At 29.2% G+C, this 120,253-nt stretch overlaps 30 protein-coding genes across 30 annotated transcripts; 19 read left to right on the top strand and 11 right to left on the bottom strand.

Annotated features, from left to right (window-relative positions):
* Positions 1 to 487: 487 nt before the first annotated feature.
* GO595_006314 (Plectin/S10 domain containing protein) lies at positions 488 to 931 on the top strand (the record flags this gene model as incomplete). Its single annotated transcript, XM_067919654.1, has 1 exon — positions 488 to 931. The coding sequence occupies one exon, from the start codon at positions 488 to 490 to the stop codon at positions 929 to 931; it is 444 nt and encodes a 147-aa protein (XP_067773629.1).
* Positions 932 to 1,028: 97 nt separating this feature from the next.
* GO595_006313 (CMGC family protein kinase) lies at positions 1,029 to 2,018 on the top strand (the record flags this gene model as incomplete). The annotated part of the gene is made up of 1 exon (XM_067919653.1): positions 1,029 to 2,018. The coding sequence occupies one exon, from the start codon at positions 1,029 to 1,031 to the stop codon at positions 2,016 to 2,018; it is 990 nt and encodes a 329-aa protein (XP_067773628.1).
* Positions 2,019 to 2,743: 725 nt separating this feature from the next.
* GO595_006312 (uncharacterized protein) lies at positions 2,744 to 3,511 on the top strand (the record flags this gene model as incomplete). The annotated part of the gene is made up of 1 exon (XM_067919651.1): positions 2,744 to 3,511. The coding sequence occupies one exon, from the start codon at positions 2,744 to 2,746 to the stop codon at positions 3,509 to 3,511; it is 768 nt and encodes a 255-aa protein (XP_067773627.1).
* Positions 3,512 to 3,852: 341 nt separating this feature from the next.
* GO595_006311 (60S ribosomal protein L12) lies at positions 3,853 to 4,332 on the bottom strand (the record flags this gene model as incomplete). The annotated part of the gene is made up of 1 exon (XM_067919650.1): positions 3,853 to 4,332. The coding sequence occupies one exon, from the start codon at positions 4,330 to 4,332 to the stop codon at positions 3,853 to 3,855; it is 480 nt and encodes a 159-aa protein (XP_067773626.1).
* A 113-nt stretch (positions 4,333 to 4,445) lies between these two features.
* Positions 4,446 to 5,144, top strand: GO595_006310 (FYVE zinc finger family protein; the record flags this gene model as incomplete). The annotated part of the gene is made up of 1 exon (XM_067919649.1): positions 4,446 to 5,144. The coding sequence occupies one exon, from the start codon at positions 4,446 to 4,448 to the stop codon at positions 5,142 to 5,144; it is 699 nt and encodes a 232-aa protein (XP_067773625.1).
* A 509-nt stretch (positions 5,145 to 5,653) lies between these two features.
* On the bottom strand, positions 5,654 to 8,965 carry GO595_006309 (vWFA domain-containing protein; the record flags this gene model as incomplete). The annotated part of the gene is made up of 1 exon (XM_067919648.1): positions 5,654 to 8,965. One exon carries the CDS (start codon positions 8,963 to 8,965, stop codon positions 5,654 to 5,656), a length of 3,312 nt encoding a protein of 1,103 aa, XP_067773624.1.
* A 1,622-nt stretch (positions 8,966 to 10,587) lies between these two features.
* Positions 10,588 to 11,685, bottom strand: GO595_006308 (uncharacterized protein; the record flags this gene model as incomplete). The annotated part of the gene is made up of 1 exon (XM_067919647.1): positions 10,588 to 11,685. The coding sequence occupies one exon, from the start codon at positions 11,683 to 11,685 to the stop codon at positions 10,588 to 10,590; it is 1,098 nt and encodes a 365-aa protein (XP_067773623.1).
* A 443-nt stretch (positions 11,686 to 12,128) lies between these two features.
* GO595_006307 (RhoGAP domain containing protein) lies at positions 12,129 to 13,346 on the top strand (the record flags this gene model as incomplete). The annotated part of the gene is made up of 1 exon (XM_067919646.1): positions 12,129 to 13,346. The coding sequence occupies one exon, from the start codon at positions 12,129 to 12,131 to the stop codon at positions 13,344 to 13,346; it is 1,218 nt and encodes a 405-aa protein (XP_067773622.1).
* A 7,582-nt stretch (positions 13,347 to 20,928) lies between these two features.
* On the top strand, positions 20,929 to 21,543 carry GO595_006306 (zinc finger protein, C2H2 type family protein; the record flags this gene model as incomplete). The annotated part of the gene is made up of 1 exon (XM_067919645.1): positions 20,929 to 21,543. The coding sequence occupies one exon, from the start codon at positions 20,929 to 20,931 to the stop codon at positions 21,541 to 21,543; it is 615 nt and encodes a 204-aa protein (XP_067773621.1).
* A 1,859-nt stretch (positions 21,544 to 23,402) lies between these two features.
* Positions 23,403 to 23,831, top strand: GO595_006305 (Ubiquitin-40S ribosomal protein S27a; the record flags this gene model as incomplete). The annotated part of the gene is made up of 1 exon (XM_067919644.1): positions 23,403 to 23,831. The coding sequence occupies one exon, from the start codon at positions 23,403 to 23,405 to the stop codon at positions 23,829 to 23,831; it is 429 nt and encodes a 142-aa protein (XP_067773620.1).
* A 213-nt stretch (positions 23,832 to 24,044) lies between these two features.
* Positions 24,045 to 25,298, top strand: GO595_006304 (surfactant B protein; the record flags this gene model as incomplete). Its single annotated transcript, XM_067919643.1, has 1 exon — positions 24,045 to 25,298. The coding sequence occupies one exon, from the start codon at positions 24,045 to 24,047 to the stop codon at positions 25,296 to 25,298; it is 1,254 nt and encodes a 417-aa protein (XP_067773619.1).
* A 255-nt stretch (positions 25,299 to 25,553) lies between these two features.
* On the bottom strand, positions 25,554 to 26,165 carry GO595_006303 (uncharacterized protein; the record flags this gene model as incomplete). Its single annotated transcript, XM_067919642.1, has 1 exon — positions 25,554 to 26,165. The coding sequence occupies one exon, from the start codon at positions 26,163 to 26,165 to the stop codon at positions 25,554 to 25,556; it is 612 nt and encodes a 203-aa protein (XP_067773618.1).
* A 225-nt stretch (positions 26,166 to 26,390) lies between these two features.
* GO595_006302 (radial spoke head protein 3-like) lies at positions 26,391 to 27,455 on the top strand (the record flags this gene model as incomplete). The annotated part of the gene is made up of 1 exon (XM_067919640.1): positions 26,391 to 27,455. The coding sequence occupies one exon, from the start codon at positions 26,391 to 26,393 to the stop codon at positions 27,453 to 27,455; it is 1,065 nt and encodes a 354-aa protein (XP_067773617.1).
* A 10,859-nt stretch (positions 27,456 to 38,314) lies between these two features.
* GO595_006301 (leucine-rich repeat domain-containing protein) lies at positions 38,315 to 42,259 on the bottom strand (the record flags this gene model as incomplete). Its single annotated transcript, XM_067919639.1, has 1 exon — positions 38,315 to 42,259. The coding sequence occupies one exon, from the start codon at positions 42,257 to 42,259 to the stop codon at positions 38,315 to 38,317; it is 3,945 nt and encodes a 1,314-aa protein (XP_067773616.1).
* A 9,308-nt stretch (positions 42,260 to 51,567) lies between these two features.
* Positions 51,568 to 52,266, bottom strand: GO595_006300 (WGR domain-containing protein; the record flags this gene model as incomplete). The annotated part of the gene is made up of 1 exon (XM_067919638.1): positions 51,568 to 52,266. The coding sequence occupies one exon, from the start codon at positions 52,264 to 52,266 to the stop codon at positions 51,568 to 51,570; it is 699 nt and encodes a 232-aa protein (XP_067773615.1).
* A 126-nt stretch (positions 52,267 to 52,392) lies between these two features.
* Positions 52,393 to 53,382, top strand: GO595_006299 (CMGC family protein kinase; the record flags this gene model as incomplete). The annotated part of the gene is made up of 1 exon (XM_067919637.1): positions 52,393 to 53,382. One exon carries the CDS (start codon positions 52,393 to 52,395, stop codon positions 53,380 to 53,382), a length of 990 nt encoding a protein of 329 aa, XP_067773614.1.
* An 875-nt stretch (positions 53,383 to 54,257) lies between these two features.
* Positions 54,258 to 54,998, top strand: GO595_006298 (uncharacterized protein; the record flags this gene model as incomplete). Its single annotated transcript, XM_067919636.1, has 1 exon — positions 54,258 to 54,998. The coding sequence occupies one exon, from the start codon at positions 54,258 to 54,260 to the stop codon at positions 54,996 to 54,998; it is 741 nt and encodes a 246-aa protein (XP_067773613.1).
* Positions 54,999 to 55,389: 391 nt separating this feature from the next.
* On the bottom strand, positions 55,390 to 56,634 carry GO595_006297 (uncharacterized protein; the record flags this gene model as incomplete). Its single annotated transcript, XM_067919635.1, has 1 exon — positions 55,390 to 56,634. One exon carries the CDS (start codon positions 56,632 to 56,634, stop codon positions 55,390 to 55,392), a length of 1,245 nt encoding a protein of 414 aa, XP_067773612.1.
* Positions 56,635 to 58,446: 1,812 nt separating this feature from the next.
* Positions 58,447 to 58,773, bottom strand: GO595_006296 (uncharacterized protein; the record flags this gene model as incomplete). The annotated part of the gene is made up of 1 exon (XM_067919634.1): positions 58,447 to 58,773. The coding sequence occupies one exon, from the start codon at positions 58,771 to 58,773 to the stop codon at positions 58,447 to 58,449; it is 327 nt and encodes a 108-aa protein (XP_067773611.1).
* A 3,174-nt stretch (positions 58,774 to 61,947) lies between these two features.
* On the top strand, positions 61,948 to 62,376 carry GO595_006295 (nuclear transport factor 2 family protein; the record flags this gene model as incomplete). Its single annotated transcript, XM_067919633.1, has 1 exon — positions 61,948 to 62,376. One exon carries the CDS (start codon positions 61,948 to 61,950, stop codon positions 62,374 to 62,376), a length of 429 nt encoding a protein of 142 aa, XP_067773610.1.
* Positions 62,377 to 62,509: 133 nt separating this feature from the next.
* GO595_006294 (cytoplasmic heat shock protein 70) lies at positions 62,510 to 64,483 on the top strand (the record flags this gene model as incomplete). Its single annotated transcript, XM_067919632.1, has 1 exon — positions 62,510 to 64,483. The coding sequence occupies one exon, from the start codon at positions 62,510 to 62,512 to the stop codon at positions 64,481 to 64,483; it is 1,974 nt and encodes a 657-aa protein (XP_067773609.1).
* Positions 64,484 to 67,109: 2,626 nt separating this feature from the next.
* GO595_006293 (F5/8 type C domain containing protein) lies at positions 67,110 to 68,195 on the bottom strand (the record flags this gene model as incomplete). Its single annotated transcript, XM_067919631.1, has 1 exon — positions 67,110 to 68,195. The coding sequence occupies one exon, from the start codon at positions 68,193 to 68,195 to the stop codon at positions 67,110 to 67,112; it is 1,086 nt and encodes a 361-aa protein (XP_067773608.1).
* A 4,617-nt stretch (positions 68,196 to 72,812) lies between these two features.
* On the bottom strand, positions 72,813 to 76,016 carry GO595_006292 (DEAD/DEAH box helicase family protein; the record flags this gene model as incomplete). Its single annotated transcript, XM_067919628.1, has 1 exon — positions 72,813 to 76,016. The coding sequence occupies one exon, from the start codon at positions 76,014 to 76,016 to the stop codon at positions 72,813 to 72,815; it is 3,204 nt and encodes a 1,067-aa protein (XP_067773607.1).
* A 5,566-nt stretch (positions 76,017 to 81,582) lies between these two features.
* GO595_006291 (cytoplasmic protein) lies at positions 81,583 to 82,722 on the top strand (the record flags this gene model as incomplete). Its single annotated transcript, XM_067919627.1, has 1 exon — positions 81,583 to 82,722. One exon carries the CDS (start codon positions 81,583 to 81,585, stop codon positions 82,720 to 82,722), a length of 1,140 nt encoding a protein of 379 aa, XP_067773606.1.
* A 448-nt stretch (positions 82,723 to 83,170) lies between these two features.
* Positions 83,171 to 85,669, bottom strand: GO595_006290 (uncharacterized protein; the record flags this gene model as incomplete). Its single annotated transcript, XM_067919626.1, has 1 exon — positions 83,171 to 85,669. The coding sequence occupies one exon, from the start codon at positions 85,667 to 85,669 to the stop codon at positions 83,171 to 83,173; it is 2,499 nt and encodes an 832-aa protein (XP_067773605.1).
* A 3,590-nt stretch (positions 85,670 to 89,259) lies between these two features.
* GO595_006289 (RNA-binding motif protein, X-linked 2) lies at positions 89,260 to 92,740 on the top strand (the record flags this gene model as incomplete). Its single annotated transcript, XM_067919625.1, has 2 exons — positions 89,260 to 92,147; positions 92,278 to 92,740. The coding sequence occupies 2 exons, from the start codon at positions 89,260 to 89,262 to the stop codon at positions 92,738 to 92,740; spliced, it is 3,351 nt and encodes a 1,116-aa protein (XP_067773604.1).
* Positions 92,741 to 94,336: 1,596 nt separating this feature from the next.
* Positions 94,337 to 100,837, top strand: GO595_006288 (SacI-like domain containing protein; the record flags this gene model as incomplete). The annotated part of the gene is made up of 2 exons (XM_067919624.1): positions 94,337 to 96,925; positions 98,210 to 100,837. 2 exons carry the CDS (start codon positions 94,337 to 94,339, stop codon positions 100,835 to 100,837), a joined length of 5,217 nt encoding a protein of 1,738 aa, XP_067773603.1.
* A 2,652-nt stretch (positions 100,838 to 103,489) lies between these two features.
* On the top strand, positions 103,490 to 105,142 carry GO595_006287 (Copine family protein; the record flags this gene model as incomplete). The annotated part of the gene is made up of 1 exon (XM_067919623.1): positions 103,490 to 105,142. The coding sequence occupies one exon, from the start codon at positions 103,490 to 103,492 to the stop codon at positions 105,140 to 105,142; it is 1,653 nt and encodes a 550-aa protein (XP_067773602.1).
* Positions 105,143 to 105,368: 226 nt separating this feature from the next.
* GO595_006286 (RCC1 repeat-containing protein) lies at positions 105,369 to 107,867 on the top strand (the record flags this gene model as incomplete). The annotated part of the gene is made up of 1 exon (XM_067919622.1): positions 105,369 to 107,867. One exon carries the CDS (start codon positions 105,369 to 105,371, stop codon positions 107,865 to 107,867), a length of 2,499 nt encoding a protein of 832 aa, XP_067773601.1.
* An 8,171-nt stretch (positions 107,868 to 116,038) lies between these two features.
* On the top strand, positions 116,039 to 118,515 carry GO595_006285 (class I SAM-dependent methyltransferase; the record flags this gene model as incomplete). Its single annotated transcript, XM_067919621.1, has 2 exons — positions 116,039 to 116,778; positions 117,666 to 118,515. The coding sequence occupies 2 exons, from the start codon at positions 116,039 to 116,041 to the stop codon at positions 118,513 to 118,515; spliced, it is 1,590 nt and encodes a 529-aa protein (XP_067773600.1).
* Positions 118,516 to 120,253: the final 1,738 nt, after the last annotated feature.

The raw sequence follows: 120,253 nt of genomic DNA, 5'->3' as shown, positions 1-120,253 counted from the left end.
TATCGTTGGATATCTGAACTGTTTTCAATTTTGGTACAACCGCTGAGAACCAGTTTATATTATTTGAACTTAACGTGGAAACATGTTATTTGTAGACAAAGACATATAAAAAGAAGACTTTATTGCCAACAAGTATTTGGTGTTTGTAATTTATATATTGAGATAGGGGATGTAAATTTTCCTTCATTTATTTCAAAGGATTCAATTCCTAACTAAGTTAACCTTATTTTAATTGATCGGAAACACTTTGGGTTTTAAATAATTTTTTTTTCAAATATTGTGCGCATATCGAGAAAAATAAAAAAACAACTACAACCATACACAAGAATCCCCAAGAAGAAACATTAACGGTCAGTTTGAACCTTTTAAAAAATCAAAGAATTAGTTTAATTTTTTATTGATGAATAAAAAAAAAAAAAACATTCGATGTGAACCGATTGAAAACGGTTATCGGGAGGTTAACGGTTATGGTCTTCCTTTCTTTATTATGTTCATCCCAGCTGATATCCGCAGGAAGATCCTCCGTTACTTCTTCGAGAATGGCGTTATTGTTGTCTCCGCTAACAACGCTGGAATCCATGAAGAACTTGAAGTTCTCAACATCTACGTTTTCCAACTTGGTCGTTCATTCGTTAACAAGGGTTTCGCTAAGAAACAATATGCATGGACTCATGCTTACTATACATTAAATGACAAAGGTATTGAATATCTCCGTCGATATTTCGGTCTCCCACCACAAGCTGCACCATTAACACTTGCTCCACGCAAGGCTGACTTCCTTAGAGCCGAGCGTCCAGCAGCACGTGGCGGTCGTGGACCACGTGGTAATTTCAGCCGCCCAGGACGTGGCAATTTCCGTAACCGTAGATCTGAAGACAAGAAAGAAGAAACCGCTGAAGCACCAGCTGAAGCAGCTGCTCCAACAGAGTAAATCAATTGATTAATTCGTTTCGATTTTTTGTTTTCTTATTTTCAACGTGCGCCACTTTTTGTTACATTGGGGTGCCCTAAAAATTGGTCTTGTAGAAATGATTGAAGTGGAAACTAAATATGATAGAATTGGAGAAATAGGTCAAGGAGCATACGGAGAAGTTATCAAGGCAAGAGAAAGGAGTTCAGGTGATATTGTAGCTTTAAAAAGAATTAAACGTGGTAATTCTACAGATGGTTTTCCAATTACAACTATCCACGAAATTATTCTTCTTCGTGAGGTCAACCACGAAAATATAACTCGTCTTCGTGATGTGTTTACAGGAAAAGATCGCGACGTCTATCTTGTTTTTGATTATGCTGAATTTGATCTTTTTTCACTTATAGGAAGACCTAATTTTTGGACCAAATCTCGAGTAATATGTTATATGCGACAACTTCTTCTTGGGCTTCTGGCATGTCATGAACGGAGTGTTTATCATCGTGATTTGAAACCTGCTAATATTCTTGTCACAGCAACAAATGATGTTAAAATTGGTGATTTTGGTCTTGCTAAACAGTATTTTAAGCGAGATTGCCAAAAAACAAGCCAAGTCATCACGGCACCTTATCGTCCACTTGAACTTTTGCTTTGTGGCCCAAATAATTCTTGTAAATATGGTCCTGAAGTTGACATTTGGAGTCTTGGTTGCATTTTTTATGAGATGATGGTTGGATATTCACCATTTTCACATGGTCTTTCGCAAGAAAAATTAAACGAAGAAAATATAATTCTTCGTATCTTCGATATTTGCGGTCTTCCAAATGATCGAGAATGGCCAGAATGGCGAAAACTTCCAAATGCAGAAAATTTTTTCCATTTCAAGCAACAAACTTATTCTAATCTTGAAACACATCTCACTGAAGTGCTTCCGAATGATTTTCAGCCAGCGAAGTCTTTATTGCTTGGAATGCTTCAATTAAATCCAAATGCTCGAAAATCAATCGATGAATTATTTATGCATCCATTCCTAAGATCTGTACCAGATGTAGATCCTAAAAGCATACCGAAGATTGCGATACATGAGGCACATAACTCAAAAAAATAATCTTTATTTGTTACTAAAAATGTGATAAAATAGATTTCAATGTGAAAACATCGTTTTGTTGTGAAAAAAACATCATCGTTATATTGAAATTTATCGGCATTTTTATGCTCATCACCAATAATTATTAAATCTTTATATATATATTATCACTCTCGATGGTGAATTTACTCTGGAAGTCATTATGTTGGTTGACAAATAATAGTTATAATGATTCTGCGAATCTAAATATTGGAAATTTAATTAACTATTTGTTTACTAAAAATTGATTTGTAAAAATTTATCTTTCCAGCTTGGTTCATGCTGTGAATAGCTAAAGCTTACAACACAATTACAAACTGACCAAACATACCCAGCACGTAAGTGGCGAAAAGTTATTCGATTTACAAAAAGAGCTTTAAAAAGCATTTGTGTTTCCTTATAATGTCTTTTTAACAAAGGTATGTTTATTGGGAGTTGATGTATACATTTTTTTAATGACTGATATCAATCATTTTTAAAAAGCTTCAAAATAAAATATTTAAATAATGTTATATCATTGGTTTTACCTTTTTCATCAAAATTATAAACATACCATTGAATAAGGTTTTGGTAAAAAATTGTTATGAACAATGTTATGTGTATAATTATGAGCTTGCTTTCATGTTATCCATATGAAATCATAATTATGAAGTTAATGAACTTTGACTATGTCTGTTTGATTATTCGTTTTCGGATTTTTTATCTTTATGAAGAATCAATTATCATATCCAGAACTCTCACGAGTTGTGAAATCTCTTTCTTATGTACAGCAAACGCTATCATTAAAAGTTCCTGTTTTTACAGAAATAATTTCAACAAATAATAAACTTAATGCAACACTAAACCTTGATCAAGGATTTTATGACAACTGTCGAATATCAGTTAAGATTTCAGCGAAGTCAGACAAAGAAGAATTTTATCATATTCAAAGTTATCCAATAGTTGAATTTAATTCAATTTTATCAATTGTTACATCCCTGCTGCCCAAAATAAAATTCCTTTCCGAAAACCCAACTGCTCTTACGGCTACCTTTGTCAAAGATGCAATTTTGAATTTAAGAACATGTGAAGAAATTCTTACAATTCGGAAAAAGCTTACAAACGTTGGAATATGTCCTGATTGGAACTCTGGTTTTGAAGTCCCACCAAACGATAACACTTTTGTGTCAGTATTTCCATTTCGTGAATCTCTGTATGTTACTGTATATATTGTTGAAGAAACAACGCTCAAACCACGAGAATTGCATACAAGGCCATCACCGTTCAATTTTGCAACAAATAGTGTCATCACAATCAATGGAAAAAATTACATAATTCGTCATTCGATAATCGGAAAGCAGTCACAACAATTCCTTTCACAAGTTCTCAGATGGATTAGAGATTCGATTGATGAGTTGGAGTCTGTTGTGACATTGGTTCCAAGCTTTGATGGTTTTGAGGATGATTTTTCAAACAGCGAAAACCCATGTGATTGATTTGAATAAAATGTATGTTGATTTTATACGATGGGCACGATAGAGAATTATTCTGTTGACACACGATCAAAACTTTGTGAAAAAAAATTAACAAATTACTGAGCATTCGCCAAACAGATCCAGATTTACACTAATATAAACAGAATTAAAGAAATAATAAACTCTGAAGAAATTCAAAAACAATAATTTCTCAACTTGATAAATTTTATTAATTATTTTTTTTTAAAATAATCTGAAAACAAAGAGAAACCTAATAGCACTACTGTTGAAAAGAAAAAAAGTTATTTTTAAAGAAAGAATGTGAAACACTCAAATTTTGGAAATTTAAAAAAGATGATCATTTACTCGTTTGGAATTGAAATTTCTCCTGAGGTGATCTTCTTTTGAATGGCTTTAGCATTCTGACCTTCGCATTGTGCTCCCATGGCTTGGCATGTTCCAAGAACTTCTTTAACTGTTCCAGCGAGTGTCTTTGACATTGACTTATGTCTCATTTGACGAGCAATATCAATGACGTTATCAAGAGTAAGGCTACCTGTATGCTTAACATTCTTTGTCTTCTTACGATCACGATGTGGTTCTTGAAGAGCATGAATGATAAGAGTAGATGTTGAAGGAACAACTGAGATTGTTGCTTGACGATCAACAATTGTGATTTGGACAGTGCAACGATATCCCTTATATTCTTCGGTAGCCTTAGCAACTTGTTGACCAACTTGACCGGAGTTAACACCGAGTGGACCTAGACGTGGGGCAAGCTTAGCTGTAACACCGGATTCACCTCCCCAAACACGAACGCGGATGACGACTTCTTGGGACATCAGAAAAGGCCGACCATAACGGTTATTTGACGTCGCACGTTAAATTCTATCGTTCATCAGTTTATATAAAAGTTGTATCGTTCGTATTGAATTTTGAAACGTTATTTTTTACAATGTATGAAGGAGAAAATAATAATCAAAGCGTCATCGACGATCTTTGCTTAAGTAACATACAAGGTCAGCCACCATTCCCACTTTTCTTTTCTTCAACCAAGTTTGTTGCTGCACAAATCCCTGGGATCAACGCCAATGAAACAATTTTGGTTGACTTAGCGGCTTCAAATCCAAAACCAGCGAACTGCATCTTAAGCATTATTGCATACGAAAGAAAATTTGTTAAATCAATTGAGTTTCTTAGAACTCAAATCCTTCCTAAGGTTAAAAATAGTCAATATCAAGAATTAGACGGAGACTACATGCTAAAGCTTACTGTTCTCTGTATGAACCATAAAAAGTTACTTGTTGCTCTTGATAAAGTATTATCAAATCCCAAAGATATCATTTTGAATTTTATCAATGTTTTAGTTGACCAACCAAATCTTGTTTCTGCCCATGCTGAATATTACCGGAGATTTTTACAAGACGAAGCAATTGCAGCTGATTTTTCAACACAATATTCTGAAGAGTTTTCCTCTTCAATTGGAGGTAAAACAATCATCCAACTCATGAAATCATCGAATCAATGGATCGAGTTCATTAACAAAACATCTTTAGAACTTGCATCAAATCTTTCAAATGAGTTCCAAGATCAAAAATCCAGATTAATACAGTTTGCCTCTCTAATGAACATGATTATGACAACTGTAAAATAGTTGAAATAGTTGTACTTTTTTATTTCTGAGTAAAAATTTATGTCGTCGAATTCTATTTGTTTAAACAAATAGCTTTCCATTTTTTTTCGAATTAATATCGAAATATTGAATACAAAAAACATTTTGAAATTCTTTGAATACTTCGCACAATGATGCTAGTTTTTCCCAATTCTACAGGGATAATGAAAACCCAACCCAATGAGTAAAGCTGAATTCAATACTTTATATCAAAAATGAAGTCATCTCAGTTCACCAAAATTTTACTGTTTGAATTCACTTTAATTTTTGTATCAAACATTACTTCTCATCAATAACTAAAACCAAATGTTTTAAGAAAAATTTTTTATCTTTAGTCAACAACTTTGCTATAATCAAAAAAATTTACAGTTCGCACTTCAATTGAAGACGATAAGATAAATCGAATTAATCTCAAATCAGATATCAGTTATGAAAATATTTTTAATCCCTTTTACAAGTTAAAAATTATTCTTCTTTATTGAAAACATATTTTATTTCTTCTCATTTTCTATGATCTTTTCCATTTCATCAGAAATTTCAAGTGCCAGCTTGTAGATTTCATCACGTTTTGGTGCTCCACTCTTTAAGGACAATGCATGTATCACAACATCATTAATTGGGTTAACATGATGAGGTAAATCTGATACGAAATAAAATGGTGCAATCGAACAAATAATTCTTGAGCGTGCATATTCTGGTGTATAATAATCTTGGAACGGACAATAGAATGGGTGATGGCTATGTCTATTTGGTAAAGGTCTTGCACATTTCTCTTTATATTTTTCGAGTATTTCGTCATTATCTGGTAAGAACCTTTCGAGATATTGCATAATTGTTTCAAGGTTTCTAAACGAAGTTAACTTTTCCCAAACCATTTCATCTACTTCACCTAATGATAACAAGTAAAATGTCTTTTCATAAAATGTTTGGGAATTTGGTAATGGCTTTTTAACTTGATCTAAAATTCCATCGAATATCTTTTGGCAATCTTTCATTTCAAGCTTATATGAATTCCGCATCCAATATAACTTATAGCCATTATGTAATGCATTAAAAAGACTTTCAATGTCACAATTACGAAATGAATTTATTATCATCTTAATGATTTCATTTGTAAGATATTGACGACGATTTTCTTGAAGTGTTAAAAGTTCTTCGATTTTAACTTTCTTTGCATATAATTGTAAAAGAATTAATAATGACTTACGTGCATCAATAAGTTTAAATTTAGGATTTAATTCAGATGTTTTTTCGCTAGCGATATATTTTGTTGAACGTGGATACATTATAAGTGATTGTGCAAATGCGGCTGTAAGTTCCATATCTGTTGGTGGAATAAATTCATCATCAGGACGAATAAACTTGAAAATTGTAGAAATTAAATATAATGGAAATTGTATGTTAATATGATCAGTATAAATATGGATTCCAATTTTATTTAATTTTTCGGGATTTGAAGATTCTAAAGGATTTTGATTTTCAACATCATTAATATCTACTTTAACATCATCAAATATTTTATTTAATAAGTCAGGAAATGCGTTTTCATCAAGAAAGATAGCTCTCATTGCAATATATTCATAAATTATTTGCTTAAATAATAATTGTACATATTCGATATCAAGTTCTTTGATTTCATTCTTTAATTGGATAATTACATTTAATAATTTGTTAATCGTTGAACAATTATAAGGCGCTTGAGGTGATAATGCATCATAAGGAATTTCAAAGTTCTTAAATGAAGTCTTAAATGATTCAGCAATTTCTCGACAGCCTATACTAACCATTGATTCCATCATTAAAAGTATATTATTAATTGCAGATTTTTGACTGATTGAAAGTTCTTTTGAATTTTGCTTGAATGAATTAAAACATAATGTAATAATAAAGTTACAACAAACTGATCTTGTAATTGAAGGAAGTGGTTCAATATGTCTATGAAGTCCATAAGATATTAATGAATCGAGCCATTTAGTAGCATCCAAAATCTTTATGATATACATTCCAAGTTTATCATTAGGATAAACAATTGGAACAATTCCTGACTTTTGATCTCGAGCAATTAAATCCTTAAATTGACTAATTTCAGTATGAGATTCAGAATGTTCTAAAATACTATAAAGTGATTCAATTGATAATGTATAAGCAGTACTAACATCTTTCAAATGAATTGGCCATGCATCTTGCATATTGAAATCTCCATCTGGGTTTAATTCGAATAAAAATGGATAACCTATAACAAACTTTCCAATAATTTTAAAGATTTGAATAATATCATTAGTTATATCTTCTTCATCAAATTCCATTAATTCTTCAAAAGAATCACAATATGTTTCAGATGAACAAATACATGATATTGTTGATGAGGTTAACCAATCAAGTGAAGGGGAATCATTTTTAAGACTTTCTCCTATTTTCTTAAGATATCCAAATTCATTATTTAAGAAATAATCAATTGCGGCCTGATTTCCTTGACATAACTTATATAATGATTTTAATGCTTTGATTGTTATTTTTCCATTCACAAAAAGTTCGGCTGAAGAAATTACAGCTCTTTTAGCTCCACGAGAAGAAGGATCAAGTCTCATTAATTTGCCTGTTTCAATGATATGTGATTTAATATCATCTTTTTCTTTTACATTATCAGTAACAATTTTATTTATTTCTGTTTCATCTTCAATATCATTTGAAGTTACTATCATTTCAATACCTTGAACAATATCAAAGTCACCAGATGAAATAAGTCCTCCAATAATTGATAATATTTGTTGTCTAAATTGTTGAGAGTTTTTTGGTATAGTAAAACATAATCCATGTGTAATTTTGCTCATGATTGTCATAGGCTTGATATTATAAGAATTTGGGGAAAAAGAAAATATTTGACACCCAATTGAATTTAAATTTTGTGCAAGTGAAACCCAATCAGATGCAAATGTGCCTTCTAATGCTTTTTTTTCCTGCTTGTATTCATTTGTCCAAGATGTACCTTGTATATGAGGTTTATCATCACTAATGAAAATGCAAATTGATGTAAGAGGCTTTCTGTAAGAGACAATGTCTGAATAGATTTCATATAAACATGTCTTATGTGCTTCAGGACCATCACCACCGCCTGTAGCACATTCCTTCTGAATAGCTTGAATAATAGTTTGAGGATTATCTTTGAAAATTGTTTTATTAATCACTTTTGGATCGCAATAATCACGAAATCCATAAAAACTAATTAATATACGTTTATATTCTCTCTTGATAGTATTAACAATGGATATAAGATTATCTTTGATATTTGTTATCTCACTTGACATTGATCCTGTACAATCTAACGCAATGATGAGATGAAATGTTGTGGTTTTTGGATCAATAAGAATAACTTTTTCTTTTGGTGTTTCATCTTTAGATTTATCGTGTGTTGTAGAAGCAGCAAAAAGTGCACTAAATGTACAAGATGTATCTTTGGAAAATATTATTTTGATACCAACAAGTGAAAGTATACCAAAAGCTCGATGAAACTCTTTGGATATATTGGGAATTTCTTCTTGAAGTGTAATAGTCATTGAATCTGTTAATTTGCAAAAATGAATTTCTCCTGTTTTGAAAGTTAGAGAAGAATCAAATGAAAATATAATCGTTTTGTCCGTGATTAGTGGAGTAATTGCATTGTCTATTTGATTAAAAACAATTAATACATCTATAGGTTCATTTGGATTTGTGTTTAGAAATGTTTTGATTTGTTTTGACTCAAAAGCTGCAGCAAAGTCTGTTGCTTCTGAAACATTTCCATATATAACAATTTTGAGGTTCATATTAATTTATGAAGTGAGAAATTCGTCGAGATTTCCTTTCAAAAAGTTAGAATAGGTTTAAAAAATGCCAGTAACATTCAAAAATTTTGAATGCAATTGACATGTGATATAAAATATGATAAATCTCAAGATGGAACTAAAGAATCGGTTCAGGTTCTCATCAGACACCCTCTACATATATAAAATACTTCCAAGGTTTCAATGAAATCACCGTTTAATCTCAAAATTCAAGAATATTGTAAAAAATACAATGAAAATAGACATATTGTTCGATGCGCAAATGAAATTGATTACAAGCAGAAGAAAGGAAGACCCTCTTTCAAAAGTTAAAACAAATATCCCAAGATGGTAATTAAATAGAACAAATGAACAGAAAAAATTTTTGGTAATTTCTTTAAATTTTGTATTATAGAATGTTTTGAAAAGGCGTTTATGTAAGAAAACCATTTTGGGGCATATCGTTTCTATTATTTACACTGTAGCATAAATGTTAGAGAAGTTGTTTTTTTCATGTATTCTTCAAAAATGCCACTGTGTTTTTTCCCTTGTTATTATTAATTTTCGAAAAATGGAAAGAAAGACTCCAACTATTAGTGAAGATTATAATAATCAATAATGAAAATCATGGGTAAAAAGGGTAAATAAGCTGTTTGATACATTCATATGGAACTATTTGCTGCGGAATTTCATCCATTATTACTGATTTGCATGTATAACTTATGCAGCATCTCAAACCTCATTCAAAATGGCAAAAAAGTTTACAAAAGGAAAATTGTTCTTCTCAACATATTACATAATCATTCCATCGATGACAACGAAGTCAACAAAACATTTTTTAATATAATGACATAACTTATAATTAATGGCGATGAAACAACATTTACTGATTCAATTTGGTGCTATATCCAAATAATGGATGAATATATCACCAATTCATTTATCCAAAAAAAAGAGGAAAAAAGGTGAGAGGGAAAAAAAAAGAAAAAAAAAGTGTTTTTATTTATTGGAAGTATTATGAGCTATGTATAGAATTTTGGAATGAATAGTTTATACATTGAACAAGGCTTCGGGTTGATTTATTTTCGATAATAACAAGAAAAGTGACAATAAAACAAAACATAGTCAAAAAATAAACGGTCTCTTAACGCGTAATTTTTTTTTTTTCCTTCATCATTTTAAATGAATTTTTGCATTTTTTTTATAAAATTTATTATTTTCCATACACTGCTAGCAGGACTGTATTTTACGTAGATCAAATATGCAATATCAGCGCTTTTAAAATTAACACATTAACTAATTTTTTCAATCCCAATATTTTTCTATTATACTCTTATCTTTTTTATATCTATATCTAAATGAGTTTATTTTAAAGATTTCTTATTGTTTGCGGAACATTCTTGTCAATAATAAACATTGAGTTTTGAATTCAAAAATTATCCATTTTTATAATCTTAATTAATTTTGAAAATCTCTTTAAAACAAAGTTGATCCCATAATAAAATTCATTAAATGTTATCTACATCGTATTTGTTATATAATCACACTACAAAACAACATTTAAAAATGGAACATAAATTTATCCTTTATATTAACAAAATACTTTATCCAAACACATATCCGTTCTAGATTTGCTTTGCATTACGCCTCCTTTCAAGTCTATTTATGAACCTGGAAAAATCCAATTTTGTACGCAAGAAAATATAAACAGCCACAATAACCAAAAACAAAATGAAAATTCCCGTTCCTTTTACGAACGGATTCATTCTCATTGTGTATATATGAATTCTCCGTTTCTCGGGACTTTCCTCTAACACAGCAAACCAATCACTTCCGCCTGTCACTTTTGTGAAGGCACTTTTTTGAAATGTTTTTGGAACAATTTCTTGATTCAAAACATCAAAATCTTTGTTAAGAATTTGCACTTTCCCATCTCTTGATAAAGATACAATATTCTTACCAATCAGAGACATTGATTTAGCATCTGTGTCATGCGTTTGTACTAAAACCCATCCATTATTCGTGTTTTTATATAATAAAATTTTTGATACATCAAAGAAACTAACAATTACATGCTTTTCATCAAGAAACTGTATGAAAGGTGGATAAGATCGAGCTGTTAGAGGAGGATTATGGGGTAGTGTAAATGTTGCGATAAGATTTCCTTGATTATTAAAAAAATGCAAAAGAGAATTCCCTTCAACACTACTTGAAATAGTGCATATGTGAGAGCTATTCGGAGAAACTGCGACTGAAAGACCAAATAAGTTTGTCGAAACTGGCGCATTTAATGCGCGGATTTTGCGACCTTCAATAAGAAGACAATCAGATGAAGAAAGTGGTGTACAAGCAATAACTAAATTGCCTGATTTAGAAGAAGATAATGTTTCTCCATATGGAATGTTTGGATATGGAAGTTTTTGGAATTCTTCGAATGGTGGTAATAATTTTAAAATCAACGACCCTGGGTCACCCCATCGGAACGATGATGCTGGAGCAGAAGCAAAGAAACCAGATTGGAATGGTGCGATTGATCTGCCTAACGAGAAACATGGTCCATCAACAGTCTGTTCTTTTAAAATAAATGAAGGACCAATGTTATAAACGGATAAATTTGGAGGAAATGCAGAAATAGAATCTGAATTGTATGAAACAGCTAATAAATTATTTGATCCAGAAATTGTTATTGTTGAAGGTTTTGAACTTATTTTGAGTGTATGCATATGTATAATTGGTGTGGAACTTACCCCATATATGAAAGCAATCAACATGTTTATTTTGGTCAAACGTTAGCTCAGTACTTTTGCTTATTTTCGTGAAGTGATATTGGTGGTTGAATCAAGAATTTTTGCTATAAAATGCAAATGAAAAATAGGAAAAACATTTTTTATCCATGTTTAAAAAAGCTTATTTAAGTATTTTTAACATTATATAACATATTATCATGTTATTTCCAAATCATATTTTGTAACATCCTTTTCAAATAGCAATTTAAATTAGTGCATAATTTAGATGTTTTAGAAGGCACTGTATTTTTCGTATATTTTTTAAGAAATGTGTTAAGTTTTTTGATGATTTTTATTCAGGTTGATGAGAGCTTAACTGTAGATAACCAAAAGTGACAGTGTAAAATTTAATCCTATAAACGTTCTTCTCAATTTGTCATATGTCTGAAACTAAAAGAGTTGTTCATTTCTTCGAGCTTCCACCAGAATCATTTCGTGGAAAAATTCCATTTCCAGTATCACAACTTATAACGCAATTACGAAATTTAAAGGCCGAAAATGTCGAAGGTTTATTTCGTTTGAACGGCTCCGATGTAAAGACAAAAGAGCTCTGTGAAGCCCTTGACCATGGTCCTGTTGAAGATTGGTCAAAGTATAGTGATGTTCATACAGTTGCTACTGCACTCAAACGATATTTTCGAGCTATGTCACAAATTGAGCCATTAATTCCATATGATTGTTTTGACTGTGTTGTAGCAATGATGGCGCTTCGTGATGAAGAAAAAGAAATCGAAGTTTGTAAGTCAATTTTACGCATGCTTGATAAGTCACGTTTTAATATACTTGGTTATCTCCTTGATTATCTTTACTTTGTATCAGAGAATTCCTCCAACAACTTCATGACTCCCAACAATTTAGCCATATGTCTTGCACCAAATATATGTGTTTCCAATCAAAGCTCCTCACCCAAAATGAACGACTCCTTAGTAGCCAACAGTGCCATAGAATTTATGATCAAGAACTACAAGAAGATTTTTACTGATTTTGACATCAACAAAATTGAATATTGCACACAAGAAGATATTCTTGAATGTTTAGCGCCACCGATCAACATGAAACATCTTGAGTACCAAATCATGAAATGTAATCTTCGTCGAAACCATACAATCAAATTCCTTCCGACATGCAAATATTCATCATCAGCAAAATATAAGCGTCCAACTCGTCCTCCGCCACCTAAACCGGACTCAAGCATCCAACAAGTCATGAACATCTTCGATTCGTTCATCATCAAAATGGAACAAACGAAATCGACAGTCGCCGGCTTCATCAAAGACGTCCGAAATTCCGTTTCATTGATTGAGCCAATAAACATAAAGGCGCAGCCGCCACCAATAGCAGTCGTGAAGAAGGACGTGAAGACTGTATCGCCAGCGAGGCCGCCGCGTGTTACGCCGCCGTGTAACATGAAAAATGCGAATGAGAAACCTCATGAAAATGTAACGAGGCCAAAGACAAATAGTTCGGCACAAATACAAAAGCCACAACAAATTAAAGAGAAGCAAAAGACAGCGGGTACAACACAACCTATTAATGGACTTGTAATAAGAACTTATAGAAAAGGGAATAGGAGACCTCCAAAGGCGGCAACTGCGTAAACAAAATAATTTTTTTATTTGAAATATGATGTTTTGAATTCGGTTTGGGTTAAAATATTGAATAAAAATAAAAATTGGAAACGTCATTTTGTGCGCATTCCATAAATTGTATGTACATTGTAGAGTCGACAAATAGTAAATTTCATTGAAAAAAATTTTTACTTAATAAGATTAATTTAATGATATATAGGCAATTTCTAGAAATCACACAATTACAAACTACTATTTCAAATAATCTTCAAGTGGCAAAAATTTCTGTTCCTCCATACATGACAACATCCACTTAAAAATATTTTTTGCATCAGAATTGATTCTTTCCATTGCCGAACTTGGGATATTAGTATTAGGACCAAAAGCATCAACATAAAAAGCAATTTTACCGCGTAAACCTTTTGTAATTATAAAGTGGTTCTGTAGTGCCTCTGGTATACCATAATATTCAGTTAATTTGCTATATACAAGATCACTTAAATTTTTTAAAGAGGAAGAGGCATTACTGTTTCTACCGCCAACTGTTGTAAATGTTTGTTTTCCCCATGGAGTTTGCATCCAATCTTTTACTTCATCTTTTTTATCTACCGGGACATTGGACATCATAGCGTTTGCAAATTCATCAACTACCAAATAACGTTCATATTCGGCAGGACACATAGCCATACACACACAACCATCTCCTTCGGCGTTTATCATGATAACTACTAAATATTTGCCAGAAAACTGTTTTTTTCTGAACTTTATATATATATATTGATAGAATGCTATAAAATAAGTCAATTAAGATGATTAAAACACAAAGAACAGGAAAGACAATATATATAAATTGTAAAGAAGTTTTTTTCCCTTAATGTTTTTTCAATGTATTTTTAATGTATTTAAACATTAACCAAAATAACTTCAACAGGGAGAAGATGGGAAATCTTTTGATACTCATGTTGTATTATAATAACATGAACTTTTTTTCTCCAAAACATTCAAGCTTGTAAAAACATAGGAACTAATCATTAAAACTTCTGTGATAAAAATAAATATTATTCTAGATTTTAACAATTAAAAAAATCAAAAAAGTTAAAATCTTCAACATTAATGTTCTTTTATAAGAAAGATCTAACATTGCTTTAAAAAAATATGATATCTAATAGAAACATTTTTTGTTATGAATTTTCTATAAAACCTTACAATGTTAAATTTTCTGTTTGTTGTTTTCTTACCAGAGCCAGGCACCAAAGTTACATCACTTGGGGGTTTGTACTGGACTCAAATAATTATTTCAAATATTGAATTCAGTACTAAAAAATCAAAAATTCAGAGAAGTTAAGTCAATGATATTTTTTATTCAAAAAATCAGACCATTTTTTCATTATGATTCTTTATATCTTCGCAATATGTATTGCAAAAGAATTTAAATTCTCTACGTCAAGAGGTAAAAAAATTGATTTTAGAATAAATCAATCTAAAGCAATTAGATCATCAAGAAGAACTTGGGCTTATGTTTATTTTTGGCAACTTCCAAATGTGAATAAACTACGAGAACATAACATAACTCTAAATCCAAATCAAATGGTATACAAGAACATATACAAACTTTTTTTAATTCCTTCACAAATATCATATCTCAAGAGAAATAATGTTTCCTTTAGACCTCTTCAACCCGAAGATAAAATTATTGATTTGGACGAAATTAAGAACTCAACATATTTATATGTTCGTGGTATTTTTGAGCAAGATATTGAAACAACTTTATTTAAAGTCATTTCAAGGGCAAAAGATTTCATGATTATTGAAACAAATTATCCTGAAGAAACCACTAGATATCTTAGTCAGCTTGAAGAAGTAGAATTCATCTCTAAACATAAAGAACCAAAACTATTTAATAGTATCTCCTCAGGTTTCACGCAACAAAACAATTTTAATATTACAATTGATTCTTATGGTAATCCATCATTACCACGTTATTTAGAATCAAAAGGAATTACTGGTAAGAATCAACTTGTTGCATTTTCTGATTCACCCTTAGATTACCACCATACAATGTTCGAAGACCCAAATACAACACTTAAATTTAATGAGTCAATGTTAAATCATAGAAAAATATATTATTACTTTAACGAATTTTCGGACGAAAAAGAGTTATATAAAAATTTGGTAAATGAATTACATGGAACTCATGTTGCAGGAATAATTGCAGGTGCTGCATCCAATTTTACGAGTAAAATTAATTCATATAATGGAGTTGCACCAGAAGCTAAACTTATTTACTTTGGGAATGAAAATACATTTGCCAACAATTTCTTTAATCCTAATACACTTTATCATAAAATGATTTTACCTTTATTTGAGAATAGTAATTTACATGTTTTCTCAAATTCATGGGGTAATAATGAAGATGGTAATTCACCATATGCTAATTATGGTTATGATTATTTACTTTACAATGATTTTCTTGGTGAGTTTCCTTTGTTTTTATTTGCAGCGGGTAATGAAGCTGATTCTATAATATCTTATTCAATATGCTATCCATCATCAGCAAAAAATGTTTTTTCAATTGCAGCTGCTGATACGCTTTTCTATTTCGAGATATTTGTTACTGATGGAATAAAAGAAATTCCTATTTATTTAAATGTATTATTTGCATCATTAGAAGAAGTAATTACTGATAAAGAATTTTACCTTTCTAAAATTGATGATTTTACATTGGCTTCAGGAAGTAAAAAATATATTTTATTTGATTATGAAGTTCTGGTTTTATTTTATAATGATAATAAAAAATTTCTAGAACTTCTAAAATCACAAATTCAAAGTTACAATATTTATATGTATATATTTGATATTTCTGCTGAAATTGGAGAAATATTCATTGATGATATAAAAATGCTTTTAGGAATAAATACATATATGACAACACTCCAAAATGGTGTTTTAAAAGAAATGACGGGTAAAATATTATCATATGAGAATTTCTCTTCATATGTTATGAAGAGTAATTCAAGTATTTCAAGAGCAAGTTATTCTTCATTAGGTCCTTCATATGTTGGTATTATTAAACCCGATATTATGGCACCAGGATCTTTCATGTATAGCGCAAAATCTGACTCAACACCAACTCAAGATCATGGATCAGATGATTCTGATTATATGAATCATTTAATAAGTGAACAAGGAACATCAATGGCAACACCAAATGCTGCTGGAGCAGCTGCTCTTATATCTCAATATCTATCAGATGGATATTACTTAAATGAAACAGTTAATGTAAATCCGTTGCTTTTGAAATCGATTTTAATTGCATCAGCATCAAGAGCAGATGGAAGTTCAACACCTGATTGCGATACTGGACATGGGCTAATTGATATATCAAAAGTTTTGCCATTTAATGACACAGATTTTGGTTTAAGATTTACAAAATTATCAAGAATGAGAAAAGGAGAAACACATCATATAGGAGTACTTGAAGTGAATAATAATAATGTTCCACTTAAAATTGTATTATGTTCACATGATACTCCACTTGAACCAGATTCATTAATTCCTATATTTTTTGATTTAGATTTAATTGTTGTTTCTCCTTCGAAAAAAATATATATTGGAAATAATAGGACACAAGATACTGAACATTTAACATTAAATGAAAAAGTTATTATTCCAATTTCAGAAATTGAAGAAGGAGAATATGAAATTCATGTAATTTTAAATAAATTAAATGAAGAAGAAGTACTTGTGCCATATGTTGTTTGTGCTGTTGGGCCATTTACACAAAATGATACTGAATTAAATCCAATTTATATTGAAATGAATGCTACAACAAATTGCTTACCTTTAGAAAATGGAATTTGTGAAAATGGAAGGATGAAATGCAATGAAGGATATTCAGGTCAACTTTGTAGAATTCAATTTAATGAATTTCCAAATTATAAATCTGGCTTAATTAATGTAATTCCACCAAATACATTTGTTTATTTCAAAATTTCACCTCAAGCACAATATGATAAATTACTTATTACAACAATTTGTTTAAATCAAAGTAATACAAGATCCGTAATTTGGGAACTAGGTTCGCCAGATAATTATATCCCAGTTTTAGCCGAAAATGGGAATTTAATTAATTCTTTCGGAAATAATGGATTTGATGATTTCTTAGAAGTTGATTCAAAACAGGAACATTATTTCATGATTTCAAATAATTTTAGAGATGCAACACAATTTATTACTTGTGCATTAAATGCTCCTCATAATGGACCTTTATGTTTCTGTGAAAATAATCAATGTACAAAATCAAAGTGTGAATATCAAAATACGTATTCAGATTTAAACTCATTATTTGGACTTTGGAGTTATGTAAACAACAGAACAATTTATATTGATCATTCATATTCAATCAATCCATTATTTATGGTTTATTTCAATATTACATTAAAACTGCTGAATAAAGAAGGACCAAAACATGTAATTACAATATCAGAACCATCTAAAATTAATGGAATTAAATTAACTGCAAAAGATTTAATTCTTCAGTTAGGAGATATCAAAGAAAGTACACAAACATTTGTTATGTTCGATTATTTGAATGTCAAAAATGTAAGTTTTATATCAAATAATCATTATTTATCAGTTCAACATCTTATTACTGATTTTGATTCATATTCAGAATCATTAATAAAGCCATATGAAGTTAATATTAGTGATACATATAATCCAATTCCTAAGATTAAAATATATAACGATTCGATTAAACTCTTTACAAAAACAAATGAAATGAAGAAATTTAACTTTGTTAAAGGAATGAATTTTACATTAATAACAAATCGTACTTCTAAATATAATATTAAAATTATTAATGGCGAAAAAGAATCTATTAAAATTATGGATAATGTTTCAATTACAATAGTTTTCACTAACACAAATAATTGTAAAATAGAAATTGATGAATCACTTAACAACATGGTTAAAATAATTTCTCTATATCTAGAAAAGAGCCTATTATCAAAAGGTGCGATTATTGGAATATCAATTTCTGCTGGGATTGTTGCTATAGTTCTTGTTATTATCATGATAATCGTATGCAAAAGAAAGAAAAATTCAAATAACAGTGTAATAGGAGAGCCTTTAAGCCTTCAAAATCTCTAAATATCTTGAATAAATATGATATCAAGATTAATCTTTTATTTTAAAAAACAAATTGTAATTAATTTTTATAATAATGAATGACTATGTTCTATAACATGAATTTGAACGCAAATGAGTTGGGAACAATGAGTGAAATTAAAATTGAGTCAACCCTGAAATAGAGTACATTAATCAAGGTAAAATTATCACAATATTTCAAGAATTCATATAAATTTTATCTACAAAATTGGAAAGGAAACACCAATTTACATAAAGATGGAATATCTAAATTTTTTTCCAAACACAATAATTCACAATTGATTTTTAATTGAAATTTAATGTTTTACTAAAATCCGTATTAATACATTAATGATTTTGACATATCAATGGCTACTAAAGTATTCCTTTGACTTGTCACCAATTTGTGTATACATCATTAATGTATCCACGTTATACAACAACAAGTCAAGATCGAGTAAATCAATCTTAGACTCCAAATAATTTGTTAACAATTCCTCATCGAACAGATTTGGATCTATTTCCAAATCACTCAACTCAACCAACACAGCACTCACAAAGAATATCAACATGTTATAAGGATTCGGTGATAACAAAATCGCGGCGATCATTTTTTGTGCCTCATCAAATGTTCGCCGCATAATGAAAAGTTCCGAAATCGATTTTCTCATGAATTGGAAGTTCGTGATGCATCCTGAAAACTTTTCCATGAAATTCTTCAATTGCGGGAAATGATTCATTATTTTTTCTTCGATAATAAAGAAAAGATAATAATATAAAGGAAATGAATATCTTTCATTAGTTGCATCCATGTACATACATCGAAAGTTATAAAATGACCAAAATATCATCGCTTCTGCTTCATCAGTATTAATTTTATTACCACGAAAATCTAAAATTGTCTTTTTATCAAGTGGTCCGCAAATATAACTTTTAGTAAAGATTAAGATCAGATTCAAATAATTATCGTTTGGCGCCCATTTTAGATAAAATCTACAGACTATGTGTTAGTGTTTAAATATTAGGGGAAAAATATTATCATTTTCCCCCATGTTAAACATACAAGACATAAAAACATTAAAAATGATACGTTTAATCGTATCGGAGTTTATGTGAAAAGTGTCAAGTTTCGATTCAAGATATTTTGTGAATTTACGAAGAGAATCATCATTGATCCATTGATCTTCAGTAAGGATATTCCATTGCTCTTTAACACGGAGATAACTTGTGGTTAATTCTTTAGGTTCTCCATATTTTAAAAATAAGGAATTATATAAAATATAAGAATATGACTTAGACGAAAAATCTAGAGAAGAAAATAAAATTCCTTGCTGAAGCCTAGTAGTTTCTTGATCAATATAATTGAATAAATCTTTGTCTGTAACTGGTTCCTTTTTTGGAATTAAAAATGATATTGAAGATTTATGATCAAAAACTGATGGATGACAGTGATCAAAATCGAACGAAATTTTTTGCTTCATGACTTGTTGTAATTTCTTTTGATTTGGTGGAATTAGAGAGATATCTCTAATTGTCTTTTTTTCTTTTGGTCGTTCTACCATTGATATTGTACATTTTGAGGTACCTGGTATTGCATCAATTTTTGCATGTTTCTGAATAAAAGTCATTACAATTGATAAAGATAATCTATTGTAGAAACGAATTATTCTGATATCTGATCCCTCAAGCTTTAAAAGTAATTCGCTTTCACTATATTCCATTTGTTTAAATGAAAACAATGGATTTGATAAAAAAACGTTTGAATTATCATCAACAAATTCAATAAATGGTTTACCATTGATCTCTTTTATAGACATTGATACCTTGATTATATTTCCTGGATCAATTTCTAGTTGAACAGGATCAATATCCATAAAAATGTTGTCTTTTGTAAAGTACTCAATATAAACACCCGTTTACTTTCTAAAGCGAACGTTAAAATCTTTGGTCGGTGGAACTGTAAATGGAATGCGAAATCTGTCTTCAACAAGTACACACAAGAGTTATTCTACCTTGTGGCCACTCTAACTTTTGTTTAAAATGCTATGTTAGACTTGTAAAATGTTATAACTCACATATCTGCTACTTTTGCCAAAGAGAAATAAATTCAGAACCAATTGCAACAACTAATATGAAAATTAGTTACGACCAGGCCAAATGGAAAGTGACAAAGCATGACAATGAGTTAAATTTAGGATATTTTGAACCACAAATCCAAAATCAAATTAATTCGTTTTTATGTTTTTCATGTATCAAATGTGATCAAAAATTTTCTAATGTACAAAATCTCGAACAACATGTTAAGCAACATCAATATTCTGTTTGTCAAATTTGTGCCGCATCAAAACGTTTTCTCCCTTGTGAAACACCTGTTTTTCCAAACAATCAATTTCTTGAGCACATAAGCCATCATCAAAAATGTCCATGTTGTAAATTCACAGCATTTGATTCCAAAGATCTTGAAATGCATATGCTTGATAATCATTTTCGATGTGATATTTGTATCAAGCGTAACAAAGTTATTTGGTGTAACACAGCACAAGACTTAGTACGACATATTGAAAACACGCATTTCGTCTGTCATTATCCCGAATGTTCATCTGATAATTTCATTGCATTTGCAACATATGATGAACTTCGAAGACATCTTTATGAAGTACATGGCGAACGTACCACAAAAGAGCGCCCTCCGAAAGTTGTTCTTCAAGAAGATGATGAAGATCATCGCGATCAAATCATTAGTTTAAACAATCGCTTCATGAACAAACTTCGGATTGTATTTGATGACGAATCGATAATTGACAAGCTAAAGACACAAGCAACATTACTTATACAAAACAAAATATCTGTTCGACAATTTTATGAACAATTCTCGGAAATTGCGGGCGATAAGAAAAACGCAATTTTCACTGATATGGTCGCAATATTACCCGACCCAAAGAAAAGAGGCGAATTGTTGAGGATGCATGAGAACATGTGTACAGTGCCAAAGAATTGTATACCAAAAAGTGAATCATTACCAAATGTGGGACATAAACAAAAGAGAAGACAGAAGAAAATGGTAATATCTTTTTGCTGACAATGCGATATAAAGAAAATATAATGTTTTCCAATATTAAGCTTTTGGATATTCTAAAACGGATATTTTGAATTTTTTGTTTTTAATTTTTATGTAAATAATTTCTTTCTAAAATGATATCTTTAGTTAAATATGACCAAATCAAATTGTTTTATAAAGAAAAACAATGTTTCGAATAAAATGCAATTTAAAGAAATCAATTGTTGATCTTATTGTTAATATATTTGGATGTTTAAGATTTATTGAAGACATGATACCAATGAATATAACAAATATATGTCTACAAGTGATTAATTTTTTTATTTTAAGGATGAGAACGTTTATTGATATTTCACTTCCGAGATCAACAAAAATGCTAAATTTCTTTTCTCGGAATGACAAAAACATATTCATTTGGGCAGGGGTTGTACAGGAAGGTGGAATTGTTTTACTTTATTCTAATAATGAAATTGATGAAAAAGATATCAAATCTTTATCACACTTTTTTTCTCCAATAAAGAGTCAAATATCCGGCCCGCTTGACTTTGTGTTTCGTTTTAGCTCGTCAAAAAATATTTTTTATAATGTTTTTTGCCTTCTTGATCAAACATCATTCCAACTAAAGGAATTGGATACAACCAAACAATCTATTATTTGTTTAGTTTCCAGGTACTATCTTAATGAAGTTTATAATGAAATTTTAAAAACAGTTCGTACTTTATTACTTAATTCAATTCCATCAGCCAAAAACTTCCTAAAAAGCATTGTCTCGGATCCGATTTCAATTAACTTTATTCCTTCGCTAGGTGCAGCTTCCAGAAAAACAGATTTACAAGTTGCATCATTGTCAAAATCAATAGTTAACTCTTTTGACATGGGTGTTGTTCAGCGTCTAATAATTGCTCTATTAACAGATACTTCATTTATCATTGTATCATCCAATTTATCTGAATTAACTGGTTTTTGTTATTCTCTTGTATCGTTAATATATCCTCTTCAATGGCATCATATTTTTATTCCAATTTTACCAAAGGAATACCTCATTACATTACAATCTCCAGCTCCTTTTATAGTTGGGATTCATTCTAGCTTAGAGTCAGAAATCCAAGAATTGGAAATTATTGGTCATATTTATATTGATCTTGATAAACGAACCTTATCACAAAATAAGCTTGAGCCTTTGCCAAAGTGGATTACCAACCTCCCTTTTTCCTTAAAGACTGGTTCAATTCAAGAAATCAGAAAATTCATAATTAGCTTAATATGTACTGCAGTTGGCGTTCAACCAGCAAACTTATGGAAGGTAACAATAGGAAGGATCTTAAAAGGAGTAAAAGGAATCAAACAAAACTCATTCCCGAGTTTGCTTGTCGGCTCCCGTACATTGCGACCGTTTATGGACTCACTCAAAGAAAAAACGGTCCCCTCGGAGTACGTTAAGATGATTTCAATGGGGTGCACAAGTCAGATCACATCACCTGCTTTCCAAAGTGTTTATGAGTTTCCATTGATAAATAAAAGAAAAAGAATTCCAATGAGATCACAGTCAAGCTCATTCACGGAAGCAAAGGCTGTAAACTCACAATCTTCAAATACTGATGAAGCAGAATTCAGTATTTGATTCATATAAGAATCGGAATTTTTTTTGTAATTAAATAATTGCTATCCAACAAAATTTCTTTTTTAATATGATTTGGAATTTAATTAATAGAAGTTACAATTCAAAATTTTTTATATAGGATAATGATCTAAAATAGTTACAAATCGAAACAATAAGTCTTAATTAAATTAAAATAAAAGATAACACCAAAAATCCAAAAAAAATTGCTGATTTCAAGGCCAAACAAACCTTCAGAAAACAGAGCGGTTTATCCTTTCTGATGCAGTTGTTCATTAAGACACGCGATGGGAAGCAAATCTGTTTAAATATTGAATCAGAAAACAGGATTGAAGAAATCAAGGCTATGATTCAAACAGATGGCTTTCTCGTCTTTGGAGGTAAAGAATTAGAAGATGGATTTTCACTTCAAGATTATGAAATTGAAGAAGACTCTGTTCTTTATGATATCCCAGAATGTGATGGTGGTAAAAAGAAGAAGAGGAAGAAGAAGAGCTTCACAACAAAGAAGAGGGTTCCACATACCCGCAAGAAGGAAAAGATGAAGCTCCTCAAATTGTTCAAGATTGGTAAGGATGGATCTGTTGAACCACAACGTAAAGAATGTGAAAACTGCAAGGGATGCTTCATGGCCAAGCATAAAGATGGTCGTCTTTATTGCGGAAACTGCCACTTAACAATCACAAAATAAACAACGCAAGACTTACTATACATTTTAACTTTCATGTTACTCCTCTTAGGAATTCATATGAATTTTAACGGTGGATGAACTTTGACGCTAAAAATGTTCAAACAAACACAGTCAATTTATTTTTTCTGAACCCACAGCGATTTGGCGTCAAATGCCAAAAATTGAATGCACGCAAAGTGTCAAATGACTTCGAACTGACTTTAAATCACAAATATGTTTGCTCTTCTCTTGATAAACACATTAAGTTATATCGAGCCAATCGAGATCCCAGAAGGTCTCTCCAATGCTGATGCATGCTCAATCTGCAAGACAGTTGTTGGTGGAATCACATCATTCATGGGTAGCTCACAAGTTCAATCTGTCATCAAACAATTAGCACTTGGTCTTTGCAACAAATTCTCTGGTTCAGGCAATGCTCTTTGCAAGACAATCGTTAACAAACTTCCAACAATCATCTCATATGCTTCCAAAGGACTTTCCAAGGCAAATATCTGCAACAAGCTTGGCCTCTGCAAGTCCAACGATGACGATGAAATCGAATACATTGAAGTTCCAGAAGGTCTTGAAAATGGCATTGGCTGCTCAATCTGCAAGCACCTTGCTTCCACAGTTGCTCAAATCCTTACAGAAACAGAAGCCGAATCCAAAGTTCTTGAACAAGCCCAAAAGCTCTGTGCTAAATTCCCCAAGATCGGTCGTGAATTCTGCAATTCAATTGTTTCCAAGTACATTCCAAAGATCATGGAATACATCATCTCAGGCCTTACCTCATCCGAAGTTTGCAACAAGCTCAAACTTTGCTCATCCAATGATGATGAAAATGATGATGCATATCTCGAACTTTATCTTGAAATGGACGAAGATGACTATGTCACCGAAATCGAACTTCCATTAGGTCTTTCCAACGCAGACAACTGTGCCATCTGCAAGAAGGCTGTCGGATTTGTCTCAGCAGCAATGAAGAACAGCATTGTCCAAGCAATCGTTAAGGCAGCAGCCACAGCAGCATGCGGTGCTATCACTAGCGGTGTTGGCGCAGCTCTTTGCAAGACAATCGTTGGCGCATCTGTTGGTCCAATCATGACATGGCTCGGCCAAAAGCTTTCACAATCAAAGATCTGCTCCAAACTCGGCTACTGCAAGGGTAACGATGTCGAAGAACTCGACTTCGAAGTTGAAGAAGAAGACGATGACGAATTAATCTACATCGAAATCCCAGAAGGATTAGACAACGCATCCGCTTGCTCAATCTGCAAGACAGTCGTCAGTGGCGTCGTCTCAATCATGAAGAACACTAAGGTTACATCACAAATCGCTAAGTTAGCTGCTAACCTTTGCAACAAGGTTCCAACACTTGCACAAGGCATCTGCAAGCAACTCGTCGGAAGCGCCCTCCCAAGCCTCATCAAATGGATCGGAAACGGACTTTCTAACCTTAACGTTTGCAAGAAGGTTCACCTTTGCTAAATTAGTAAACTTCTCGTAAGCTGAAAATAATGAATTTTATTTAGTGAATAATAAATTATTTTTGATCAAAAACCAGATAAAATTATTTTCTTACACATGTGTAATAATTCTCAGAAGTCAACATCGATATATCTGATGGTTTTGAAATTGATAATTATTCATATCGACAAAGCTAAAAAATTTGATTAAAATCAATAATAAAAAAATTTAAAAGAAGTTATCATAAAATGGTTTTAAGTAATCCAATTTTTGGAATTATTGGGGAATGTAATATGCATTTTGAACCTGAATAACTTGATCCCTATCAAGAAGGATATTAAGAATAGGAGAGTACTTCGGATTATTGCCAAAGACTGCGTTTATTACTTGATCTGTCCATATTCTTCGATCCATTTTTTGGCGGAAACATAATAAAACTTCTTCAGATGTCAGCTCACGCATTTTATAAAAAACAAGGATTTCTTTGGGAACAGCAAGATTTTGTGTTGACGGATGCATTTTTTGTATTGGTTTGAGATCTTGGTCAAAACTCTTATTTGAATAAAGAGGAGCAGCTACATAAAGAACATTAAGGATAGTTTGAAGTTCAGCAGGTAAATTGCCTTTTTTGGTTTTGCAAATAAGTTCACGATTAGAAATAACTTCTCGAATATATTTTTCGAGCATTTCGGCACCGCGAAAAGAAATTTCAAGTTGAGCATATTGCTCTATAAGTCCAGGAATTGGAGCAAGCAATTTTTTCTCAAGATTTGCTAATGCGGTTCTATATGATGCATCACGCCCAGAAGCTCTTGTCTTCTTTAATCCAGCAAATGTTGAAGCATGAATTTGTAATTTAATTTGGATCTGTGTTGGATTGTAGCTCATTAAAATTTGCCAAATTCAACCTAAAATCCAGCGGTTTTACAACCGGAAATGCATATTTTTATTTTTATAAAAAATTTTATATTTATAACTTTCGAATGGGTGTGTAGCTCAGTGGTAGAGCGTATCTTTCGCATAGATAAGGCCAGGGGTCCGATTCCCTTTACATCCAAATTTTTTCTTTTTTGCATATTTTTTAACGGTCTACAAAATCCGTTTTTAATCCAAATGAGTACACCAAATTATTCATACAGAGCTGATGCAAGGCCAATACAAGAACGGCCAAAATATCGTGAACAGGATGAACAAAATGAACGAAAATTTCGTAATATAACAGTTGATCCACGTGTTTATCATGGTTCAACCTATGAAAAACGAAATCGATATACAGAACAAATTACCAGAATACCATCAACAGCTACAAAATCAAGAAACAAAACAGCATCTAAAACAACTGAAGTACCAACTCGTGAAGGATTTTCAGATTCTTTTGCGCAAACAGATGAATTCGATGGCACTGTTGTTATTGAGAAGAACGAAGTTAGCGTCTCTGTTCAAACCGACCCATATGTTGAAAAACCAATAATCCATCAAAAGCCAGCACCACTTCGTGCTGTTGGCGTCCGTACAAATGTCCCCAGCACAGAACTTTTTAACTTTGATATTCAAGTACGGCCTATTGTTGCCACGCTGGTCCAAAAAGCGCTTTCACAAGCCGTAATGGAATTTTCAGAAGAAGAAGAACTTGCTAATATGCGTCGATATCTTAAAGCATATGCTCAAACAGACAAAAAAGAGAAGGAATCGATTGCACGTATTGAAGCTGCGGAAGAACGAAAATTCCAAGAAAAAGAACGTATATTACAAGAAAGACTTAAAATCGAAAAAGCTCAACATGAATTACGTTCGAAAGTTTCTGCACTTGGATATGCTGAATTTTTCATTTGGGATATCGAAAAAGATGTTATGAAACATTTGAACGATAATGGTTATTTCTATGATGAGAATGAAAAGGAGATTAAAGATAATTTCCTTGTTTGGTTAACAGATAAAATTGTTGAAGAAATACGAAAGCCTCCAATTGAAGATGAATATATTAAATGTGTTATGAACAATGTAATGAAATTAGAAAATCAAAAAATGAATGAAGAAAGAATTAATGAAAAAATTGGTAGTGATAGAAATGAAATTAATAAGTTAAGAAGTCAAAGGAAAATGATATCAGAAGATTTCGTAGCACATAAAATAAGAGAAGTTAAAAATTCTAAAAAGAAAAAAAATGAAAATGAATAGAAAGCAAACAAAAAAAAATTGTTTTTCATAAAATTTGGCGAATTTCATATTTATTATTTTGTAATAAAATTTAATATTTTCAAAATGTTTTTATTTTTTATTAATAAGAAAATTGATTGTTTTATTAAAATATTAAAAATAGAAAAAAAAAATTGACATTTTTAGTAATTGACTAGGTTTGTTAGGCATTATAATTTTCCAATATGCAAAAAATCCAAGAGTTCTATGATACAAGTTCACCAACTCAAGAAATGCTTGAAGAAACTTGGGATATTGTTGGGTCGTTGGATGTGAACTCTATTACACCAGAAGCTTTTTCTAAGATCACAATATTTTGGTCTGAAGTTGTTGGTTTACTTCAATTCCCATCAAAAAAGTTCTACACAGTAAAAGTTATGTCATCTATTATTCGCGCTTCTCAAATTGCCATAATGTTATGTAAAAAATCACATGAACTTGGACAAAAGACAACAAAACCAATTGAGTCACTTCTTGAAATAAGCTGTGATGATATGTTTCAAGAGAGTGAACATGTAGATTTTCCTTTATCTGAAATTAATGATATTAACTCTTCCATTCAGTTTATTCAAATTGTACAGAAAAAGCTTGAATGTGGTATACCATCCATATCCGATGTCATATTATTATCTTTATATTTTTCTATTAAATTTAATAATTTTACTGAAGATCCAGAAATAATCCAAATTATCAATGAAAAAACATCTATTGAATGCCCTGAAAAAGCGCCGACATTTACAGGAGATTTCAGTGTATTTAAAACCAAGATTAATCCATTTCATTATTTATTTGTTCGCTCACTTTTTGAGGAAATAACTGGTCAGTCGGTTATTCCTCTAATTGAAAACGATGAACTTATTGATAAAATGATTACTTCCGAATATAATCCTCAATATCCATATGTTTTTATCTATTACAAATCTTCTCCCGTTAATGTTTTTGAGCATGTTTTAGAGAATTCAATTGATTATCGAGTTGTCATTTTATTATCATTATCACATTTAATCGAATATGCTGATCCATATTTAACCACAAATTGTATTTCCACCGAAATTAATCCAACACTAGCTTTAACTTATGTATTTTCACAAGATCGTGTTGCAAAATGTGCTCAAAACTTTTTAGATAATTTAATGGAAAATGAGTTACCAAAAGATTGGAAAGATGAAATTTCATTTATAACGAATACAATTAAGTTACCCAAATCGATGAAGACATTGTTATTCCAATTATCTGTTGGTGATGAATCATCGATTATTGAATTACTTAATTTTCCACAATGTATTGAATACATTGATCCAAAGAAGTCGGAAAAGATTAATATTCTTTATCATATCTTAAGCAAAGATATCATTGATTTTGATATAACGAAAGTTAATGTTATTAATGCAATTGAAATGTGGAAAATGATACAACAAAACAAAGAAATTAATTATGAAAAAGTTTTGGAAGTTTTAGAAGAAGATTTAAATAATCGAACAAATGAAGAACTTAAAAATGATAAAATTAAAATTGCTGCAATTAAATTCGGTTGTTTCCAACATAATAAATTAACAACAAATTATTATGATAATATACCAAAAGTATTTTTAACAAATTTCATTTCTAAATTTTTGGTAATTAATTTAAACTTAATAATTATATTACATTATCCTAAAATCGAATTAAATGAAAAAATTAAAAACATTTTACAAAATTTCGTTTCACATTTTTATATTTCAGAAGAAAACAAAAAATTAATTAATGAAAAATTCCAAATTAAATTTGATATTAATTTAGCATTTAAATCATTTAATGAAATTTATTTAAATATTACAAAAGAAATAGAATTAACAAAGTTATTAACATCATTTATACCATTATTCAAATATAATGAATTTGTAATCTCATGTATTAAATCATTTGTTACTAAAAAAGATGAAAAAGCATTTGATATATTATTTAGTAGTAATTTACCTATTAATATAATTGCAGAAATGGAAAAATCATTAACGAAAGATGAATTATTTGAAATCTTTTTAAGATATACATCAACAGTTACATCACTTACATATATAAATCATTTATTAACTAATAAAGATAATGAGAATTTAATATATAGTAAAATTGGTGATTATTGTATAGAAAGGCCTAAAGAAATGATGTTATTAATCGCAAAGTTATCACCAAATAATGAACAAATTCAAACAATCATTAAATCAATTATTAAATTTAAAGAATTTGTATCAAATGATTTAATTGAATTATTATTATATTTAACTAATAATCATAAGAATATTAAATATGAACATTGTAAATGTAAACATAAAAATACAATTTCATATGAATGGAAAGAAGATCTTAATGAAAAGAATCAAAACGAAGATGATGTTATTAATAAAGAATTCACAGGTACAATTAATCCTTATGAAGAAGAAGAACAAGTTAAAGAATGTACATATGTTAAAACAGGAGAGAAATTTATCATTCAGCCATGGTTCCGTTGTTATACATGTGGATTAAAAGGTAATACAGGATGTTGTTTAGCATGTGCACAATTATGTCATAAAGATCATCAATTAGTATTTGCAGAAAATAGTTCATTTTTCTGTGATTGTTTTAATTCTCCATATTGTAAATTAAATAAAAATAATAAAAATATAAATCAAAAAAGTAATGAACCAGAAAAATCTAAATTAGAAATAACTAATGAAGAAACTTTACAATTATTTTATAAAACAATTGAATCAAATATTAATAATGATAACAAAAATGTTAAAGAAGATTTAATGAAACGATTTAATCAATATTTTTCGACATTAAAAACATGTGATACAATTAGTTCACAATTTATGTTTGAAAAAATCAAAAAAGAAAAAGAATTTCCGAATCAAAATAATTTGTTTTCTTCATTATCAACTGTATTTGAAGGAGATTTATCATTATTAGTTCGAAGATGTACAATTTCACCTATTATATTAACATGTGTAACTAATAATTATTTAATATTTTCTGATGGTACTAATTTATATAGTTATTCATTACTTAATTTTGATTTAATTAATACATATAAATTAACTTCTCCAATATTACAATTACAAACTTCACCAAATAATAATAAGAAATTTGCTGCTTGTTCACCGAAAACTTTAATAATATTTGAAGTTAATGATGAAGGAATTTTAAACAAATTAAAAGATTATGAAATGGAAAAATTAATTAATTTTTCATGGATACCTAATGAAGAACGAATTGTGTTGTTTAATGATAATGATTTTATAATAGTAAATTTAAATGATGATAATATTATTAAAATTAATATTCAAAATAAACATATTACATCATTTATAATAGTAAAATATTTAGAGAATTATTATTGTCTTTATGCTACAGATTCATCTAAATATGGATATTTCTCATTAAATAATATTCCAACACAAATTGATGTTAATTATCGATTTATTAATGTAAGTTTCTCAGTAACATATTTAAGTTATTGTAAAGAATCCGATATAATATTTATATCAACACGTGATGATCGATTTATTACAATGATTAAGACTAAAGACTTATTTGAAAATAATATTAATCGAACAATACGAATTAAAACATTTGAAACGCCACAAAATTTAATGTTTTTGTTTTTACATCCTAAAGATCCATTTATATATATATTTCAACATGTATCATCATGTGGTTTAATTGCAATAAAATTTTCCACTAAAACATTTAAATATAATAAAATATCAAATAACTTTTCACATTCAGCATTACCTTTATTAGAATGCGACATGACTGAATTAACAAGTTTTGTAACAACAAATGATTTATATTATATCACTAATAATGGCGAATTACAATTATTAAATTATAATAATAAAACACAAAATGAATCAACGAATATCAACAACAATAAAATTATTAATTTCGAACCAACAAAATTTAAAGTACCATTAAACTTTTGGATGAATTGTAATCGTACAAGTAATCATATAACTATTACGACATTTAATAATAATAATATTTCTAATTTATTAGATTTTAATAGTTATATATTTAGTAATATAAATAATAATAATAATATACCAAAGTTAATGCGTATTCAATCATCTTCATCAAATTCGGTGATTTTAGGATTTGTAATATTTCCATCGAATAAGAAAAGTTCGACACAAATATATTATAAAATATTTAATCGTTATTATAAAGGTTCAAGATATCCAATCTCAATACCATTAAAACCAAATGAAATTGGACTTAATAAATTATATACAATCGAATTCGTTAACACAAATAATAATATAAATTCGAATATTATTATTGATGGAATTCATATATATACTATGAACATTAATGAAATTAGTCCTAAAATTTATTTAAATAAAAATGATGAAGATGAAGATGAAACTTTCGATTGGTTTAATAATGGTAATAATATATTCGATTTCATTGATAATGATGAAGAGAATTTCGATGATAAAAAACAAAATTTGTTATATAACTTAAGTCGTAATTTAATGAAAAATGAATTAACAAAAGAAGAAAATATTAAAATTATTAAATATATTTATCAATATCCAAAATATGCAAAATATTGTCGAACAATTATATTAAAATCATTAAATGATAATAATAAAAATAAGATAATAAATGATTGGTGCGATGCTTTAATAGAAGTAGTGAAAGAGAAAAAAGTAAATGATTGGAACACATTGTGGAGAGATGTTATGGTGCTGCCTGATGATAAAAGAAAAATTGTAACAGAAAATATTCGAAAATTACAGCCGGTGATAGAAGGAGAATTTGCTATTGTAAATGCTTTCCTTTGAGATGGAAATACTTTGTGAAAAATGAATAAACAGAAAAATGAATAAATTTGTGAAAAATAGTAAATGTATTAATCATTGCAAAAGTGATAATGTGAAAACGAATGAGAAAGTACAATTTGATTTTTTCGCCTTCATCAAAAATGTTATGCTGATAAGGGCAAAAAGCATAAATAAAAAATTCAAATATTTCCAATTTGGGAGCACATTTTTATTAATTTATAGTTTATTATTTACAATAAAATTCACATCTAAAATATGATGGAAAAAATTCATTTATTATTCTATTTTTTTTTTTTTTTATCTTTTTACAGCACAGTAGAACGATAGAACTTTTTGATTGGTTTACATAGATATACATTCATTGCATTCTGAAATAGAACTTAATTGTTACCATATTCGATAAATTTAATGAAAACTCTATACAGACATGGTTTCTTACGACATAATGGTATAGTATTAATTTAAATTTTAATGTTTAATGACTAAATAACGGACAAATTATTTTTAAATTTATATAGATCAGTTAAAATGATTATATTAAATATATAAAATATCAGTAATAATTAATTGGGGTGAATATTTTCGCCACACTAATTTTATACTTATTGTATAATCGGACATCAACCATTATAAACTGATAACATCACCACCGTTTATATAACCGTCCATATTTGAAAGTAAATCAATCTATCGGTTTTCCCAATACGTTTTGTTTGCTCTTTAATCGGTGAAGGGTAATTTATTGTTGTAAAAAAACGATAGGAAATTTCAAAGAAATAATACAATTAAGAATAAAAATATAAGAATAACACAATATGATCAACAAACAAGAGTAACAATATAAGAGTAACAATATAAGAACAACACAATATGATTAACAATATAAGATTGACAATATAAGAATAAAAATATAAGAATAACACAATATGATTAGCAATATAAGATCAACAGCATAAGATCGACAATATAAGATTAACAATATTAGACCAACAATATTAGACCAACAATATAAGATCAATACAATACAAGATCAATACAATATAAGATCAATACAATATAAGATCAATACAATATTAGATTAATACAATATAAGATCAATACAATATTAGATTAATACAATAAGATTAACAATATAAGGATAAAAATATAAGAATAACATAATATGAATAGCACAATAGAATTAATAACATATGATTAATATCATAACATTCATATAATATGTTTGATTTCAATATAATTAATGTTTAATTTATAAATAATCATAAACATAAGTATGATGAATATTATGCTTTTTATTGAATGTCCATAAGAGTACATGTTTATTGTTATACAATTTACCAAATATTTTTAGAATTTTCTAACATTACAAGATAGATTTGATTTATCATGTCACTTTTTAACAACATTTTGACACATACAATCATTTTGGCATACAATATATCAACACAAAAAAATTGTCACGAATGTGTACCAAGCTTTAATTGAATTATTTCTTTGAAATTTCCTATCGTTTTTTTACAACAATAAATTACCCTTCACCGATTAAAGAGCAAACAAAACGTATTGGGAAAACCGATAGATTGATTTCCTTTTAAATGAGGACGGTTGTATAAACGTACCTTCTAATTCGGAAAAAAAAGATCATAGTAAAATCCGTTTATAATTGTTTCTCATTGTTTCACTAATGCAAAGTTATCAACACATAACTTTAACACCTCAGGAATTGGAAGAAATAGAAACAGCGAATGGTTTATTTTATAATGGAAATTAAACAGAAGTATATTTTAAAACTTCAGGTGATATTCACAATTTCGTCTATGACCTCTGTAGAAATAGAGGTTTTATTCCATGCGCAAAAGACAAAAAAACGAATCAATTTGTTAGATATCGTTGTGAGTATTCTGGCGATCCAACACCAGATGCAAAATCTTCTAAGAAAACTGGATGCCCATTTTATTTGAATACTTCTCTAAACAAAAATGGTTATCACATAACTTCATTTGATGCCAGACACAACCATCCATTAGAACCTGGAAAAACTTCTTTAATTATTAGTCCAGAAATTGAAAGAGAAATACAAATGCTTAGTAATATTAACATAAAACCAAGGCAAATTGCTGATATTATGGAACTTAGAGGACTAAAAATACCTTCAAATATTATAGCTGGTATAATTTATAAAGAAAGATTTTCATCCATTGATGATGAATATGAAAGCCTTTGTAAATATATGGTTGATAATAATGGAATATGTGGTCCATTTGATTATATTCATCCTGAACAAAAAATGCCTTTAAAATGTGCAATTTGGACTCAGACTGAAGATGAAAAATTAAACTTATTAAAGTTTGGAGATATAATTTTCTTTGATAGTACAGACCCTAAATTATAAAATGGATGGATTGTAATACCTGTAAGTGTAATTGATTATAATAGACACATTCTTTCAGATGGCCTTTGCTTCTTAGCATTTGAAACTGAAGAAACGATTTCATTTCTTCTATTTCAGATTTTTACTCCCGATATTGCAGAAAAAAACGATGTAATAATTACTGATGAAGATCAATCTTATAGAAGTCCAATAGCAGAAATGAATCATTCTCCATATCATGTTTTTTGCGCAATTCATAAAAGAAAAAATTTTGATCGACATCTCAAAGAAAGCGAAGTTAACAAGTTCGAAAAAGTTGAAGCAAAGAATTTGTTTTCTAAAATTTGTTATTCAACTAACAAAAGAGAAGTTGACAATTGCTTTTCATCATTGTTTCAATTAAAAGATGCGCAATTGGTAAATTATATAAGAAAAATTCCAAATGATAAAAATTATTTTTGTAAAGCGTTCATACAAAAATGCACACTTGGCTACAATACTTCTTCAGTTGCTGAATCTATAAATCGAATAATTAAGTCTGATACAGAAAAAAATAATGTTTTTGGCGGAATTTCGTAAGAATTACAATCATTCTATGCAAAGATCATATAGAAATGCTCAAATTTCTGATTCAAAATTATTATGTCCAATTACTTTTCCTTTCCCAGATATTTTCCAAAATGCTTCCAAGATATGTGTTATTGAAATATTTACAAATATTTTAAAATCAAAAAATTACATTATTGCTGGTAATAATAAAAATAATTATTTTGTTGTCCATAAAGAACAAGAAGAAATGAAAAATGTTGTGGAAATTAATGAATCACATATTAATTGTACATGTGGTCATAACATTGTGTATGGATACCCATGTCCACACATTCTTTGTGTTATATTTACATTAAAATTGAATATTCCGCATACAAATTTAATTCATCCACATTGGATAACTTCTGGGACATTACCTTTAATGACTATTGATCCTGAATCACTTTCGAAGTTAAGTAATTTTGATATAAAAATAGAACAACAAATAATTGAAAAAAATCAAAATGAAATTGATATTAGTCTTGAGAATCAAAGTAGATATTGCAATATTGTATATCTTGGTAAGCAACTTGCCAGAATTGGCTCGCTTGCTTCTGATTCTGACTATAATGACATTGTTTTTCAGATGTCAAGACTTCTATCCATAAAATCATTACCAGTAAATGCATCGAATGAACCTGAAATGGCGGTTCCACGAAAGAAAGGAAGAAAAAAGAAAAGTCAAAACGAACCAGAAGTTATAAGTGAAGATACGCCATCATGCAGAATATGTAAAAGTGAAGAACACAGAGCAGAAAACTGTTCGATATATAATTATTACATTTGGAGAAAAAACAATCCTTCCGGTCCAAAAAATAAAAATAAATGTAAAGTTTGTGGCTCACGGGGTCATAATTCACAAACATGTGACGTAAGAAGAGGAGGAGTATTAGGGATAAATGATGAAGTAATTTATTCTTTATATGGAGATATTCTTCCAAATAATATTGATAACCTAATACTAGAAAAAAGTAATGAATAAAAAATTCATTGAAATTTGTTCTGAATATATTCGATAACCAAAAATTATCATTCTGAACTAAAATGTTGGTATATTTATTATCTCCACGTAATGAATGTACAACAATCTTATAATATTAGAGAAATTTGTTTCGAATATATTCGATAACCAAAAATTATCATTCTGAACTAAAATGTTGGTATATTTATTATCTCCACGTAATGAATGTACAACAATCTTATAATATTAGAGAAATTTGTTTCGAATATATTCGATAACCAAAAATTTTCATTCTGAACTAAAATTTTGGTATATATATTATCTCCACGTAATGAATGTATAACAATCTTATAATATTAGAGAAATTTGTTTCGAATATATTCGATAACCAAAAATTTTCATTCTGAACTAAAATGTTGGTATATTTATTATCTCCACGTAATGAATGTGTAACAATTGTTTGCTGACTGAAATGATCAGCTATCATTGTCAACAATCCAAAATAAATTGTTTAAGCGCCAATTAAATAATTTTCACAAAAACTTCATTGAATATCGACGTTATCAAAATGACATATTGTCAAAATTTGGTTTTTACAGGGTAAATATTCGATATAAACAAATCAAAAAGTTCTATCGGTTTACTGTGCTGCAGAACACTGTTCTATAACAAGACATCCCCATAAATAAATATCATATAAAACAAATAAATATCTTTAGCATTAATATCAATTCCATTTTGTTCGAGAATATATTTAACCAGTTCAACATTACCTGATTCTACACCAAAAATTAAAATATTTTTTGGAATTTTCGTATTTTTGACAAAATGTTTAATAAGATATAAGTTTCCAATCTTTGCTGTTTCATTAATGATATTATCATTAATTATCATTCCTTTTTCTTTCAAAAATGAAAGAACTTCATAATTTCCACTGTGAATACAATAAACTATCAAATCATTATCTGATTTTTCTTCTATTTTATTTTCATAAAGATATTTAAAGATATCATTTAGATGAAATTCAATTGCTGTTTCATATGTATCTTCAAATGATGAATGATTTTGTTCACATAAATGAATGATTTCTTCATTTACTCCAGCTATGGCATATTTACTGAATTATTTAGTTTAGCACAATTCATTATCTTCTTGAAAATATGATAGAGCAATAATTTGATTCTACATTAAAATGTTTAAGCTTAATCAATTGATTGTATAAATACATTTATATTCGAATTGAATTTATTGATTTCTTCAAGAGCTTTCATAAAATCTAATAATATATTAGCATTTCACCTTTTAATAGCAAATTATGAATATATCATTTGACTAATAATTAAGTTAAAAGAGTATGTGTAATTAGTGTCAATTATACTTATAATTGATTAAAATATTTTTATTCGCTTAAATTTAATATGTTATTTTCTTTGTGTCAATGAAACAATATTGAATTGCTCCTAATTAACATAAAATTTCAGCTGCCAATTTTCAACGTATGTATTTTATTTTGTTGAATTAAATTTATTTTGATTTAAGGCTGTTTACATGGATAATTTAAAAGAAATGAATATGCAAAATGCCTTTGCTGAGTTTAGTCCATTACTTCCACTTTTCCAAAGTAACTAAAACATGCTTAATATCATTATAAATGATATTTCGAATATATTGAAGTTGTTAAACTACCAACCAGGTATAACAAAAATAATGACCGCAAAAACAATTGTCAGAAAAAACGCATTTCTTTGTTTAATTGTTATTATAAAAATGCAGAGAAATAAATATAAATATCATTTCACATACATCTTCTCACTCACACGAAGACTTATGGTTGATTGTTAATGCATATTATCACTTTAAAATTTCAATAATATATACAAGAATTTATTTATTTAAAAATAATAATAGCAAAGTTCAAAGTTTAATGGAGTTAATTAACGAAATCAATTTTATTAAATATTGAGAAATTATGCGGTTTTGTATTTATAAAAAATTATTTATTCAATTTTTCGATTCATACATACCGAAAACAAGTGTTAATAGCTAAAGAAGTTCAAATCGCTCAGACATAAATTATTCATAAGTAATGGATGTTGTGTTTTATTGATATATCTCAATCAACGATGTCTTGGTGTAATGTTCCTGGATTTGTGGTCGAATTGCCCTTAGATTTCCTCCTGCGAATACAAATAACAACAACAATCACAACAATAATTACCACAACAATTGGAATAACTATCGCTAATATCGTTGTCATTGGCATTGGCGCCTTCTCTTCTTGCTTTGGCGGACGTGGACAATTTGCGTAGCCATCCCATTGTCCCTTCTCAACATCTAAAAATTGTCCTTCAGCTTTGCAGCCGAACTTAGTTGGGTAAAATGTGTTATATGACATTATATATTCTGTTGGTGATCCAAGGAATGCATCGCGAGAAACAGCAACAGTTTCTTGTGTCAAATCTTTAGTTTCGTATTCTTTGTTTGTGTAATAGATACATGTGAGAGATGTGTCACCAAATGATATATCCCCAATAGATTTAACGTCATCGTGTATTGAAGCTGAGTAAAGATTTGCACAGCCATAGAATACACCAAGTTGGATTGAAGTAACTTTGAGCGGTATGTAAACATCCTTAAGCCCAGTGCAGAATGCAAATGCGTATTGACCAATTGATGTTACATTAGTTGCAAATGAAAATCCTAAATCAGTTAAACCTGAACAATAAGCGAATGCAGCATTACCAATAGTTGAAACATTACCAAATTGAACACTTGTTAAACCAGTGCAGAATGCAAATGCATTTTCACCAATTGTTGTAACATTGACATAGAAATCAATTGATGTTATTCCTGTGCATCCATAGAATGCATAATTATCAATTGTTGTAATGTTAATTGGCAATATTACATTACCTGTTTTAGCTGGTGGATAACAGATAACTTCTGTTAAAGCTTTGTTATATAAGACACCATCATTATTGTAGTTAGCGAATACTGAATTATTTGAATTAACATTAATTGTTGTTAATTGAGTGCAATTGATAAATAATGGCATATAAATGGTTTCAAGTGATGCTGGAAGTGTTATTGTGGTGATAGAACTGCAATTAATGAAGGCATCTTGATGAATTTTTGTAACAGTATTTGGAATTTCTATACTACCTAATAAAATACAATTCCTAAATGCATCACCACTAATTGTTGTTAATTGTGAATGTTTATCAAATGTAAATTGTGTTAAAGCTACACATTCAGCAAATGCACTATATTCAATTGAATTTGCTTTGCTTCCTATTAACACAGTTTGTAAAGAAGAACAGTTTTCGAAAGAAGAAGCACCAATTTTGTTAATTACATTTGATATGTTCACACTTGTCAATGAATGACATTCATGAAATGCATTTTTGTAAATTTCTGTAATATCTTTGGGGAAATCAAATGTTTGAAGACCCTTTGCAGGTGGGAAGCAGTATATAATTGTAATTTCTTTGTTATAAAGAACTCCATCATCATTATCATTAGCAAATTTTGGATTACCTTCTGATACTTTGATAAACTTAAGATGCGGGCATTGATCAAATGCTAAATCATAAATTGTTTGTACAGAATTTGGAATGATAATACTTTCTAATCCTGTATTTTGAAATGAATATGCACCAATTGTTTGTACACTTTCACCTAAAATAATTGTTTTCAGATTATTACAATTTGAAAATGCACTCTGTCCAATTGATGTTACTTTATCTGGAATGATGATGTATGTGAATGAAGTGCAATCCTGAAATGCGTAAGATTCAATTGATGTTAAACTGTTTGGTAAAACAATGTTTCCTAATGCTGTGCAGTTATTAAATGCATATTGAGGAACTTCATTGATTTCTGTATTAAATAATACATTTGTTAATGATGTGCAATTATCAAATGAACTTCGACTTATTGTATCACCTGATTTGATAACAACAGTCTTCAAATTCACACAATCAGCGAATGAATATACTTGGAATAAATAAGATCCAACTGCTTCATATGAAACTTTTTCATGAGCAGGTGGGAAGCATAGAATTTCAGATGAGCTATAAAGAATTCCATCACCAGCAATATTCTTATAAACATTATTATCCGAGCTAACTATGATAGATTGAAGACGATAACAATGGTAAAATACATAATTTCCTATCGATGTAACAGTGGATGGGATCTTAACTTCTCTTAAAATCGTACATTCTTGAAATGCATAATTATTAATTTCTCTGACGCCCTCAGAAATTTCAACTGTTTCTAAACCACATTTTTCAAATGCATTGTTGCCAATTGATTGATATTGCATTGGTACTTTGAGAGTTCTTAAAGAAGTACAATTATAAAATGTTTGTGATTGTATAGAGGGACTTAAATGGAGTGTTTCATTATCTTGTTCCTCAAGGATAAGTGAACTTAGTGAATAACAATTATAAAATGCAAATTGGCCAATTGATTGTACGAATGATGGAATTCTAATGCTTTGCAATCCAGTGCAATCGTAAAATGCATTATTTCCAATTGTTGACAATGTATCTCCAATGCTTACTGATGTTAATCTTACGCAACCAGTAAATGCATATTCACCAATAGAATATATGATATTTCCAAATGAAACGGAGCGTAAGTTATAGCAATAAGCAAATGAATATTGGCTGACTATTCCAACATAGCTAAAACCAACGCTTTGTAATGACATACAATATTGGAATGCATAGCTATCAATTGTTGTTACATTGACACCAAATGAAATTGAAACTAATGAAACGCATGATTCAAATGCATATTGAGGAACAGTCTTTATTAGATTTGGAATTGATGTACTTCTTAATAAATAACAGTTTTGGAAACAGTTAGATCCGATTGATTCAACATTTGCTCCCATGTTAACAGATTCTAATGCATAACATGTTTGAAATGCACTATCTGAAATTGTTTTAACTGAACTTGGAATTGTAACTGATTTCAAACTATAGCAATTTTGGAATGCACTTCCATAAATGACTTCTACTTTTTGGCCAATAGTTACTGTTGTTAAATTAATGCAATATAAAAATGTTTTGGTGCTAATGAAGGTAACTTTTGGTGGAATTACAATACTTGTCAAGTTAAGACAATTTTCAAATGCACTATCACCAATTTGCTCAACATTTGATTCAAGTGTTACTGTTTCTAATAATGTACAGTTATAAAATGCATAACTAAGAATTAATTGTGTTGATAAAGGTACAACAACATTAAGTAATCGAGTACAGTTATAAAATGCTTTTGTACCAATGGTTGAAACACTTGGGCCAAGTGTAAGTGTTGTGATTTTAGAACAGTTTTCAAAGCAATTATGTCCAATTATAACAACTCCTGTGCCAAATGTAAGTGTTGAGATGTTTTCACAATGTTTAAAGGCTTGGTTACCAAGTGAAATAACTGAATCGGGAATTACTAATGTGACGATTGATGTGCAATCTTCAAAAGCTGAATTTCCTATCTTTGTAACATTTTTTCCAAAGTCAACCACTAAGTTGTGACATTTGTAAAATGCATAATCACCAATCAAAGTGACTGAATCTGGAATGACAACACGTTCCAAAATTTCGCATGAAGCAAAAGCATAGTGACCAATCTTTTCAACGCTTGTGCCAATTGTCAAGGTTGACAAGTTTTTATCATTTTGAAATGCATTATTTCCAATTGAAACTACTGTATTAGGAATAGTAATTGATAGCAAAGAAGTATCTTTGAATGCACTGCTTCCAATTTTTTGTACATTAGGTCCAATAGTAACAGATGTTAAATTATTGCATGCCTCAAATGCTGAAGACCCAATTGTTGTTACAGTTTCTTTTATTTCAACAGACTGCAATGCAGGCCAGCTACTGAAATCATTGTCACCAATTTCAATGAGAAATGAACCAATTATGAGCTTTTCTGTTTGATCACGATATTTATCTTTTTCAAGATAATCTATTGAGTTAGATAGTGTTAAAGTATGTGTTGATTCATCATAACCTTGAGATGTAAGAGCAAAAAGGAGCGCAAACATCAAGAATATTTGTGGTTGGTGTCAAGTGGAAAACCGTCCAAGGTTGTGAAAATTTGTGTGATCACTTCACAAAATTTTTTCTTAAACATCGTTTCGGTTTATCTTAATTTTATAACAATTGTAATGTGAGGTTTCCATTTAAACCTTATTTCAATTGACGATATGTCATAATTAAGAGGGGTGACTATTCAAAAATTGTGAAAATTCTGAGAACCATGGTAATTGAGTTGTTCATAAATGACCACCACTAGAAATCCATCTCACATTTTTATAACGATCAAAATCGTTTGAAAAGTGAGTTTTAGCGGTTCTTCGAAATGAGAGATGATTTATCTCAAATTTTTCGAAGTCAATTACTATAAAAATTGTCTTTGGATATAGCAATAAATAGATGAGATAAAATTAAATTATGTGTAAATTAATTAATAATTCATAATTCAAGGATTATTTTTGAAAATGATATCTACGAAAATTCAAAACAAACCTACTACATCTAGAATTCTCTATTTGAATATTTCTAATTATTGCAATGTTTTTTTTTAAATCTTGGAATTATTTCTGTTCACTTTAAATCCCAAAACAGAGTATAATTTTCAATCCACATAAAACCTTAAAAAATTAAAATATGTATATCATTTTTATTTTGAGTTTTTTGTTTTTAAAAAAGCAAAGGAAAATTTTAATCGGTTTATTCAAAATATGGCTAATAAAAGACAACTTAAAGAGCATGTAATGCCAATTCTTAACAAATATAAATGCACTGCTAATCGATGCATATCAGTTAATGCTAAATTTCAAGAAAAAAAGAAGAAAAACGTTAGTTTATTAATTACAAATTTAGGGTTGTTTTTCTTAAAGAAAACATCAATTTTAAAAAATCTTAAAGAATGGAATTTTATATCATATTTAGATCTATATGAATTTGAATATATAAATGAAAATAATGTGTTATTAAAATACTTAAGAAATAATAAATGTTTTATTGAGTATAATAATATATTAGAAATTGTTGATATTTCTGTAACATCATATTTATCACTTTATTATCAATCACCTAAATTTAAACCATTAATTTTTACAAATTTTTCAACTAATTATAATCAAAGCTTTTCAGAATCACCAATACCTAATCTTTTATCTATACGATATTTAGCACAGTGTATTAGATTTGGAAACCAATATTGTGAAACTACATTAAAAATATTCGAAGAATATGAAAAATCTACAAAATATTCGATATTTTTAAATGAAAAATGCTTAACACACAAAGATTATCGAATAATTACATTTCCATTATTACATTTACCTATTCAAGCTATACGATTTTCACAATATTCACCTTATATTATAATGAAAATATTATTAAAAATTATTAAATATAATAAAAATTTAAAAGCAATATCATTACAAAATTATTCATTTATATATTTTCATAAGTTACAATTTAGAAATTGTTTTAAACCAACTGTTGTTAGTTGGAGTTTTTGTAATATCAATATAGGAGAAAAATTATTGAAAAAATTGATTAAAACTTTTGAGTATTATAAAGGAGAAATTCAACAACTAATATTTAAAAAAATAGATTTCACAAAAAGCTTAGCAGAAAACATTTGTAAAGAAATTAAAAATATCCATTGTATGCAAACTATAGAAGAATTAATATTAAACAAAATTAATGTTATAAATGATTCTCCTATAGATATATATGAAATATTTATGAACACATTTCAAACATTTTTATCATTTCATAGAATTGTTATTACATCTTGGAAAAATTTAATAAATATTGAACCTAAAAATGAATGTTTTAATTTAAGTACCACAGCGAACATTAAACAAATAGTATTATCTAAATTTATTATAGAAAATATCAAACAAGACATAATTTTCCCTTCAAATATGGTTAATTTTGAATTTAACGAATGTACATTTACATCAAAATCATTATTTCTAATTCTTCAATCATTGTCAAAACACCCTACACGATTTGTTTTATCATTAAATAACATTAATACTAATGAATGGACAAACTTTTATGATATATCAAAAAAATTAAATACATTATATAAATTAATCGAATTTGATTGGTCAGGTAATCCAATACCTAATGATTTTATTCCAACATTTTTAAAGTTATTTATTAATCATGATTTGAAGTTTCTGTCAATTTCAGATTGTTTTACCAAACAACAAATTCCAGAATTAAAACAATTCTTAAAAGAATTAGCAAAAATTAAACTATGGGGCTTAGAAATCAAAGGATTAAAACCAGAAACAATATTTGAAACAAAACTTAATGAAATTTTACCAGAACTTGAAAACATTAAAACATTAGAACATTTGAATATTTCTAATCAACAGTTCAAAAAAGATTTAGTACATTCTATAGTTAAACTAATAGAAACATTAAAAATTAATGAGTTGATTATTGATAATGTTGGTCTTGAAAAGCTTTCATATTTCTTCACATTTTACACACGTTTATTATCTATTCCAACAATTCGATGTCTTGGAAGACCTTTTATAGAATTTGATGGCAATAATATGTTCGATGAAAATAAAATTGAAAAATTACGTGAATTTAAATCTAAACTTTGTACTACACAAATTCCATCTATTCGAAAAATTCGTGCGTCTTATTATCAAAGCAATTCAGAAATGAGTAGATTTTTAGATTTTTTATATAGATATCCAAGTTATTTATTAAAAATATATTATGTTGATCCTTATGGAATTATGATACGCCATCAAAATTCATTAATGATTCGTTCATTAAATGATCCTAATATAGAACAAATTAATGAATCTCTAAGTTTTCAACAAAGTAAATTTCTTTTATCGCCTTTTAATGCACCTCATAAAATTAGTGAAAAATTTGAAATTCCGTTATTTATACGTAATAATCACAAAAATTACAAATTTAATGAAAATATTATTAACGAATTTATTGAGAATATTAATGAAGAAGAAGTTATAGAAAAATATGATAAATATATACGAAATGCAAGACAAAGTACATTTAAAAAAATTATAGGCATCAGAGAGATTTTTAAAAATTTTCAAAACAATTATCATATAAACGAAGATAAAATATTAAAATCAGAAATTAAGCCAAGTAAACCTTTTTATATAATACCACCTCAACATCTCCAAATTATTTTGAACATTTCATCAGAATTATCAGAAGAAGAATCTGAAACTAGAACAGATTATTCTCAGTTGCATACACAAAGTGAAATTTATCAAGAAACTTCAAGCTCAAGAATGACTTTTGACAATAGTACATTTGATATGTTTATGGGTAATAAAATTAAAACAGATATGAATTTTTCAGATTCAAATATTTCAACTAACAACTTTTTAAAATGATGAATCTCATAACAAAAAGGCTTGAAGCATATAGTATTTTGAAAAAAAATCGATACAAATTTGATGATGTTTTGATTCATAATATGAATTTAATGATTTTGGAACTCTATGGAGAGAATTGGACTGATTATACAATTCAATCTATTTTCACTTATTCATATCAATTTACATAAGGAAATATAAAAAACAAAATACATAATCATAAGGACAATTTTTTAAAAATTTTTGAAATCACCATGTTCATAACATCAAGGTTGGATATTTGAGTCTTTTTGGTGGTCTTTTTTTCTTTCTCACTTTTTTTAAATACAAATTTTCATTCCAAAAACTTTTTCTTGTTGTGCATATTTAACTTCGTCATAAGTCCTTTGACTCTTTCTTCTAGTTGTTATCCATGAACGATCCCTGCATGGCCATATTCAATGTTTCTTGTAGGTCATCTGTTGCGTCCAACAAAGTGAAGATATCATTTCGCATCTTTACCTAGTTGATCGAGTTCATTGAGTTTTGTGCATTGTTTAAGTGTTACTCCTTATAGATCAGATCATCACCCAAATAGCCAACATGGAATGAGTTTCCACATAAGAAATATCGTGAAGGTATGTCACTCTTCACTTTACATGTTTTACATACTTCAGGGATTTGTCATGAAGAAGTCATTTTCAATTTGTGATATATCGGAATTTAACTCTTCGAGTTCTTCATCGAGTTTCTTTAATGTCGTTAAAATAGATTTAAAAATAATTTACTTAAAAAGAAAACAATTAAAATTAAAAAATTATTTTTTAACATCTAAAAAAATTTTAATGTTCTGCTGTGATTTTTTTTGCTCATTTTGTACTTTCCAAAAGGAAAATTGAATTTATATTATCAAAAAAATCAAAAGAAACATGAAAAACAGAAGCAAACTCAATAAAATACGTTTCACATTAATGGGAAATTTTTGACTTTTCGTCTTTGCTTGCAAAGGTGATTGACTGCGAGAGCAGCTGCTTGAAATTGGAGTCAAATTTGGGGTTGGGAAATTTGGTGAACTTTCACGTGAAGAAGAAAGAGGAGATGGTGTTACGTTTGGTGGATGTGATTTTCTCTGCAGAGAAGGTTTTAAAGACGTCATTTCGTCATTAACATGTCCGTCATCTTTAGTCATTATTTTTGTGTGAATGGATTTAATATGAGTTGGTGAAGGAGTTTGAGATAAATCAAATACCTGTTGTGGAGAATTTTGAAGTGAACTGTTCGAACTGCCAATCTCACGTGGGTTCTTTACAGTAAGCAAAGGACTAAATGGTATTTCAGATAGTGGATTTACTTTTGATAATAATCGAACAATTTCTCTTTTTTTAGCACCTTTCGGAATTTCAATTGAGCACTCTTGAGCAGCAAGTCTAAGCAATGGGACCGTGTTGCTTTCTAAGTTTTCCCAATTTATGAAATTCAACTTTAGAGGGATTTTTTTTAAACGTTCTTCATCATGATTTCATTTCAAATCGTTTTCATTTGAAAACAAAGAGATAAGACTTCTTATTGGTTTCTATTTGTGACTTATGAAACACACCCACCTCATAAATTTGCTTATAGGATACAATAATTTGATTTTCAAATATCGAAATTATCACATTAATTTAAATTGTTTGAAAATTCATTTTTTTTAAATATTATTCTTTCGTATGAAATCTATTATAATCATCATGTTTAGAACAGCAAGGAAAGAATTTTTAAAATTTATTCCAAGAAATTTTCTCTGAGTAGAACCCCCAAGACCAAACAAACATAGTTAATTCCAAATGCTAATTCCGGTTCGTTGCTTCACATGTGGCGCAATGATTGCTAGCAAATGGGATCAATATGTCCAACTAGTTAACTCAGGAGTTCCTATAGAAGAGGCATTAAACCAATTACAAATCAACAGATATTGTTGCAGAAGAATGATGATGACTCACATCGTTTTAGCAGAGAAAATGATGCCTTACTCTAGAACTTTAATGCCAGCGGAAGAACAACAAGAAGAATAAATTTTTTTTTGAGATACATAAAAATATTATAGCTTATTTTAATTTTAAAACCGTGCTGTTTATTGAACTCTACCATGTGATCAATTTTTGTTATTAGGTAATGAAGTTGATAAATTATTAATTAATTATTTTTTTTGAAAAAATTCTATTTTGAACATTTATATTTCAAATGATGAGGAAGAATTTACCAATGATTTGAAAAACATTTAGGCTGTATTGTTCTTTTGTACCATTCAAGAAATGCATGGCGCCTTTTTTAACGTACAAAAAATATGAGGAACCAAATTCGTGAAGATCTTCCTTTTTCGGATGTAACCTATAATATTAAACTCAAAGATTTATCCTTAGAAAATTCTGAATTAAAAGCAAAAATAGAGGACTTGGAATCAAGATTATTAATTATCAAAGAAAATCAAAAAAATGAAAGAATAAAGCATAAAAACGAAATTGAAAACCTAACAGAGAATAATCGCATTTCACAAGAAGAAATGATTAAAAAAATTAATGAACTACAGACAAAACTTGATCAAAATTTTAACAATGTAAAAGATGATCAACAACTAAATTTTCAAGTAAATGCATTTTTAGATTTTCTTTCTTCAAAAGAAGATCAAAATATTATGAATTTAAATCAAGCCATGAAATTGTATTCAAACCTTTTTTCTTCTATTAAAGATCACTCAGAAAAAAACAAAACTTATGAAAAACAAAACTCACTATTGTCAGCACAACTCAAAAAATTGGAAGAAAAACTTGAAAACTCAAATAATAAAATCCATTCACTTCAGAAAAAAATACGATACTTTAAACAAAATGCTTCAAATGCGGATAAAAACATAACAGAACTCACAAAAAATTTACAAAATAAGAGTAAAAATGAAGTTAGTGAACTTGAAAACACAATAAATGAACAAAACATCAAGATCCAAGAACTGACAATCGAGTTAAAGAAAGCAAGAGAACAAACAAACGAGCAAAATAAGAGTTACATTCAGGAAACATACGAATCAAAATTAACAATCCAAAATAACAAAATTGAAATATTGAATAAATCAATTGAAGAAAAAGAACAACAAATTCAAGAATTGCAAAATAAATTACAACAAACTGAAGAAAATAATCAAATATTATCTAATCTAAATAAAGAAAAAGAAAAATTAATGATTGATCAAGAAAAGATAATCGAAATATCAAAGAATAAAATAAAAGATTATAAAATAAAGGAATCACAGCTTAAAAATGAATACAATGAACTCAACACAAAAATTATCGAATATGAAACAAATATTCATGAATTAAAATATCAAATATCTGAACTAAAAACTAGCAAAGATCAAAAAAAAGATATTAAAGATGAAGGAAAAATTATTCAAACATCAGATAAATATAAAGAAGAAAACGAAATGTTGAAAGAATCAATTACATCTTTGGAAAAACTTATTGAATCACAAACGAATGAAATTTCAGAATTATATAAACAAAGATATGGAATTGTTCAACAACTTAATAATGTTGATTCATTTTTATTACAAAATGATTCATCTATTCAAAAGGTTCTCAAAAAATATAATTTGTTACTTAAAGACAATAAAAATTTAAAGAAAAAAATAATTCAAACTAAAGTCAGAACTAAAAACTTAATAAATTCATCCATCAATCAAATTCTTGATCTCATTCCACAAGAACTTTCTAATGAAGTTAACAATCTGAAAAATCAATCAATTGATAAAGTAATAAATAATTTAACAAAAACTCTTCTACAACATTTCGAAGAATTAGAATCGAATAAAAACATCCAAAATGAAAATAAAGAATTAAATTATTTTAAGAAGAGATATAACGCAATACTTATGCAACTTGATGGAGCATATCGGTGCCTTAAATCTATTGCATATGGAAGGGATCAAGATTTAGATTCAAATCTTAGATCAGAATTATTGAAGTCTTGTGCAAGAATTGGATCTTTTATTGATGTTCAAAAAGAAGAATTTCCTTTACCTGAATTCAGAAAATCAATTTTTAATACTTTTGATATTAGAGATCCAGAAAATATTTCACAAATTCTTCTTGACTTTATTCCAGAAGATGATATCTATAAAACTCCATATCATGAGTTAATTACTTTAATTTTATGTATGGTCCAAGTTAATATATTATTAAATAATAGAATTCTTTCAAATGAACAAAAATTATTTGAGTTTTCAAAAATTAGTCAACTTGAAGAAGATCATATGAATCAAATTCGTGAATTAGAGAATTGGAAATTAGAACAAATAACAAATAATCAAAGACTTTCAAAAGTTATTTCTAAAATTTTGAATGAACAAACAAATGACTTCAAAATTCTTTCGGATCGTTTCATCGATATTTTTAGTGATGAACCAATTAGTATTATCAAAGAATCTGAAAAGAATATAATGATTGAAAATATTGATGATTTAGAAAATCAAGTTAAAATGTTACAAAAAAGGTTAATGAAGAAAGAAAATGAAAAAAAGAAAACAGAAAAAGAAATTAGTAATAAAGATATTATCGAAAAAACCATTAAACAAAATCAAGAAATAAATGAATATAAGATCAAATTTGAAGAATCACAAAATCAATTAACTGAAATGGAATCCAAAATCTTGCATCAAAAGGAAACAAGTCAATCAACAATTAATGATTTAACTTCTCAAAATTCTTTATTACAAGAAGAAAATCACAAACTTCATGAATACCTTAAAGAAAAAGAATCATCAATTATGGAATTAAATAATAATAAAGAATCGCTTCAAGAAAGAATCAAAGAAATTAATCAAAAAATGCAAAAAGTTATTTCGCAGAAAAATAATTATAAACAAAAGTACAATGAAATTAGTCAAAATAACTCAATAACTTTAGCTGATTTAAAGGAAAGAAGTATTGACTTAAATTCAAAATATGAAGAGAGAATTAATGAACTTGAAACAGAATTAGAAACTGTTAAAGAATCCTTAACAAAAGCAAATGAAAACATTAATAAATTTAATAAAATTAAAAATGATCTTCAATTACAAAATGCAAAATTACAATTATCTGAAAGAACAGCATTGTTAAAAGTTAAGTCTCTTACTGATGCTTTAACTCGTGAAAAAGAAGAATCAAAAGCAAAACAATTATCTATTATGATAGATATGAAGAATCAAAATAATAAAGTTATTAATAATCTAAATGATACTATAGAAGATTGTAAAATGCTTTTGATTAAAGTTCTTAATGAAGAATTCAACTATAAAATTGATGAAAACAAAGAAATAGACTTAAATAACTTGCTTTCAATTATTTATTCACAACTTAAAGAAAGAAAAGAACAACAAAATATTTCAAAAGATGTAATAATACTTAAGAAAAGATTATGTCTTAGCCCAACAAAATCTTTAATATCTGCTTATGATACAATTTCTCAAAAACTTAATGATCAAAATGAATTTATTTCAAAGTTAAATGAACAAATTAAAACTAATCAATCAAAAATATCACAATTAGAAAAAGAAAATAAAACCTTACAACGTTATAAAAAGGAATTATCAGATTGGAATAATTGGAGTAATTCAATGTTACATCAGATATCTGATACATCATTTCTTTTATTACCTTCAGCAGATACACGTTTCTTACTTGAAGAATCAATCTTATCTTCAATTTCACATAGATCACTTGTTAGAAAAATGAATATTTTAAGAGCAGAGAAGAAGCTTTATAAATCATCTAAACTTCAATTACTTTCACCTAAACGTGAAAAAGTCAGATCAGTACGTCCTTTAATTCTTGCTTTTATTTTTTCAAGCAGATTAATGAAAACTAGTGGGAAAATACCAATAAATTACTCATCACCACAAAATATCACTTAAATTTACATCAACGATCGTTTTTCAGTCAAAAAGTGGAATGAATGATTTACTTTCACATATAAGTGAAGTTGAATTTTCCAAAATCATTACCAGTCGTCATCCAAATCTGGCCAACGCCAGCATCACCTAACATCATAGAGAAATTCTTATCGTCTTCAATGTTTGCTAAATAAACATATCCTTCACCAACATCATATTGGCCTTCTTGGAAGTAAGGATATCCAAGGAGATGTGATTTTGCAGCATATCTGTTACGAACATCTTTAACAAATTCTTCCATTTCAAGATCATCTAATCCACTTTCACGAAGTTTTTCATAATATTCCTCACTTGTTGCATCGAAATCAACGAACTCTTCCCATCTTTCAATGAGGGTTGGCTCAATTTTTGCATTAGCAATTGGTTCCTTAACAATAAGTTTATCAAATTGATCAGGAGTAAATATTAAAACTTCAATTGTATCTTCTTCATTAGATGACATGCATTCTGTACAATATAAAAACTCTACTAAAGCATTTTGATAGTTTTCAGGGAAAAATGCTTTGACTGGAGCTGGTGCATTTGAAAGATTCAAAGACAAAAGAACTTCTTTAACTTGATGGCACTCAGAGCATTGAGGAACTTCTTTTTCTGGGAGATAAAAAATAGAACCTCCAAATTTTGAATCTAAAGGAGATGTAGAATTTTGCTTTTTGCAAACAGGATAATAACCTATTTTTGTGAAATTGTTCCTTTCGAAGAAATTCCACATCTCCTGTTCTTTGTTGTTTTGCAAAGTTGGTTTCATAAAGTGAAGTCATTTCAATAGTTTATATTAAACATATCAATGCAAAAACAGTCAAAAAATTCACAATCAATGTGAATTTATACTTTGAAAATGAAACCAAAACAATCCCTTTCATCCAAGGATTTCCAAATCCTTGAAACGTTAGGGACAGGTACATTTTCTAATGTGTATCATGCCGTACATATTTCTACAGGCATTCATGTTGCACTCAAACGCTTATTTTGGAACAATTCACCTGATCGAATTGTTAATGAAGTACGATGGTTTCTTCAAATAGATCATCCTAACATTGTAAAAGCGCTTGCTATATTCAGAGAAGAAGATCAAGCCACTATAGTTTTTGAGTATGTTCAACATGTTCAATTTCGTCAACTTCTATCTATCATGAAATGTGACATGATCAAAGACTATTTCCGTGGTCTTCTTAGTGCTCTTAATTATGCACATCAACATTCAATAATTCACAGAGATGTCAAACCAGCCAATTATCTTTTTAATCCTGAAACTCGGCATGGTAGCCTTATAGATTTTGGTCTCAGTGAAGAAAATCTTCATATTGAGCCACAACCCATTAGTATTGATTTAACATCAGATCCAATTCCCAATGATGACAATGATGCTGAACTCAATTACCCCGAACAATTCCAACGCCGTCCCAAGATGGTTGCCAATCGTGCAGGTACGCGCGGCTTTCGTGCACCCGAAGTATTAATGTCTGCATTTAACCAAAGTGCTCTCATCGACATATGGAGCGCCGGCGTCATTCTCTTATCCATCATTACGCATCGCTATCCCTTTTTTAAGTCTCCAGATGATCTCACAGCGCTTTGCGAAATCAGTGTAATTTTTGGCACGCAGAAATTACATGAGACAGCGCGAGAATGCGGTCGAAAGATAAAGTTTCCGAAAGAAATAGAGCCATTAAATCTGAGAGAAATGTGTTATGGGTTAAACGCATATATTAATGAGTTGGAATTAGATGAAAGTGTGTTCGACCTGTTAGAGAAAATGCTTGAGCCAAGGCCAAGCCAAAGGATAACTGCGGAACAAGCATTGAACCATCCGTTTTTATTGGAATAGATATAAAATAATATGTTTGACTAAATTTGATTTATTTTAAAAAACGAAATTTGCATTCTGTATATTGATATATAACTTTTTGTTGGATAATCATATATAAAAGCAGTAGATCTACAGTTTATTTGTAAATTTAGGTAAATTGTAAAGAAAAATAAATTTTCTTTTACATAAATAATTACATATATATTGCTTAGGATATTAATTTGTATTATTACTTAAAATGAATTTTAATAATTTGATATTTCAAAATTATTTGGAGAATGTTTATTATAATATTCAAACATAAACAAAAATTTGTTTAACTTTTTCCAGTGTCAGCCTTTCTTCATCAATGTAATTCCACTTTTTTGAATTGAATTATTTATTGAAATAAGACATGTTATGTGAAGAAAAAAGTGAGGATGGAAGAGGTCGAAGCGATTCTAGCCTCAGACCAAATACAAAATGAAGATAAGTTTCAAAAACTTATAGAAACAAAAGCGTTTAAATTATCTCCCACAGGGGTTTCTGCTTTTATTGTTCATTTTTTCCTCCAATTTCCGAATGGAAACGAATTGCTTTATAACATGATTTCTGCAATTTTTACGCATCACGAAGCAATCGGTGTCGATACTATATTAGAAATTATTTTGTTTTGGCTTAGAAGTTCTGATGAAAATTCAATAGAATATCAAATAGAATTTCTTGAAAATTTTGCTGCACATATTAGACAACTAATTAATTTGGAAGCTAAACCAGGGTCAAACATCCCAAAGTTGATAATCCATACTTTACTCGAGAAATGTTCATTTTTCATTCTTCCAGATCCAAGTACAGACATCGTTGAAACAATGAAATCCAGGGAACTCCTTGAAAATACCACCAAGTTCAACCGAATGGAAAATTCTTTTGCTTTAAAAGGTCGAATACTTTTAGCTGCATCCAAATTATTTCCTGTATTAGTTGAAAAGCCAGCACCAAAGAAGCAGCAAACAAATGAATTTGAGGTTGATAAAGATGAATCACTAATCTCACAAGCGCTCAAAAAGTCATCATCAAATCCAACAAATCCCCTAATTTTTAAAAGCGTTGCGCGTTTCTTGAAGAACGCTAAGTGTGTTTCGTATGAAAACAGAATCAAAAGACCACCAGCTAGAGTTTTAACATCGCTTGAAGGAATTAGTTCACAACAGCTTCAAGATCCTGAAGTATGTCTCCAAATCGCCATAATGTGTGTGATTTTGCAACCGCCTGAAGATACAACCTTTGATGGCTTTGTTAAGGATTTTGCTTCATTATGTAAAATCGATGGGAAAATGATCCTTGATTTAGTGAAAAGCTCCATACAAACTACACTCCCAGATGTGTCCGATATGGACAAATTCCGATTTATGCAGGGAGAACCCCACGAAGAGGAAGAAGAAAAATTTGAACCAATTCTGCGACCGTTTGATGTCACTTTTCCCGATGAAACAAATCCAATGATAGAAATTTCAACAGAAAATACAATATTAGACGAAAATAATCTTAATGATTTGTTTTCTGATGATAGTTTTTATGAATGGAGAAATGCTCGATATTGTGTAGCAAATTGTATCGACAGGTTAGATCCCAATTCTTTTTCATTTTTACAATAAAATATAAAAACTTGTAACCATATTAAGCCCAAAGTAACCCAATTCAAATCCAATAATTGTTTCATATATAATTAATTTTATTACTTCTTTTCCTTATTGCTTGAAGATAACATGTTCTTAATAATTTCAGCATATAAGCTCTTAATAAAATTATGTTAGTTTTAGAATTTGTTTAAAATGCTGAGAAGATAAAAAATTTACAACATATTTTATCGTTATGAACACAGCATTGAATTCCCTCAAAACTTTTGAATTCATTTCCATTACGATAACAAATTTCTATGAACGATCGTAATTTCAATACTCCGGAAACTATTTTTTCTTTCAATTTCCTATCGGCAAATACAACGAAAACCTTTTTTCCCCAAAATTTTTATAAAAATATTCGACCTCAAAGGAGGTACATTTCGCTTTTTGGCACCTTTGCAACCACGTTACTTTCATCTATACATTCGTAAGTTGCGTCTTCTTCATTCTCCTTTACGACAGCAACGAATCTTTCGTTATTCACAGCAAAATTCGGGTCTTTATATGAAGCCTTAAGGACGCCGAGCTTACTCCCAATGACCTCGACAAACGAAGATGGCACAAACCCAATTTTGCCCCATCCGCAGAGCAGCGCGAGGATCCAATCTTTGCCGCTCTCCATTTGCTCCATCAGATATATCCTTCGGCCCTTCTCGAGCGGCAACTCGCTTGCGGATTCGGGGCGGAAGTTCGCCTTCGCGACGGCGGCCTGCAGTGGGAAGTAAAGGAATTTGAACCTTGGAATGTAGATGCGATCTGGCATTGTGAATCGACTCGAGAACTTGAAGCGCTCGAAATGAGGAACTTCAATATCGACAAAGTGGAAGTTGGCGGACTTAGTAAATGAGTTAAAGTCGGAATCGAAGTCGATTTTGGAACAAAGCTCATTAAGCTTATTGGATGTGACTTGAATGGATTGGACAAGAACACCAACCTTCTCAAGGTAAGGCTTAAAGACTCTTTGACAAAGTTCTGACTTGGCTTGTACTTCACTCTCATTGATGGAATTGATATGGCGAGATGTGGCTGACTCCATCTCATCAGTGGAAACTTTAAGGGCTTCACGTGCAGGAAGGAAATCGCCAAGACACTTGGAATAGCTTTGCCAAAGGTTGGTAAGAGTTCTCTTCATTGAAGATTTTGATGTTTTTTGTGCAATTGACTTTGAAACGTAATCATTGATTTTGTTTGCAGCATCAAGAAGTTGTGTGTGATATGTAAAAGTTGTGGTAACTAATTGCTTATCAATATCTTCTGAGGTATTTACACGCATATCAGAAATGGATTTGTTCTTCTGCCTTTTTTCAAGTATCTCTTTTAAGGCAGCAAACTCTTCGTTCTTAAAACATGTCGCAAAATTGGTATATGCTGCATGAATTGACTCCATGGTGATAGAAATTTGCCAAACTGCATCAAATAGCGAACCTGGAAAGCCAGGTATGTAATCTTCTACTGACTGTGGATTATAACGACTTTGTTGCAAATCAAATGATGGTTGTCCATATTTTTTGAAAAGTTCAATTGTTTGTTCACATATCTTAACAATTAGGTTGTATTCCCTGGTTGCAGATTCGAAATGTGAGTCGATTACTTCTTTCTTTGACATCATGGAAGGAAATTTTTGCTGTAAAAACTTACGAAAAAGCGGTTATGATAAACAAACGGTCGCTAAATTTTTAAACTCCACAGTACGAGAAAGGAACGAAATTACCAAAAACCATATATAGTTCTTTCAATATTATAAAATATTATTTCTTATTTTGAAATGGGTTTATCAATCATGGATTTCTGAAAAAAATTGCTTGATCAATTTTTTTCAACTAGACTAAATTATGAGTTATAAAAATATTTCAAGAACTAAATCTTATCATTTATCTTCATGTGCTCTAAGATAAATTCTACCATTACGATTCTAGGAACATTTATGCTTTTGAATTCAATTCAATTCAATTGGCCGATAGAGAATTCCATTAGAAACATCGAATCCTGTTTTGATTTCGATTGGCTCTTCAATTAATTATGTTTTTAATGTAACAAAGGCAAATCAAAAGTCTTTATTACTTTCGGCATCAGGTGGTTGGTTTTTAGTAAGAATAATAATTTTATTGACTCAATTTCAAATCGATGAATTAAACAAAAAATATCATGTCTTTTTTAAATCACAAGATATGATCCAACCAGGATGGTATCAAATGTACTTGAATGAAACTCAAATTAATTATTTATTAAAAAATAAAATTGCCGAATTATATCCTTTTCGAAATAATAACAAAGTCAATCTAAATCATGACTCTTATTTGGTATATGCACATTCGGAATGGGATCCAGGGATTCCATTTTTAAAATTATCAGATAATTTATACTCAATTTCAAATATATCAAATGTTATATATGATAAGCAAGTTTTACATATAAGTGAGCATACTAAGCCAAAGCTTGAAAATATTTATTCTGCTGGTTTCCTTCAAACAGGAAATAGATATCCTTCTATTGAAAATGACAGATACAGAATTCCAAGACCTCTACATCTTATTGGGTTAGACGGGAAAGGACAAGTTGTTACTGTAGCTGATACAGGTGTTGATACGAATCATTGTTTTTTCTTTGATCCAAATACGCCAGTTACATATGGTAAAATCAATTTAAAACATCGTAAAATTATTCTTTATGATAACATTGCAGATAAGTACGATCCTGAAAATGGACATGGTTCTCATGTTTGTGGCATCATTGCTGGCAAATCTTTTTGTTCTCATTGTGGTATTTCTTCTTTTGATGGTATTGCTCCAGGAGCACTTCTTTATATGCATGATTTAGGAGATCTTAAAAAAGGTTCACAAGATTTTGGTGATGTTTCTCTTCCATTTTACGTTGAAAGGATGGAGTACGTTAACTCACATATATCGTCGAATAGTTGGGGCTTTGCAAAACAACATGAAAATGTTCGTCAAGCATATTCTGAAGCTGCGTATTATCATTCCGATAAAATATTTATATTTGCTTGTGGTAATAGTGGGAAACCATATACAATTTTTGTCCCAGCTAATTCAAAAAATGTATTATCAATTGGATCAATTTCAACTATTTATCAACCACCAAAAGGTAATTCATATTATTTAATTGTGGATAATCAAAAATTTAAACTTAACCAAGTTTGTGGTGATTCAATTTATGAATCAATATTTCTAAATCCATCGATTTTTATTATCAATATGCCAATTGTATTTAATAAGACCGAAGCCATAAATGGAACAATTTTTATTTCTAATGAAAATATTGATATTTCATTAATAAACTCGAGTATAATTATATTAAAAAAACAAAAGAACAAAAAATGCCCTTCAAATTCATCAAAACTAATATTATATATGGAAAATCCAATAAATATTAATTCGACAGATCCAAAAGGCACAATTATACCTTATTTAAATGAAAACCTTTCACCTCTAACTAAACATGGCTTATCTTCGCAAGGTCCAACAGAACTTGGATATATAAAACCAGAAATTGTTGTACCTGGTTCACGTATTACAAGTGCACGTGCGCAAAATCCTCTTAAACCAATTAAAGCCACATGTTCCACAGCTGAATTATCTGTTAAATCAGGAACGTCAATGGCTGCTCCTGCAGCTGCAGGACTTATTGCAATTGTTCGCCAATATTTTGTTGATAAATGGTTCCCATATTTAACAGAAAACACTGGAGTAGAAGTAATTCCTTCTTCAAGTTTAATGAAAGCATTTATCATAAATAGTGCAAATCCTTTTTTAGATCCATTAATAACAGGATTTGGTATACCTGTTCTTTATGAAGGTTTAGGATTTACTGGTTATGGAATTCGATTTATTAATAATATTTCAATTGGTTCTAATCAACATCATTTATATAATATTTTAATTACGAATAATTCGATGCAATTAAAAATTACTATGTCATATTTGGACCCACCTTTACCTTCGTCAACATTTTTACCATTATTTGCTGATCTTGATTTAGTTATAGTTGATCCGAATGGTACTGTTTATCATGGCAATGATTTAAATGATGAATTTTCGACAACCGAAAAAGTTATTATTCAGAATCCATCAATTGGCAATTATGAAATTCATGTTATTTCTTCTAATTATCCATTAAATACTGTTGCTTTATATTCTATTGTAATTCATGGCGGATTTAATATTACTGATTTTAATGAAAATCCATTGTTTTTAAATAAAACAATTCCTCAAAATTGTAATTTTAAATGTAAATCGGGAAAATGTAAAAATGGAATTTGTGTTTGTGATTCAAATTCACATGGATTTAATTGTAATGTTCCAATTGATGATGTCATTATAGGAAAAGTTTATCATATTGACGTAATGCCTCGAATTGTTTATTACAAAAAGTTTTTCCCTTATGATAAAAACATTTCCGTTTCCTTTAAATGTTATAATAATCAACATAATTGTATTATATGTTTTAACTTTGACCTCGTTCCTGCTAAACTTACAGAGCCTGGAAACATTTGTTATACGCATAATGAATCAAATGAAAAGATTATTTCATTTGATGATGAAAATTTAGCAAAAATTAAAAAAGGAAAACCAATTCACGTTTCGATGTATGCAATAACAGACCAAAAATCATATATCGAATTTAAGGTTTTGGGGAAAGTTTATGATGCTTATGGTGATAGTATTAATAATTATCAAAGAGCAATTGTCATTTTAGTGTTAATAATTATTGTTTTGATTGTTATTATTATTGTTTTTATTTTTGTAATGAAAAGAAAAATAAATGAGTTCGATGAGAATATGGTACAAGTTGATCATCATAATGCTGAAGAATTGATTCCAATCGAAATAGACGAACAAAAGGATGGAGAAGAAGAAGATGAATAAAATGTTTATATTTTTTGGAATTTTGTTTTGTTTCATTACTTATAAAATATATTATCGATAATTGATGATTTAAAAAATGAATGTGAAGCCAAAGTCTCAAAGAGTTTATGAATAAAATAGTTTTGGTGTATTTTTATTTTACTTAAAAGTTGTTTCTCGCTTATTTTGTATCTTTCTTTGCAAGAAGATATGTTGGATCAACTGGTAATTTAATATTATCATTGTGCTTGATACAAATAGGGCAGCGCCATTCGAATGGTTTAGTCATTTCATATCCGCAAACAGGGCATTTTTCTTTAGTAACTCCGGGCATGTGCTATAATGGTCATAAAATTCACAATGTCTGTTTGATCTTCCAAATGCCAAAGAATTCGCATATCTTTCAACTTATTTTAAGATAAATACATCGTATGTACTCAATTGCTTTTTACTCGCTTATGGTTTTGGTAACCATTGCTTAGGAAGGACTATCGTTTTATTGATACTATTTATTGAAATGAGATTTCCCTTTTTAGTTATATTTTAATTTGAAAACAAATAAAATTCTATAGTTATAAATTAATTTATTTAAAAAATATTTGTTTTGTTTATTGATAAATACGTGTTCCAAGATTTCCGATATAATCAAATGTATCAACGAAAAATTTTATTACTTTTCCTGCAATTGAATCTTCTGGGAAATTAAGGTGTTTGAACCACCTTCCAATTGATCCCCAAACAGCAAGATGATTTGTGCTTGTTACATAACTGAATAAAACAATCCAAAAAGCAAATACAGCAAATGTCAAAATGGAGATAAATGAAAAATCTGTGAACATTAATACTAAGTATTGGAACAAAAGAATGATATCAAGGATTGCTGGTACCTTTGCTAAAATAGTATTAGATGTTACACTGCGAATTCTTTCACTTATAGATGGATCAGTTTCTCCGACTAATGGAATTAAATCACTTAAAATGTAATTCAAAATATTGATTCCTAATGTTATGATGTAGAATATAACTAAAAGGATTGGTGTAGCTTTTGAGAAACTGATTAAAAGCAAGAATATAATGTAGTGAAAATGAATAGATAATAATAACAATTTTGGAGTGAACTTATTGTTATTATTATTTAACATGTTTTCTACAAGACCTATAGCGTGTTGTAGTATTGTAGTGACTATAAAAAGTATTCGAAAAACTTTGAATGTTTTACCAGTTCCAAATGTCAAAAGTAATAAGCAGGCAAAAATTAGCGCTGCAAAAGAACAAATATGGTAAAGGTGGTGTGATAAACTTGAAGGCAAAATTTCATCTGGTTTGTTTTGTTGATTTTCGAGAAGCGGGCTGTTTTCATTAACGTCTTCGTCCATTTTATGTCACTTTTCTTATTCATATATGAAACTTGTGGACACAAGTTTTGGATATCTTTCTTTTCTTATGAGAGGTTTCATAGAAATCTAAGACATAAACGTAATGCACACTCATCCCTATAAAATTAATGAATAAACTTTAAACTTTTAAGTTAAAACTGTATGATTATAAAAAAATTATTTTCTTAAAAATATTAAAATTAATAAAAAATATTCAAACTAAGAAATAAAAAGTATATACTTGAAGACATTTATCAATATTTTTATAAATTTAATAAATTTTTATTAAATATTTAATGAATAAATAAAAAATTATTCTGAATTATATATAGATCTTCACATATATTGTAAAAACCGTAAAAAATTATAATTATAGATATAATTTTCAAACAATTCATGTAAGGGTGTGTAGCTCAGTGGTAGAGCGCTACATTTGCATTGTAGAGGCCTGGGGTTCGATCCCCCACACATCCATTTTTTAAATTTTTTGGGATATGAAACATCTCACTTTTTAGGAAAGAGTTATTCACTTTTGTATTTTTCTTGGAAAAACTATCGCCCGGTGACAAGTAAAGTTCTGTAAATGAAATATTGAATAGTTTATGAAGTGGTGAATTGATTGGATGATGTTCACCGAGCATTTAAATCTCCGGTGAAAAGTTTCTTTAGATAATCATTTTTATAATGTCAGAAGCACAAAAGATACAAAGTGCACCAAATATGGAAGAAGCAATCCGTGATCGTCATGTAAATGGATTCAAGAACTGGAATGGTGGGTATGAAGGATGGTTAGATTGGTGTAATACATTATACGAACCAGATGCACATTATAATGTGTATGGCCATCGATTAACATTACAACAATATAAAGATATGATGGGACAACTTTTCCAACATTACACCATGGAACTAGGCGAATTCGATAATATGATTATTAAGGATGATTGGGCAGCAATTCGCTACAGTGTTAAGGTAAAGAATCTTGATACAAATGAAGAAATCTTACAACATACTATGGAATTTGTTAACTTTAAGCAAAACCCAGAGCCTGTAGGTGTACGCGTTGTTGAAGGCTGGGCTCTTTCCGACAGTCCTCTTTCTGCTAAACACTAAAACTTTCTTGAATAAGATTTTCGACCGTTTATCATCAAACGTTATTGTGATTTGAATACTTTAAATGGTCGAATACTTAATTTGAATCAGTAAATGCTCAGCCAAAAAATGCCTTTATGAGATCATTTTTTTAATGTCAGCAATTGGTATTGATCTTGGTACAACTTACAGTTGTGTCGGTGTCTTCAGACACGGTCGTGTCGATATTATCGCAAATGATATGGGTAATCGTACAACCCCATCTTATGTTGCATTCACCGAAGATGAACGTCTTGTCGGTGATGCTGCTAAGAACCAAGCTGCCATGAACCCAACAAACACAGTTTTCGATGCAAAGCGTATGATTGGACGTAAATTCAGTGATCCAGTCGTTCAAAAAGATATGCAACACTGGCCATTCAAGGTTGTTCGTGGTGATGCAGATCGTCCAAGGATTCAAGTTCAATGGAAGGGTGAAACCAAACAATTCTACCCAGAAGAAATCTCAGCTATGGTTTTAGGTAAAATGAAGGAAATCGCCGAAAGCCAACTTTCCAACAAAGTTACTGATGCTGTTGTTACAGTTCCAGCCTATTTCAACGATGGTCAACGTCAAGCCACCAAAGATGCAGGTGTTATTGCCGGTCTCAATGTTCTTCGTATCATCAACGAACCAACAGCCGCTGCTATTGCCTTCGGTCTTAACGAAAAATCCGACAACGAACGTCATGTTCTTATCTTCGATCTTGGTGGTGGTACATTTGATGTTTCCCTACTTGATATCGATGGTGGTATGTTCGAAGTGCGTGCCACAGCAGGTGATACACATCTTGGTGGTGAAGATTTTGATAACCGTATGGTTAATTACTTCGCAGATCGTTTCCAAAAGAAGTTCAAATGCGACTTAAGACAATCGCCACGTGCACTCCGTACATTACGAACAGCATGCGAACGTGCTAAGCGAACATTATCCACAGCCACATCCGCATCAATTGTCTGCGATTCATTATATGAAGGCCATGATTTCATGGATAACATCTCACGTGCTATGTTCGAGAACTTAAATGATGAACTTTTCAGATCAACAATGAATCCAGTCGCACAAGTTTTAAGGGATGCAAACATGTCAAAGTCCGATGTCACTGATATTGTTCTTGTTGGTGGTTCATCACGTATTCCACGTGTTCAACAATTGTTACAAGACTTCTTCAATGGTAAGCAGCCATGCCGTGGTGTTGATCCGGATGAAGCAGTTGCATATGGTGCAGCAGTACAAGCAGCAATTATCAAAGGTGATACACACGAAGAAATCAAAGATATCTTATTGTTAGATGTTGCTCCACTTTCATTAGGTATCGAAACAGCAGGTGAAATTATGACAGTGCTGATTCCACGTAACACAACAATCCCATGCAAGAAGTCAAATGTCTTCACAACATTCTCCGATAACCAGCCTGCAGTTACAATCAAAGTATACGAAGGAGAACGTTCACGAACACGCGACAACAACTTACTTGGTACATTCGATTTAACGGGTATTCCGCCAGCACCACGCGGCGTTCCACAGATTGAAGTTACATTCGATGTTAATGCCGATGGTATTATGAATGTTTCGGCACAAGATAAGTCAACAGGTAACGTGAAGAAGATCACAATCAAGAATGAGAAAGGACGTCTTTCACAAGCAGATATCGATAGAATGGTTGCAGACGCAGAGAAGTACAAAGCACAAGATGAAGAAGTGCGTAAGAAGGTTGAGGCTAAGAACGCACTCGAAGGATACTGCTTCGGCGTACGCAACTCATTAAATCAAGAACAGTTCGCTAACGCATTGTCACAATCAGATAAGGACACAATCAACAAGGAGATCAATGACACGCTCGCATGGATCGACGCTAACCAAGACGCAGACGTCGCTACATTCGAAGCTAAGCAGAAGGAACTCGAAGGCAAGTTAATGCCACTCATGCAAGCTGCATACCAAAACGCAGCTGGCGGCGCACAAGGCGGAATGCCAGGAGGCATCGACCCATCAATGTTCGCGAACATGCAAGGAGGCGCAGGCCCATCACCAGGCGCTTCAACTGGTGGACACTCATCAGGACCACGTGTCGAGGAAGTCGATTAAATGAATAAAATGTGAAGCTTAAATAATGTAAATTTTAGGTGAATGTATAATCAGTCAGGCTCAGCAGTGAGAATGTAAATACTTCATGAAAATTAAATGAATGTTTATATTTATGAAGTTAATATTTTGGCTAGAAACTATTTAAAAAGAATATTAACACATTTCAACTAAAATTAATGGAGGTGCCATAAAAGACTTTCACCTTTATATCTTTTAATTTAGTAATAAAAACCGTACATATATGGAACATATCACCACCTCTCATATAATTACGAATTTGGGCGAGTCAAGTGTATATCGTTTTGTTACATGAAAATTTAAATATTGTTTGTGTCGTGAAACGGAAAGTATCAATTTAAAAAGTTAACTTAACAGGAAATTTGTATTAGGATGCACCAAATGTGGCTTTATCAAATTTTTTTCGTTTAAGCCTCATTGATTCTTTTAATTTCCTTATTTTATAAGATAATGAACAATAACTTTTAATGTTATTTAAATCAAAAATATAATAATATGAAAAAATGATTACAAAAATTTACTTTTACTAGTCGAAATATATTTAAGGTTTATCTTTTATTTATATATTTAATATGATAAACTTTTTTCGTGTTATTGTCATTTTCTTTTTGTTTAAGTAATTTAACTACTTCTGTATGATCATTTTCAGATGCCCACATAAGTGCTGTTTTAAATAATATAAATAATTTTCAAATATTATTTTGAAATAGCAAAATATCAAAATAAATTTTAAATAAAACAAATAAATATTTTTAGTATTAATATCAATTCCTTCTTGTTCAAGAAGTAATTTAACTACTTCTGTATGACCATTTTCCAATGAATATATAAGTGCTGTCTCAAATAACATAAATAAATTTCAAATATTATTTTGAAATAGTAAATTATTAAAATAAATTATAATTAAAACAAATAAATATTTTTGGCATTAACATCAATTCCTTTTGTTTAAGAAGTAATTTAACTATTTCTATATAGCCTTTTCCAGATGCCCACATAAGTGCTGTTTTAAATAATATAAATAATTTTCGAATATTATTTTGAAATATAAAATTATTGAAATAAATATAAAATAAAACAAATAAATATTTTTGGCATTAACATCAATTCCTTTTTGTTCGAGAAGTAATTTAGCTATTTCTGTATAGCCATTTTCCAATGAATATATAAGTGCTGTCTCAAATAACATAAATAAATTTCAAATATTATTTTGAAATATCAAATTATTAACATCAATTATTTTTGTATCATAAAAAGAATCTTGATTTGGTATATCACGCTTTAATTTTTTGATTTCATTTTCAGTTTTGTAATGTATAAAATATAATGAATTAATAGATTCAATAACTTTAATAGAAATAATGTTCTCTTCGATCATCTTTTCCAAAAGATAATTAGATCCATCTCGTAAAAAAAATCCTTTTAAAATAATCACAAAAATATTATAAATGTTCAAATCATTTTTGTTAAAATGCTTTCCAATTTCAGATAAAAATTGAAGAACCAAATCTATATCACATCCTCGAGGATCAACTGTTATTCAAATTGAAAATTGTATTTTTAAGGAGCGTTGCCTCTTTTAAGTATTTGCCTTGGTTTTGCATAATGGAATGAAATTTTTCTTGACTGACAGAGGGCGGAAGAGACATGAGTTTTAAAAAATTTGAGTTTTAATTAGAAATTTTGAATCATTTTTTATCGTTTATATGACAATAATAAACCAAGCATATACATCAATTCCAATGAAGTGATAAATGATTTCTTTAAGCATTTGATGAAAAATATATTAATGCTTCTCTTAACTCATAAATATTTTCATCATTTTCTCTAAATAAATATATTTCATAATTACAAGAAGAAACGCATTTTTTAACTTTATGATTAATTTCTTAAAAATATTTATTCTTGACTAACTTTTTCAGTACTTTACTTGATTACTGGTCAGAAAAAAAAATTATACCACTTTTGCTTACGAATAATATAAATATTACAAAAATAAAATTTTTTTTTTACTGCTTAGATCTTTTCGCTTTGCTCAAAAAGTGCGCCATAAACTTTTAATTTAAATCTCTTCAGAAATTCAAAAAATTGAAAAAATGGATGTGTGGGGGATCGAACCCCAGGCCTCTACAATGCAAATGTAGCGCTCTACCACTGAGCTACACACCCTTTCATTTGTTATTTGAAAATTATATCTATAATTATGAATTTATACAATGATTATTTCATTTGAACTTTACATACAGTATATACTATTTATTCATTTTTAAATAATTGCTTTGATATTTATAATATATGTGAAGATTCATATTAAAGTTAAAACTTAATATTTAATATCACAAAAATTATTTTTAATATTATGAAGAACTTATTATTTTATAAAAAAATCTTCAAATGCATTTACTTATTTTCAATTATTTTAATGAATTGTTTCACAATGTCCCCTTATTGTAAATTACAAACAGTAGCATCAAATAAACTGTTTGGAAGATTTATACTTTTAAACCTTCTTAAGAGAAAATTAAATCCATTTACATGTAGAAAATCAGCTGACATTAATTCAGCCTTTTCTATGGGAAACAATTCATAATATTGTAACCCATTAAAATTATTTTGAAGAATTTTCTTTTGAACCAATATCGAACATAAATGTTCCAGTTTTTTTAGGTCTTTCGACTTTCACTGTTGCAGATAACTTGGATGCATTTACCAAGGCACGTTGCTCAGCGTCGAGTACTGGTGTATGAAACTTTGGCTTTTCTACTGAGATATTTGGTTGTCGTTTTTCGACGGTTGGAGGTGGCTCATTCTGAACTTTACTTACGTCGGTTTTGGGCGGTTCTTTTGATGCTTCTTTTGGCGCAGCGTAGAAAAATTTGTTTTGGTGTCTCCTTTTTGGGTATTGTTTGTCATCGGAAGAATTCCTGATTTTGTTTCGGAGATTTTTTGCTTCATTTTTCTTTGAATGAATTTGATCTTCTAATGATCTTTCAATTTCCATATTTTTTTGTTTTTCTTGACAATATTTATTCCAATAATATTTTGCAACAGATATTGAAAATTGTGGAGCTTTTCGATAATCAACATTTTCATTATATAAGAGATTATCAATTTCTTCTTCAGTCAAAGAATCGACTTTTACGTGATCAAGTAGAAAAGAATATTTCCTTCCGACAAAAGAGCAAATGAAAAGAACAATTTTTGCTAAGAGATGTTGATCAGTAACATGGCATTTTGGATGTTTGAGAACTTCGTCAATTATCTTAGGCGGAATAAGAGCAAATTGTTTTCTTTGTAAAAGTTGATCAATGCATTGAGCCATATGTGGAATAAGTTCTTTAAGTGATTGTTTTTTACTAATGCATTCCATAGCATTACAAAGGACATCGTCTGGAGTTTGAGGAGTTGGTTGATAAAGGGCAATTTGTTTCTTTAAAGTATCAACACCCCATTCTTCAGCAAACATTGTAAGATCATTTATATTTGATGGCGTAATCTTAACAGTTGATCCCTGGACAGCAGGAAGGCAAGAAATAAAAGCAGAAACAGATTGCTCTCCTTCAATTTTCATTTGAAGGTCTGAATTTGGCTTGTAATAACTTGAAAAAACAGTTGAGTATTTTGCAAATGCGACTGGGTCAATTGTTATTCTTTGATCATTATAAACGATCGTTAATCTTTTGTCTGTTTCCATATAATGTCACTTTGCATAAAAATTTCAAAAAGTGAATTTTATCGTTAAATTTTATAATTTTTTTTTCGTATTAATACTTCTTTTTATCTGATAAATTTTTTTAATTGCATTTGAAAACAAAAGTTGTTGTTAACAACATTATTCTTTATAAAAAAATATTTAAGAATTCTTAAGTGTTTACTTTAATACTTCGAAAGCACTTATTCATCTTGATCATTTTGTTGTTGTGACTTTTTTTCACAGTTAGCAATAAATTGTTCTATATCAATTCCTTCGTGTTCCAAAAGCATTTTAATAATATCAACGAATTTATTTTTCAATGCGAAAATGAGCGCATTATAAAATCAATTAAATGAATTCCAAATATAAATTATAAACTTGAAATAAATAAATTAAACAGAAAGCACAATATAAACTGTGTTTTAGCTGCGGTATCAATTTCTTCTCTTTCAAGAAGTAACTTCACGATTTCAACTCTATTATTATTTGCAGCTAACATTAATGCAGTTGTAAATCATTTTAATAAACTCCATAAAAACGTTAATCAATATCAACTCTTTTTGCATTTACATTAATCTCTTTTCGATTAAGAAGCATTTTAGTAATTTCAAGATAACCAAGATTAGCCGTAACCATTAAAGGAGTTTGAAATCATTTAAGAAAACATTATTTTTAATAATAAAACATAAAATATATTAAACGAAACTTTAAATGATTAATATTTAATATCACCAGCATTAATATCGACTCCATCTCTTGCTAAAAACAATTTAACAGCTTCGATATTATTCTTCACGCATGCAATCTTAAATGCTGTTTCAAATTCTTCATTTAAATTCCATGAAATTTATATAAATATTTTATTGTGTTAATAAAAACTTTATAAAAGAAATGAACATCTCCACAATTAAGTTCAATTCCATCTTGATCAAGAAGTAATTTTATAATTTCTGAATTATCATTATCATCTTTAGTCGACATAACTGCAATTATTAAAGCTGTTTCATATAATTCAAATAAATTTTAAAAATTAAAATGAAATTTTAAATATTTTTGTTAAACCTTAAACAATATTAACAAATGTTTTTATGGTTAATATCAATTCCTTTTTGAGCTAATAGTAATTTTACTACATCTACATGACCATTTTTACATGCGCACATTAAACCATTCCAAAATATTATTTAAAAATTCCAAATTTTATATATAAATATCAAATTATTTAAATAAATAATATCTAATTTATTCACATCCATTCCTTTTTCAAGAAGTAATTTAAGAATTTCACATCGACCATTAATACATGCGTAAATTACTGCAGTCCAAAATATATTAAACAAATTCCAAAAATTAATAAAAAACTTGAAATATTTTAAACAAATAATAAATAAATCATCCAAACAGAATGTGCATTAATATCAATATCTTTTTGATCAAGTAAAAACTTAACAATATCAACGTTATTTCTTAACGATGCACTCATTAAAGCAGTTTGAAATGAAACAAATAAATTCCAAATTTTGATATGAAACTTGAAATTATTGAAACATATTTTAAAAATTTGATTTTAATAGTTTTAGCATTAATATTAGCGCCATGTTCAAGAAGTAATTTCGCGATTTCAACTTTTCCACAATTACATGCAGTAATGAAAGGCGTTTCAAGTAATAAAAATAAATTCCAAAACAAAACTTTAAACTTTAAATTAAAAAAAGAAACAGAAAATATATACATAAAAATATTCTTTGTTTCGATATTTATTCCTTTTTGTTCAATAAGGAATTGAACAATATCACTAGCACCAATAGAACTTGCAATCATAATTGGTGTCCAATATAAATTAAATAAATTCCAAATTATATATTAAAACTTCATAATATTAATTTAAATTTTAAATTAATAAATGAAAAATCTTTTGCATTAACATCATCACCTTTTTCGATAACTTTTTTAACAAGTTCTAATGATTTTAATTGACATGAATACATTAATGGTGTAAAAAATATAATTTTGAAATTCCAAAAATTATTTTTAAACTTCAAATCAATAAAATTAACTTTAAATAAAAATTTTTAATATTTTTCAGAGTCAAATTAATTCCATCTTGTTCTAATAGTAAATCAATAACTACACGATTTGACATACCGCCATTGCAAAATCCTGAGAATGCCCAATGAATTGCAGTCCAAAATAAGTTAAAAAAATTCCAAATATTTTTAGTAAATATAAAATTATCATAACAAACAATAAATATAATTTATAAATATTTTGTGCATTAATATTAATACCTTTTTGTTCTAAAAGTAATTTAACAACATCAGTATGTCCATGCCAAGCTGCATAGATAAGTGGTGTATAAAATAATTTGAACAAATTCCAAATTTTATACCAAAACTTCAAAATTTTAAATTAAACATCAAATATAATAAACAAATATTCTTTTCATTAACATCATATCCAGCATCTAAAAGTAATTTAACATTTTCTACATGACCATAACGAGATGCAAGTAATAATGGTGTCCAAAATAATATCAAAAAATCCCAAATATTATTTTAAAATATCATCATAACAAAAAATAAAACATTTTTAGCTTTAAGATCAATTCCTTCTCTTTGAAGAAGCAATTTCACTATTTCAGTTGATCCATAACCAGATGATATCATAAGAGCTGTATCAAATAATTTAAATAAATTCCAAATATTACATTGAAATTTTCAATCATTAAGATAAACATTAAAAATATAAAAACTAACAGCTTTAGCATTAATATCAATTTCTTTATGTTCAAGAAGTAATTTAGCTAAATCAACATAATCATTTTCAGCTGCCCACATTAAAGCTGTTTCAAAATCATTAAACAAATTCCAAAAATTATTATTTAATATTAAAAAACTAAAATAAACATTAAAAATATAAAAATTAATATCACGAGCATTAATATCAATACCATTTTGTTCAACTAAATATAGAACGAGATCCATATTATCAGAATCCATAGCTAAAGGTAATATATCATTCGGAATCTTATTACCTTCGGCCAAAATCTTCGTTAAATATAAATTTCCTGTTTCCACGGATTTATTTATAAGCATACTTGTAACTTTTAATCCATTTTTAAGTAAATATGAAAGTAATTCATAATTGCTATGTTCAATACATTCTTCGCCTAATTTATTTATATCTTTCACTTCGGCAATTTTAGATTCGAAAAGTTTCTTAAATATATCATTTCGATGATATTCGATAGCAACTTCATATGTACCTTCGAAAGATGCATTTTTTCCTTTACATATTTCAATGATTTCTTCGTTTTCTCCAATAACAGCAAATTTACTTGCGTCATTTAATTCGGCTCCTCCTTCTAATAAGAATTTAAAACATTTAATTGACCCATAAAATGCGGCATAATTAATAAGTGGTACATTATCCTTATTAATATATGAATATTTCTCATAAAGAAATGGTTCGATTTTAGAATTGAATTTGAAATATTCATTTTTCGATAATTCTTTTAACTGATCAATATCATCTTCTCGAAGCATTGTTGCAATCGCTAATGGATTAACACCTTCTTCGATTAAGATTTTCTGAATCTTCCATCCATCTTTGTAGAAATCTTCAAAATTCGAAAAAAATTGACGAGCAAATCTGTTCTCTTTTAATGATATAATTTTTTCAGCTGTGAAATATTGTGCAAAGTAAAAGGTTTCAGTATTCTTAATTGCTAATGGATTAATTATATGATTTTCAATCAATTCATATAATATATAATATGCTTCTTGAGTTTGGAGATGAAGAAGATTTTCTACTAGTCGAACAACAATAAAATTCCTGTTCTTCATTTCGCATTCTTTTAAAGCAAGTGATTTTAAAAACGATAAATAAGCATCCTCCATTGAATGTTGTGAAACAAACGTTGAATATGCAAGTTTACTTAACATATCATTGAAAGAAAAAGAATTAGATGGCTCAAAAAATTTCATTATAGAATCAACAGCTTCTTCATAGTTATCTTCGCTTAAGTTTGCAAGTAATTTTTGGAATGATTCGAGATCTTCAAGTGTCATTGACTTCACCATATTCAAAATGACATGACCATATATGCATTGAATGTTTAAATTAATTTATTGAATGGAAAATAAACTTTGTGAAGAGATAACCGCCTGGTTAAAGTAGATACAACGGTAAAATTTTGGGAAAAATTATCATCTGTCAAAATTTTTGATGTGTATTAAATGTTTTTCTTATCTTTTGATAATGTCGATGATAAAAATGCATAAATCAATTTGTTGAGTTCGAAGAATTCGACATCAATTTTTATATTTGTGAAAATTTTTTCTTGAATATTTTTTCTTGTTTGTACAAACAAAAATTAATGTAGTTCATGTTGTGGAGTACAGTAATGAATATATATATATCTAAGAATACCTTAAATCCAAACACATTTCTTTATCAGTATGAATGCTCCTCATCAACCATTTTTGAAAAGAAACTTATTGTTAATTTTCAATGTAAAGTAAATTTTTAAGAATTTCTTTCCTTAAAAAAAAAAAAAAATTGTAATGTTTACTCTAGCAACATTTAATTTTTTATTACATAATACATTAGTTTGCATCAATCGAAATAAAGCGATGACGCAAATATTATATCTCTTTTTATAAGTTCACCTGCTTGTTCGAACTTTTCGCTTAAAGTTCTACATCCCATAATCTTCGTAGCATTAGCGAAATCTTTTGTCAGTTCTCCTATTCTATTAATAATTCTCACTACACTTCCTTCTGGCACGTCTGTAATACACATGATATGTTTAAAAGGTAACCCGTCTGCCCAATCAAACACAGCCTGTACTAATGTTAGGTTCACATTATTATCAACCCATCTGTCGTCTAAAGGGATTCCAACTTTTTGGAACTCGTCGAACAATTCTTTAGCAATTAAAGTCATTTCATTTAAAGGCTCTTCGAGTGAAGGCGGAATGAAATCATCGGAATCATTTGATACAATTCCTTCCGAAACAAGCGCTGCTAAAGCTGCAGCTATTTCTTTCGGTGATAAATCATCAAAAACACCTGAAAATAATAATTCCGTTCCAAGTATTTCATGGCATGAACTAATTTCTATTGATACACGACCTTTAAGCATTAAAACATTTTCTTCAGATATATAATTTAATTTTTTAAGGATTTCAATATGTAAATCTAATAATGGTTTAAACGTAAGTGATTCATCTTTCATTTGCGTTTCAATTTCATCTTTTTCTGTCAAAAGATTCACTTTTTTGACATAAAGTTCTAAATGTTGCTTTAATAAAGAACATTTAAAACATGGCGATTTAACCATATTCGAATAGATATTAATTTGATTTTGTGCTGCTGTAGCAAATTCATAATCACTTGTCGAAAGAATTTTCATCCAACTTATTGGTGAATCTTTAAAATTACAAAGTAATTTCTGTATATTATTTTGTGTCATTTTTTCTGATGATTTTATAACTTTCGAAAAAATTGCTCCAATTTCATTTAATGAAAATGTTATTTTATTTCCATTGGATGAAATTGCTTTTATTTCATTTTTGTTTTGTGGATTTTCAGATATTATAGCAAGTGTAGGAAGATCATTTAATACATATACAATTCTTCCTTTTCGAAGTTGACCCATTATACTTCTAGAATCAATTTGTTCAAGCATCCATTGATTATTTTCCTTTAAATCAAGATAGTAATCACCAAATTCACTAATGTCTTCAATATCAGGTACAATACAGTCAGATTTTGGTAAAGTTTTTAATTGTTTTTCAATTTCATTTTTCTTTCGTACAAGTTCAGGCATCATTAATTGTGTTAAATTAGCAGATAAACTATGTCTTAATAAGTCAACCATTTTAATATCTTTAACTCTTAATAAATTTAAAATCATATTAAACTTCAAATAAAATTGACTTTGTAATGCTTCAACTTTTCCACTTATTAATGTTTGTAAATAATTTGGATCAGGAATTTCTCCATGACATAATATTATTGATGTACCAATTGTATCTTTTCCACGTCGGCCAGCTCTACCACTCATTTGTACATATTCTGTTGGAGTTAAATTACTCATTATCCTTCCATTAAACTTTTCAAGTGATAAAAATGCACAAGAACGTGCAGGGACATTAAGTCCCATACCGAATGTTGATGTACAAAACAATACTTTAACATAACCATCTGTTAAAAGAATTTCAACAATTTCTTTGACAATTGGTAATATACCACCATGATGAATACCTATTCCATGTTCTAAAAGTTCTAATACTTGTTGTATTTGTGGTAGTTCTCGATCTTCTTTTGTTAATCTTCGAAGTGATCGAATACAAAATCCTTTAACATGTTTTTTTTCTGATTTTGTTAATAAATCTAATGGTAATATACCCGTAGCAAGTTGTTCACACATTTTTTGACTAAAACAAAATATTAACATTGGTAATAATTTCGCTTTGTCTGCCGCTAAAACTAAATTCATCCAATATTGTGGACTAAAATCAATATAACCTGGCGAACCCTTAATAGAAAGTTGTGCCTTATAAAGTTGGAAATGATCCATTGGTCTATTGCCTTGTGCGATAACATAAAACTGTGAATCGCCTGTATAAAGTGCATGTTCAATTGGTACTGGTCGAACTGTATGATTTTGGACATAAACAATTTTTTGCTTTGTACGTCCAATCCAATCAGCTATTTCCATAGCATTCGGTACCGTTGCTGATAAAAATACCATATTAATATGATATGGAAGTAAAATAATTGACTCTTCCCATACAACTCCACGTTCATCATTAGAAATATAATGACATTCATCAAATATAACACATTCAACATCTCGAAGTAGATCTGCTCCATGATAAAGCATTGACCGTAATATTTCAGTTGTGATAATAAGACATGATGCATCTCGATTTAATGAAACATCTCCTGTTAAAAGTCCTACATCTCCAAATTGTTTAGAAAGATCTCTAAACTTTTGGTTAGATAAAGCTTTGATGGGGGATGTATAAATTACTTTCATTTTATGCGCACGACATAATGCAATTGCATATTGTGCAATAACAGTTTTACCGGCAGATGTGGGCGCCGATACGAAAACCGTCTGACCGAGCTCAAGTCTGTGAATTGCGCGAAGCTGAAATGCATCAAGCTTGAAGGAAAAGGTAAGCGCTGGATTGGGAATTTCAGTTGCAAATAAAGACGTATCCCAATCATCAATTACTGAATATTGTTTTGTTGCTTCAGCAACACGCTTTTGCATTGGCTTTGGTACTGGTGCAGGATTAATTTGTGGAAGATCTGGAAGTGGAGGAAGTTGTTCGGAAGACTCAATATTAACTTTCTCTGATTCAAGTGGTGTGAAAAGAAGATCCATGCCTGTTTCAAGAGAAGCTAAAAATGGTTTGACATCAATTTGTTCTTTTTCATTCTCTGTTTTACCAAGAAATCCACCAGGCGTAAAAGCAACACCTGTGCTGGATCCCCTGTGATAATCATCAATGTTTGTAAGTGGTCTGTTTGTTGAATTATCATCAATAGATGATGAAATTGGAGTATCACAAAATCCTTCAATTTCTCCGGTAATGAGATTTCTAATTGGTTCTATTGTCATTGTTGGTGGCGTTGGATCATATCTTAAAACATTTGGTTCGAATTCAGGAATTGGTCTTCGAGTATCTCCGATTCCAACATATCTTTGTGATGAAAGACGCATTGGCGGGATAAGAAATTCGTCTGTATTTCCAGGATATTCATAATCAAGAGTTTTAACTAAAGAATCAACAAAGTCTTCCATTAGCTTGGCCGTTTATAAACGGTGGTAATAAAAAAGAAATAAGAAATGAGAAAAATTTTTAATCAGATTAAAAACATATTAATGCTGAGTAAGAATAGCATGTACTGATTAAATAGAATATATTTTGTATCAAATTTAAATGAACTTACTTATACATAAATTAATTAATGAACAAATTCACATATAAAATCATCCAACAATAATACGCATCATCAAGACAGACAAATGTATGTGTCTAATTTTTTGTATTTGTTATACGTTCCTTATAAAATTGATGTTGTTGGCTTAGTACACTTTTATTTTTTGTATGATTTACGAAATCTAGCAATTCAAAATTTCATAATGAAAGATTCCAAATGTTCGAATCAAGAACCAAATCATAATAAACAGTATGGAAATTTACTAATTTCATTACAACATATTATATTTGATCTAAAAGAATCAAATATAGATACTTCAGTTAAGTTAACTTTAGATCTTTTTGATGGAAATTATCCATATTCATTCTCTTTAACTATTTGTCAGTTGATATATTTTTCATTTATGTCACAGCAAAAAAATGTTAATATATATTTAAGTTATTTGAAATTATTTGATTCAAAAGAAATATATTCCCATAAATTAAAAAATATTTTCATACAATTACTTCTACACTTTAAGTCACAAGAATCATATTATCTTCTTGAAATGATGATTGAGCAAAAATTAGCAGATCCAATAATTTTTCATGATTCTAAAGATTTATATTTTGCACAACATATGACAAATACAGAAATAGCTCAAACCAAATTCAAAAATAAATTTTGGAAAAAATTCTTTGAAAATATTGAAGAGCTTCAAAAAGAAGATTGGAAACTACAGAAAAAACTTGTTAAAGATGGTGTTAATCCAAATGAAATTGTAAATGTAATACGAAATGATGAAATAGAAAAACTTCAAGAAATATCATCGAAAACAAATTTTGATTTTAATCAAATAATTGAACCATCGCTTTATGAAAAGTGTACAATGATTAATCAAAATGATGTTTCCCTTATTGATTACGCAGCATTTTTTGGATCAATAAAATGTTTTAAATTTTTAATGTTAAATGGTTCAAATTTAATAAGTATTGGGAAATATGCTGTTGCAGGTGGAAATCTCGAAATTATTCATTTATGTGAACAAAATCATTCACTATTTAAAGATGCATATGAAACAGCAATTGAGTATCATCAAAATAATGTCTTTCATTATCTTTATGAAAATAAAATCATTGAAATTGATGACTTAACTGAATTAGGAAAAAAATGTGTAATATATAATAATTATGAAATTTTTTCATTTTTGGAAGATGAAAAAATGATTATTACTAATGAACTCTTTGAAACATTTGCTAAATGCGGAAATTTATATTTAATAAAACATTTTACAAATGGTCAAATTAATGAAAAATTATTCTTTTTAGCAATCGAATCTGGAAATTATGAACTTGTAAAATATATACAAGAAAATGGAAAAATCGATTTAAATAAGATTTATGTTTTATTTTTAATTTTGATATTTGTAACAATTATTTGGTGATTTAACATTTTTATTGGCGTTTCTTCATATTATTTCTAACCCCTCTTATGTTTGCTATAGAAAAGAATCAACTTGAAGTAGTTAGAATACTTCTTGATTTAAATGTTATTGATATAAATGCAAAAAGTATTTTTTTATTTTATTTAAATATTTCTTAAATCATTCCCAATTTTAATATAAAATTTAAAGTTTTTGTAAATTATTTAGTACAGCACTTATGATAGCATGCAAAGGCAATAATATCGAAATTGTTAAATTAATTCTTGATCAAAAAGGAATTAATATAAATGAACAAGATATAAATTTAAAGTTTTTGATATTATATCAATACATTTTGGATTTCATTATAAATCATGGAATTTATTTAAAATTTTTCATACAGCACTTATGGAAGCTTGTTCACATCATCATCCCGAAATTGTAGAATTACTTTTAAATCAAAAAGGTATAAAAGTTAATATGAAAGATAATTATAAATTTTATTTAATGTTTATTAATTTATTTTTCTGTTCCTTAAGTTTGTTTAGTATTTATTCAAAACTTTTTTTACTGAATTAATCTATGCTTGTAGATCTGGAGATACTGAATCAGTAAAATTACTTCTAAAACATAAAGAAGTTGATATTAATGCTAAAAATATAAAATAATTATTTTTTAGTGTTTATTTCAATAATTTTTAATTTAAAAAGGTTTTTTGGAATTTCCTTAAATAATTTAGAACATCTCTTATGTTTGCTTGTCAAAATGGATTTAAAGAAATTACTGAAATTCTTCTAAAACAAGAAGGAATTGATGTGAATGCTAAAAATATTTATTTGTTTTATGTAGTATTAATATATAAGATTTTATGTTTATTTCTATAAAAACAAATATATTTAATATGTTTGAAACTGCTCTTATTCATGCATGCTCAAATGGTTATTTAGAAAATGTAAAATTACTTGTAAAACATAAAGATATTGATATTAATATAAAAAATGTTTTATTTTATTTCCTGGATTTTTATCATATAATTTTGTATATTCAATAAATATTGGGAATTTGATTAATTTAATTGACACAGCACTTATATGTTCATGTAAAAATAGTCATTATGAAATTATTAAATTGCTACTTGAACAAGAAAGTATAGATGTTAATCTTAAAAATGTTTATTTGTTTTGTAAAATATTTATTTTTTTAAAATGAAGTAAATAAATAACTTTTGGAATTTATTCATATGATATAAATCAGCACTTATCATTACAACATATTTAGATAACAAAGAAATTATTAAATTATTACTCAAACATGAAAATATTGATGTTAATTCTAAAAATATACAACCATATTATTTAATATTTCTTTTAACAAATTGATATTCATAAATAATATTTGGATTTTTTTCTAGTTTTATAAAACTGCACTGATTATAGCATCAAAACTATCATTTATTGAAATTGTTAAATTGCTTATTACACATCGAAAAATTGATATAAATGAGAAAGATGATTACTTGTTATATAAATAATTTGTTTAAATAATTTGATTTCTCAAAATAAAATTTGGAATTTTAAAAAAAAATTTATAAGACAGCACTTATTTATGCATCTGCTAAAGGTTCTGTTGAAATTGTTAAATTGCTTCTTAAACAAAAAGATATTGATTGCAACATTAAAGATGTTTATTTATTATATTGAATCTTAATTCCAATAATATAGTGTTTTAAAATAACATTTGGAAATTAATTCATATATTTAAAACAGCAGTTAATTATGCAACTTCAAACGATCACATGGAAATAACCAAATTACTACTTGAGCAAAAAGAAAAGAATGTGAATTCAAAGGATCTTTAGTATATATATAAAATATATCAATAATGACAAATAATTTTTTCTTTCTCTAAGTAAAAACATTTTTATTAAGTTGGATTGAAAAAAAAATAAAAAAACGACACGAACCAGATTCGAACTGATGCGGGACAAGCCCATGGGGACTCTAATCCCACGCCTTAACCACTCGGCCATCGTGTCCTCTAATTTCTTTTTTTTGGATAGCATTAACTATATTACCAAGTAATTTGTTGGAATTAACGTTGCTTTGTATAATTTAAATGAAGAAAAAAGAACCAAATAATTTTCCAAAGCAGCAGATACATATTAATTTGAGTAATGGTTACAAAGGATCAGCTTTTGATGAAATCGAAAAGGCACAGAATTTTTTTATGAATAATGAATATCAAAAATCAATTGATATATATATCCATTTAATTGGCAGTATAGAGCCATCACTCGTAATTTCAATGTTTAACAAACCTAATTTGCACAGTCATCTTATTAATTTTTTAATTGCATTACACAAAGAAGGTTATGCAAATTCTCTTCACACTGAACTTTTATTTAACCTATTTATACAGTGTCAAGCAATTGATAAACTTTCAAATTTCATCCAATATACTCAGAATGCATATTCACAAAAGCATCTCAAACAACAAAAAGGCCAACCTCGGAATCCCAGCAATGATTACTCCAAGTTTATTCAAAACTTTGATTGTGATATAGCAATTGATATTTTACAAAAGAATGGAATGTCCAATGAAGCACATCTTCTCACTCAAGCTTCAGGTGCGTCGATGGTCACAGTCAATAATTTACTTCAACAACGAAAATATGTTGATGCAGCCACATTAATTTTTGATCATTTCGATGAGCCCATTGGCTTTAAGATGCTAAAAAAGCACGGAAAGCTCATCCTTAAATCGGATTCCAATGCCGGTAAAATCATTGAGCAAGCCGCCATTTTAATATGGACTACGTGTAAGCAAAACGATGACTATGAAATGATCAAATTGTTTTGGGGATTACCGAATCATTGTTATCGCTTTCTTAAGAGTATTATTCATCAAAACCCTACTGTTTTATTTGTTAACACATTAATTTCTTTACTTATTCCTAATCCCAAATCCACAAACGAATCATTTTTTGGGAATCCAACTATAGCTAATTCTGAGTATGCGTTAAGTTTAATGTCGAATGAGAAACTTGTTTATAATATTGATTATATTTTTTGTGTTTGTGCTGATGCGCATTTTTTACGTGGAATTGCATATCTTTTAACTAAAGAAAATAAAGTTAATGAAGCAATTTCATTATTTTTAGATGAGAAAGCGTTTAATGATATGAATAAATGGATATTAAATGATAATGTAACAATAAATGCAAATAATTATATAAATATAATAAATTATTTCATGAAAAAAGAAAATATTCATTTGGTTGAATCGAATGAAGATGTAAAAATGATTTTAAAAACTTCAATTTTAGGATGCGGCTCTTCGATATCTTTGGCTTGGATTGATTCGACATTAAATAAATATATTGGGGAAAATGTTAATTTGATTCCTTATGACTATAAAAATAAGGCAAGAATTATTAGTAATGTGAATGATGATGAAGAAAATAAAATTTGCGCAAAATGTAACAAAATATTGAAAAATAATTTTCATTTGTTTAAATGTAAACATGCTTTTCATTTCGCATGTACGTGTTATAATAATTCGGGTGAAAATTATTGTTCAATTTGTAACCCAAATGGAATAACAGATGATTCATTAATTGATGTAATCGAAAAGTTGAATAACTATGAGTAAAATGTTATATGTAACTATAAAATTATTATGTTTTAATATTCTTGTGACATTTAAACATCATTTTAATACACATGTTAATTTGATAATATTTTAAATCAGATGTTATTTTCGAATTCTATTAAATTTTTGTTCACATGATTTGATTTTAAACTTGGTAATTGATATACTGATAATAAAATTAATATCTTGTTTAGGCATTTTCATAAAACAATATCTTTTTAGTTAAAATTTCGTAATTCTTGTGGAATATAAAAAATTTGTCATCTCGAAAGAAGACGTTTATTCATCAGAATCATAAACGTGCGGTCATTCAAATCCACTTTTGAATCGTTTTTCTGAATAACCGTTTACATGAGTGAGTTCACATTTTTCCATGAGTTCCGTTCCACAAGAAGTTGTTGATGCAATTAAAAATCTTCAAGCTGCACACTATAAAGAAATAGATCAGTGCATGTCTTCTGCTATCCAAGCTATACAAAAACATATTACCTCATCCAATCTTACAAATATTATGAAATATTTAACAGTTGAAGCAAGGCAAGGAGAAAAATTATACGTCAGAATAATTCGGGCTATCTCTGCAAACAAAGAATTAATACCTGCTTTTTTTGAGTTTTGTTCAAATTTTGATCAACATTTTGGTCAAGATCCGCCTGGTATTGACTATATGTACCTTGCAAAAGGTATTTCTGTGTGTGAGCTCCGAAAAGAATACCTCCAAACTCTTGAAGGAAAAACTCTTAATGATTATCAAATTTATTTTATTAACGAAATAAATTGTGATGATATTCTTCCCGAATTCCCCGGTATTTTTGCCCAATGTAGTAACAAAATCTCACATCTTGAATCACTAATTGAAAAGTCCAGAAAAAATTGTTATTTTCCTGTTGTTGAAGAACGTGACAGTACCAATCCTCGCGACAGCAAATTTGGTGGTCGTGCGCCATATTTACCAAACGATGGACCGAGTTGCAAGAAATGTGGTGAACAATTAGATCTCATTTTTTCACTCTATATCAAGTCATTACCCGAAGAAATTCAACAGTATTTCCCAGAGGATGAACGAGAATCAGTTTTAGTTGGAAATAATTGTTCTGATGGTGATGTTCCGTGTGCATATCTTTATCGTAAGGACGAAATTGATAATCTTCTATACACAAACGAAGAATCAAACTTTAATGAGCATCGCGTTGTCGTTGGCTGGGAAAAATCGTCAATGGTTGTAACAAGTGATGAAGAATTTCAAAAAGTTTATCCGGATTTGTCAAAGTGGGACTATTTACTCGTTGGAAGTATTATCGATGATGCTGAAGAAAGAGGCGGAGGAACTTATTTGGGTGGTTATCCTGTATTTGTTCAAAGTGATGAACAACCGGAAGGAACTGTGCTGTTGCTTGAAATGGATGAGTCTGAAGCATCCACGAATATTTGGGGCGACTGTGGGACTGCGCAGGTTTGGATGAAAACTGGCAGCGATTTTGGCGAGTTCGAAGTGACATGGGCGTGCGGTTAAATCTGGACAGTTAATTTCAAGTAAAGAAAAATGCATTAGCATTATCCAATTGGATCTATTGAGTAATGAAATGTTTTGAGTTTAATGGGAGAAAGAAAGAAGCGAATGATTTGGTATCAATGAATTATACACATTTTGACTATCGAAGAATAACATTTTGCAACTAACAAATTACAGGTACAAGAAAAAGGGCCGCAGCCAAATAAACTCAGAAAAACTTAACAATTTTGTTTGCTTCTTAACGGTCGAATATCCTACAACACAAAATGCACTTTTATATCAATTTTCTTAACTTATTTTGTTTCCATGTTCTCTTAATCAGTTACAAGTCGATGTGTTTAATTCCAATGAATGACTTCGATATCTTTAACAAATTGTACATAAGTTTGACAAAAGAATTCCAAACATTTAAAATTCCGATTGAAATATTTATTACTTAATAATTACTTTAATTTCCGAATATTTTTGACAACAGTTCAATTCCATTATAATCAGAATGCGCCTTAAACAAAGATCCGTCTCTATTCTCCTCGAATTCCCTAATGTATAATGTTCTTATGTTAGACACGATATAACTGTACAAAACGAATGCGACTTCATCAGCCAAATTACACGCCGCAACCAAACGCGGAAAGTTATTACAAAACGGAGCCTTAAGTGATGAATTACACTTCAAGACATTCATCGAATAAAGATTTTCCATAACTTTTCGTACGGAAATCACCAAATTCCATTCAGAAAAATCTGGATTTTCGGAATAGACTTCTGCTGGCGACTCATTAAATATAACAAGTGCAAAGCTATTTGTCGGATCAAATCGTTCTGCTGTTGCCTTATCGAAATGAAGTTTGCTACAATATAAAAACCTAAACAAAGCTGTGTCATAATAAGACACTGAAAAAGTGGGAACGAGACCGTTAACGGCAGGTTGCTTACGCAAAAAGTGACCGAGATTTGATATGAATTCGTTAAAACCGTCGGATGATGACTTTTCGCAAAAGAGTTCGTTCGAATTTGATGTCAAACGCGTCATTGATATTACGTATTGCATTCTTCCGATGCTTTGTTCGTAATCCTTCAGTTGCGCAATTGAAGCGTTATCTAAAGGTGTTATATTATATTGATTCGATTGTGTAAATAGTCCAAAAGCTGAAAGGAGATAAAATGTATCTCTTTTTCGTGTTCGTTGAGCAATAGGTTTATACGGAGTGAAGGGATTATCTGCGGATGGGGAAATGGACAATGGAGAAGGCTCATCGATTCTTAATGGCGCATTTGGGATTGGCGAAAGGCGATAAGCGGACATCGACAATCTGTTTCTGCATACGATGATTGCGTTTTCATCATCGATGAATTCGCTTGAAATTATTGTTGAATTAAATCTGTAATAATCTTTTTGTCGAGGAAGAATTGCTTCGATATCAGATGCATTAAGTTGATAACGAAGTGGGAAAGCGATTATGTTTTGGAGCTGCTGACGAAGTAATGAATCCTCAAGGTTATGTACGAAGTCATTAATTATTGAAATACATTGTTCATCTTTACGAATCGCTTCGACATATGTTAAGATTTCGATTAACATTAACGCTAAAAATGTGTACATTTCGGGAGATACTTTTTCGATTAAATGAGATATTAAATTTGGGGTAACAAATGATGGAAATACATGCGCGGCAAAGCCAAGTAATAAAATGATTTCAGGCGAATGTTGACGTGTTAATAAGTTAACAAATACTGATTGATAATCTGAATGCTTTGTAAATAAAGTGATATAAAGTAAATGATAATAATTCGATGATTCATGTATTATCTTTGAGAACATTAATTGGAAAAATTCCTTTTTCCCGTAATTATTAAAATAATTTAAATTTAATAACTCACATAAATTACAACATAATAAATCCATCTCAAGTGAGGTGAAATCAATGTCACTTGTAGTTCCAATAGCTGAGATAGAATCACCAGAAAATGTTAGTACAAATTCTGGCCTCGAAAAGATAACATGCGAAAAATAGCGAATGATGTTCGTAACGGACGCCGGACGGTTTTTCAGAAGTTCTTTGCGAATTGAATTGGCAAAAATTTGAAGCCACTTAGAGCCAGGAATAGCCTTTCCCTGTCCAAAAAGATCAAATAAGTCCTTGTAGAATTCAGGAAGGAGGTGATCAAATGGAAAAACAGCATCACCAAAAGAACTAAGAATTGTATCAATGGGCATAAGAAATCGAAAGAGACCAACTTGAGCGGTTTGGAACGAACGAATTATACTAAACAAACAATGGCTTCGAACATCTTGCGTCATCTCTCGATTTAACATTGTTTTAAGAAGAAGTAACGCAAATTCTTTTGGTGCTGGATTTTCTCTGCTCCAAACTCCTGATGCATAAAGACCATTTGTACCTGGGGTTTTGAATATTGCAATAGAAAAAAGAATTCCAACAAAATCTTCCCAATATTTATCAATTGGTTTTTCGGAAAGGAGTTGCAACGCCTTAGGGGTTTGAAGACCTGAACATAAAAAAACATGCATTGAAAGTTCAAGCATCTTTTGCTTCCCTTTTCCAGCAAATGTAACAAACTTAGGAAGGATTCTCATTAAAAGATCCCATGTTGAAGGTTCTAATGGGAATGGAGGTGAATAAATAATACGGGAAAATAATTCTGAAACTTCTGTTACTGAAATTCTTCCTTTTCCTGAAACTTCGGCAAAAATAGCTTGTATTGTTTTTCTTAGATATTCATTTCGGACAGAATCAGAATTTCCATATGTTACTTTTCCTGTAAACCACATTTTTATTGATTCTATTGATTTCAAAAGAAGAGCTTCATTAGAGTTTACGATTGCGTCATCCCAAGCGCCATATATTTTTTCAAGCATTGGTATGGCTGATGTTGTTCCAGATCTTGGTTTTGTTTTCGATTCGATTTTTGGAAGCTTTTGTTCCATCTGCTCAAAAAATGTTCCAAAAAACCGTTTGTTTACAGCCGTAGACGGCCGATAACGTCGGTTTGATTATTGTCACTTTTGCCTCTTCCAAAAACGTCAGGTACCCCCATTAACCGTTCATCCAGCTAATAAATATCATATGGATGGCTCAAGTAATACAATTATGTATATACAGATATTTTCAATTCACATATATAATTTTACTATACTATTCAAAGCAAATTTATGATATTAATTTTACTTAATCATCTTCAACTTATATAATGTTAATTGAAAAATAAAATTTTTTCTAAAGAAGATTTTAATGGATAGAAGAAATATGCGCAAAATTATGAAAAACATTATATCAAAAAATGGTTAATAAATGTGAAGTCTATACCAAGTTTAAGTGATTTTGCCATCAGTATAAATTTTAAATAAAACAAATAAATATCTTTAGCATTAACATCAATTCCTTTTTGTTCAAGTAGTAATTTAACTATTTCTATTATAATATTTACAGATGCTGAAATTACATATATGGATCTTATTGTCATAACGATTTTGTTCGTTTATTAAGACAAAATATATACCATAAAAGAGAATCAATTCATATTTTAAATATTATAACAAGCATTTAAACATGATTTTGAGAGATTAACTATAACCCTACTAGTTATTGAATATTATTTATCATAACTACAATGCATCTTTATTTTGCATAATATCAAAGTGGTCAATCCTTTACCAAAAACTTAAAATTTGATTCCACAACTCACTGAAACAAAGTTATAACTAACAAATTACAATACATTTCTTTCAATTATTATTAAAAAAATTATTTTATTATTTATTGTTTAATCATTTTTGTAATTTTCATCATAATTGGGTCATTTTCCGCCAAATCGCATTTATTTCCAATTGTTTCGTTGATCAACTCGATCAATTCCTTATTTTGTATTTGCACAATATTCCCTATGTAATTAATATCTTTCACATTCTCATCGTCGTCACCTATGGAATTCTTTAATCTTTTCACAGTTATCAAATCACAAAACGCGTTTATGTTATCCACATCCAAACATTTCTTTCTAATAATATTTTCCAACTTTTCCAATTTTAATTTCATTTTGTCGATCACTTGCATTGGGCTTTGTTCCAATGCCTTTTTCAAATCATTTTCAGGCCACAACAAACATTTTATATTATTTGATTTCGACACGTTTTCTAATAATTTCATAATCGAATCTAAACTTCCATTTGAACCATCGAAAGCTATAGCCATTAATGACTTATGCATTAAAGTATTTAATATACTTAAACCTTCATCACCAAATTGTTGTCCACAGACGTCAATACATTTAATATCATTACTATTAATGAATTGCGTTAAAATAGGTAACAATTGTCCTTCGATATAATAATTATCATTTCCTTTAACCACAAATCGTTTTATTGGTTTTTCTTTAAGGAAATTCTTTAAGTTATTAATTGTCGATATTTCTTTATTACTTATACAATATGATAAATCTATATCAACAAGTTTTGGTTGATTCTTTAAAAAGACAAAGAACTCCGAAGAATTTTTATCATTAATTATGTTCGATCTCCATGAAATAGTTTCAATCGTTGGTAATTGTATTGATATAATTTGGCTATAAAAATCAATGAAGTTATCGCCTTCAAGTTGTATCCCATCCATAATTAATGCCTTTGGATATTCAGTAACATTTGTTAAGCTTTTGAATAATGATATTAATGAATTAACTGTGAAGTTACAGCCACTTAAGTCTAATGTATCAATACCTTTGAGAGATTGAAGTTGCGTTGTTTTAATTGGCTCATAAAAGCGACAATTCCGTATTTTGAGTTGTTTCAGTCCGGTTTTGTTTTGTGTCATAGTGGAAAGAATATGATTTGCACTAAATCCACTTGAACATATGTCTAATGTTTTGATGATCTTACCAAATGGTATAGTATCTGTGTTTAATAATTGTAAGATTAATGTTTCTAATGTTTTAGGCTCATTAATGTTACGGATATATATTTCATTTAAATAATTGAAACATTTCGATTTGTATATTGTGGTGAAGAATAATTTTAATGTTTCTTCATTAAATTCACATAAATCTAAATGGATACTATATATCATTCCTCGATATTTAGATAGATCTGTTATAAATGGTTTGAGTTGATCTAAATCTATAAAGTTACAGTTGTGTATAATGATATTGGTCAAACAAACACTTTCACTTGATGCAAAAAAAGTGACGGGACCGGAAAACGTTATATTTTCGAATCTGATCGTTTTTAAGTGTGTGCACTTGCTAAAGTATGGATGAAACTGTTTCGAAAATTCACTAAAATCAAGATTTTCGATGGAAATGCTAAATGATTGATTTTGATATATCATGCTTTCAAAAATGATGCTAATAAATGGAGTATTAAAAAGAGTGGAACCAATGGTAACGGTGTTCTGCTTTTCGCGATTCTCTTGGAAGATTTGGGCAAGAAATTGCGTGATATCAAACTTTTCTTGATTTGTTAAAAAATTAACAGAAAAAGCAATTATCCTGTCAATAAAAATGTTGTCTGTCTTGAAAACATAATCGTCGTTTTCGAATTTTTGTTGAATTTCCCCTTGAGAAAATTCAATTTTAATGCTTGTATTGAAAAGAGAACTATAAACCTCATTCACAATTGATGCCATCCTTACAGGAGCATTGTGGTATATTGTTAACTTTTCTCCTTCAATATCAAACGTAATTTTATTATCTTCAAGTTCTATTTTCTTTATTGATTTTAATGCTATCACTTTATTTATCTGATATCCTGCAAGCAGCTTTTTGTCAATGGTAATAAGTGCTGCTGATGTGATAAATAAAAATCGATTTTGATTTTGTTTACTAGCTTTATGAAGATTTTCATACAAAAGGACTTGGACCATCGGCAATTTAAAAAGAGGATGTAATTGATGAAGTTTTTTTTCTAAATTTTCATCCATTCCAAACTGCTGAACAGGTGACGCCATCCGTTTTAACGTCCGCCTTTATCCACTTTTTGAATTCATTTTATTCCAATCAACACAAAGCCCAAAAAAAAAAGACGATGAAAAAGTTTGTATCGTGTCGAAATAGAGACCAATCATTTGTATGCTTTACATCATGTAAATCAATGAAAAGTAGAAAGTGACATGCGAATTTTCTGTTGATAGATAATTTGTCAGTTTTTCAAAATCTATTAATGAAAACTATCTTCTAACTGTTTAATATTCCAATTTTTTTCCCTAAATGTGAATGTCTTTAAAATATATTGTCAGTATTATTACGATTTATTTTTTTAGAAAGCTTTCTTTTTTTACGAATTTTCATTTGAAAAAAGAATTCATGAAAACAATTTAAAAGCATTAAGTTTTCTTTTATCCAATAAATACTTCCATTGTGGTGAGTTAATTTTATTTAACAATATATCAACGTTGAGAAGAAAGGTGATTAAGTTTTATAAAATATTTCATTTGACTTGTGACCTGACAATTGAATCAATTTTGAACGTCAATGCGCTTTTCAATGAAATTCAATTTTTTTTATCTACCATTTGCCAATTTTCTAAAAATGACTTCAAACGACCTGGTTCTTTCACTTAGGGAAATATGCAATGAGAAATACCAGGTAGCAGATGTCATTCGTATATTACGTGCAATTGAAGCAGACTTGGTAGGTTTAGGATTACAATCAACATCTCTTAGAGAAATAACTCCTTATATACATAAATTGTATCAAATCAATAATTTAACTGTTCACGGATACTTGATAAAAATTATTACTGAATTAGAATTACTTTCATCAAAATCCATTATTGAAAAATTCAAATTTGATTTTTTGATCGCAGCTTCTTTAGACCAAAGACCACCAGATCCACAGCCGAAAGTTGATGAAGAAAAAAATTCTGCTTTTCGAATTGTTGCAATTCTTTTAAGAGTTAGAAAAAATTTACCAAAAGCAATTATAAAAGGTCTAGTTTCTCTTTATCAAACTCCAAAGCATACATACAAGCCATTAATATTGGCTTATTTTTATGAAGCATTTTTAGAATGTCCAAATTCACTTGTTGATACTCCAGAAGTACTTGACATATTAATTGAAGATATGACCACCAGTGGTAGTATGATCATGTCTTCTCTTCTTTCTTATTCAATTGAAAATTTTTATGGAATAATTTATCAAAATCATCTTATCTCACATATGATTTCTCCATTTGGTACATTCAGCTCTGATCCATCCAAGACAGAAAAAGCAGTTGAGCCTTTGGTTAATCTTTTTCAGACATGGCCAGGTCTCATGTTTGGATTTCAACAAGAATTATTTGCTGATCTTCTTCAATGTTTATCACATCAAACAGATTCTGTTGTCAAAATCTTTTCATCTCTTTTGAATCTTGTTCCATACGAGAATGTTCTTAACAGTTATATTGGACTTCTTCTTTATAATTTAACCAAACTTGGTCTTATCACACAACTCCAAAAAATATCTAAAAACCCATCTGTTTCAGCTCTATTAAACACTCTTCTTCCATACATAGCGCATGATACGAATACATTAGATTTAATTCCTATTGCAAATCATGAATCAAAAATCCTTCAACAAAAACATATCTCAATGGCATATCGACTTTCTCAATTTGCTAAAACAGAAAACGCACCACCGCCAACAGTAATTGGTTTTTCTCTCCAAGGCGATAATGAGTTAACATGGGACTTCACTGCGGTTTACAAAATTTTAAACGTAATTTTACCGTTAAATCAAGTTGAAGCCAAAAGCAAATCAGCAAAAGAACTTTATACCAAATTATTGGACTATTATTCAGGCCCATTCATCTCAAATAAGAACAGTAAGCCCACCTCAGTCAAATGTAATTGCTTAGTAGCACTTGTTAAGTTGCTTCTGAAGGATCAAATGGGATTAGTAACGTTAGAAAGTCATCCACTTTTTGTGAAGGCATTGACAGAGGTCGTTAAGGATTTTTCGGTTTTAATGAAAGCAAATTGGAGTTTTTATCGGTGCGTAGTCGAAATGATCGCATCACCAACCGGCGCTTCTTTCTTACAAAAAAATAAAATTGCAGAACTCCTTGAAGAGGCTACTAAGGAATGTACTGATCCTGCTGTTGCTAAGCAAATGTTAATGTATCTTAACATAACAGAAACAACACAAATCGGAATCACAATGTTTAATAATTTATTCCTCTCAAAGGTACCTGAAATACACAAACTAACATTGAAGGTAATTGAAAAACTTAACGAAACAAAACAAAATTTCGGAAGTAACATATTCCCGAAGATTGTTATCCCATTGATCAAATTCGAAAAAGAAAGTAACGAATTCATGGCACTTTTAACCGAAATTTTCAGAAAAGACAAAAAGTGCATAGAAACCGCCGCGGCCGATCAAGATGTACACAAAGCAATACAAAAGCAATCGCATCAAGTATATTCATTATTATTTAGTACTGAGACTGGACTTAAAGTTGGTGACGTTCAACCCGAAATTAAGTGGTGGCTTGGAAATGGAAATATTCAATATGTGAAATTATTTGATGAAGCTGTCGAAAAATCAACAAAATCTAAACCTGTTAAGTTCCCACCACATCTGTTCGGACAACTTTCTAAAACAAAAACAGGACTTAAGCAAATAATTCCACATATTCAAACAATTATTGGTCTTCTCGATTCGAAACAAATTACCGAAAAAAGAGCTGCACTTTATGCTCTTGGTCATTTTGCATCAAATCGCCATGCAAGTAAGTATGTCGAAAAATATGGAATTCTTGATAAGATATTTTCACTTGTCAAAAATTGTCATTCATATGTCCTTCGAGGTTCAGCAATCACATCCCTTTCCATGTTTTACCAAACTCGATATATTTCAGATATGCTTGAGAAAAATGGATGGACAAGATTTAAATTTGGAAATCATTCTGTAATTATCCCCAGAGACATTACAAGTTTATTTGAAAGTGTACCTAAAGTTGAACCGAAACTTCCATCAATCGGAGAAATTGAAGGTCAAGAAGCCATTACTCTTCTTATCAGAAAAATTTCCAGTCCAATCTCACAAAAACAAGCACGTGCTGAACTCCAAGAAATATATAAGAATGAGCCCAACAAACTTATTAACCCTGAGCTTGCTGTTTACTCAGCACAGCTCATGAGGGACTTCCTCATGCCCGCTGATAACCGTTATTTTCTTGTGAGGTTATTTGGCCGGGCATCACTAGTGAAGTTAACAGGTGAAATGAACCAAGCTGATGAAGCCAAAGCCGCAGTCATCAGAGCCAAAATCTTTTGTTTAGTGAAAAACGAAATGGATATTCCTTTAACAATGGTAAATATTCCTGTTCAACCATTGAATAAAATTTCAAAAGATAAAATTTGCAAAAATTGCCCTGAACAATTTGTTCAAGAAAGTCAATTTAAGGAGGCATTTGGCGTTGAAAAAGAGGAGTTTTATTCATTAACAGAAACGGAAATATTAAAAAAACGAATAAAGTTTATGTCATAATCGAAATAATTGAAAATCTTTTGACATTTTTTAAAATTGTGAGAAAATATTAGTCTGCTGAATGGTTTTTAGATCAAGAGAAATACAAAAATATCAGGAAATAGAACTACAAAGAGGTGTCTTTGGTGTGGCAGAATCATTCCATGGAGATTTCATGGGATGTCCTTGGATTATAGCAAGAAACTTAAATTATTCTTTATCAGAAGGAGACATCTGCACAATATTTGAACAATATGGAACCATAGTTGCAATGCAGTTAATAAGAGATAAAGATACAGGAACTTCAAAAGGCACAGCAATCATCGCATATGAAGATCCAAACTCAGCTATTTTAGCAGTAGACAATTTCAATGGAATTTCACTCTTGGGTCGAACAATTAATGTAGATCACTTAGATTATAAGCCAAATGAAAAATCTCGATTAACAGATCCTCGAACATTAACTCCAGCAAGACTCAGAGCAGACAAAGCTAATCTCTCTCGCCCTGTTTTTGATGAAGGCTCTGCTTCATCTACCGAATCCGATGATGAATAAGGAAATCAATTTTGTATCACATATATATTAAACATAAAATTACAAAAGTTATTATATTTATTATAAATTAATTTTTCTTTGATTTCTTTTTCTTATCAAATATATTTTGTCCCACTATAAAAGACACCAAAAACACAAAAATTGCACATATACAAGTGAATGTACATAAACATTTTCTCACATTCATTAACAAATACACTTGTAATCTCCAAAGAATTGCATTTGTTTGGCTACTCTTCTTCCAAACTTCGTCAAAATTATTTACAATTTCCATTACAGAGTTTTTGTCGAATTCGGAATCAAGTAATACACCTTTAATATGTTTATGGTCAAGTAAGAAATTACATTTTTGGCTGTTGCCACATAACATTAATGAAAGAAATCGACTTTTTGTAGAGTTAATAAATACTAATGGAAGTGTTCCTTGTAATTGTTTTGTTTGTGCATAATTTTCTTCATCGATTTCATCATTGACAGTAACAAAAGAAATACCACAATTATCATTAAACGTTTCGCTGAAAATTTTGTTTTTGTGTATTGAAATAAAGTCCATCAAATTTTCATATATGAAATCGCCTCGAAATGTGACATGCTGAAGTGTTGGTGGGACATAAACAAAAGAAATGAGAGGATAATGTGCAAACTTTTCATATAGTTCTCTATCAACTACAAAGCCAAATGTAATATCAGAGCCAATTAATGACTCAGCAATTTGTTCAAAAACAGGATACTTCTCTTCTAGATCACCTGCATTTTCACGTGAAACTAGAAGAAATAATGGAGATTCCTTGGAAAAAAATTGAATTTGATCAAGTGATTTGATTTCCATAATATTTTGGTTTTGTATATCATGTGCTAATTTCTTTAATGATTTAAAAGAGAAGTCTCGATCAATTTTGATGGTTGTTCGTTTTTCAGCAGGATACGATATAAATGTAAAACCAGGTTGTAGAGAAAACTTTGAACATATAGTAGGAGAATTAAAGCAGTCAATTGTTGCTGTTGCAATTGGTAATGTTTCTTGAGATCTTTGAAATTCATTAAATATTTGTAATTCTTTTGTATTACGATTCAAATAAGGAAATATGATAAAAGGATATTGAGAAGAATTTGTTACTCCACTAAACGCTTTTTTATAAAAATCAGGAACTATGAAACATATTGAAGAAAATAGAAACAACATTAAAAGTAAACTATAGAATTTTAATCGGCCTTCGAAAAAAATAAAAAACAAATTTCATCCGAAAAATTTCTCTTTATTTCACATTTTTTGGGAAATATCCTTTGTCAATATTTGTAATATGCTATGGTTTGCTTTTTCCCTTAAGCAAAAACAATTTTATTTCAATTTGCAAACATCAAATTTGAAGAAAAATGTCTATATAAGTATTTTTTGAAGTTTTATTTTTTTATTGAACAAATTATTTTTGATGCAACATATAAAATTGTCTTTATATTTATTATGTCTTCCAAAAAAAATATTTCATTTTACCACACAGTCAAATTCCGGTTGTTTCACAAAAATTTGAGTGTTTAAAATTGAATTTAAATTGAATTGGACTTTGGAATAAATATCAAACAAAAATGCGCACGACTATGGCGAATATCTTGTCAACCAATGGCGACCTGACTTATTTGGTTGTAAGTCCGGCAAACGACAAATTCACGTATGTTGTAACTTTTGATATTTTCGGAAATCCATTATATACTGGGGTACCTAACATTGACATTTTTCCAGATCATTCTACAGCTTTAAAGTGCTTCTTAGCAAAAGGTGCTAAAATAGATGTTCAAGGAGACGGAGTTATTGGAATGATGTATGTTGATAATTTTGTCGAAATTGCAATTGTCGATAAATCAGAACTCACAGGAATAATTCCAGGTGGCCACTATGTCAAAACTATTCGTCATGTAACATTTTACCAAATTCCAAAACAACATAATTACAAATCAGTTTTTGAAGATTTTCAACTCAACGATAATCATTACTTTTGTGATTCCTATGACATGACAAACCTATTTCCAGCAAATCAATCAGTTACACCAGATTCATCATTTATTTGGAATTCAAGTTGGAGACAAGCATTTCATATGCTTAGCATCCCACAATGCTGTATATATCTTATACAAGGTCTTGTGATGACATCAGAATTCAAAGAGTTCGGATTTTCAATTTCTTATGTCGTAAGACGATCAGTACTTAATCCTGGCACTAGATATGCTGGGCGTGGTCTAAATGGCATAAATGCTCCTGGCAATGAAGTTGAATGTGAACTTATTTTTGCAAAGAAAAACAGATTCTGGACAAAGTCATGGCGTCGTGGCTCTATTCCAATTCGTTGGAAGACCATTGTTTCATCCAAAGTATTTGCTAAGCATAAAGTCGAAACAAATTTCTTTGATGGAACTGCAGCATATTTCCGAAGTCTTCAAAAGCACTATGACAATCAAAACAAGAGTATTCCAATTCATTGTATTTCTCTTCTTGAAACATCCAAAGATCATTCCGAGAGTGAAATATATGAATTTTTCTATAAATCATTTGATCAACTTCGTGAAGTTGGTGTCAAAAACGTCGACCTTGTAAACTATGATCTCAACGAGCGACTTCAACTATATGAATTTGAAGAAGTTTTCAAAGATTTTATCTTCACCATTGACACTTTTGTGCAAAGCGACGGTTTTTCAAGTGGAATCATTCCGAACATTGTTGACTATCGGCAAAAAGGAATTATGCGCTTTAATTGTGCCGATTCACTTGATCGTACGAACATTGCCACCTTTTTCTTTGCAATTCTTGTTACATCGAATTGGTGTAAGCAACTTCATGTTGGGCTTTCGCCAACACCATCTAATTTACCTAATCGTCCTGACTTGGATATTCATCCGGACATATTAAATTTCTTAGTTTCAGCATTTTTAGAATCGGGCAATGTAATTTCAATGCTTTACACCAACACACCAGCGATCAAAACGAACATTTTTAGGTTTTTTCAACCATCTGTTAATAGTGCGAGTGATTCAAGTATTAGTGTTCGAAGGCGTGTTGAAAATATTGTATATGATCCACAACGTATGAAAGTTATATATTTATGGTTAAAGCAACCACAATTTACATGGTATCATCAAATTGATTCTAATCATTTATTTGTATTACAACCGAATAATGCAATAGAATGTATATTTGAAACAACACAAGAACGAATGTATGAATTTCCATCTATTTTTTCGGAGTTTACTGTCTGTTTTTTATGTCCATTTTATATTACGTCAATATTAACATATTTAACATCGACTAATCCAAATAAAATTGCAACACAAATTATATTAGAAGGAGGTAAAACACTTGATTCAATGCATTATCTAACAACTATAACTCTCCCTGAAGTCGAAGAAACAACATGGCTAAGGTTTAATATTATTAATAATAATGAGTTAAGTCTTCCTGAGCGTTATAATGATTATATTCGTTATTTAAGATTTAAAGTTGATGTACCATTTTCTTCATTTACAATTGGGACTATAAAATTTGAAGCGATTTCATTTTTCTCATGTCAACAATTTAAATATATTAAAAATCGCGAATGTAATTCAGAAGATGCACCATCCGTTGATAGTATGATCAAGAAGATTGATTCTAAAACGCAAAAATCAATGATGCAAATATTAGAGAATGAAATATATAAAGTAAATTATCAAATTAATGTTGAAGAATATAATGTTAGTGCAGTAAAACATTGTTTTAACCCTTGGCTAATCGATGCAGAATCACAATTAATGATTCATTCGCCACAAAAATGTTTGTTATGTCAAAAACAATTTAATGGAAAAGTTAAAATTTCGGCGCAATATAAACCATCTAAAATTTATCCAGGTTTAATTAAGGAATGTGATAAAGATGGGACATTTTTCACATGTAAGAAATGTTATGAATTCTCAAATCATATTTCATTAATGACAAATACTTTCGAACATGAAAATAAAGTAATGATGACATTACCTTTAAGTTTCGCTATAACTCCATCATTACAACAAAATTTACCGAAGCTAAAAGCAATTGGTACACATGGTTCTTTTGTGCCTGCGAACTCAAATAGTAATATATTACATCCTTCAAGTGAAGAAGTTACTATCGAAAAAGATGAAACTAAAGAATTTTTATATTACGTCGTTAATTCGGCTAGAGTCTGTCAAATTAAAGTTAAATCAAATTCATCAAATTTCGATTTATTAATTGATGACAAAATCATTGAAATGTCATTGTTTTTGCCTCCGAATATAAATATATTTAATTTCGAAGAATTACCAAAAAATAATACACTTCAGTTCAAAATTCATGCAAAAGAATTAATTAAAGTGGATGAAATCGAAACCGTTTATCGATATTTCCCTAGAGAAATAATGGCACCCACTTTTGCTAATGATTATATTTTTGAAGCTATTAAATTAATGCCTATATTGGGTACATATAAAGCGGAACTTAGAACACATAAATTCCCATTAAAAGATAAAAAGAAAATTACAAAAGTGATGATCGAAACGGTCGTCGACAGGGATACCCCAACGCCTTGTTCAATTTATTTGGCAATTTATAATGATAAAGAACTTGTGTTTCATCAACATTTAATATTACCAGAACCACAAGCAGGAAGAAGACTTTGGTATTCAGTAGGAAATCATGGAGTTGAAGGTAACCTTATTAATTTTTATTACTTGGATAAGAAGATGAATATTAAGCCACAAATAATTAGAATTGCATGTGTATAATAATAAAAATCGGATTTTTAATCGAAAATTTTTTTCAAACAAAATGAAAATGATGTGAGACCGTTAAAATAAAACGTAAGATAAAACCGTTTGACTTAAATTTATATTTTTTTATCTTCTGTTCTTGACTTTTATCTTTATTGAAAATAATATATTTAGATATAGAGGATATTGTTTATGCGATCAATACTTTAATGTGAAACCTTTTGGATCACGATCATATTTACGATCGAGTTTTGATTTCTGATAAGGTAACCGTTATTTTCATTAGATTATAAATTTTCATTAAAAATTGTGAGAATTTTAGTCCCAAGTCTTTTCAAAATTGTGCATACAAATATTTGTTATTATCCTTTTAACTTAAAAATTTTCCAAAAACTTATATATGCCATATCATTCACTTTGCTGTCTATAAAAATATGTTTTATTATATTTCTCCAATTTAGTTCCAATAAAGTCATGAGGAGGTTCCGGAATTATTCAATTTGAGAACATTTTTTTTTGAATGCATCAGACGGTTTTACTGAATTTGAATTTTATAGGGTTTATGGTTTACCACAAAAAGTGGATTTGTACGAAATTAAATTTAATTATTTGTTTGGAGCACCCCGATATTTGAATTAATTACCATAATTATCGATGTACGTTGCGGAGATCTCTGAGTTCGACATGCTATGCGAATTATTTTACCAATCAGGGGAGGAAGCTGATATGGCAAGAGAAAGAATCGCACAAATAGCTCAAGAACCGTTATCATTATTTATATTCCACAACTTCTTAGGAAACACTCAAAACGAAAAGACAAGATTCATTGTTTTGAATGTAATTGCTCAAAACATTCCAACACAATGGGAAACTTTAAGAGACATCCAAAAAGAAGCATTTAGAAAGTATTACTTCGACTTACTTGTTGAATGGCCTAAAACAGACATTAGCCCAACAATCCTTAGGCAACTAGATGTTGTAATAGTTCAAATTCTCTTTATGGAGTGGCCACATAATTGGCCAACTTTCATGAATGATTTAATTTTAAGTGTTGGATCACATGAAAATTCCATTCTTAACACAACATATTTTTTTGCGCTATTTTCCAAACAACTCCGAAACGCCCAACTTCTATCAGATCGAAAACAAGAATTAATTCAATCATTACATAAGAATTTCGAAACCATTTATAACTTCCTCAGCATTATTTTTGTACGATCACAAAGCGATATGTTACGAGCTGAAGCTTTACAAACATTAGGTGAATATCTTGAATGGGTAGATTTACGACTTATAGGTGTTGAAAAGATCTGCGACATGTTTTGTGACATCTTAGTTACACATAACAACTTTAGTTTACCAGCTTTAAAATGTTTAAACGCGATTGTATCACGTGAAAACGCAGGCGCCGATAAGCTTAAAACGTACATTTTTAATAAGTTTATTAAGACGGTTTCTCTCAATTTTGAATTATTGTCAGATCCTGAGTTAGTCCCATTATTTATCCGTATAGTTTCCAAGTTCATCTGTATGGATCGCTGTTCATTATTACCTAATGATTTATTAATTGAGTTAATGCTTGAATATACGAAGAATGTCACTGATGAATTATTTGTTATAGCTATTGATACATGGCATTATGTTACACAAGTCTTTATGTTAGAGACGTCATATTTACCATTTTCGCCACAACTTTTCTTACCATTACAATACACATTATGTTCACGCATGATACCTCCGCCAGAGTTTAATGGGGACAAACAATTGTTCGAGAAGATGTCTGAGACATTATTGTTATTATTTAAAGTGAATCATGATAACATATTACAATTACTCCTTGAGAAGATACGTAATCCACAAAGTATCGAAGAACTTTTACCATTTATATATTCCATTGGCTCAATCTCTGGCATTTGTACTATTGAAGAAGAGAACCAATTTCTCACAGAGATATTAAACATATTACTTAAGAATAGTAATGGTAATGAAGTTCTTACATTAAGTACATTATATTTAATATCACATTACCAACGATATTTATATAATCAAAAAGATTTGTTATTATTTTCATTGCAACAATTTTATCAATATTTCTTAAATGGTTCTGATGAAGCTCAAACTATAGCATTAAAAGTGTTTTATACATTAACGAAAAGTTGCGGAAAAATTATAGTCGATAATGGATTTGCGCAACCATTTTTCGAAAATATATCAGCAATATTAAGTCATATTTCACCTTATAATCATATATTGTATTATGTTAATATGATAAATATTGTGAAAACATGTAATAACCCACAAATCAAACAACAAATGATTATTATATTATTGAACTTCGCTTCTTCATATGAAATATTAACTGAGTTAATGCAAATTGTACCACAAACTGAACAATTACAAGTGGAAAAAATCATCTCAAATATTATGATACATTTCCCTGAATGTAAAGATCAAATTCAATTCCATGCTATTTATGAATTATTTAAAGCTTTTTTAAAGGTGTTTCCAAACACAAATTTATTGGATCAATTAATTCAAATGTTTTTCAATGAATTCGAAGTAACTCATTCATTTGAATCGTTTGACTGCTTTACAATACTGATTGAGAACGGAAACGTCGGTTTGATACCGATAGTATTCAATCGGTTGATACGGCCGACTTTTTCAGAGATATCGTCATCGTTCTCGGAGCACCCCGAACATCGTCTTTCATTTTATTCATTAATTAAGGCGATCTTTAAACATTTTAATATATTGGACAAAGATATCTTCACGGAGTTATTCAATTATACATTCTTCGGATTACAACATCCACAAAATAATATTTCTGAATTATCATTAAATTGTATTTCATCGATTATTGAAATTGTTGATAAGAGCGATGAAATCATTGAAGACTTTTATCAATCACTTTATGTCGAAATTATTTCATGTTTATTCACAACAATTTTTGATGGAATGCATTCGTTTTTGTTTTTACAAATCACACCAATAATTTCATATTTGATACAATTAGTCATTATCCAACGAATCCAATTCATTCATGTTGAAGATTTAGAACAAATTATCTTCCAAAAAATGAACGATCTATTTCCTAATCGTGAGAAAGGATTAATATTTACATTTGTTAAATCATTAATTAATAATTCACAAAACATTACAATATTTAGACAAATATTTAATAACTTTTTGGTCACAATAAAACAAGTGACTGCTGATCAAATCGATGCTGAAATGGCAATAAGTTTCGGACTGGAAAAGAATGGTTTGGACCTAATAAATGAACCAGCAGAAGAATACTCTTCAATGATTTTGGAGAGTGAGGCTGAACTCGAAGAGATTTGAATCTCTGAGATTGTTTATAAAAATTCGGATTTTTGTTTGTTTGCTTCAGCAAATACATTTTCGATGTTTTGTTGAAGTAAATTTTTTTTTCGTTTTCTTTTGTTGGAACATTTGAATGTATTTGTGAAATTATTCATTGAAATGATAAGTAAAGAAAATAAAACATAAAAAAATGATTTTAATGTGTCGTAGCCAAAACGTGTAAACAGTTTTACTGATGTTATATTATTAGTATTAAGTAAAGGCATTTCATTCAATAAAATGTTTGGAGAAAATGAACTGCACTTTTTGATCGGTTTTAAAAGAATTATTACGTACAAAAAGTGGAACCGATGTCTTTTTTTTTTCAATCAGTTTGTGGGGTTTATGACCGTTTAAAAGTGATGCAAACAATTAAATGAATGATAGGAATGAGAGTTCGTTAATTCAGAAGTACAAGTGGAAACAAAGAAATTCAATATTTACAAACAATCCAAAAAATGACTTGGAATATAGTTAATGAAAATATTATGGATTCGGTTGAATCAATAAAAAAATTATATGATCTTAATTTTCCATATTCTTTCAACTTGTTAATATCTCAGTTGATATTCTCATCTTTTCTTTCTCAGAAAAAAGACTTTGATATATATATTTTCAATTTCTTAAAATGTTTTCATTGAATAATGATAAAATAATTAATATTTTAGAAATATTTCTTTGGAATTTGAAATGTCAAGAATCAAATTACCTTCTTTTTAAGATGGCTGAACAAAATTTAATAAGTTCTAAAGCTTTAGTAAGTATCAAATCATTATATTTTTTCCCCTTTTTTATAATTCAAATGTTGATAACATTTCTTTCGATGATATTAAAAATATGGTTAATGATGATTTTTTAAATCAAATTCTTGATGATCTTGAAAATCTTTCATATAACTATTGGGAACTTCATAAGTAATATGTTAAAGAAGGACATAATCCGAATGAAATTGCGAAAATAATTCGAAATGATGAAATCGAAAAACTTCAAGAAATATCATCACAAACAAATTTTGATTTTAATCAAACAATTGAACCATCACTTTATGAAAGATGTTCATTTATTAATAAAGAAGATGTTACATTAATTGATTATGCACCATTTTTTGGATCAGTTAAATGTTTTAAATATTTACTTATGAATAATGCAGATGTAAGTAATACAGGTAAATATGAAATTGCAGATGGAAATGAAGAACTCATTCATTTATGTGAACAAAATCATTCATCATTTGAAGGTGCATATGAAACAGCAATTGAATTCCAACGAAATGATATCTTTAAATATCTTTATGAAAAAAAAATTGAAGATAAAAACAATTTGGAAGAATTAGGGAGCAAATGTATTAAAGCAAATACTTATGATATTCTTTCTTTTTTAGAAGAAATTGGAATGAAAGTCAATGATTTGATTATTAATGTAACAGTAGAAAGCGGAAACTTATTTCTTTTTAAGCATGTTGATATAGTAAACAAAATACAAAAAGAATTTTAATCTATGCAGCAATATCAGGCAATTTTGAAATAGCTAAAATACTTCTTCAAAAAGGTATTAATATCAATATTAAAGATGTATAAACATTTCTTCTAAAGTATCCTTAAGTAATTTTCATGTTTTAATACTTGAAATAATTTAATTTATATATTTAATCCTCCATTTATGATTTATTTCTAATTTTTATTTAATATAATTTCGCAAATTACTTATAAATATAAGTATAGTACCACTTTTCCTATATATTTCTCAATATGAATGCAAAATTATAATTTCATATAAAATTGTATATATAAATATGATCATATTTACAAAAAGATATCTACATAAAAGACCAAGCACTATAAAGACCTTATTATAAACTATTATATTTAATTTGTAAGAATAATGGTTTATTAAAATATAATGGGAATGATTTAAATCATTAAGGTTATTTTTTCATTGTAATTCAATAGTTTACTTCAATTTTATGTTCAAAATGATCAACAATTTGTATTTGATTCGAATAATTCAGTTCCAGAAAATAAAAAGAAAAATTGAAACATATTTTTTGAAAAATTAATGAAGATATTAACTAAACGAGACGCGAACAACAATTAATTAAAAAAGATTACCTTACAAATGAATAAACAAGATGTGCTAAATGAATAAATGCTAAATGAGATGCAAAGTATTATTCAATGCGATAAAAATGAATGAGGAAGATGGATTAAATAATTATCAGATAAATATATCAAATTTCCGCTAGTTGTTATATAAATTATCAAAATAACTACATAAAAATCAAAATTTTTGAAGAAGATCTTCTTCTTGACTTTGTTCTTCACCGCTATTTCAATGTGGACGTCATTCAAAAAGTTAATTTATGACCAATTAAAAACAGATATTTCAATACTATACGATGAAATCTCAAACAATTCCATATCCAAAGCGATAATTGTTTATTTGGATTTACAAACTGAAATATCTTATTATATAATCCAATTTCATAATACACAAATCGAAGATATATATAATATGATCTATTTTTGCCATATATCACTAATTTTATATAAAACAATATATGAAAATTACAAGATATTTCTTGTCGAAATTTCTGACAACCGTCCAAATATAACCGTAAACCAAAATCTTCTAATGAAAGTTGCTTTTGGTTCTTACAATAATATACCTGTCCAAAGAAATAATGTTGCTAATAATTATACTGGCACAGATTCTGTTGCACCTTGTAAAGATGCATTAAATCAAAGTCAAACATATCCGTTAGTTAATCTTCATGTTGCTGCTAAAAATCTAAAAGACATGGATATTATCACAGTTTCAGATCCAGTTTGTGCCCTTTATACTTTTCGAAATGGAAAGTGGGAAGAATTTTCTCGAACAGAAGTTATTTGGAACAATCTTAATCCTGAGTGGGTTACCTTCTTTACTGTTATGTATGTCTTTGAAATTCGTCAACAACTTTTATTCCGAGTTTATGATGTTGATTCAGAAAATGCAGATCTTTCAAAACAAGACTTTATTGGTGAAGCCGCTGTTGAACTATCACAGATCATTGCTGCGGAGTCCACCACTGAGCTTACATTAAAGATTCCAAAATCAAATGAAGTTCGTGGAACTTTATATATAACTCCAGAACAAGTCGAAAATTCCGGCTCCATAGTCAACGGACAAATCATAGGACGAGATCTTAAGAAACAAAGCTTTTTATTCCGAAATACTCCATTTTTTGTTATTGCCAAATCATCAGAGCAAGGCCGATTTCTCCCCATATTTCAATCGGAGGTCTCCAAGTCCATGAATTGGAAGCCATTTACCATTCCGTATCAAGTCTTATGTAATGTTGATCCAGATCGCCCATTACGAATTTCCTTTTATAACTACAAATCTCATAGTGCCGCAGTTTTAATTGGTTATCATGACACCACCTTTACACAACTTTCCGAGCGCACCGGACAAACGCTTCAAGTCATTGACAACAAGCGCAAAATCGTTGGTAATTTCATTGTCCGTCAAATTAATCTCCAACAGAAGTTCAATTTCTATGACTATTTACATGGCGGCATCCAACTTAACCTTATCACTGCCATTGATTTCACTGCCTCCAATCGCGATCCACGCGATCCACGGTCATTACATTACTTGTCACCAAACGGAGATAGCATTAGTCAATATGAGAAATGCATTCGTGGCGTTGGCGAAGTATTATGTCCATATGACACTGATCAATTATTCCCTGTCTTAGGATTCGGTGCTAAAGTTGGCGGACGTATTAACCATTGCTTCCCATTGACATTTAATGACCAAGCTCCATGCGTCAGAGGCTTAGATGGCATCATCGACGTATACCGTAATGCGCTCACACAAGTACAGTTAAGTGGGCCGACGTTGTTTGCGCCCGTGATTAGATACGCAAGCCAATTATCGATACAGTCGTTCCAACAAGACAGAACATACACTATACTGACGATAATCACAGACGGTATCATTAATGATATGGAAGATACTATCGATGCAATCGTAGACGCGGGAAGAATCCCTTTGTCGATAATCATTGTCGGTGTGGGTAACGCAGACTTCACAGCTATGGACGTGCTGGACGCTGATGATACGCCGCTTGTGTCGAGAGGAGGATTCAAGATGGAGAGGGACTTGGTGCAGTTCGTGCCGTTCAACAAGTTCGCACACTTGCACTACTCAATACTCGCAGCGGAGGTGCTGGAGGAGGTACCACGGCAACTGTGCGAATGGGCAGAAATGAATCATGTCAGACCGAACAACGCTCAATAAATAAAATCATTTTGTGGTAACAATGTGAATTAATATGATGAAATTGCTGAATCTGTTGTAAGAATTTCAGCATTTTCGGAAATTGAATGTTAGAGATGCTGAGAACAGTTCTTTGTGCGTATGGCGTTGACAGTCATCGCGATGGATTTTGGCTCGTGCGCTTGCTGAACGAGGGAGAAGTCGAATTGTTTTGGATCATAAAAATTTATGGGGTGCCCCGATAAGAATGTCTAAAACATCACTTCTCTCAGCAGGGTATACAGGGCATAGACTTTGCAGGCCAGGCAACTCAAGCGTTTCCCCAGTTGACTTCGATGCTTCGATGGCAACTTTAATTATTTCTGGATGGAAGTATAATATTATTTACACAAACAAAAAATGGTATGGATGCGGTGATAACGACCATAAACAGATGGGAGATCAAATCGCTGGAGATATTTCAGTATTAACAGAATTGCCAGATTTTGCTGACATTGTGCCAATATCAGCTGCATGCGGTGATAAATTAACAGCAATAGCAGCAAGTGATGGAAGTCTTTACTTATGTGGTAATTCATTCGGTAGCATTTCAGATCCACTTAAATTAAAAATGAATATTTTATTTGTAGCATGTGGCACAGAAAGTGTAGTTGCCATTCCAGATGGACCTGGAATTTATTGGTTCACTGGAAATCGTTCAATGATGAATTATTTTGAAAGTGATATTCATTTTGTTGATGCTGCAGCTGGACAAAATCATTTTCTTGCATTAAGTGATGATGGGCATATTTATTCATGGGGAAGCAAAAAACCTTGTGGCCAAGGAAAAGGGTTTTCATCAAATACACCAACAATTGTATCAATCAAAGACAACACACTTTTTTCACGTGTTTTTGCATATAACACATCATCATTTGCAATAGATACAGATGGTAATGTTTGGTCTTGTGGTTCCAATGGTTATGGACAAATTGGCCAAGGCCAAATTCAAAGATGTAACACATTTCAAAAAATCACTCCATTCATAGGTAGTGATGAAACAATCATTCACATTGCTTCTGGAGACACAATGACGTACTTCCTCACCGATAAGGGGACCGTTTACGCATGCGGCGAAAGAGATAACGACCGTTTATGCATGCAGACCGATAGATCTGTCAAAACCCCCACTTTATGTGACTGGGTGAAAGAATTTAATATATCATGGGTTTCGGCAGGATGCTCACATGTTATGTTTTTAATCACAGAAAATGAGGTTTTACCACATCCTTTTTTATTGAAAAATACTAGAGGTATCCCAATTATTTGGAAACAAGTTATTGGTAAAAACTCTTGCGTTCCAATTGATATAAATATTTCTGACGAAGCATTAATGCAAACAGGATTTAGACATGGAGATGTTGTTACTTTAAAGGAATCAAATAATGAAGAAGCAACTGTTATAGGAATTAGTACTGACAAGACGTTATACCTTCAATCAGAATCAGGACTTAAGATATATAAGGATGATGTTGCAAATTATCATTATTACATCAAATTAGCAAAACGAATTGGATCTGATTCATTTGTATCAAAAGAAAGTCGTTGTAAACTAAGCTATGATTTGGATTGTTCAGAAAGCGCATGTTTAGCTTTTGGTTTCTTTCCAGGAGATGAAATTGAACATCCTGAATTAGGTAATGGTAAAATTGAAGGAGTTTTTGGAAACAAATTATTTATTTCATGGACTAACGATGAAAACTTGATTTCAACTGGCTATGATTGCAGTCCATCTTATCTTCACTCAGAATTCACCATCACCAAAACTAACGGTCGCACGATCAAAACCGTTTTCTATCAAAATAAACGGCTTCAAATTGAAATTTCACCTTGCAAACTAATTGGGAAATATGGGTTCAAGATAGATGATTTAGTTCTTTATCAACAAGGATTTTATGTTGTTGTCGGCCAGTTCTGCCATAAAGTTCTTTTGAAAAATGAATTTGATGAAAATAATTTAGAGTTAACTGATCTTAATTCATTACTTTTATTACGTAGAGAATCAGAGGAAAAAACAATTGTGTCTATACAAGCTTTCAATACAGATGTGGTTGATGTATTGGTTAATTATCAAATTGATGACGAATATTGGCCAACAGATAGAGTCATCACAAGCAAAGGGATTGCAACAATCATTGGTAAGGATGTCAATGGTGATGGATATTGGGTCCAAACAGATGATGCTCTAAGATTAAATTTTGGTGCAGTATTAACTAATCAGAAAGAAATGAAAATAATTCGGAGAATTGGTGGTAACAAACAATTTTCAGTCGCTAAAATCACCAAATTCATTCCAGGTGATATTATTTCATATGATAACAAATTCTTTCTTGTTAATTACTATAAAGACGATAGCGGCGAATTAAGTATTCAAAACAAAGAAGAAAAAGTGACACTAAACGATGACGATCAAAAACGCTGTCAAATAATTTCAAGAAAGGGATTGAACGTTAAGAAGCCGTTTATGACAAAGATGAACGTTTCTCTTGAAACGGACGTTAACATTGATTTGTTTAGAGGAATGAGAGTGCTCCCTGGAGATGTTGTGGAAACACCAAATGGTTTGGCAACTGTGATTGGTATCGCTGGATCTGATATATGGTTACAGCCACAGGGGGAAAGTGGTGCAGTAACAACGTTTCAGCAGGCATTTTATGATCCAAATGTCATCAAAATATATCGCAAAATTGATAATGAGGTTCAGTAAATTAGATTTTAAGGATATATATATTTGATATTTATAAGCTCATTTAACATTTCGTTAAAATGCAAATTGTACTATCCCATATTTGTGAATTTTAACCAAAAGATGTGGAGGAATTCTCCAAGAAAAATATGAATGCTCTCATAAAAAAATTGAAACAACTTTTTCAATACATAGAGTTGAGTAAAATATTGAAATTTCAATGAAAAATTTTTCTACGATTGCAAGAAAGTTTCTTGTAAGATGTTATTTTTAACATATATGCAGACATTACAATGCATTCCAGATGTTTTAAAAAACATTCATTCAAAGAATAATGCATTGATTCGAAAAATTAAAACTATTTCTGAATATGATTTCTATCTTCAAATTTTATGTGAAACTAGAAAATCTGTTATACATCTTCCCGAAATTAATGGTTCATTTTGTTATGATTTTCATAATGTTAATCAAGATTCTTCAAATTTAATGTCTTTCTTATGCAAAAAAATTTTATCAAATATTTTATTTATTGTTATGGTCCTTCTTATCTTATTTATAATATTAAAAACTTATTTATCAAACTTAATTATTCATATTGTTTCAAAAGAGAAAAGCAAATTTAAAATTTTACCATTTTTATTTGTTTTCTTTTTTGAACAAATATTTTCAGCATATGATAGTATTACTAAAACATTCACAATAATTAATTCAAATGATTATGGAAATAGAAACACATATAAACAGGTTACAAAATATCTTATAATTCAAGAAGGAATTAATACAATAAATTCCGACTCATTTTCAGAATGGCCTTCTTTAATTTCTGTTGATATAGGGAATACGATTATATCAATTGAAACTAATGCTTTTGGCAAATGTCAAAATCTTGAAACAGTATTTATTGGTGAATCTGTTGAAACGATTGGAAGTTATGCATTTTCTAATTGTATTAAATTAATTGATGTTACCATTGGAAATAATGTAGAAACGATTGGAAGTTATGCATTTTCATCATGTTCATCATTAATAAATATCACGATTCCAAATTTTGTTACATCAATTCAAAATTCTGGATTTTCTTCATGTATTAAATTAGAAAATATTATTATTGGAGAAAAAAGTAAATTTTATTGGTGAATATGCATTTCTTTTCATGTATTTCATTAAAAAATATTACAATTCCGAAATCAGTTTATACTATTGAACAAAATGTATTTGTTAATTGTACTAAACTTTATTTTATTAATGTATCTCAAGATAATTCATATTATTCTGAACGAGATGGAATTCTTTATGATAAAAATTATACAGAAATTGTTTATTATCCATTAGGAAGATCAAATACCACAATAAAAATCTCAGATTCACTTATAAAAATTGGAAACACAGCATTTAAACAATGGACAACATTAAAGATAGTATATATTGGTGAAAATATAACAACAATTGGATCATATTCTTTTGAAGAATGTATTAATTTAGAAAATGTTATCTTTGGTAAAAAAGTAAATTATATTGAAGTTTCAGCATTTTCTAAATGTTCCTCATTAATAAACATAACAATTCCTGATTCAGTGGAAATAATTGGAGATAGTGCATTTCAATATTGTTCTTCATTAGAAACAGTTATTATTGGTCAAAATGTAAGTTATATTGGAGTTTCAACATTTTCTCATTGTTCCTCATTAATAAATATAACAATTCCTAATTCAGTAATAACGATTGAATCTGGTGTATTTCAGTATTGTTCTTCATTAGGAACAGTTATTATTGGTCAAAATGTAAGTTATATTGGAGTTTCAACATTTTCTCATTGTTCCTCATTAATAAATATAACAATTCCTAATTCAGTAATAACGATTGAATCTGGTGCATTTCAATATTGTTCTTCATTAGGAACAGTTATTATTGGTCAAAATGTAAGTTATATTGGAGTTTCAACATTTTCTCATTGTTCCTCATTAATAAATATAACAATTCCTAATTCAGTAATAACGATTGAATCTGGTGTATTTCAGTATTGTTCTTCATTAGGAACAGTTATTATTGGTCAAAATGTAAGTTATATTGGAGTTTCAACATTTTCTCATTGTTCCTCATTAATAAATATAACAATTCCTAATTCAGTAATAACGATTGAATCTAGTGTATTTCAGTATTGTTCTTCATTAAGAACAGTTATTATTGGTCAAAATGTGAATTCTATTGAACAAGAAGCATTTGCACAATGCAGCAATCTCACATGTATTTACTTTTTAGGTTATATAACTCCAAATGTAGCAGATGATGCTTTTGATAATATTGAAAATAAAACTGTTATGACATCCGATTTATATCAAAATGAAACATTTGGAGAACTTAACATATCCAAAGGAACAGCATTTGGTGAATGTGCTCAATATCCATGGTCAACACACACATTTACAAAATCAAATACATTTTCGAAATCAAACACATACACTAAATCAAATTCATTTATATCAAATTTTTCATTAAGTTTTTTACGATCTTTCACTTTAACATATTTTATTTCATATACACAAACATATTCATTAAAAGATTGTTCTACTTTAACTAATATATTCTCAAAAATTAATTCAATCAATACATATATTTTCACAGAATTTATTTATTATGAATATACAATTATTATATTTCCTACAGTTTTTTCTTTTTATTCTAATTTCTTTATAATGTTTTATACAATAGAAGATAATGACATTGGTGATAATACAAATTATAACATTATAATTGGTGTTATTGTATTTGTAATTGTTATTATTATTATTTTACTTATTGTGTTTTTAATTCGAATTAAAAACAAAAAACAAAATTCTATTGAACAAACATCAAAAAGTTTTGAAGAAAATGGTGAAACAAATATAAACGCAGGTGTATTTTCAATGAAAAATATTGATGAAGATCCATTTGCAAAAGACTTCAAAGAAGATAATGGCATTGATCAAATTTATGTCTAAAATTTACAATACTCTGCTGTCTTTGAAGCTATGAAAGTAACTCCAAGCCAAAGAAAACCTCATATGATTGGTATTGATACAATCTATTTAAATTAATTCATATAAATAAACACATGTTAAATTCGTAAATATTAAATTAAGAAAATGATATGAAAATTCTTAATATAAATGAGCCTCAAAATGTTTAAATGTGAAAAATATTTTTTCTGTATACCAAAATGAGTTTACTGAGTTAAAATTTTTGAAAAAGATCACCAAAATGAAATAATCCAAGGTTAGTATCATATATTAAAGAGGCATTCAAACACCTTTATTCTTCTCTAATGTTAAGACAAAACTAGAGTTGTATAAACACAATATAAAACAACAATAACCAATAAGTAAATTATTCATTAACACAGAGCTTCATTTTTGGTAAACATACTGCTTTCCAACACCACAACATTCATTTTTGAAGATGCCAAAACTAATTTAAAAGATGATTTTGACTTTGAAGTGAAAAGGTTGTTTTAAACCTATATTATCTCAAAAAGAAAAATAAAGTGATGTTTAAGAACTCCCTTCTAAAAATCAAAAATATTTCCAGTTAATAAACGAAATTTTTCAACATGTACAAAAAGTTGGTTCTTTGTTGTTCCTGGGAAGTAACTTACTTCCCATGCCAAGGGAAGTATGAACGGTTAAAATAAAAAAAAATTGAAATCTTTTCAATGGAAAAAAGTTGAGTGAAGGAAATTTCAATGTTGTGATTTTCATCAACAGCTTTTGAATGAAACTGTTTCGGTTATGTAAAAAAAAATTGTTAATGCGTGGTTGTGGGGTGCTGTTTCTGGTCTGCACAGTGTCATACAACATACACAATATATCAAAAAATCCTCAGTTAAATAGTAGTAGATTGATTCAAGGAATTAAAACTATTTCTGAATATGATTTCTATCTTCAAATTTTATGTGAAACTAGAAAATCTGTTATACATCTTCCCGAAATTAATGGTTCATTTTGTTATGATTTTCATAATGTTAATCAAGATTCTTCAAATTTAATGTCTTTCTTATGCAAAAAAATTTTATCAAATATTTTATTTATTGTTATGGTCCTTCTTATCTTATTTATAATATTAAAAACTTATTTATCAAACTTAATTATTCATATTGTTTCAAAAGAGAAAAGCAAATTTAAAATTTTACCATTTTTATTTGTTTTCTTTTTGAACAAATATTTTCAGCATATAATAGTATTACTAAAACATTCACAATAATTAATTCAAATGATTATGGAAATAGAAACACATATAAACAGGTTACAAAATATCTTATAATTCAAGAAGGAATTAATACAATAAATTCCGACTCATTTTTCAGAATGGCTTTCTTTAATTTCTGTTGATATAGGGAATACGATTATATCAATTGAAACTAATGCTTTTGGCAAATGTCAAAATCTTGAAACAGTATTTATTGGTGAATCTGTTGAAACGATTGGAAGTTATGCATTTTCTAATTGTATTAAATTAATTGATGTTACCATTGGTAATAATGTAGAAACGATTGGAAGTTATGCATTTTCTAATTGTATTAAATTAATTGATGTTACCATTGGAAATAATGTAGAAACGATTGGAAGTTATGCATTTTCATCATGTTCATCATTAATAAATATCACGATTCCAAATTTTGTTACATCAATTCAAAATTCTGGATTTTCTTCATGTATTAAATTAGAAAATATTATTATTGGAGAAAAAGTAAATTTTATTGGTGAATATGCATTTTTTTCATGTATTTCATTAAAAAATATTACAATTCCGAAATCAGTTTATACTATTGAACAAAATGTATTTGTTAATTGTACTAAACTTTATTTTATTAATGTATCTCAAGATAATTCATATTATTCTGAACGAGATGGAATTCTTTATGATAAAAATTATACAGAAATTGTTTATTATCCATTAGGAAGATCAAATACCACAATAAAAATCTCAGATTCACTTATAAAAATTGGAAATACAGCATTTAAACAATGGACAACATTAAAGATAGTATATATCGGTGAAAATATAACAACAATTGGATCATATTCTTTTGAAGAATGTATTAATTTAGAAAATGTTATCTTTGGTAAAAAAGTAAATTATATTGAAGTTTCAGCATTTTCTAAATGTTCCTCATTAATAAACATAACAATTCCTGATTCAGTGGAAATAATTGGAGATAGTGCATTTCAATATTGTTCTTCATTAGAAACAGTTATTATTGGTCAAAATGTAAGTTATATTGGAGTTTCAACATTTTCTCATTGTTCCTCATTAATAAATATAACAATTCCTAATTCAGTAATAACGATTGAATCTGGTGTATTTCAATATTGTTCTAATTTAAGCATCGTTATTATTGGTCAAAATGTAAGTTATATTGGAGTTTCAACATTTTCTCATTGTTCCTCATTAATAAATATAACAATTCCTAATTCAGTAATAACGATTGAATCTGGTGCATTTCAATATTGTTCTTCATTAGGAACAGTTATTATTGGTCAAAATGTGAATTCTATTGAACAAGAAGCATTTGCACAATGCAGCAATCTCACATGTATTTACTTTTTAGGTTATATAACTCCAAATGTAGCAGATGATGCTTTTGATAATATTGAAAATAAAACTGTTATGACATCCGATTTATATCAAAATGAAACATTTGGAGAACTTAACATATCCAAAGGAACAGCATTTGGTGAATGTGCTCAATATCCATGGTCAACACACACATTTACAAGATCAAACACATTTACAAATACATTTTCGAAATCAAATACATACACTAAATCAAATACATTCACTAAATCAAATACATTCACTAAGTCAAATACAATAATAACTTATCCATATTCGTATACATTTACATATTATATATATTTAACTCAATCATATTCTGTTTACACAATGTATTTAACACATTCCTTATTATATAATACACTTGACTCTTTTATTTCTACAGAAATAATTCATTATGAATACACAATTATTCAGTATTCTTTCTATAACTTAGATTATTCATTGATAATGTTTACATATTATCAAACTCAATCTCAGCCAACTAAAAAGATTTCAACGAATGCATTAATAGGAATTATCTGTGGTTCGGTTATCGCTGTTTTATTGATCATTGGAATAATAATATTTACAATTCGAAGAAGTAAGAAAATTCCAAGCAAAACCACTGAAATCCTTTCTGAGTCTTCATCAGACAATGAAAAGCAAACCATACATATTGATGATGAATTTAATAATGTAATTCGACATGATGAAGATCAATGGTTAATACATTAACCTAAAAATAAAAAAGAATAAATTTTAAAATAAACGTAATTAATGATTTTAATAATATTTGTTTTGATGTAAATTTTAACTCAATGTTTTTAATATATTTTTATAAATAAATTTCCCATAAAAATGAAATAACGATGAATTCAATTTCATTTTGAAAAGTTGGCGATTTGAGAGATTAGTGAAAATTTGAATACTTTATTTTACATCAAATTCACACCAAACTAAAATGCTCACGCAGCCAAACGCTGTTTCAGCTCCGATTCTCTTCCCTTCATATTATTCGATTGCAGCTGAGCTTGTTTTAAATTCCATTAATGGAGGAGCAAAAAACATTACAATTCAACTTGATTTCATTCTAAATCAAATTCGTTGTAAAGACAATGGAAAAGGAATTCCAAAAAGCAAATTCATTACACTATTTAGTACAAACAACAAAATAAATATTATTTCCAAGATATCTAAAGTTTCTATCATTACGAGAAATAAATCAGATGAAAATCTTCGAATTATAAATGATCCAAACATTCAATACACACCATTATTTTCACATGGCACTGATATAATCATCAGTAAAACATTCGATAACTATCCAATTCGTCAAAAAGAAATCACAACACAACAAAACAAAGAAGAAGAATATAAACATTTCAAGTATTTCATTAATACATTATCATTAACAAATCCTAACATTAACTTTACTATTATTAGTGATAGAACAAAAGGAAATATTACGTCATCAAATAACATAGAAGAAAGTTGGCGAAAGATCACTGGTAATTACCTACGAATAAGTTCTGATGAAACATTTACATATTATAAAAATAGTATTCCAATTAATGCATTACCATTTACGCCATTTATAGTAAACGACATTCCATGTATAGAACTAACTATAGATAACAAAAAAATTAAACCTTTAAATAATACAATTATAGTTACAAAAGGTCAAATTGAAGAAATGTTTTGGAAATTCGAAGGATTATCAATAAGTATCAAAACAATTTCGAACATAAATAATAATAAAAATTTGGAAATTGTTGGAAATGAAGAAATAAATAATATGAAATACATTGGAATATTCGATCATAAGTTCATTCTATGTCATTTAAATGATGTATTATATGCTATTGATCAACATGCAGCACATGAACGAGTTAACTTGGAAAAAATAATTAACAATTTACCAAACAAATTCCCGTCATACGAATTACAATTGCCAATGACTTTGCCAAATAATTTGATTGATCTGATCACGAACGATATAAATATTAATTTGCAAAAATGGGGATGGAAAATAATGAAAACAAAAAACATTTGTTACCTGTACGCAATTCCTTATTACGATGGCATAAAAATTGATACAATCGACGGATTGATATGTTACATTAACCAACTAAGCGATGGCATATATAAGGAAATACCCGACTGCGTAATGGCTGTGCTGCAGACAAAGGCGTGCAAAAGAGCGATAAAATTTGGAGATGTGATATCTGACGATGAGGCAACCGAACTAATTGCTGAACTTGCAAAGTGCACAAGGCCAAACTGCTGCGCGCACGGGAGATCTGTCGTGGTGCCGATATATAATTTGAAGGACAGATTCGTGAAATTTGATCATTTGTATTAGCAAAAATGCGAAAAGAAGAAATTTTAATTTTTAGCTGCTGACATCTTACGCTTGAACTTGTAGAAAGAATTCATTGAAGTGTAAATAAAAACAAAAAATGAAAAAATTTATTCCGATACGGGGAGTCGAACCCCGCTCCCGTGGATGAAAACCACATATCCTAACCGATGAACGATATCGGAATTCATTTTATAAAATTATAATTATTATATGATGTATATCGATATTTTTTGAGGTGCCCCAAAATTCGAATTTTATAATGAAATCAAACACTAAAAAACATAGCCAGTTTACGTGTGAAGAAGATGAAAAATCAATTGTTGACAAATTACTATCTGCAATCGGACTTGAAGGTGATCGAAATCAACGTATACAAAGCGCACATCGTCTTAAATTAATTGATTTTTGGAATATTCCAAAGGGTGCACGAATACTTGAAATTGGTTGCGGACAAGGAGATACATTAGCAGCGCTTGCATTTTGTGGAGGCCCTGAATGTTTTGTTCATGGAGTTGATATTGCTTCACCAGATTATGGAGCACCTATAACTTTAGAAGATGCAAAGTATCGCCTTTACAATAGCCAGCTTAAGTCAAACATTAGAATTGACTTTGAAATTGATATTACTCAACATCCAGAAATATATGATAGTGATTATGACATAATTGTTCTTTCACATAGTATCTGGTATCTTTCTTCACGTGAAAAACTTACCGAAATCCTTACCAAATTATACAAACCAGGTAGACGTCTTTGTATTGCTGAATGGAATCCAAATGCAATAATTCCCGAACAAATTCCACATTTTATGGCAACTATGATACAGGCTACATGTGGAAGCTTTGACGAAACGACTAGTTCCAATATTCGCACACTTTTTTATCCAGAAGATATTTTGAAATCAGTTGAAATTTCTGGCTGGAAAGTGCAGAAAAGCGACGAAATATTTTCATCTGATTTACAGGACGGGAAATGGGAGGTCGAAATGACAATTAATTCGTATCCTGAAATAATTGAGAAAAGTGAAAAAATTCCAAAAAAATTAAAAGAAATTTTATACTCGCAAATTGAGCAAATTAAAAAGGCAAAAAATATAAAACCACTTTCGGTATTTTGCTTAACAGCTAATTAAAATATGTAAAAAATAATTTTTTTTTGTTTTTAAAGAATTATCACATAAACAAATTTCCAATGAACGCTTTAATATCTGGAAATATTTTATTGAAGTTTGTAAATAATGCACTGTTCTTGGAGATTTCTCTTCAAATAATTCAAAAAGCTTCAAGAAACATTGTTACAACCATATTGTTACTTCACTTATGAAAGATATTCATTTGTTACTTGACTATGCATTTTTCGGATCAATTAAATGTTTTTAAATTTTTACCAATAATAACACAAATCAGGAAAATATGGAAAATATACAAGTGCCAATGGAAATGAAGAAATAATTCAAATATATCATTCATCTTTATTTAAATAGTCTGTTATAACCAAATTTATGTGCAACTACATAAGCTGAATACACAATGAGCCACAATTTGAAGAGTATCAAAGAAGATATATTGAATCATTTTAAATTTATTTGTATATAATGTACAAAATATATTTCATTAATAAACTAAAATTTCTTTGTTAGTTATATTATGGTTATTATCAAAAGATTTTGCTGAATCCACTTCAGTGTTTATTGCAATTTCAAGCATCCTGATTATCTAAAAAGTGACAATTGTAATTTTCGGTTATCGGCGGTTTCTTTAGTGGAAAAATATTTCACTTCGAATGCACTTGTTTTCCAAAATTTTAGGTCCAAGAATGAATACATTAATAAATTATACCTACAGCAATGAAGACAGGTCTAGTATATATAAAATTGAGGGAACAAGGTCTAAATCACTTCGCTTACCAACAAATCAATCAACACTTGGAATTGCATTTCGGTACATAGCATTCCAAGTTTATGTTAACAGCGGATGTGATTTTACAATTACAATGACTATTCGTGATGACAAAGCCAATCGTTTTAATTTTGCATATTCAACAGCTCGACGTAAAAATCAAGAGCGTCCTTCATCATCCCAGACATGTGCTTTACTAAATTTAGAAATGAAAAGGAATCACTGGTATACATTATATTTTGATTTAGAATTACTTTCACAACAATATTGGATATCAGGGACATATCATATTTTAGACAGCGTTGAAGTATCTCCCAAATGTAAAATACGATGGATTTATGCAGTTGATAATTTCCTCAATTCACATAATCAGATTACCTTACCAAATGGTCTTGATGTAGATTTTCCAAATGGCATTGATTCATTCAATCTTGTCCTCCCACAAAATATTGAAGCTTCTCTCCCTCCAATCGATAATCCACTTCGGAAATCGCGAATTCCAACGCGTTCATCCACTGCAAAATCACGAAGCAGTAAATATCCAACATCAGTCAAAAGCGAAAGTCGTTCCAAATCTGCTTTAACGAGCAAAAAAAATTTGAAGCCAAATACATTTGCAAACGTTTCGAAACCCGAAACTTCGACTTTTGATGCTCACGAGGAAGAGGAAGACTCTGATTGCAGTGCGTTTGATGGCGTTGCGCCAAAATCAGATATTCAGATTAATTATGGCATTCCGGAAAATGAAGAAGACGAACTCGAATTGGTGTATATAGAAGTGCTCGGATGTTATTACTGCCCAAGTAACCAACAATATTATCAACTTGACGAAGGATAAATAATGTTTGTGTTAGTGAAAATTAGAGATTTAATCTTGTTTTTTTATTTGGAATTTGTGTAAATTTGCTATAAAAAATAATATTAAAATATTTATGTAAAATTAAATTATTTTTGCGTGCTTTAAATTAATCCAAAGAGTAAAAAGAATCTTAATGACTAAATAATTAAATTAGTTTTTTAATCAATTTCGTTCCTACAAAATACTTATGTCACTTACACATATTTGAGGTGCTTATTTTACTTTTATATTCAAATAATGTGTTTTTTATCCATGTTTTGAACGAAATAGAGTTATGGGATCAACCCTGCATTGAAAAGTTCGAATTTGTATTAAAAATGATCGAAAACCGCTAACATTCAGACCAAATATATTATCAATACAGATTGCCAATGAATATATCACAAGAAACTTGCAATTCTTACTACAATCAATATAATTCTCATTATCTAGATAATGCACATGTTCATTTATGACTATTTTTTTTATTAAATTTCATGTACTTGAGCAAATCTTTTTTGTAAAATATTGAAATATATTTTTGAATGCTCAATCGGCCGAGTGGATTGTAATATACGATCAATATCAATTCAAATGTCGATTTTTTCAACGGGAACTTTGAAGAGGTTTATTTACTGTGAATCTTGTTTCAGATCGCTTTAATTCCAATGTAACAAATTTTTTTTTATTCATTTTTAACTTTACAAATATATTTTTCGAATGTTATGGAATGTGTTTATTATTAAATATGCGAATTTTTTTTTGACACATTACCAATTTATACATCAAAAAGAAGAGATAAGTAATTCCAGAGACACGATTATATGACAGGTTAATAATTTTACAGCTAAATATTTTTTTCAGATAAAGAGTTGTTTAAAAACATTGTTTTGATGTTAATCACGCAAAACACCAAGCAACCAACCGTTTCTTACAGAAATTAATGCTTTGAAATATTGGATATTCTTATGGCTTTTCAATATGTTTTCAATTATTGAATTGTCTTAAGAAAACCGCCGATAAAATATTGGAGATGCAGAGGAGTTTCCTAACTCTCCAATACAAAAGGGACTTAAATTTCTTATCAATGTTTCACTCTATTGGCGAAGCAATAAACATCTATATTTCAGATAACATTTTCTCAAGTGATTTCAATCAGATCAATGAGGCAAGAATAGTAGGCTCTAGACCATACACACCTGATTCTGACGTACTTGCAATGGTTGCTCACATGGGAATTTTGTTCTTGAAAGAAAAACACAAAAAAGTTACTTTGAATCATTTATACACTTCAGCAAATGCCTTACAATTTGGGGTAGATTCTCCTCCTTCATTCGAAAGTTCCAGAAAATTAGATGGCTTTGAGTTCGAGGGAGTTGTATTGACAATTATTGCAACACAGCCGTTAGATATATATCATGGATCACAAGGGTACAACCTACAATCAAAGGAATCCTATCAGTCCTATCCGTTTGCTATTGATATTATATCATATCATTTTGTATCTGAATTTGAACCATCACCAAAATTATCAATTATCCCTGAAGAATGCATTTTTAACATGAATGACGAAGAGATACCAATAATAGGAAATGATAGAGATGTAGATTTTTTATATTCTAATGAATTATTTAATCCAGATGATTCATATTTTCTTTTACAAGGGTTCGAAATTACGTTATACAATGAAGATGTTTCTTATGTGTTTCGAGTTAACGAGGGAAATCTCATTTTAGTT

The sequence above is a fragment of the Histomonas meleagridis genome (assembly GCF_020186115.1).
Source record: "Histomonas meleagridis strain 2922-C6/04-10x chromosome Unknown contig_41, whole genome shotgun sequence".
Classification (NCBI taxonomy): domain Eukaryota; phylum Parabasalia; order Tritrichomonadida; family Dientamoebidae; genus Histomonas; species Histomonas meleagridis.
This window is presented reverse-complemented; position numbering and strand designations above follow the sequence as displayed.